Source organism: Mytilus edulis, chromosome 8, assembly GCF_963676685.1.
Source record: "Mytilus edulis chromosome 8, xbMytEdul2.2, whole genome shotgun sequence".
Taxonomy (NCBI): domain Eukaryota; kingdom Metazoa; phylum Mollusca; class Bivalvia; order Mytilida; family Mytilidae; genus Mytilus; species Mytilus edulis.
This window is the reverse complement of record NC_092351.1, coordinates 67,545,010-67,657,812: the sequence shown is the minus strand read 5'-3', so window position 1 is coordinate 67,657,812 and position 112,803 is coordinate 67,545,010. Positions and strand designations below refer to the sequence as shown.

The 112,803-nt window shown below is 31.4% G+C and overlaps 2 protein-coding genes across 2 annotated transcripts in view; both read right to left on the bottom strand.

Moving 5' to 3' along the window:
• LOC139487090 (gamma-aminobutyric acid receptor subunit alpha-6-like) overlaps positions 1-10,961 on the bottom strand; it is a 16,957-nt gene extending 5,996 nt beyond the window's left edge. The window contains exons 1-4 of the mRNA XM_071272095.1: positions 10,567-10,961; positions 8,612-8,706; positions 3,300-3,367; positions 748-971 (exon numbers count right to left, since the gene is read on the bottom strand). Coding sequence (XP_071128196.1) covers positions 748-971; positions 3,300-3,367; positions 8,612-8,706; positions 10,567-10,604 — 425 coding nt within the window. The 5' untranslated portion in view covers positions 10,605-10,961. The remainder of the gene's footprint in view (positions 1-747; positions 972-3,299; positions 3,368-8,611; positions 8,707-10,566) is intronic.
• Positions 10,962-49,805: 38,844 nt separating this feature from the next.
• LOC139486118 (gamma-aminobutyric acid receptor subunit beta-like) lies at positions 49,806-110,318 on the bottom strand. The gene is made up of 9 exons (XM_071270829.1): positions 110,059-110,318; positions 82,280-82,368; positions 76,399-76,466; positions 73,998-74,221; positions 70,889-70,971; positions 63,058-63,195; positions 55,645-55,797; positions 54,797-55,023; positions 49,806-50,688 (listed from the first exon to the last, which is right to left on the bottom strand). Exons 1-9 carry the CDS (start codon positions 110,145-110,147, stop codon positions 50,302-50,304), a joined length of 1,458 nt encoding a protein of 485 aa, XP_071126930.1. The 5' UTR covers positions 110,148-110,318; the 3' UTR covers positions 49,806-50,301.
• Between the last annotated feature and the right edge of the window lie 2,485 nt (positions 110,319-112,803).

Sequence of the window (112,803 nt, the reverse complement as noted above, 5' to 3'; positions counted from 1 at the left end):
ACACATTTTCACCCTCTCAAAAGATGATATATTGTAAACCGAGTCTTTAGAATAGATTGATAACATATGTATGCAATTCTATAACACTAAGGGGACGATCATTTGATGTTCCGGTGGAGATGGATTTTGAAAATGAAATGCTGACCTGATAAGCGTTGTAAATAAGTGACCTTGATAGGAATAAAATGAATATCCTGTAACACAAAATGCAGGAAACATTTAAGAATTGAATGCTTCTTTTTGTAAATTCATTGGGGTATAAAGGTGTTGACCGAAGTACATTTTGTATGAAGCGAAGAAGCGCTTCATTCTTAAAATGGGCGCCCGGTCAACGCTTTTACAATACTTTTTATAACATTTTCAGCTAGGACCTAGTGTCATCATGAATGTTACATTTCATTGTGTAATTTCAGAAGGACGCGAGATTGCTGTTAGTCAATCAAAATAACGTATTAAAATGAAATATACATGTTATGTAATTATTTAAACTGAAATATTTTTTTTGTGCAAAAGCGGCAAAAGAAATAAGCATGCACTGCAACAGATGAAAATGAATAGTCAATCTACACCCCCAAATATTTTTTTTTCGACTCGACCTCTTGAAAATCGAATGGTGGTTCCCTTAGTGTTATTTTTTATATATATCGCTTAATTTGTTAGAAAGTCAAGAAAGGAGGATGGTGAAAGATGATAAGATTTATCCTAATTTTATCTTTAAGAAGCCACAATATCTTATATCAACCTTACCTTCGGGACATATAAATTCTGCCGTCTTGTCGTATCCTTACAAATACATTTGGAACTGTAATATTTGGTTGCTGTGATCGTCTTCCATTTATGAAATAAGTATTTGGCTTCCAGATATACTTCAGGAAACTATTACTCAATGTGACTTCTGTTATGTTCTCTAGATTAAATCGAAGTCGGTTGTCATACCAACGTTGTCGCAAGTAGCATTGCATTGAATATGACTGAAAAAAATAACACTTTATACATTTGAACGTTTAAACTACATGTACAATTCTGCATTAATACTTTCATCTAATGCAAACATGTCTAGAAAATGCAACTACTTATCTGAAAAAAGATGTGGTCAGTTGAACTTATCAGTCATTACAGCCAGCTGTAAGAAATAGGAATATGATGTAACTAACTAACGTTATATAGATAAAGGCAGATGTGGTGTGAGTGCCAATGAGACAACTCTCCATCCAATATATATATATATATGGTGTTGAATTAGAAGAGTATCATTTGGGCTGTCCTTTCTCCGTATAAAACATTCTAAACGTTATCTTTTACAGCAAATATTCTTCTCGTCAGTTGCTGAAGATTTTTTTTGTATTGATTTTTTTTTTATCACAAATGGAATTACTGGAACCATGCATGCTTATATTATTTTTATAATTAAAGCAATAATACGGTGGTAGAATAAGCCCAATTATATAGCAAATGTTCATGAAAGTTATTTTCATATTAAGATATCAAACTTGGTCAAGATCAAGAATTCTATTTAATGTACCACGATTTTATTACATCACGATGACCGTGAGGGCATTCCGATGTTTTGTTATCGTCTAGATTTCCATTACGAATCTCTTGTTTTTGGTTTTTAACTGATCTATAATACTGATAAATATGCGGGTATCAACGAGTGCAAACTAACATTCATTATCGTTTGTTATAAACACATCTCTTCAATGAATACTGAAAAAAATATTTTTGTTTAGAACATTAATTAATAATATGAAAATGTATTGTCGTTAAATATGTAGATATAAGTAAAAAATCTTTGAAAATATCTATGCACACGTACCGAAAAGTTTGTGTTAAAAAATGCGGAAGAATATCTCAAGAATGTTATGCGACAACACCGGAAAGGACCGGTAACTCTGTAATTGTTTTTACGGGAAAATATGAATGACTACTCATATCTAATCTTTTAGAAAAATCGAATTTTTCCAGAAGAGTGTCCACCATGCACATGCATTGCACTATTATTAGAATAGTAGAATATAATGATATACAAATGGATGAAATTATATATACATGTAACTGTTATTTTATTATAATATAATAACAACAAACCAGTGTATACTGATTTGTATCACTACACTATAATAGTTATTACGGTGAGGTTGAATTGCCTGTCATTTATTCACCATCCACGCACGAACTTGTCTCAGAAAAAAATATATCTCTGTTCATTAACCTCAGTTTCAGATGTAGAGATGTGATTTTTTTCTGTGACAAGTGCTCTTGACCATCCACAAGAACATGCGATCATCCGATGTTCAGTACTTCAGTACTTTGATTATTCGAAAATGTTTCACCAAACTCCGTATAGGGTACATATTTACTGATGAAGATAGACTTGACAAACTTGGTTTAACATATGTTCCTGGGGATAAGAAATATTTCCTCTTGGAGGACTATAGAATAATAAACTAAAATTGGCGCTATTTAAACATTTAAGATATTGAAAAATTAACTTTTGTCACTTCCAAAAGACCAAAAAATATTAAACCTATATCGACAGAATATGTGAAACTTATGGACTATTTTTGGAAACAGTACTAGTTATTAGAGCTTTGACCAAAAGGAGCTTAATATTTCATGTTTATATATTTATAAGATAAAAACTCCGATCATATTAATGTTCAGGGAAGAACCAAAATTTGCTTCCTACATATCTAACATTGTTGGGTTGTTATTAAGACCGATTATATGAATTTCTTAACTAGTTGGCTAGTTGTCTGCCATTCTTTAAAGGTCTGATATTGTTCATATATCATTTAGGTTGTACACACCTATTTTTCCTTATTATTATGAGTTATAAGCTAATTTATTTGCATACATATATACGTCTATCTTGGTAATTATTTTTTCATGACTATGCCAATGAATTAAGAAAAGTAATTACGTTTAACTAGTTGCTGTCTAAATTAAATATATATTTTATTCCTAACGTTTGTTTCGTTGGTATTGATAAGTAAGTAACCATGCAGGTTTATGCATTCAGTTTTAACTATCTATAAATGTTGGTGCCCTATTTTTTACTAGAACGGCGAGTTCATTAAAATAAAAAGTACTTCAGACTTGCATGACGATCAAGTTACAAAATTACATATGTTGGGAAAACACCAATGCAGATATATTTGAAAAGTTGGTTTACAACAGTCTAAATATGTCTTTATCAATTCAATTGAGAGAGACAAAAATTAGAAATCAGCCATAATAGCGTGACAACTGTTAAACAATAGTGTACTGGACAACATATTGATTCTAATTGTACAAACCATTTCACTTTCCTTAACTGGCCCCATGCTCCGTACTAATATATCTGTTTCTATTCTTATTGCAGGTCCTGAAAAGTAATTAGCAATACTTCTAATGTCTAATGATGCGACAGTGTACTCATGATAGTCTCTTAACAAAATTGTTTGCACTACACAACCAAACAGATGTTATCATATAGGTTAACAACTGACGAAACACCGATTTCGTATGTGAAAGAATGAATACTGTTTAATAAATAGAGATAAATTAATGCAAATTTTGAAATAGCATTTGGTGTTAATCTAAATCGTGAAGCTGTTTTTTTAAGCCGATACTACTGTACGCGCTCATGCACCTGTCCAAGCACGGAATTTCAATCATAAAAAAAACCCGATTGTCTGTGTACATTAAAAAATACTTTGATTTTATAAATAACTTCCTCGTTCACTTTCATTAATGAACAGCTAACCTATAGTTACTTTAACTTGCACATATTGGTCATTATTCTACAACATGTACAAAGTCTTCAAAGTAAGAAACACATATTGTCATAATATCGAACATCTTTTTATTTGAAAATTACACTTATCAAATCATCAGTTCTGTTTAAAAACAGAGGACCAGAGATAAATCATGCACATTATTGAATGTTTGCAAGACACTCATTTCCTTAGAGTGAAACTTGAGAGTAAGCGAAACTCAAATGCCAGGCTAATCGGTTTGGCTAAATTCATCGGATTTGTGAAATGACAATATAGCCCTACAATTCTTTTTGGTTAATCCCGTTTAACACATGGTTTTTGATTTGCGCGGGAACTTTTTCCGTTGCCATCGATTTTGAATTATTGTAATGTGACATAAATTGTTTTTAGATGTAATGTGATAACATTTTAAAATATGATATTATTTGTTTTTATTCTACAGTACATAATTTGACGTCATTTTTGTACAAATTAAGTCTCTAGTCTAGTCAGAACTGGAGTAGATGTACAGCATATACCATCATATTTTTACCAACAAATACAATTGATTTACACCACAACGGTTAAATTATACTCCTTTAGTTTTAGTTTTTGTTTTTTTTATATAAAAATCGTTATTGTCGATTCCATATACCATTGTTTTTATACATAGATAACTTCATGGAGTTTTACAAGCTATTTCATAATAAATGAACAACTTTATTGATATTGCAAAGCTTCGTATAAACGAGTTAACTGCACATAGCGTGTTCATTATCTATATAAGTCCCTCTCGTTAATTTAAATAATGGTAACACTAAAAATAAAGTATAATGATCTCCAAGATTAACACCATAGCAACAACCAGATCCCAGAAAGTATCGACTCTGGTTATACCATAAATTAAGAATGAATGGTAGTATCAAAGTTGGGAAGAATAATCAGAGACATATATATGCCTATATCTCTTATCTGGAAAAAGGACGGCGTCAAATTTCCGGTTTATATTTGTAGAAATGGTGTCAGCATTACCATGATAACGGATTTCAGTGTCAATATTATTCCTCAAACGTAAAATTGAAGTACAAAGAATACACGTTAGAATAATCAGCGATAAAATTGACTTATAATGTCCTTTCTCTTACTAATAGATATACAATTATAGTTTTCTCTTACTAATAGATATACAATTATAGTTTTCTCTTACTAATAGATATACAATTATAGTTTTCTCTTACTAATAGATATACAATTATAGTTTTCTCTTAATAATAGATATACAATCATAGTTTTCTCTTACTAATAGATATATAATTATACTTTTCTCTTACTAATAGATATACAATTATAGTTTTCTCTTACTAATAGATATACAATTTTTCTCTTACTAATAGATATACAATTTTTCTCTTACTAATAGATATACAATGATAGTTTTCTCTTACTAATAGATATACAATTATACTTTTCTCTTACTAATAGATATACAATTATAGTTTTCTCTTACTAATAGATATACAATTATAGTTTTCTCTTACTAATAGATATACAATTATAGTTTTCTCTTACTAATAGATATACAATTATACTTTTCCCTTACTAATAGATATACAATTATACTTTGAATTTTTTGGCGGATTCTGATTACAATCTCTTAATACTCGTTCAGCTAAAGTTATGTGGCTTTGCTGTGAATGTTTACTACTAAAGGAGTAGGTCCAGTAAGACCCCTTTTTGGCCCCAAAATATAGCAGTTTTACAAAATTGTTAAAATGTAAACTTTTAGTTATTTATTGCACAGTAAAATGCTTCTGCTACATAAATATGGGCTGTTTTTGACAATACAATGCACATATATCTGGTACTAGCACCATTAAGTCATGCTAAATTACTGAAAACTTCACAATTCTGGCATTTTAGTTAAATTTTAGACGGTTTTCGTGTAAAACGAAAGTGGCCGCATTCGTGTTCATCCTTAATATTGAAATGTAAGTTGTATTTTACGATAATACATAACATATATAAAGGTTGAGGATGAACACGGATGCGGCCACTTTCATTTCAGACAAAAACAAGCTGAAAAGTGACATTTTTCGGCATATTTGGTAGATTTTTCATATTTCAGCTTGAATCGGTGCGTTTTTTATGACTAAATCAGTTAAAATCTTTCACATCAACTAATGAATTCAAATAAAATAGACACTTAAGTGTTTAAAAAGTGTTCAAAATCTTTCGTCAGATGAACCTGAAATTTGAGGCCAAAATCGGCCCTTACCGGACCTACTCCTTTATGTAAAAAAATATCACAATAAAATGATATCAAGGGATATTATACAGAAACACAATGTACAAGTGTAGTTCGGGAAAGATGAAATGTGTACATATGTTTTTTACATTGACGATGCACATATATATAAATATGGTTACAGACTAGGGTGATCTTATATATACACGACCTCCTAGTGGGATTAGTATTGTTGAATACATTACAAATAATTGGCTCCTCGGGCGACTATAAAAGACAGCTAACATTGAACTGCCAACAGTTTTTTTACGTTCTTGGTATAATTTATATTGCTTACTGGCATAATTTCCCTTGACACCGGAGTGTTATTAACGTTAAGGCATGATAGCTGTATAATTGGTGATATATTAGTATTAGATCAGACATTTATTTTTCATGAACCATCAAATGACATTACAGACCAAGCCAATCTAATAACGTTTAATTAGTTTAAAGGTTAGACAATTCTCTGATTTCAGTAAAAGCGTTCCCCCCCCCATTTCCCTGGTCAAGTATGATAATATGTGTTGAAAAATAGGTACAAGAAAGAAAATGTAGAGGTTAGACAACCCTGGTGATTTTTCTTTTCCTTTTCTTCGAATTGCTTTATTATTTAAATTCAATTGTTGATTCCGACTGTTGTTTCTTGATTAGAAAAGTGTGTCCTCGTTTCGGAGAGTCCATTTAAAAGTTGAGTTATTGACATAAAAACCTTGAATTTCAAACAGAACCCTAATGTTATACAACAACAAAAAAGAAGAAAAAACGCATATTTAGCAGTCATATCTAAAAACTTATCCAGATGTCATGTCTTTACATTGTAGATACTTCTTTCCAAGTCAGCGATAATTGTTATCCGCCGAATTGTATTCACTTTAAAGAAGTCTAGAAACCTTTAGTCTTAAATCCGATATTTCGTTTGTGACATAAGAAATGTCTATAGCAGCAACAGCAAAAATGTAATAATGAAAAACGCTTTAAGTCGAAAAATCGAAAATGACGACTTCGTCAGATTGCAGAGGTGTCAAATAACACAGATGGTCAGAGGTACAAATTGTCAATTGAAGCTATTTTAGATTGACAAATGTATTCTTATTTAATAAATAATAATAATAAAAAATAATAATAAACAAAATTTGTACTGAGTGAACGCACTGGGTATAACTTAGATAAAAAAAAATGACTTCATGAAATTACTGTGTTCGATTATGTAAATTTTCAAATATTTGACACTTTGCGTCAATTTTGCTTCATATAGTGGAAATCTGACACTCAAGGAGCTACAGTCATACAATCCACTTTTTGCAATATCAATATCGCACTCTGAAAAATAATAAAATCACGAAGGAACATAAGGGAACGACCAACGACCATTTAACTTTTAAAAAAAAAGGGGGAGGGCGCTATGTTTTCTTCTAAAAAGTAAAGAGATAATCTGATTTACAATCCCCAATTTGACGAGCAGGTGACAAAGAAATATTCTGAATCCGATTTTCCCAATACCTTTTAGCGTTTTAAAAATATTAAAAAAATAATACTTTGATTGAAAGCGTAGTAAAAACAAGTGATAAATGCTCTGACTCAGACACAAAATTTTACTCCCTTTTGAAGCTAAATGGTTACTCCCTATAACATAATGGAGGATTTTCTTTTTTAAGCGCTTTGAATTCGATTCTAAGATATTTGATTTAAAACTATATTTTTGGATTGGGAGAATGGACACGGTTCTGAATACAAATTACAAAACATAAAAAAAAAGTTTCATCTAAGACAAGTACACATAGCCTTAAGTGCATGTATTAGCATACATAATTATCAAATAAGATCAAAACACATAGAATTAAAAAGCAAGTATAAGCATCAGATTTAAATAAAAGAGAATATTGGTCTAAAGCACTTTTAACGTATCACATAAATAATAACAAAGCAATGATGTTATAGGCAAAATGTAAAATTCTCAACACATACAGAAATTATTGATTGCACTTGTTAAATTAAAATAGTTAACAATCATTTCTAATTTAGTTTATAATATTTTTGTTTTATGACCTTATTTTCACCAAAATAACATGTATTGTAGGGTAAGCTTCAAGATTTAATTTCCTTTTATAGATTTGTTCCAATGTCTGATATAGAAATCAATTTTCTGTGACGAACAATGTTCTTGTTACATTTCTTAACATTGCTTCAGTAAATGAACTCAGAAATAATTCCTAATTTCCTCCGATGGCAGAGCAATTTATTTACAATACCTCATCCAACGGCTTTAGTTTAATCATTTTATTTCCAAATTGACACGACATGTGAACTTTTTGCCGCGAATCTTGCTAAAGCCAATGGCCCATCTTCATCTAACAAGAATTTTGTGTCTAAATCGCAAATCGAATGACGTTGATGGATTAGACGGAAAAGACGTTAGACTAATGATACTTAAACCGTATAGTAAAAATGTCAAAATGTATGAAGATTTAATGCGTGAAATTTTTCTATCTCGTTTGGCAAGATTTATTGGCATAACAGCTATATAAATGTTTAATGAAGACATCATACACTTTCCAGTGGAATTTCTATTTCGTCTAAAACATACCTCCAAGTCCAGGTCTGACTTCTCTATGGTAACCCTTTAACAATTCATTTAACAAAAGTGTTACATTTTCCATCGGAGATATTGCAATGGTATACCTAAAATCAGAATAAAAAACACGAGAAAATAAATACTTTTTTTTTTAATCATTTATTCAATTAATCAGGTAAAACTGTTTCGACAATAGGAAGTACTTGTTTTGGCGATTTTATTACACATACAAATATGATATTCATTTTGATTCGAAAGCATGCAACAGTACAAACAAAAATCATTAGGAGTATTATACCTAATACATTACAAGTAAACTTTATCTAGTAATTTTTGAACTTCTTTTCCCTCCCTTAATCATAAACTTAAGATAAATTAGCATGCATATCGGAATGCGGTCATACATAAAGAAGGGGAGGGGGATACAAGGTGAAATATAATGTACTCTGAACTTACAATTCTATTTGTTTTCATGAAAAAATTTGATTTCAAGCACGATGCTTTTCGAGTTTAATAAAACATGAAAAAATGAAAGACGAAGAATTGAATAATAACGATGAAATACACGTAAAACTTTCATTATATAAATAAAAGCAACAACATAGTCTAAATAGAGGCGAGAGATAACAATCTGACCTTCAAAACTCATTAGCCGAAGATAAACTTACAATGTAATTGCAAAATGCGAAAGACGACGAAAAGACAAGTCCATAACTTAAGACACTACATAAACATCTTCTATTCATCAAATCGTTATATTAACCTTTGAATAGTTTAGAGTAACACCCTGTGTGGAAAATGTAATGCCTGGTCAACACCGATGTAAACTACATGTAAACATAGAGTTAACGTTGTTTGATTTTTAACATGACTGTATCAATTCAGTGGCGGATCCAGAACTTTTCCTAAGGGGGGCCCGCTGACTGACCTAAAGAGGGGTCGCTCCAGTCATGATTCAATGATTCCCTATATAATCAACCAAATTTTTCCCACGAAAGCCCCCCCCCCCCCCCCCCCCCCCCCACACACACACTGGATCCGCCTATGCAATTTAATTCATCTGTTAATCTATATGAACGCAATTTTGCCTATTTTATTTAATATAAGTTCTAGTGCTTAATTGACCGCGAATGACACGACCCTTGCTTTTGTTGTTGTCTGAATTAACAACCATATTGGTGTCATTCTAGTTAGCCCACATTTAATTGCAGTTTGTTTATAAAACATAAAGTATTTTTTTTGTTTTAACAATAATAGTTTATTTCTGAATTAAATTTATATTTTTGGTTTATACCCGATTTTTAATTTTTAGCTAAGACTATAACCTATCATTTCAAAACTTGGGACAATCGGGAAGACATCTAACTTGTTTTTACCTTCATTTTACCTGTAAAAATAGTATAATAGTGGACGTCCAGATTGAGAGTTAAAGACGAAAGACTCCAACTACCGAAAGACGACCACAATACTTACCCTCGACAAGCTGACAGTTCTCTGTCAGGATAACAGGAAATATAGTGCGACATAGTACGATGTAAGCCAGGTTTTAACCACCATTTTCTTTAGAAAATGCATGTACCAAGTCAGGAATAAGGCAGTTGTTTTCCATTCGCTCTGTTGGTTGATATAATCTTACTGTTGTTTGAGTCATGTTTTATTTGAATTTAAGAATTTACCTTGAAGTTAGTTTTTTTTCTTTGATATTTTTTTGTTATATGAATCTAAAACAATATTAATACTTGTACAGTTTCTTTCAAAGATATAAAACAGAACATAAATAATACTAGACTAGATTTAAAATTCGTTATCCGAGATTTAGAAATAATGACTTTTGATATATTTTGATGAGAAACCTACATAGTTCTATCCGATCCAAGTCAATGATTTTATCATTAAAAACACAACGTAAAATTGTAATTTTCATCACTGTAGTCAAATATAATTTTTAACTGTGTATGATAACTTACCTTAAAATAATGTGAGCAAGAAAGTAAACTTTCCTCATCTTCAGTATCCACAAACAAATTAATCAACATTCACAAAAGCTGTGTTCTAGAAATAGTTCACCGTTATGGCGCTAGTTTACAAAAAGTTCAATTAAAAGTGTCGTCTTTAAGTCATTTTATTGATTCGTTTGGCGGGATAGGTTTCAAACGGCTGATGCAGCAAATTCACGTAATTTCAATGTAATGCAATGCAGTTTAAAAATCAGCAGACAAGCACAACACGATTAAGTGATTATATACTAACAATCAAAACACATAAATCAATAGAAGGAACCTCAGCAAATTTGACATTTCGGCTACAAATACAACAGCTCAAAGAAACATCCAATTCTTCTCTGTTTGTGAAAGAATTTTGCTGCTTTCATGGATATATTGACCAAGACATTAGGTTTACCAAGAAACTCATAAAATAAGACCGAATAACATCACTTGGTATTAGAAAAATGACAAGGCTTGTAAAATTAATAACTTTCTTTACGCTCGTAGAAGCAACTAATATAGCCAATTTAATTATGACAAACGTTTTTGTTGAATTTTCAGATTGCAATTTTAACGATTATTTTGCATGAGTATACTTCTAATATAGGCACTCAAAGATCACAATTTGTTATCTGTCATTGCATATAATTTTAGATGGATATTAGAAATAAATTGGTTCTATGTTTGATAAGACTTATTTCTTTTTAAGTTTATCATTCCGATTAGTATATAAATATGTTTCTTATTTCTTTTGGTTAAACTGCATTGTTCAGTATATTAAATTATTTCTTATCTCTTTTGGTGAAAAAAAACATGGTTGTTTGCAATGCAACAAGGTCAACAAATCACCACCAAAAGAAGAGATAATAACAAAAATTAGTAAATCAACGAATATGTTTTTGAATTTCCGTTGGAAGTAACTCAGCAATCCATCTATCTTTACGAGCATACCAAAATACTGTTTTAACACAACATGTACAGAACACTCATGACATATTGTCGTATCTGAATTCCAAGAGACAGGCGCATTTCTAACGAAAAAAAAAGGCTTTGGCAAGGTAAAAGTTCTTTCGTTCAACATGCGACTTACACTTATTAAGTTGAAAACCTTATAATACATATACATATGTGTATTTTATTCAAGATTGAGACTATTTTTAAATTGCATGGGCTGCTGTAAATTGGTGGGAATTATATCAACATTTTGTTATCTTAACGACAATAGACTATACACAGTTTTTGTTTTTTGTTTTGGTAAAGAATATCCTTCTCATTCACGTTAAATAAGCAAACATTTGTCAAAATTGCAGTTTAAATCCAAAAATAAATTTTTATGCATCAATAGAATTTCTATATTTCTATTAGTGTACAAGAATGTGCTGAATTAATCGTCAGTACAATCGGAAATATATATATATATATATATAAATTAACAATATGTATTGCCCAGCGTTGATTAGCATAGCCCTTTGATTAAGTTATGCATCATTCGTATCCACTTTTAAAATAAACAATTTCCAAGCAAATAGAATGAAGTAAAGTCAAAACCATTCGCGCACTTTCGGGTACACTTCATCATTACACCTATCAACTGTGTCAAAACACAACAGTTTACTGTACTTGGTAAACAATACTTCCACTTCTGCAATTTAGAAGATAACAGTATTTAAGGGATTGAACTTAATGTTTGCCTCTTTAAAATGTTAACTAGAACACACCCGCGAAATCGCGGGCATTCAGAGCGGAGTTAAAAGTATGTAAAGTGTTGTTAGAAGTTTTATACCTCCTCCTTCATTTCCAAAACTCCCAATTTTTGGTTTTCTATCAATTTCAATATGAACACACATTTAGTATATTATGAACATTTTAGTAAGGAGCCTGTAGTTCAGTGGTTGTCGTTTGTTTGTGTGTTACATATTTGTTTTTCGTTCCTTTTTTGTACATAAATAAGGCCGCTAGTTTTCGCGTTTGAATTTAAGCTGAGTATGCGGTATGGGCTTTGTTCGTTGTTGAAGGCCGTACGGTGACCTATAGTCGTAAATTTCTGTGTCATTTTGGTCTCTTGTGGAGAGTTGTCTCAACATGGCAATCATACCACATCTTTTTTTTGTAATCAATGAATTTTGTTAAATATTTAATGAATGGAGAATTTCAGAAAAGGTATCAAAAGTTCACATGAATAATTTTAGCGCTTAAATCTGTATTTACTATATAAATAAAGTGTATTTACTTTCAATTCTTAGTTTAGTAATCGATCCATGGTGGTCAGTTGACATAGTATACAGACCCTCTCCATTTAATAAACTCTGAACAGAATTAAAATATACTTTATTCGTACTATTTGTTTGTTCAAAGTATACAGAAAAACGCAAACCGGAAGTATAATCTGACTTAAAATTTCGTCCAATGACGGGACAATATCCGGATGCCTTTTGGTGTCATACCACCAATTAAAAGTCCCTATCTGTTCAACCAAATTTTGCAATTTTCACAGCTTTCTAAATATTTTACCTTAAGTTTAACTTCATAGAAACTAGGTATATCCTGAATTGTACAGGTGTCACCTTTCTGCATGCCAATTTTCAACATACATTCAAAATCATATAAGAAAGCAGAGAGCTTCCGAAAGGAGGTACCACTAAAAATAACCCCTGGTTTTCTGGAAATCTTAAATTAGTATACTATGGAGCGCATTAATCCTCAATTTTTAATGCAAACTCATAGACAGGTAAATTTTGGCTCAAAATGGTCTTAATATATTTCTCTTTCAACAAAACTTTCATTTCTGCAAATTTGTTAGTTAGTTTAGGTGAACAATGATATCAAATGCACTTTTTTTTGTCCGAGTAGGCCTACTTTCACATACGTTCTAAATTTGAGGGAGTAATTGGTGGTATGACACCTAAATTCTCGTTTTTCTCCCAAAATAACTCAATCTGAATAATCATATGAATGGATGACAAATGCGACTATGCACTGTACATATAGGACACAGAGTCGTGTTGATTAATTTATTGTGGAAAGAAGAGAAGCGACACCAAAAATGAGGTCTTCTCGTTTAATAGTGTAGAAGCCAAGTTTCAACGGACTTTCTAGTTTGGTCATCTTTTTTGGGATTTTGTCGGATCACTATTTCTGAAATAGAATGAAATTCAAAACAGTATGGCTGTGGCCATTGATTGACACATTAAATTCATCCATTGGCTGGGACAATTTACGTGAACGTTTGTCTGTAATGACCACTGATAACGACGTACCTACGATAGACATTTAAATTGTGGGGTCACCAAAGGTTTCTTAACGCCTTTAATTATAAAATAATTCGAAAAATTAATCAGGAATAACCTTTATGTTTTGATTTATATAATTGGTATAAATCAAACATCGTGTTATTTCTGATTAATTTTTCGAATTACTTTATTAATGTGTTGAGAACCTTTGGTGACCCCAAAGTTTAAGTGTCTTTAAAAAGTACATAGTGAGCAGTGGTCGTTACATACAAACGTTCACCTAAATTGTCCCAGTCAATGGATGAATTTAATGTGTCAATCAATGGCCACAGCCACACTGTTTAAACAACTGAAAAACTTATTTTGCCTCTTTTATAAATAAAACAATATCAACACAACCTCAAAAAAGAATAACGGACACCAACATAATTCAACAAAACAATAAAACATCAACAAAACAAGAAATATCAATTGAATAATATTAGGAAAACTATGTATTCATCCCAATCATGGACCGGACACAACTATCCGGAATTGTTTTAAGTTAATGATTGAATAGAAGAGATTTTTGAAAGTCATAAAAATTTGTGTAGATGCATGGAAAAATTGCAGTTTTATTACTTTATAGTCTTTACGATATAATCCATTCATCAGCGCTTTATTGTATGATGTTGGAATCAGGTGAAACACAAATTGTTCCCGTTTACAGAAATGTTCACCTTCATAATTTGTCATCAAAAGGCTTTTGGAATTATCTTTCCGCCTAATGCATAGAACATTATGTGTGATGTTTGAATAAAAAAAAAAAAAAAAAGATATTTGAGGGCAGCGTTTGGATAAAAAGCAAAAAATGCATGCCACTAATGATCTGCATTTAAAGTCAAATTTGCTAGCTAAAAGCTATAATTAAAAAAAATGCACCATACGACTTTTTGACGACAAATCTTCAATTCAAGTTAAATCATTTTTCTAGAACTGTGCTAATTTTTAGCCGTATACCCTGATGTGAAATTAAACTCTTTTAATAATCGACCTTTTTCCTATTACGTCACCGCACTACTTACTTACAATCAATTAAAAATTTCATAGCATAGATTAAGTTAATAAAGCCCTTGAACAATTGAAATAAAAAAAATACTTCCTATTATATAAAATTTTCAACAATTTATATATTTTGTAAACCCATTTCCTTACTATATGTACTTCTCATATGTACCTGTGTACCTTATTTCATTTTATTAAACGTACTTTTGCCTATAATGGTATACTTTTTACAAATTGAGACTTGGATGCAGAGTTGTCCCATCGGCAATGTATGAAGACATCAGAAAATTTAGTCCATTGTGTTTTAGTTTTCTTAGTATGAGTACATTATTTACCTAGAAGAAGACCTTACCGGTTAACAATGATAGTAGTCCAGTCAAACTAGCCTTAATTTGTCCCTAACCTTAAAGTAATTGCAACAGAAGATTTTAATGTTTTAATCTTTAGCATTATACTCTAAATATACACAGAAAAAATCCCACAAAATCTTACTTAAGGAAAACTAAAAAATCATGATTTAAAATCTCTATGGAGATTTGCATTAAAAAAGGGAGATAACTCTGCAAAAAAGGCAGAAATGTCAATAAAAATTGATACAAAATTATAACTTTACTGCTTCTATTCAACAGAATGTATTGATTCTTGATATTTTTGTCGTCTTTAGAGGATAACAAACAACTCTAAAGGTGTTTTTATATCATTTATCAAGCTACAATGTAGATTTCGTAATTCATTAGTTGACCATTTATTGAATTTTTAAGGTAAAGAATCTCAAGCTTAATAAAAATGATTACGCATATATTCTTCTTTTTGTGGTTTAAAGTTTCTTAAAACAAGTTAGATGCTGAACAAATATAATATACAGATATAAAGTATACCAAATTTTCACATTATATTTTCAAAATGGTAACAAAGCCACAAATGCAATTTCTTTGTGAAAATGCACAAAATATATAAATACCCATAACACTTCGGTTTTGTTCATTTTATGAGCAGAATATTATATAATATAGTTAAATACGAACTTATAACCCCTTCAAAGTATCATACTTTACATAAATTTCAAGAAAATCAACCAAAAACTGAAAAAAAGACTCATGTTTGCGGAGTTAGTACTACATTAATGTTATAAGCTTATAGCAATAGTACAATTACCTTAAAATACTACTGCACTAACCTTATGATAATAGTACAATAACCCTAACATACTAGTGCTATTATACGACGGGGACAAATCTGCAACCATCTTAACAAAGCGAAAAATGTACAAACTCATGAAATTTCACGCCAATGTGATTTAACAGAATATTTTTGTCAAATAATCATTAATATTTTTTAGTTATGTAACATCTAATTACATTGTCACATTCATGCATGTTTATTAACACTTTGTTCAAATCTCCAAGACAGATTTGCGTCAACAGCAGAACATTTACACAAGTAGGTTTGCTATATTTTAACCAATGTTAGATGCGTGATCTATTATGAGTCTTTATAAGAGTGCAAATATATTTGTCAACTGAACGTGTGTTACCATCCCCATAATTTTACGTCCTTATTTTCAAATCGGTCCTTAAAACAATTGGATGTTTTATTTTGTAAAAGTGTGTCAATAAATGAGCGTTTATCAAATATACTTTGCACCAGTTTTAGTTTGTAGCTCGGATATGTTTTCTCTCAATCGATTTATGACCTGTGAATACTCTTCTTTATACAGTTGGTAAAAAGGTTTCCGTTTATGGAACATTAAGAATCAATACTTTGGTACTTGAAATTTAAAACTTTTCTGCAAGAGTATTTGGACCCCCATGTCATTTAAAATTCAACCCTCTTCGTAGATAATAAAAGGATAAACTACTTGATCTATTTATAGTACAACAACAATAAACTGATGGTCATGATACTGATGGTTTCAAATATGTTGGAAAAGATATCACAGCACCTTTTCTTAGCTACTACATTTTTAACTAATCACATTTACAGCATAAAAATGTACCCAACTCAGCTGTCAGCTTTTCAAATAATATTTGATATGTAATTATAAAACTATGAAAATATTACTTTTGTTATGTAGATATGATCTATTCCTACAACAGAACATACTGCTTGTCTTTTAGATCCGGGTCGCCATCGAAATCAATTTTATATCGCAGTGTAACAAAACTCATCTGTCAGGAAATATTGTAGACTTTGTGTATTGTTTCGAAAAATGATCAGAAGATTTCGTTGTTTAATCTGAAACATAAATCTTTTCAAAATATTTGATATCACATCCTAAAACATTTAATTGAAACCAAGTATCCTTTTTTTTAATTATTATTTAAAATCTAAATTCAAACGGGGAAAACTGTTCTGCATCATCCATATTGTCAAACGTGTCTACCATTCAAATATACAATACTAAAATAAAGCTTTCCATGCTATCTTACGTTATGGATTATTCGTGTTTATCAAGTTACACTAGATGAAAGTGTAACAATCCGATATAAATGATTATAGATAGACAACAGGAGCAACATAATAGAGCAAGATCTGTTTATCCTTCCAGAGTATCTGAAATCAAGCTTGATTTTTGTTGGGTTCAAGTTTAGTTTTCTATGTAATGTTTTGAAGAATGTTGTTTGAACTTTTATGTTGTTTTTTTTTCTGGTATTTTTTCTTTCTTTATGTAATGATTTTATCTATTCCTTTGACATCTTTCGCCACTTTTTTGTTAATAAAAACAGAAATTTTAACAGGTCAAATACGATTAAAGACTTAGCATATTTGCAACACTGTGTATACCATTTATTGCTTTTATTGGTACTTACATTGACTATAGACTAGTCCTTATCTGTAAATTTGGGGCCCTTTATAGCTTGTTGTTCGGTGTGAGCTAAGGCTCCGTGTTGAAGGCCGTACATTGACCTATAATGGTTTATTTTTATAAATTGTTATTTGGATGGAGAGTTGTCTCATTGGCACTCATACCACATCTTCTTATATCTATTGTTCTTATTGGTACTGACATTGATAATAGACTATTGTCCTTATTGGTACTTATAGTCCAGTTGAACTAAGATTTAACCTCAAAGTAATTGCAACAGAAAATGTTTGAGTTCTAATTTATAGCATTATGCCCTTAATATACACAGAAAAAAGTCCCATAAATCTAACTTGAGGAAAACTCAAAATCAGCATTTTTTTTTATTTCCTATGGAAATTAACATTGGAAGGGGATATAACTCCGTAAACATGAGTCTTTTTTTGGTCAGTTTTTGGTTGATTTTCTTGAAATTTATGTGAAGTATGATACTTTGATGGGGTTATAAGTCGATATTGGACTAAATTATATAATCTTCTGCTCATATAATGCACAAAACCGAAGTGTTAAGGGTAATTATTTTTTTGTGCATTTTTCATTAAAGAAATTGCAAATTTGAAACCTTGTGACCATTTTGAAAAAAATAATGTGAAAATTTGGTATTGTTTATATCTGTATATTATATTTTTTCAGCATCTTACCTGTCTAAAGAAACTTTAAAGCACAAAAAGAATAATACATGCTTAATTATTTTTATTAAATTTGTGAATCTTTACCTTGACATGTTGAAAAATTCAATACATGGTCAACTAATGAATTACGAAATCTAGATTATAGCTTGATAAAAGATATGAAAACACCTTTAGAGTTGTATGTTATACCCTAAAGACCGCTGAAAAATCAAGAATCAATACATTTTGATGAATAGAAGCGGTAAAGTTATAATTGTGTATCAATTTTTATTGATATTTCTGTCTTTTTTGCAAGAGTTATCTCCCTTTTCAATGCAAATCTCCATAGGAATTTTAAATTGTGATTTTTTAAGTCTTCCTCAAATACGATTGTATGGGACTTTTTTCTCTGTATATCTGGGGTATAATGCTAAAGATTAAAACTTAAAAATCTTCTGTTGCAATTACTTTCAGGTTAGGGTCAAATTTATGCTAGATTGACTGGACTATTACATTGATAATATACTATTGTCCTTATCTGAATATCCATTCATAATATAGACTAGTATAGTCTTTATCGGTGATGGCATTGATAATAGACTTTTGCTTATATCGGTACTTCAATAGATAATAGACTATTGTATCGGTTGTATTATACCCTGCTTAAAAAAAGTGTGGGTATACTGTTTTACCTCTGTCTGTCAGTCCATTCATCCATCTGTCAGTCCGTCAGTCACTCAACAACTTCCTGTTTATCGTACATTTGTATCATTTTACACATGAAAGCCAAGTTGAAAATTTTCGTTACATTTTTCTCAGGAACTACTAAACAAGCATTTCTGAAATTTGATTTCAGTCTTTATATAGATCAGCTATACTTTACGATTCGTTTTCAGATTCAACACTAAACAACTTCCTGTTTACCGTTCACTTATAATGTATCGTTTTACACATGAAAGCCAAGTTGAAATTTTTGTCACATTTTTCTCAGGAACTACTACACAAGAAATTATGAAATTTGGTTTCAGGATTCATATCAAATCTGTTAAAGGTGTATTCATTGTTATTTTAGCCTTGGAGATCATGGTATATTAAATCATTAATTGGTTTTAGGATTTGATTTAACTTGTAGTAATTGAGATAACTCTTAGATCGGTACCGTGTTTGTCTTATAATTTTTTTAATTCTGTTTTTCGTTTAGAAATGAGTAGGTTATCCCTTTCAAACTGATTTTTATTTAGACGTACATGATGTTGCATTGCTGTCCAATGAAGTAATGAGAATTCAGCTCTCACAAACCTGTGAAAGCCCTTTTTGTCGTAATTGTTTTCGTATTTTTTTCTTGTATGAATCAGGCCTCTGCATATTTTTCTCTTTATTGTTGTTTTATATTTTGTCATTTCGGGGTATAATACTATAGCTCACTATACGGTATAAATTTGCTCATTGCGACCTGGAGTTGTTCCAATTTTCACGTTTATTTGAATAATGAACCATTTTTATATTGAAAATCATACCATATTTCCGATTTTATATACAACCAGTCAAAAACGTCCTTAGAAACAAAGTTGATGGATCTGATCCGTTTGTTTTACGCTGCAGTCGGCAGGACAGTATAGCTTTAAGATTCCCTAACCTCTGGTTTGTTTCAGTTTTGACTGTTATCAAAAACTAGAATTAGCATATTTATAAAAGGCATAGGATAGAGAAACAATTATATAGGAAATGAGCTTGAAAACAATGAAATAAAATATCCATCTATGTGACATCATTTTCAGTCCTTAAATTCCATTGAAATTAAAGTAAAGAGTTCCCTATACAAAGTTCATGGTAGTGCAATATTAAATATGATTTTAAAAAAAACAGCAATCTAGGAATTTGAACTTTTTCGATAAAACTGTCCGAAAAAAAATCGTTTTGCCTGCTTTCGATATTTGGGGTTTATTTTGCGCAATGTTTAGTTTTCTATGTATTTTGTACACTGTGTTATTAATATAACAGGACGTTTTACGTGTGATCTCTTACAATGATATCTCCGCTCGTTATTATAATATTGTATCGTCCATACCATTGTATAAACAATATACAGGAAATATACGTCCGGCAAATCTGAATACAAATTGTTCAACACAACATTAAGTACCTAATATTGAGTCATAATATAGAAGCTGAGTAGCATATTGATGGTTTCTGTTGTCCCTTTTACCCTATCGACCAACCCAGTCTCGCACCTTTCACAGTTCGTTCGATTTCCTTACATTTTGTTTTGTTTCAACGATTTGTCTTCTTTATCAGACATAGCCAAACTACTGTTGCTTGTGTGTATTTCTTATTCTTTACATGTTATTTAGATTGATAAATCTATATCAGTATGCGAATAGTTATGAAAAGTACAAGGCCTTTAATTTTAATACGCCAGACGCGCGTTTACACATGAATCACCAGTGACGCTCAGATTAAAATATTTATAAAGCCAAACAAGTACTAAGTTGAAGAGTATTGAGGACTCAAAATTCCAAAAAGTTAAGCCAAATACTAAAAGGTAATTTACCTAAAATAATTCAAAACTCTAATGAGATGGGTGCAAACATATGCATTATCTTGTGTATATTGTTTAGTAAATATTGTTGAATTATTTGATGCACATGTCATTTTCATAAATAATAAATTTAATAAGTACAAAATGTTTCATTTCTATATCAACCATGTCACTTGTGAATATCGATGTATTTTTCACAAGCTTGGCATATTTGCACACAAAATGCAGCGATATTAACTCTTTAGGATGTAAAAATTACCATAATTTTCTTAAAATCTGCTGTGAAATTGGTAGAACATAATGACTTTTACGATAAAACTAAGCTTTATTATTTTTCTCTTTGATTGAGTTCTTATCCATCGAATAGCTGTTACTGAATAATAATTTATATTACTTATTTCACAAAACATCTTCACTGGGAATTGCTCAAATACAGATGCCGACTGTTCAAATGTGAATGGCACTTAAACAATAGATCGATAGATTCGTAAATAAACATTTAATACAGAAGAGATTAATAAATACATTTATATGCGGTTCGCGTATGATTTTTGAAGTATGTTATTAGGTCTTTTGTGTTTTTACAATAGTTGTAAATCGGTTTTGGCGGTCAGTATATGAAGAGAGATTAAATTATCGAGGTTTGGGCAGTGACCATTGTTTAAGTCTAGTTTTCATTGAGACTTCTGGGGCCGTATGCATAAAACATCTTAACTTAAGTATTCCTTAAACTTAGATTTCACTAAGAATTTCCTTAGTTAAGTAAAATTCTTAAGCGGTATGCATAAACTTACTTAAGTCTTCACTTAACTAAGGAATACTTAAATCGGAACCTTTCTCTAATTACCGTATGATATTAGCTCATCACATGTACTCATCCGTGTAAAAGTTTGTTATGATTATTTAAATTTATTGATCAATGCATGCTTTTATTTTAAAGAGCTGGGTTTAAATTGATATTGGTATGTAAAACAATTCAAAAGAAGGTATAAACATAGTATGAATGATGAACAATAGGCGCATATAAGACAACGCTTCTCGAGGTTGGTGTTTTTACGGATTAGCATTCAATTTGGAAGAAAAATATTTCAGTAACCCAAATGAATAATCTTTAATCATCTTTTAATGGGTGTAATATTTTTTGGATACAACAATATGTTTTAAACTCTAACAAAACATGATCAAGGTTTCAGTGGCGTAGCACAAGACTAGGGTAACATTGAAAACAAAACATTTTTTTTAATAAAATGTTCACTAATTATAGTTCAGCTTATTATGCGCTGACATCTCCCTTTCCAGACCCCTTGTTTACATTTGTTTATGGTTTGAAAAAAATCTATTTTGATGTGAAATTCACATTTTTATCACTTCCCTTTTACAACAACAAAAAAGGAGGGGAGGGTAGATTTTTTCACCCCAGGAATCCATATACAAACAAGGACATTTTTCAAAAGTCCTATCTTTACTGACACAAATTATGACAGTAAGTATATTTTCAACATCTTAACGTACTTAGCAATATTTTCGAAACCGCAATATATCTCATTGAAATAAAAAAAAATGATGCGAGTAAGGTATCATAAATATCTTATATGATCTTATATAAACTTCGAATTCCATGAGGTGTAGCAGTGGGGAGTTTTGACTTCCGTAACAGTGATTCCATAAACAATTAGCTTATTGTTTCAACAAAATGGAGGTCCATGTCCACCTCTCCCCTTTGTATGAAAGAAATCCACCTCTTGGTAGGTCTTAAAACTTTTTGTTCCTGTAAGTGAAATTTTTTTAGGGTATGCCCTACATCTTTAAAATGAACTAAATTGAAAATTCAAATGACCCCCCCCCCCCCGAAAAAAACCCAACACATACACATACACATGATATAAAAAAAAAAATTTGCGTGCCCTCTCTTCATTCCTTAAAGGGGCACTAGCTACGATATATATAAAAAAATAAAGTATGATTTTTTTTAGATCAATCATTAATCAAATTGGAATAATGAAATAATAATTGGCTTTTAGCAATCAATTTCCTTTAATTTTGTTGAAATAAGCGATTAAACATAATTTTTGACTGATTCACTTGCAAGTGAAAACGTCATCATCATTCTAACCGGTATTCATGTGAACTTCAAGTTAACCCCTAGCTAGAGATTGACAACGCATGCATTGTACGTGTACTGGTTATTTAAAGAAAAAGAATGTCAACAATGAAAGTGAAACTACGGTAAATCATTTGATTACTAATTCGATGCACATAAAATCATTCTTATATGGTTAAAAACAATGAGAAACATCTATTTTTAATCTATAAAATAAAATCAAACAGACCTACAAAAATGCAATTGCACGTGTTGGTTTAATCTATTCGTACCTTTATTTTTGTTTACATCGCTTATATGGTCATCTGAGGTCAAATCGATAGTTAATTAGATGGCGTCTGGACTAGAATACACACGAAACGAACCTATATATTATCTACCCCATGCTCTGTAAACTGTTTATTTTAGACTTTTGATAGTTTGGATAAATGTTTTACATTGTTATAAACCAAATATGAGAATTTGAGTCAAATCGGTTACAATGAATTTGACAGCTAGTGCCCCTTTAATTCTGTTTGAACTTACAGTTACAAATGATACACGCGCGGTGTATTTTTAAAATCTAAAAAAACGTGCACGTACAGAGTAAACAAAAGAAAAATAGAACCATGAATAACATGAGTATAAAAACTGAGTACTTTTCGGTATACACACGAGATATGGGAAATAGTATATAACTACCCACTGTTATCTCTTGATTTGTTGATTATACGTGATTTGAAGGAAATAACGATCATCGTTTAGCAATAAATAAACGAATAATTAGTATTTTATTACTGATATAGTTATTAATCAATTTAACTGTAGGTAACCTATCAATGTTCTGCAAAAAACGCATACTTTCGATTGATTTTAAACTATGTTTGAAAATTTAAGGAAGCTCTATAGGTACCTTAGACTTAAGTGTAATCTTAGGCCTTTCCTTAGTATAAGGAGTTTTATGCATACCACTTAAGGTTTGTGGGCGTGACTTAAAACAACTAAGATTTTACTTAGGAAATACTTAGTTTAATATTTTTTATGCATACCACTTAGATAAAAAGGGCGGAGTTTCCTTAACTTAAGTGTTTACTAAGGAAAATCTTAACTTAAGTAGCTTTATGCATACGGGCCCTGTTTTATAATGTATTGAAATTGTATGTAAAGAATTAATATGTTTTTTAATATATATTTTGTAGTTATTTGATAGAAGTCTTTTATTGTTAATTACATTGAGATTTTAAGATGTTTATAAGAAACGTTTTTTTCCCTAGATGTGCATGGTTTCCGTATTGAAAATATGATCTGTTTGAAAACTAGTTTTGATATCTTTCTATAAAAAATAATTTTCTATTATGCATTTATCGTATAAAGATACATATCTGAATGTGCTCAGATATGTATACTATACAAAAATCTAGATAGATTTAGCACACAACTAGTTTTTAACATAGTGAATTTAGAACATAAAATGCATCTATACTTTTAAATGAGAAGACCTCATTTTGTGTGTCGCTTCTCTTCCTTCCACAATAAATTAATCATAATGTCTTTGTGTCCTATTGGTACCATGCATAGTCGCATGTGTCATCCTCAAATATTATTATTTTGTTTAGGTTATTTTGGAAGGAAAGTGAAAATAAAAGCGTCCGGATATTAATTCGTTCATCGGATGGACCTTTTAAGTCATAGGAAAGGCTCCGATTAGGACTGTCAAAAATTGCACAAAATTTTCGTACTAGGTACATTGGGACAGGATAATTATTTTCGCTTTTTCTGTATACTTTGAACATACATATACTATAATTAAACTGTATTTGCTATTTACTATCAATTCCAAGTTTACTATCAACGGTGGTCATATATCATATATAGATTATAGTATATGTCGGTTCATAGTTTACAGGAAACTGCGAAAATAATTGAAACTAATAGAAACCAGTAGAGGAACGGATTTTGAAAAAAAACGAGAAAGGCTAAAAACCTTGTCCTGTCCCCAAGTACCTTTAGAATTGAGATTGGAAATATGTAGTGTGTCAGAGAGACAAAAACCCGACCAAAGAGTAAAACACAGCCGAAAGCCGAAAATGGGTCTTCCACACAGCAAGAAAATCCCGTACCCGGAGGCGGAACGCAGCTGGCCTCTAAACATAAAGTGTACTATGATTTTTTACACCTTTCCTGTAATTTTCTAGTCATAAAACCTTTTGCCAATGTCCTCCTACAACATACTTTCAACCACGCCAAAAATTCCTGCGATTGCTCGGGTGTGTTCTAGTTTAATACTGAATTTAGAACATACAATGCATTTAATACTTTGATGTAATGAAAAGATAGTAGACATCAGAAGGGTGGCATATTTTGTTTCTGACAATTCGAATAAGCTAAGCCTAACTGAACAGAAGTCTCAATTTTCGAAATACAACTGACTTGAGATGGGGTTTTTTTATATTTGATTTTAATACAGATTTTCCACATGTTATTCGGAGGGTTGAGCGGTCTCAAACATATTGAAACCCTCCACATTCTCACGTGCCTGTCCCAAGATAGGACCTTGTGGGTTTGACATTGATTGTCGTTGGATCGTGTCGATCATACTCGTTTTTCCGTTAATTGTTTAGTTATAACGTCAACTTTCTTAATTGAATTGTTTCTAGCTTTTCATGGCGGAACCTTTTATTGTTGAATGTTGAAGGATGCCTACAATTGCTTATATTCTCTTTATTTAGTAGTTTCGTTTGGCAATCATAACACATCCTCTTATTTATAAAAGATATATATTCTGCACGATTGAAACACTCATTATTTAAATATAAGATATATGTACATTGAAGTTGATATCCAAAAAAAAATATGGTGATACCGTATTCAAAATCAACGATTTGTTTGGGCTAATGGAAAGCTAATCCAAATAATAATAGTTTAAAGCAAAAGTTTTTTGAGTTAAAAAAAAACTTAAAGAAAATGGTTAAACAGAAAAAGTATGAATATAAACAAAAACTTTATAATTGTTTAAGTGATTATATCAATCAAAATCCAAAGGAATATTGGAAAATTTTAAAATCTCTTAAGAATAAAACAGAAAAAGATGAAATACCAGAGGTATTAAAAGATGAAGAAGTTTTAATAAAACATTTTCAAGATCAAGGTAAACCTTCATCTATAAATAAGGCTTTTATGATAGACATTGAATCACAATTAAAGCTATTAGAAAATAATATAGATTTCAAAGCTGAAACAGATGCTCCAATATCTTGTTCAGAAGTAAATAAGGTAATCAGAGGACTAAAACTTCAAAAGTCTGCTGGACCAGATAGAATTATAAATGAAATAATTAAAACCTCAAATCAAGTAATAATTAAGTCAATTGTTAAAATATTTAATTTAATTCTAAAAACGGGTATATACCCAAAATCATGGAAGGACTCATATATAATAGCACTTCATAAGAAGGGAGACAAATCTGATCCCAATAATTACAGAGGTATATCTTTAATCAGTAATCTTCCTAAAATATTCAATGCTGTACTCAATAATAGACTAATCACAGTTGTGGATAAACAGCTGAATAACTGTCAGTTTGGCTTCAGAGAAAACCACAGAACTGCTGACAGTATTTTCATATTAAAATCTTTAATTAATAAATATATACACAAAAATAACAAAAAAATATATGCATGCTTCATTGACTTAAGAAAGGCATTTGACTCTGTATGGAGGACAGCCCTTCTATATAAATTATGCAAAATGGGAGTAGGAAAGTCTTTTTACAGGGTAATAAAACAACAATATTTAAATACAAAATCCTCTTTAAAATATAAAGATCACATTTCTGACTATTTTGACATTACTAGAGGTGTGAAACAAGGGGACTCATTAAGTCCTACTTTGTTCAATATTTTTATAAATGATATCACTAAAGGTTTGGAAGATGACAACTCAAGTCCATTGGAGCTCATAAATAGTAAACTAGGCTCCCTCCTGTTTGCTGATGATCTGCTTTTACTATCAGAATCTAAGGAGGGTCTACAAAATAGTCTAAATAAAGTTTCCATGTTTTGTGAAAACTGGCAGCTTTCTCTAAACATAAATAAAACAAAAAGTATGGTCTTTTCAACAACAAAGCAAAAGCCTGAAACATCTATACTTGTATATAAAAACAAAAAAATAGAGAATGTTATGGAATATCCTTACTTGGGTCTGCTAATTAAATCAAATGGTAATCTCAGTCATAGTACAGCTGAATTAACAAAAAAGGCAAAAAAGGTTTTGTTTTCTATTAAAACATATACTAATTCTCTTGGCAGCCTTCCTATCAGAGTGTCAAATAACTTATTTGACGTCAAATAACTTATTTGACACCTTAGTGAGACCTATATTAACTTATAATTCTGAGATAACATATTTGGACTCATATATAACATATTTCAAAGCTAAAAAAAGAGCTTTGGTTTCTGGAAAAAATGTGGACCCATTTAATTTTATTGACAAGACTCCAATAGAAAACTTGCATCTTAGTTATTGCAAGTTTACCCTTGGCACTAACAAGAGTGCCTCAAATTTTGGTACAAGGAACGAATTAGGAAGACTGCCTATTGAATGTCATATAAAAACCCAAACTATTATGTATTTAGCAAGGCTTTTCACCTCAAATTTGAATCCCTTATTACATGAATCTTTTCAATTAACTAAAACTTTGGATTCTAGTGGCTCCTATTCATGGTTCACTTTTGCAAAAGATATTCTTTCTGAATCTAACATTGATATAGATAGACTAAAAACCTGTAATCATTTAAAACAATTAAAAAATATTAAAAGCTATATTAAACCCCAAATAAACTCATATTACAACAACCTGTTGATGGATAAGTTGAAATCTATTGATGATAAAAGTAAATTAATTTTTTATAAAGGACTTGAGCCAAATCTATTGATCAAACCTTACCTCTCTAACCAAAACTTTGAATTTAGAAAATTAATTACAAAACTTAGAATCAGTGACCATTCATTATTAATTGAAAAAGGAAGGCATTTTAAAATTCCTTGCGAAGAGAGACTTTGCAAAAAATGCAAAGTACTAGATGATGAGAAACATTTCTTAATAAATTGTTCTCATAATTCAAATATTAGATTAACATCTCAATTGCATAAACAGAGAAAGTAATTCATTTGCTAATCTCACTGACAATGACAAAGTTATATATATACTTAACCCATCAACACCAACACAAGTGAATAAACTAGGATCCTTTATAAAAAAGTCAATGGAACTGAGGACAGGGGACCCTTTAATATTTACCTGAATTTGTGTATATATATTGAGTTACTTAGTTATTGTCTTTATTTGTTTTTGTTGTTGTTATATGTCACAAACTGTATAGTTTATATGGCAATAAAACTTTGAATTGAATTGAATATATAGAGGCGTGTTGTAGCATATGTAATTTTGACTTTATTAGTGATTGCAAAACAAACCTAGAATTTCAAATTATTTAATCAATTAAATTTAAATATAACCCACAGAAGATATTATATACAAGAATTCTATAACTTCTATCATCTTTTATCTTCATCCTAATACTATAAAATCTTGTCATGTTCGTAAGACGAGTTTTCAATAAAACTTTGTTTTCCTTTTAACAGTCATTTGATATAGCTTATTCTTGAGTACTAAGTATGATATGAATATAAATGAGAAGATTAAACTATGAGATGTTGATGCATGAGAAGAATAACCTCTTACATTATAACTACAAAGCATAAATGATGTTATTTTTATAAATACATAAATAAACAAACAAACTTCTCTGTCATTTAGTCTCAGGTGGGGAGTGGTCTCACTAGCAATTAAACCACACCATCTGATTTTTATATTGCGTATGCATATCTGTTGTGGAAAGTATACTAGTTATACCGAATACACCAGATACAGTAGATATGCCTTATATTACTTCAATCTAGAAATTTACAATGAAGATCGGTTGAGAAAAACATAACAACATAAGTAAAGAATTGAATTTTCCAATTATTCCCAACATTCAAGCACATTTTCCTGAGCTTTAATTTCCGATACATGTAGTTGCTGCTGGTAAAGTAGAAGTCATCCCGAGTTTCTTGATCGTTATCAAATACCTGTTTCACGACGGATATATTCCAATTGTCGTTGTCATATTTCCCGACCATCCTCCTTCGTATGTGATACACTGAATTAGACTTATCCCCGAGTTTGTACTTTTGTGAGATTCACGGCTTGTACAACTTTCGGTGCAGGATCTGCTTACTCATCAGGTGGGGTTCGTGAAGCATAGTCTTAAGTTGTGTTTTGATTACCTTTGCTGTGCTTTTAAGAATATTTGGTCCTAAATGCTTTCAACTTCGTTCTTTACTTGGCCTTTTGAATATTTTTATTAGAGCGTCACTGATGAGTCTTGTAGACAAAAACGCGCACCTGGCGTTAATATAAATTTTCAATCCTTGTATCTATGATGAGTTTATTTACAACCACTGGGTGGATGCCACTGCTGGTGGAGTTTTTATTCCCCGAGGGTATCACCAGCTCAGTAGTAAGCACTTCTGTGTTGTCATAAGTTATCATTGATATGGTCATAATTGTCAACTGTTTACAAAACTTTGAATTTTTGAATTACTAAGGCTTTTCTATCCAAGGAATAGATTACCTTTAGCTGTATTTGGCAAAGATTTTAAGAAATATTTATTCATCGATGCTCTTCAACTTCGTACTTAATGTGATCCTTTTTAGCTTCCTTTTTTATTCGAGCGTCACTGATGAGTCTCTTGTAGATAAAGCGTCTGGCGTAAATACAGTCGTGGTATCTATGATAAGTTTATTGTATACAATTGTTTGTGAATGGTTGTTTTTCTACTTTTACCATTGTATTGTCGGTTTGTCATCGAATAGTGGATTGAAATGTCCCTTTTGTATCTTCCGCTTCTCTTATTAGGCTAGATGATTTAAATACATATAAAGCTTAATTGCCACACAAACAAAATCAGAAAATGTCACTATGAAAAGTTAGATAACATATACTATGTTAGTTGTTTAATTGCAATAAATGAGATCATATACAGATGATTGACTGTAATTACGCAAAGTGCGCATTCTATCCTTGTAATGTGAAAGACTAACTTTGTGATGAAAAGTCTTTCCTTATTTGTGCTTTTTTTTTTATTACACAACAAACAATCTTGTGAGTTACAATTTACAGCAACGTCTGCATTCCAGTAGATATGATTTTCATGAGATTTAATTTCTCATAACTTCTTTATGTGACAGAGGGTTGCTTATTACAAAGAACAGCGAGATGAAAGATACTAAAGAGACATTCAAACTCATAAGTCTCACGAAGCTTTTAATTTAAGGATTCCAAGTGATAAAGTAAAAGTCATTTCTAGTTGCTTGACCGTTATTTATACCTTTTTCACGACGGATATATTCTAATTGTCGTTACCGTAATCCTGACCCCTTCGTATGTGACATCAATGAATACGACTTATCCCCGAGTGTGTACGTTCATGAGCAACATGGATTGTGCAAAATTCGGTGCGGGATCTGATTACCCCTCATGTGGGGCTCGTGTAGCTTAATCTTTAGATGTCTTTTGTATAATATTGTTTGTAATGTCGGTTTTTCATCGAATAATTAATTGGCATGTCCCTTTTGTATCTTTCGCGCCTCTTTTTTATGCTATGTGATAAAAAAACTAAAGTATTAAAATAAAGTACACAAATATATTATCAAATAAAACGACAGCAGTCTCAATGCGTAATCAAGAAGACTTCATAGATTATCTAAGAAACTAAAATAATTCTAATACTAAAAACCCAAGCTGTTTACAAAATGAACGTCGGGTGTGAACGTAAGTTTTATTGAAGTAAGTCCAAGTCTGAACATAAGTTTATGAAGTAACGCATAGTCTGAACATAATTTTATGAAGTAACTAATAACTTGAACATAATTTTATTGAAGTAACGCATAGCTTTTTTTAAGTGAATAAGTGAATACACATGTTTCAATAACAAAATAAAAATTACCACCATTTACAACAAAATATGAGGAATAAAGAGATGGGCAAAAATTGGCAAAATTTAGTCCCAGATTATAAAAAAAAATCAATACACACTTTTGTGACAGTTTAAAATAAATTTTGAGAAAAATTATGAGCATAGATTCTTTTATGACAAAAAGTAATCTAGCACATTTGAAACATGTCAAATCAATATCTGAACACTTGAAGGTACTGAAGACTTTACCAACAAATAAAGTCAAATATATTACACAACATGTGACAATTCATAAGTTCATCATACAAATTATAAATAAAACCAATTCTCCTTTACCGACAAACTAACGTAAGTACTCGTTGAATTAGCACATAAAAAAACCACACAATTAAAAACCCTTTAAAAGTTGTAATAGACCAGAAGGCATTTTTCCGATCACATTTATCTTATTTACAAAGAGCAGTATATAACCAGCTAATTATATTTTCATCAATAAATGTCAATCCATTTTTATTAGCTTTGAATGGACATTTCTAAAAGTACTGGAAGATTGGAAAATAGGACTTGACCACACAAATATAGCTTTTGTGAAAAAGAATCTGTCTAATAAGTTAGACTTTCTGTTACATTATTTAGCATTATTGATATCAAAAGCCTGTGTAGTTATATTTTACATTATCTACTCTGATACTTTTAGAAAATTGATTATCAAACAAGAAACAATGTGTGATTTTTTCTTCTTCAGAATTTGATAACTGAAAAATATATTTACAAGATCGTCTTAAAGGGGTCTCTGCATTTGAGATTGTGATATGCAAAATATTCTAAATAGGCAGTTGGCATTTCATTCGAGTAAACGAAAGCAGTTGTAGAGATGACGCGAGTTCATAAAAACTCGGGGTAGCCGTTTATCTTTAACGCATTGCATCATTTACATCCCTACTAAAAGGTTGTATTTGGATCTTTAAGATAGATGATTCTTCAAACTAATTAGTACCATTTGATACCGACTGATTAAGATCATTTTTCTTTTTAGTTCTAAGAGCGAATTGTAGACAGTTGAATAACAAACTTATAATTTGAGAGAGAAAATTCTTGAAAGAACAGACAAGACATTTTAGGGATTTAAGACCAATAGCTGCAGATAACTTAATAAATTTTTTTTAAAACCTGAAGAAATACATTTTCACGATCCAAAAGCTAGACTCTAATTCTTAAATACATTTTCGTTGAGAGGACATACATTTTTCCACAATAATGTATCAAAGAAATTTTAGAAATTTAAGAGAAAAAAATCCACTTAAAATTTCAACAGTTAATGTAGTAGAAGCACATTTTATTATTCAAGCATTACAAGATGATATATGATTTATTTTGATTATACATTTAAAAGCAGTTGACTCAAAATGCGCTTGAATATAAAATGGTTAAACATACTTTCTCTTCAATAAAGGTCTTTAACCATTTTTAGATTGTAATTTCAAATAATGTTGCCGGGTTGTATGTATCCCGAAAGGGCTACTATCAGTCAAATTAATGTTCACCTATATCTTATTTACTAAAACGTATATTCAAATGTCAAAAGTATAATATAAACAATTTACGATCATGTTCTGGATAGATAGTAAGAATTTTTTTTGTGTACCTCAAACACACGGTAGGCATAGTGTCCGGCTAGGATCGTGGTTTTTCGAGTTATTTGGTCCATTTTTTTCGAGTGTAGTTCGGGCTTTTTCAAGTGATAAAACATGCGATAAGTTCAATTAACGGATATTTCGTAATTAAAACAGTTTTTAACATTACTAGCCATCTTATATTGAATACTATTTATGTTTTGATCAACAAAGAAGCTCAATTTCCTTGTATTTAACAAAAAAAATCAGTGTTTGTTATTGTCCGGGTTTTTTCGGGGGCAAGTGTGAAATCGTCCGGGTTTTTAGACAAATAGTCCGGTTTTTTACAAAAAATTTGAAGGTATTCTAACTTTAAATTTGACCTTCTAGTTTATAACTGTAATTAAGTGAAGGACAATATCATATATTCCCAATAAGTCATCAAAAACATATCAAAATGAATCTTTTTTCAATTTAATACAAATATTCTGTTTGGAGAGCGTTATACAACTACTTTCCAGTGTTTATATAGAAATAACTTTATCCTAAAAAAAAACCGGTGTCTAGAACATTATGCAGGAAACTCATGATTTTTTATTAGTTGTTAGTGGCTTTGAACTAGCTGTCAGATAACTGCGAGTACTCTCAGATATGTTCATTGTGTCTTTTAGTGTCGGGATGTATAAGTACCCAGCCAAGTCCACTTGTATTTTTGTCCATCTGATGAGTTAAGCCTTTTTCGACTGATTTTTATAGTTCGTTTTACTGTTATACCACTGTCCCAGGTTAGGGGAGGGTTGGGATCCCGCTAACATGTTTAACCCCGCCACATTATTTATGTATGTGCTTGTCCCAAGTCAGGAGCCTGTAATTCAGTGGTTGTCGTTTGTTTATGTGTTACAAATTTGTGTTTCGTTCATTTTTTTTTTATAGAAATAAGACCGTTAGTTTTCTCGTTTGAATTGTTTTACATTGTATTATCGGGGCCTTTTATATCCGACTATGCAGTATGAGCTTTGCTCATTGTTGAAGGCCGTACGGTGACCTATAGTTGTTAATGTCTATGTCATTTTGGTCTCTTGTGGACAGTTGTCTCATTGGCAATCATACCACATCTTCTTTTTTTTTTTATATCATATTCATTTTAACTTCATTCCATGCTTATTGCTACTTTTGATTTTACAGTTAATAATGTGTCTTGTGGTGAACTCCGGAGATTAATAAAAGAAACCTATTAATAAAAAAACATAAAAAAACACACACACTTAATCCATCCCATTTTTATTGCCATTGAACACAAAATTTGAATAAAATTTCAGATAAAATCAACAATGAAATGAATAGTTTATTAGCCTAAATGTGATCCTTTTTTTTGAGCGTTTTACAATAAAATTGTGAATTTCAGACCTAAAAAAAATGAAAAATCAACTTGTCTAAAATTTTATTTCAAGAGTTATTTTGAATATTAGACATGTTTGTATATAAAAAGTGCAATCTTAAATACTCTTTAAAAAGATACTATTTGCATAGTTTATGTACTGTTGCGTTGGGGACATTTGTCCACTACGAAACAGCTTCTAAACGCACATCTTATTGCATTTTAATGTCACCTATAGACATTCCAGTTTGTTTTACTTTATATACTAGAAAGATCTCAATTTTTTCTGATTTGGAGAACCATTTTATATCGATAAAGTTTAGACAGTACTTCACATATGAATGTTCAACTCATGTTACGTAGTGGACATTTTAATGAGTTTCGAAGTTGACAAAACCGTTTCGTAGTGAACAAAAAATTTCGTAGTTGACATGAACCCTTAATTAAAACATACTGAAAATTACATGAAACCACGAATATATTTGAAAAAAAAGAGTAAAAAAACGACTGCATGGTAGTGGTAGTGTCCCGCACTATCAAACTTTTTCTCCCATACTTGTTTCGTAGGTGACCGTTTCGAAGTGGACATATTCACATGTTTTATTTTTTCCCAAAAATCCCTATATTGCAAAAGTAACAAGATTGATTATATTCATCAAAGCACGTACTAAGCTGTACACTGATATTTTTTTCATAATTATGCAACCAGATACTGAAAAAGATTTGAGCCGTTCGTAGTGGACATTAACAAAAAAACGTTATCACTCTGGTCCGTTTGATGTGCTCAATTGTTTTTGCCAATTATTTAACTCCTGTTATAAAAGCATCACTTCTTTAGTAAGACCCTTATGTTTATATCTTTTACAACATGTACAAACATTGATGGTATAAAACTTTTTACTAGCAAAATGTTTTTATTTCGTTTCGTAGTGGACATTTTGTCAGGGACACACCTTCTAAAATTAAAAATTCTTTGTAAAAAGCTGTTTATTAAAATATATTGGCTCTAAACATACTTTTGAATAGTTAAAGAACTTATATTAAGTAAAAAACAACATTTATTTCTACCTGTTTTACAATATTTTAGAGTATGAATGTTGGTCTAGGGACATGCCATTTTTTTTAAACCATTCAGGAATCATTATCTTATAAGCCCTCTAAAAATAGTATGGTTCTATGTTAAATCTAATTCAATGTACTGATTGCACAAAAAAGTAATTGTTAAGATTAAACACATCTTTTTAAAGCGGCTGGGACAAGAAATCACGTTTTTTTTTTTTATTGCAAAACGCTCCTTTAGCAATGATAGATAAATACAAAATGTGTATATTATATGCTATCACCAGCTAGATTGCCCAATGCTTCGAACGACATCAGGAACAACATTGTAATGTCTTGATTAATATTCTTATTTTCTAATTTTTAGACACTTTTCTTTTATTGAAAGGAAGTTACCATGGTGTTTAGTTGCTGTATGACCAATTATTATATTTGCATAATCAGACTCCTCCTCACAAATGTAGCATTAGTCATTTTCGGTTTCCATTTCTTAAACAATAAAATAAATAATACAAGATACAAGACAAATAGATAATGAAATATCTAAGATGTATACACTTTTAAGAACAAACATACATCTCATCTTATACAATATATGTATGTACGTCTCAATTCGAATGGTCTATGCTTATGTTCCGGACCATATGAGTATTAGGACCATACGCGTATGGTCACGACCATATGCATATACTCATATGGTCAAACTGTACGCGTATGGTCGGATCATATGATAGATATAGGAAGATCTGGTATATATGAGCGTCAATGAGACAACTCTCTATCCAAATAACAATTTATAAAAGTAAACAACTATAGGTCAAGGTACGGCCTGCAACACGGGGCCTTGGCTCACACCGAACAACAAGCTATAAAGGGCCCCCAAAATAACTAGTTCAAAACCATTCAAACGGGAAAACTAACGGTTTAGGGGTGAGATTGGCTAGACAAAAAACGAAAATTTAAAACGAAAGATATATTTATTTTACTCGGCGAAAAAGTAATAAAGTGGCGAAAAATATATTGATTTGGCGAAAGAGTTGGCGAAATAAATAATTGCCAAAGGGGAAACCTAATTTAGGACCATATAGGTATACATTAGAAACGATTTAATAATACAATAAACGTATCTATAACAATGACGGTTATATGAAATGTATTTATTTTATAGCTCAAAGGCTACCCAAAATAGCACAAGTTACCAGTTGAAACCCATTGTCTTTCAGTTTATTGTCTTAATATGGGTGTATGATGTATCTGTTTTCTGTAAGTCTCTAGTTTCAATTATTAGACTATTTATCATATCGACTTTTTTTGTCAGTTAGTAAAACAGTTGAACTATTGTTTAACAGTTCATTAAAACATTTTTGGAAGTTGTCTTCCAAGTCGATATTTTGCTGTTCAATAATGTTATCCCATGAGGTCCAAATACTTATATGGTCCGGAACACTCACGTTAGATTGTTTACATCACGGATATATACTGTAGATGCAATTTATAAGATGTGAGAAAAAGAATATATACAAATAAACGATACTTGTTTCGGGATAAAATGCAAGTATTGATACACCATGTGCCTTGAAAGTACTTAATTTGAGCCTTTATTTTATAGTTTTTAAACGTAAACACATAACATTTTTAGCTATAAGAAATGAGTTTAATCACTCGATAAAAAAAGGACACACTCGAAAAAGCCCGGACTACTCTCGAAAAAACACGGACATGAAAAACTGAATTTAATCTCAAAATATCGTTTTCAATGCAATAACAATAGTTTTTGTAAAGTGTCTGTATATCTTAGGATATATAGATTCCATGTATGCATTTCCGTCGACATTTGCATTGGTATGTGTAAGAAAATGGCTTTATTCGGTATTTTGGAATAAAAGCATTTTAAGGCTAAATTTAACTTTTTAAACGAAAAGCAATGTCAGTATGGTACTATCTTTATATCTAAAATAATAATATATCATTTATAACCTTGTATATCAAACTCAAGCTTCTATATCACGTCTTGTTAGAAAAGAAGTCTGTTTGTTTACATTTTTGATCATATTCACTCGAAAAAAAGTGGTCACACTCGAAAAAGCCCGATCAAATCACTCGAAAAACCACGATCCTAGCCGGACACTATACCTACCGTGAAACAAGCATTTCAGAACTTATGTTGTGTGTTATTTTATACAATGTTTTTAACATCGGTGCATTACGTTTGCGCGCATTACCATTACATTTGCGCGCAAAAATCATTACGTTTGCGCGCAGTTTTTGATTACAATTGCGCGCATTTTTTTGACAGGTAAACTCAGGTAAAATACTATACTACTTATTTATTTATAATTTGTTCAATTATTTACAAGTATAAGTACTCATTCCGTTAGTCCCCTTAGTCCCCTGCTCACCAAAGATGAGTTGGAAGTGGGATTTCGAGCAAGGTGAGTCCGTTTTGTTATGCACAAGCACTAAATCGTAGAAATATATACAGATAAAAATGTTAAAATTCTATAACATAGCTAATCTTAAAGGTAAAAGTATTGATAAATTCATTACTTTACATTTCGGTACGTGCCGAAACTCCATGTTTGTGTCTTGGTCTAATTTACTAACCAACTTAAATTATTTACTAATTTTAAAAACGATCACTATTCGTTGAAACACTTTTCACTCTGAAATATTCGCAATGAAGTTACATGTATGTCTTTTAAAGCTATACTACGGAGTTCATAATGATCACTTTATAATTTATTTTAGAATTCAATATGAACAATATATAATTTGAATTAAGAAATACTTTCAAAATTAAAAAGTGATAGTCATATTTATTATGAAAATTAAAAAAAAAACATATAGTCAATTAAAATTTAATTAAATTTTTATTTATATTTTTACCTGAGTTTACCTGTTAAATGAATGCGCGCAAATGTAATCAAAAGCTGCGCGCAAACGTAAAACATTTTAATCCCCAAATGCGCGCAAACGTAGTGCGCCCCTTTAACATTAATTGTTTACCGTAGGTAGTCTAGACGTGTATTATTTGTCTGTTTATATTTGGCATGAATGAATCGATATTTTAGTTTGTTTCTTAAAATGCCCTCTAATGTTGACATTGTAAGTATGTTTTGACAGCTTATTTGCAAGTGGCTACAGTCTAATCTTTACTAGGCTACTTGTCTCAACTGTACGAAAGTGAAATGAAAAGAAGTCATTATTCAACATTTTATAGAATCATGTTTGTATGGGTCGAGTTTAAATAATTAATTAGTTTGAGTATTTTTTTGGGTTTGAAATCAATCTATCTATCTATTTCTATAATACAACTTGTTGCTAGCCCATTGTTCTCTTTTAAAGCTAAACAATTTCAACATTTTGACGATAGTTTAACCAAATAAAATCAATCACAGCTAAAACTTGGCCAAACAAAGAAAATAAGGCAACTTATTAAATCTGAGATACATACATTATAAATACGCCTGTAAGAAATTATGATATGTATTAATAATTCACAAAGACATTGACTATAAGAACGTCATCTAAGATAATTTAACTGTTTAACTCACCACGAGTGTCAGTTAATTCAACATTTTATTGCACACCAGCGGCTTGACTGAAGCACAAATACAATTAGATAAAGTTCTACTAAAAGTGAGATAATATATGTTAGTTGTTTAATTGTCATATATGAGATCATCTGGAGATGACACACTGTACTTATGCAAAGTTTGCATTCTATCCTTGAAGTGCAAAAGACAAATTTTGCTGTTTAACAATTGACACAACTAGCGATCATGTGAGTTACATTTTACAAATTTGTAGAATAGTACACATGTATGTATACTGAACACTTTACAAAATTGAAAATGGAAATAGGGAATGTGCCAAAGAGACAACAGAAAACAGCGGAAAGCTAGCCGCCATTGGGTCTTCAACACGGCGAAAAAAATCCAACACCCGTAGGCGGGCTTCAGCTGCCCCTGTATATATAAATACATTTTAATAGTAAAACATTATCATTCTTCTCTAAAATTTACAGTATAGCAGCTGCACGTGTGTATTTTGAACTTCTGACAAAATTTATCATTTTAACACTTGTAATCCAACAAATCATTAAGACAGATTAATTTGAAAACGTTCAATGTTCAATATAGGAATATTGCTTTTCTGTATTTTTTTTTAGGTGTTAAAGCTTCAAAGTCATAACTTTCATGAGGCCAGCTACTACCTACTGATAACTTACTGTTATCTCTTTTTACTTGTACAATTTGCATCTTTAAAAATGTGAGTAGTTGAATAGTTTCATAAAGTATCAAATACAGAATATCATATGATTTGTCCTCATCAATCACAAGACGTTCATTATACATCGTGAAAGCAACGGACAGCTTGTTATTGTTGTAGACTTCATGCTCGGGAGATATCAACACCGTAGTCTTTGCAGAATAAACATATTTCGTAATGTTTGTAGGGCGACAGTAATTTTTTGATGTGCAAACCACGTACTTCGATTCTTTGACCGGCTTCATAAATATGAAAGTACAGATTTCAAAAGATATTTTAGAGTACATACCATGAAAGACTCTTTCATATTGCAATAGTATTAAAGCATTAAGCAATATCCTTTACATTACTTTCCACTATATAGATGTTGCTCTCTCGCTAAATGATTCAAAGTATGGTGACTATTTTGGACGCATCTATCCAAACAAACTAGAGATAAACGATACAACAGATGCAGGTAAGTCTGCCTCATATCTCTATAAATTGACATTGAGGGTCGGTTGAAAACAAAACTTTACGACAAAAGAGATGATTTCAGCTTCCCAATTTTGACCTTTTCATATATTTTTAGCAACATTCCAGCAGCGCACGCATACTGAGTATATACCCCCTAATTGATACATTATTCCCGGGCTAGGATTTCCTATCATGATTTCCTTGATAGATGGTTGCTACTCACAAGGAAGCTTTCAAACTATGGGTGAAGTTTAAATGATTCCTTCCTAAATTTTATGGACGCCATCACATGTTGGTTAACCGTTATGGAATATCCGATATGTTCCTAATGTCGCAACTACAATCACGTTCCCTTTTCACGAATGTGATCTACCGGATTAGACTATTTACCGGGTTTGTAATAATATGAGCAACACGACGGGTACCACCTGTGGAGCAGGAACTGCGTATCCTCCAGAAGCACATTATATCACCTCCAGTTTTTGGTGGGGTTCGTGTGGTTTAGTCTTTTGTTTTATATGTTTTGTCTTGTGTACTATTATTTGTGTCTTTTTTAATTGGTCATGGCGTTCTCAGTTTATTTCGTTCAATGAGTTTAATTGTCCCTCTGGTATCTTTCGCCTCTCTTTCATCATTTGAATGATGATTTGTGTCAAAACAGAACATTAAGCCTTTATTTATCTTGACATTAGCATTAAATGTTGTATGTGTCTCTTACTTTTAAAATTTGGTGCGTTATTAAATGTTTCTTTTATATTTTTCAATAAAACAAAACGATTTTAAAATCGAAACATCTAAATAAACTCATTAACCCTCTTAGTGCGTAGCTAAATTTCAAAACATTGTCCAGAAACGGGTAAATTTCAGTAAAAAATACCAAAAACAGTAAATTGTTATTCAGTCTTGTATAACAGCATGTTAACTCAAATAATTGAAGAATTACGAAACATAAAGTATAGATGTTTATTTTTTTTCAAAAAATAACGTTATTTATATGACAGGACGTAACGTCATAAATGATGATCACGTTACGTCCTAACGAGGAAGTTTTGCGCTATTCATGATTAGTCAAGCACTTTGCAGTGTTTTGAAGAACACTTTCAGCTTTTGCAAAACAGCACTATACTTTACAAAATTTCAAGTCAGATTAACTTATTTTCGGTTGGTCATCTTAGATCAAATAAAATATTTCATTGGATAAAGCACATATTAAAAAAAAAAGATGGCATTGCGTATTCCAAGTGTATTTCAACAAACATGACATATACAACATGACAAATAATGTAAATAAAACATAATGCAAAATAAGAGAAAATTTATTATATGCTGTATCTATAACTACAAGTCTATTTTGTGTAAAGTGCTTCATTTATTTATGGTAGACTAACTGACACTAAGCATTGTTTTGAACTTTAAATTGTGGTTTTCTCATTGTTAATTTAATGACCGTACGGTTTGCCTGTAATTACAATGTACTTGTATCCACTTCATTTGAACTTTGGTGGATAGTTGTCTTATTGCCAATCATACCACATCTGACATCTCCTTTTTTTGTATTCAAATGGTTGTCTCATATATTTACAAATTTGGTTGGCAACAGCCATTTTATTTTGAGTAGTTAAATATGATACTGATTTGACAACATTAAATTTAACCAATTTTTGAAAACTTAAACATAAATTCTCCCGAAGGTTTTTTATATTGGGGACATTATAAAAGGAAATGCGCACAATATTCTGCGTTATCTCCGCAAGATTTACAGAAACTTTCAGTTGCTAGTGCTTTATGAGGGAGGCTAGGAGGGGTCCCGAAATCCCGGGCTTAAAAACCTGAAGTCCCGAAATCCCGATCCCGGAGTCCTGAAAAAGGTCCTATCCCCCTCCTTTATGCAAACTGTCTATCACCCTGTTTCAATAGCAAGTGATTGTGCACTTATTTTTTATTCGTAAGGAGTAAGCTGTCATATTTTGGTATAACAAAGCAAAGTAAAGCTTTTTATTCGAACGATTAGCAAGTTATATACAAACCAATCTGAGTTGAATAGTGCTATGTTATTAGGTTAATTATGCTCAAGTTGATATAATGTTATAAAGGATGTATGTGCCCCAACATAAATATCGTCACACCTAAAAACAAAACCATGTTATTGGCTTAACTATGACGCAATTAATTTTCAGCCTTAATTTCTGAAGAAAGACACATTAAAGATTAATGATGTTTACACATGCACACTTTATATCTTTTTTTTAAAAGAAATGTTTAAAGATGCCAAAAATATGTCAATGCTGTAAAATGTTTTGCTATGTATACTGTAAAATGGATCTGTTTCCGTAAATATTCTCTATCAGTGATACACTGTAATCGTCTTGTTCCCTTTTCTGTGTAGATGATGATTGCACCGACTCTAGTGTCATCACTTGAAATATTTCTTGTGTTTACTACTGTTATTCTTTTCTAAGTTATACTGATGTTCAGTAGTTGTCGTTTGTTGGTGTGGTTCATAAGTGTTTCTCGTTTCTAGTTTTTTATAAAGATTATTAGACCGTTGGTGTTTCCGTTTGTTTTGTTTTACACTAGAATTGTTTGAGGTCCTTTATAGCTTGCTGTTCGGTGTCAGCCAAGGCTCCGTGTTGAAGCATGTACTTTGACCTATCATGGTTTACTTTGATAAATTGCGACTCGGATGAAGAGTTATCTCATTGGCACTCATACCACATCTTCTTATATCTTTTCATATCATATTTCATTTTTCATATTCATTATCATATCACATTGATGCTTGAAGATTGACAAATCCAAATCAAGCACACATTTTTACCTGCATGCTTACTAATTACCACCATAAAATCCCTTCTTAACTGTAATATCATTTCATACCTGTTTCTTATTTTTTAGGTTCGGTTCTAATATTTTCGTTAATAACTGCTTAATTTCTTTGAATACTATTGTTCAATGGTATATTTATACTATTTGTAAACATCAATGTGTATAGATTTATAGGATAAATAATTAGAGGGCCCTTCCGAATTTATATGCGTACTTCAATCTAATATTTACACATATTTAGATATTTTATTACATCTTTCGATTTTTATCACCCCCCCCCCCCCCCTTCCCCCCCCCCCCCCCCCCCCAACTTATATAGCACGTGAAGTATACTAGGAAAAGCATAGATTTTTGTTTAAAGCACCGTTTTCAGTATCAGCATGAAATATCATTATATGAGTTTGAAAAAAATGTTTACTGGTCTCAAATTTATACATATTCTGGTGCTACTTCACTGAATAAACGTAAAGGAATTTCTAAATTTGCCGTTAAAAATGTGAAACTCTGATCTTCTATTGGTATAAATACAGTTTCAATGTGGTGTATTAGTCATCACAATCCACGCGTTATAAAATTATATATATAATAAAAACACTTGTTCCGAAAGGTTGAAAGGCAGGATATAAAAAACTATAACACAAAATTAATTAAGTAAGACATAAGTTTTTCAGCAGCAAATATTTCAAAAGGTAACAACATTCGTCAAACAAAAAATGACCGGAAAAATAAAGATAGCACACTCTTTTGTTAACGTCCCAAGTCGTGAGTCTGTAATTCAGTGGTTGTCGTTGGATCATGTCTGTCACATATGTTTTTCATAAACTACATATGTACATTGTTGTAAATTATGCCGTTAGTTTTCATGTTAATTTTACATTTTTTCATGTCGGGGGCCTTCTTTAGCTGACTTTACGGTAAAGGCTTTTCTCAGTGTTTGGCTGATTCCTGCTCCTAACGGGTTTTGAATAACTCCATAGTATCTATCCATTTTTGCACATAAACTAAAGTTTATAATAGCTAATAATGCATAAAAACATTTAAATGCAGAATGCTATTTTATACCAATTGTACACTTCTGGTCAGTAAATTAATTGTAGACTTATTTTATACCAACGTAGACTTTTTCGTTGTTTAATTAATTTGTTTTTAACACGTTTTTAAAGAGGTAAGAAAACCAAGGCAAGCATCAAGTTCAAGACTTAGTATATGTGTCCCTCCAAATCTGGACATTTGTTTTAAATATTTATTTATTGCTGGGCACAAGAACTACTGAAAACCAATTAGCAAATAGTTTTGTTTGTATTGCTTAATGGTCATTTCTTGATGTTGGTTTTTTTTTTCCTTCTGTTTTATACTGATTCTTATTTATCTTAATAAAAGCATACAAATTGTTTATTATAAAATTTGATAGCGTTATCATGCCGTCAAATCAATTACGACGTCGAATGACGTCAAATAATATATGACGTAATGAGGTAAAAAAGAAAACAACAACAAAAATAATAACCACATGATGAATAAAATATATAAAATGTATTCAATAATTGAAGGAAATGTGTTTTTTTCAGAAATATTACGAAAGGGAAAAATAATCATTTTTTTTTACAGAAAGGACATATATGTCCTTCCCGCAGTAAGCCAGGGGAGGACATATATGTCCTTCCCGCAGTAAGAGGGTTAAGGGCATATCCAACAGTTTCAGGGGAGGTAATAACAAACGTAACCGTCGTCTTTTGTTCCCCGTAATTTCACGGTGTTTCAACGACGTCATAATGGCCGTCTGGAAAGGGCGGTTTCTTTCCTCAAAGGAAAGGGCACGGCGGGAATCGGCAAACAACTCATACAGAATATTAACAGAACTAGAACTCAAAACTTAAAAGATATCTTTGTCCTTTTTGTCTATTATAAAAGAACTACAATTATCTTAATCATTACTAGACCATACTCACTTAAGTTTCCGTTTTATGAAAATTATCTTCAATACAGTAGAAAGGAAATGCGTAATGATTTATTATTGCATTAGAATGCAACACAAATTGTAATTAGTTCTTTACCAAACTTTTCCGAGAGATTGTCATTCAGGATAAAAAAAAACTCAAAGTTTGGTATAACTTGAGAAAGATGAAAAAAAATGGTTTCTTGAGAAAAATAAAATACGGCGTAAAACTAACATTTATCATGCATCTAGCTTTGCGTTGAAGTGCTAATATATTTACAGTAGCTCTTTAAATAAATACGACCTTTAACCGGAAAACAATGTAAAACAAAAGATGACACAGTAATAAAAAAAACATTGAACTAGGAAAACATTGTAATATATAACTGACATACAAGTGGAAAATATCTGACGATGTTGGTGTTTACTTATGTATGAGGGAATAAATATAATTTAACAAACAAAAAACCAGTGTAGGTCTTGACTAATTAGACACGCCCTCTTAAGTCAGCGGGTCCATAACAGGATTGAAAAAAAAACAGCCATCGAAATACCATAATTCGAAATTGGGGGTGGGGGCTAATAGCTTAAGTCAAGATTTTGATCATTATTCAACTTTATCTAGTACGGCATACATTTTACCGCTAGTACACTCTTTATATCTTGCTAATGAACATTTATCAATCATTTACTTCAGATCCATTTTCGCCTCGTCGTAAATATGCGTGAGATATCTGCCACTGGAGCACGGGAGCAATCAATTCATCAGTTTCATATAGTGATGCATAATCATTAGTTCTCAACTGATAAGTGTCTCAAACAGTACTCCAGTTTTGGTATTTTATTTTTATTTTATATCTTATTTCTAAACGAAAATTTTAGAATTTCTTTCCGCATCTTTCTCTTTGAATTCATTTGTTTGAATAATCAATGTCTACATCAGTGGTTACATTGTATGCAGCCACACTATGTAGAGGGCAGTAGAACAGAAAACAATTTCCATTGTGTATATATGCAATAACTCATATATTGAAGCGTTATACCACGGCAGTCAGGCTCATTTATGTGAAAAAATTACCGTGTCAATTTCATATACTTATATATTGTAAATATGTCATAAAAGCAAAAACACACGAAAAAAATGGCCACAATTTATAATAACATTAAACATTTTTCGGCCGTTTGGTTTATTCTCCAAGTTAATGTCTTACTGAACTGTTTTGTTAATCAAAGTATTTTTTTCATCTACAACTGCAAAAGGCGCAACAGATGCGACTTATTTGAAGATTCATGTGACCTTTGTTGTTGTTTATAGATTTTATTCGAAGTTCGTATATCGCTTCAACCATTTATTTAGATGGTATTTTAACGTATAGATAGCGCGAAACTCTCCTTACTCTATGCGTCTGATATTACGACATTTTTATTTCGACTAAACGAGGCTGCAAATTTATACATCTGAGATATATTCACGTAACTGTTGGACGGGAGCAGTCCAGAGATGTGAATATTTCTATACCCAATCAATCGTTTTTTTATGTAAAGGATTTCAAAGGTATATATTAATACGACAGCAACCCAACGACACATATAATTCAAAACACTAAGAGTCAACATACAGATTTTTTTATAGCTAGAAGCCTGTAAAGAACAGAAAAAACAGAACTGCAATATGAATATATAATATACAGTAGAGTCGGAGAGATTTTAGACAAGTGTCACAGTTTGGTTGCAAAATTTCACATGCTCTTTATTGATTTCGATATGTGAAATTATATAGACAGTGTAATATAAATCAGTGTAAGAATAACACTTCTTTGTAAAGTAACGGTAAAATAAATAATGATTATGGATGACGGACGTCAAGTGGCATATAAAATGAATAATCAGAACAAAAACATCAAATGTAAATATAATATGAAAATTAACCCTGCTTTGTACTATAGACCGACACACAGAAACGGATTTCTAACGGGTAATTCGTTTGTTTTAAAAGAGGGATGAAATACCGTATACCATGCAGAGACAGGGACTATTTTAATAGTTTGTAATTCCATGGTTTTCTAACCCGAATAATTCAGTCCCTCCCCGTAATCGATCTCTCCTACTTGTAATCTTAGATCAGCGGAATATAACGACTGAATTATTCGGATTAATTGTTTGCATGTCTCACAATTTTGACTAACACAATAGTAAAGCTAACTGAATTATTATCTCGTACAGATACTGGTCCATTATAAATAATAAGATGCGATATGAGTGCTATCGTGACAACTATCCAACAAAGTCACAATCTGCAACACCGTCGCACTGCCTTTGAAAAATTAGCGGGGAAATTTAATTTTTGGCGCAATTTGTGAGGCTTACGGAAGGGATTTAGTAAACAATATCATTTTTCTCAATTTTTCTCAAAAACGAGTACGGTGACAAATATTTTTCAAAACGTTAAGACGTTCCATTTTTTTCAAAGAATAACATATCTCACTTTGGCAAAATCGACACCGTTAGAAATATTTTAATAAATTAAAAATGTGCATTTCAAATGTTCATTTCTTGCCGTTGTTTGGGTCCATCATAACGTTTTTGACTTTATTTGAGTAAGAATTAATGCTTTAAATGATAAAGTTAGATTTTTCTTACCACCTTGAATTATTTTGCTTTAATTTGAGCCCCATTATATAAGTATAATATGTTGATTAAAAAATCATATTTAATTTTTTTAAATAAAAAACGTTTTTTACTCCAAAATTGTAAAAATGTTCAATTTTCAGCAGTATTTTTTGAAAAAACGAAATCGACGACTAATATTTTTTTTGGCAAAATTTGATTCTCCGTCTATTGAAGAATGAAATATCTTCAAGGGAAAAAATTCTCACCGTCAAAAATAAACTGTTGGATATGCCCTTAATTAAACGACTTTACCGAAAATAGAATTTCCAGTGTTTGAAGAATATTTCTTTATGAACTTCTTATAGGAACTTGAATCGTTTAAAAAAATGCACTAGGTTGATATTTCAATTTATAAGACATTTTAAAGTGAGTTCGGTAAACTTCGATACAAAAAACAAACTTTAATGAGAGTTAATGTTTTCATAAAAAAATCACCGAATAATTTTTTTTAAGTAACACAGAGGACTTAGTTTTGTATGTTGGTTTAATATTTCAGTGTTGTTTTCATTTTGTTTTTTACCGTTGTATTTATATCATACTCAATTTGTATTTTTATCAGGAAGGTAGTATATACCAAAACCACACTATGATTGATTGATTGGTGTATTAAACTATTTTGTTATTCTCGGCGAGAGGTTTTATAAGGTGAAGGGAACTAGACTGCCTTGATATACTAGTACGTTTGATTTCTCTTTTTTTGTTGACTTTTTTCGCTTATATTTCTTCTATATTATTATGATGAGGAACTCGTTTCATTTGGATTTAACCTCTATATTGACGTCCTGAAATATCTAATGTAAATCGTATTTTTTTATTCCCCGCCTATGATAGTAGAGGGGCATTATGTTTTCTGGTTTGTACATCTGTTCATACATCTGTCCGTTCGTCCATCCGTTCGTTCGTTCATTCGTCCGTCTGTCCCGCTTCAGGTTAAAGTTTTTGGTCAAGGTAGTTTTTGATGAATATGAAGTCCAATCAACTTGTAACTTAGTACACATGTTAACAGGGATATGATTTTTCTAATCTTAATGTCATATTAGAGTTTTGACCCCAATTTCATGGTCCACTGGATATAGAAAATGATAGTGCTAGTGGGGCATTCGTGTACTATGGACACATTCTTGTTTCTTATGTTATATTTTTGAATAGTTCATCTGTGAATCAAGAAAGCGCTTAAGAGCTAAATTTATGAATCATTGTCATCATGTGATAAGCAAGTATTTCCGAATTCAATTCCAAGATGAACAAAAAGGATGGAGGTCTACATTAACTGTCAAAATCAAACTTCAAACTTTAATAAAAAACCAACATTTTTATATTCCTGACTTTGTACAGGCATATCCTGGAGTAAAAAGGTTGGTTAAACTTGATAAAACCAGCTCAACCTCTAATTTTTGGGATATTTGTTTATAGTTCTGCATATGACTACTAATTTTGAAAGTCCGTGATTTTCTATGGAGATGATAAAAATTCATCAAAGATAAAACGGACATAAAAAATAACAATAATTGCGTAGAAAATTGAACAAAAAATTCTGTCACATAATGAATGGATTAAACAATGCTTGAAAATACTGTTTATACATATTTTATTGCTGTTATAATGTGTAACAATGTCGGAAAACTTTGTTAATTCATTTTTTTTCTCGATAAAATTAACAATGAATTTCTTGTTATGGCATATTAATTTTAGTCATATTTCTGGAAATAATTTATTCATGAATAATATCGTGATTTAGTCTATAAACACCAGATTGAATGGCCTTAATCACAGTTATATTTTTATTTTTTTCAGTCAGAATGGTGGTTTAATACAATTTGATGCTCCGTTTTTAAATTTTCTATTAACTTTCTATTAATTGGTTGTACCCTCAGGGTTTAACACATTCTCGATTTGTACAAAACACGTTCAAAACAGCACCTCTACTTTGGTAAACTGCTTTGTAAGCTGATTTTAATCTCATTTTATTTATCAAATTTGAATATCATTTCCATTTATTATACTAAAAAGACACGCTATGTTGCAGATTTATATCGATTGTGTCATTTTGTTTTATAGCAAATTCGTAACTTTTTCTTTCTAATGTAGTATAAATAATTGGTTTGTTTTATAATACTGATATAGTTATTCATAATCATAAAAAAATCATTGATATGGTTGGAATATAATTAATGATAACCGAAATTTTTCGATCAGTCTCCTATTCATATGAAATGTCTAACTTTGAAACATCTGGTTTCTACGAATTCTGCCAATTTGGACAATAAATGGTATTGAGTTCTAACTTATTAGCAATGTCATGAAATCTTTCTATTTAGAAAAGGAATATTTCATTTAATCAAGCTACAGCATTCCATAATCATGAATTGACAAGTTCATCAGTTTATAAACAAATACTATAAAAAAAATAAAAAAATAAGGTTCGAATCGACATTTAATAACCCTTTTTTTCTATGCAGCATGCAAAATTATACAGAGGAAAGACATCTGTTTCTATTACCTGATGTACTTTCACAATCAACACACATGTTCAACAGTTTATAGGTGTTTCATAGAGAGTTTTTATACCATTAAAGTTCAAAACGCAAGCCACATAATCAACATTAACAAAAATATACATCATATCATTCGATCATTTATTCTCTCCAAATACGAGTTAAATTAACAATAAAAAAATGTAAAGAGTGTTAACCAATTTAAAAATAATAATAACGTAAATAGGTGATATATGATGACAATTGTGAAATAAACATGTGTAGGTAACGGATAAATTGACAACTAACGATATCGCTGTTTTATCGAATGCATTATCGATAAATCATATCGGAGACATTTGATGGTTGCCTAACGTACATTGACAAATATTTAATGTTTGTTTGGGACGAAAAATTATGTCTGATAATTAGTTGATATTTAACAATGATATAAACAAATAAAGGAAACATAAAATCGTACACTGATCGGCATACTTGTATGTTTACGGTCCATTTATAAAATTAATACATTCCCTGAAATTGATAAATTTCGTAAATCTTAACACATGCTAAATTGAAAACGCTTGAACTTCATATTTGTGGACAAAGGCACATAACCCCGTTATCATTGATTTTAACTTTAATTACGTGTCCTTCTTAATAAACAAATAAAAAACCCAATACATTACGTTAAAACATACAAATAACAAAGGAAAGACCATTCTTGAGTATCTGTCAATGCAGTTAACATCGTTGATGCGTGGCAGATGGATACGAGGCAGTTTACATTTCACACTTTTTTCTCGTACATTTGAGTTAAGTTGTCTCCTTCTTTTCACGCTTGAATTTTTTCGCCTCACTAAATTTTCACGGTAGTAACTTCGTGACATACAATTTCTTGGAAGAACTGGAGAAGCTACAATTGTCCGTGAGATTTTCTCTCCATTTTCAGCACAATTTCCTTGCGAACGAATTGCAATAATTGGTGACATCCTTATTTCATCTATTTCAGCGAAATCAACACTATTGTACTAAAAAATTCAGAATATCATATCTTATATTATGTTATAGATAAGGCATATCTTTAGGGTTTTTCTGACATATAACACAACGAGGGGTTCGATTGGAACATTATAAAAAATAAAACATATTACAGTATTGTTCCTTACTGAATAAAAATAAAAAAAAAACATATATTATGACATTGTTTATAACAAATGTTCATGGAGAACTTGTGTTAGGCGGACAATTATACGCCGATATGTCAAAGGAAAGACCGAACGTAGGGATGTCTATCTTTGGGCAAATCCGGCACCCCGATATGTTTTATACGACAAGAAAAACCTTAAAATGTGCATTATCTTACCGATATACCGTAAACAAATATATAAACTATATAAACCATTATCCAGTTACGATAAAAATATAATAGTAATTACATGAACAGATGAAGCAATACACAAATAAACTGTTACGAAGTCTCTTTGTATTTAATTTATTGTATTAACTTAGTTTTTGAAATAGGATGCTATGTTTTTTTTGTGTGTTTTTTTTTAATGACATTTCTATCGCGGAAAGGCATATTATTTTGTACGACAATTTTAAACAATGTATACTTGGGGTAGAAATCCATGCCTTAGTGTTATGAATGTTTCAAAATATTATGAACATTAAATGTTCAGAAAATAAGCATAACAATGATGATTCATGTCAGCACAAAAAAGCTTCTAATAACCATGCTATTTGATTGCTACAAATTATTTTGAAGCTTCAATTCCGAGAAAAAAATAAATTAAATAAAGACTTTGGTTGCTTGTTTAAGAATATACATGTATATATATCCGGGTCTGGGATTTTCTCGATGTGTTGAAGACCCATTGGTGGCCTTTGGCTATTTTCTGCTGTTTTGGTTGGGATGTTGTCTCTTTGACACATTCCCCATTTCCATTTGTAATTTAAATATATATAAGATAAATAAATGAAAATAATTAAAGGGAAACATGTTGAACCCCCATTGACAATGCTTTCAGTGTATGTAGAAAATTGAAAACAATAGACGACAAAGAAGTGTTTTCTTATAATTAGTCATTACGAATATTAAAGCTTAAGAGACATGTCATTCCCATATTGAGGTAAATTATTACGTCATGTTATTTGATAATGCGAAGAAAAGAAAATCATGACAAATTGGTTCTAGAAACGACTTTATCTAAATGAGATTTTGATTGACTTTGCACAGGAACTGAATAAAGTTTCAATTTATCTAAGGAATAATGAGTAAATTCATCGGTATCAATATTGAACAAACTTCTAGTTTACCAAAACTAATCGTACTAAAAGATGAAGGGTTTTGACCGTTTACAACTATCCTGCTATTGCTGTCGGTGAACTGCTAGAATTCGAGGGAATAAGTAGGTTTAGAAAAATGGAAAATTGTGCATTTAAATCCCAGTTGGCCACAGCCTATGATTACATTATGTAAAAATCAACTGAATTGAATGCACAAACAACCTATACTATTTAAAAAAAGTTCCACATTGATATAAATGGCGTTTTTAACTTTGAGGAAATACTAAAATTAACCTAAACAAAATACCTATTCTATAGGATGTATTGTTGATTAAAGAAGTAAAAGAGGGACGAAAGATACCAGAGGGACAGTCAAACTCAAAAATCGAAAATAAACTGACAACGTCATGGCTTAAAATGAAAAAGACAAACAGACAAATAATAGTACAGAAGACCCAACATAGAAAAACAAAGACTAAGCAACACGAACCCCACCACAAACTAGGCGTGATCTCAGGTGCTCCGGAAGGGTAAGCAGATCCTACTACACATGTGGCAACCGTCGTGTTGCTTATGTTATAACAAATCCGGTAAATAGTCTAATTCGGTAGGTCACATTCATGAAAGGGAAAGGGATTGTAGTTACGACGTAAGAAACATATCCGATATCATTTGTGAAACGGTTATTCCATAACGGTCAACCAACTCGTGATGGCGTCCGTAAAATTTACGAAGTGATGATTTCAACTTCACCAGTTGGAACTCTGGGTTTAATAGCTTCCTTGTGAGCAGCTCTCTATCAAGAAAATCATGATAGGAAATGCAATCACGGGAATATCGTGTCAATTTGGGAGAAACATACCCCTTATGCAGGTGCTGCTTGAATGTTGCTACTTAGAAATGGAAAGTTCACAATTGGAAAGCTGAAATCATCTCTTTTGTCGTAAAGTTTTGTTTTCAACCGACCCTCATATAGTAAACTATAGCACTTAAAATTGGAAGGAGGGTGGTAATGAGGATTTCTCCCAATTTCCAAAAAATGCATATTGATATGTTAGTTTCTATTCAAATGTAATCAATGATACCCTTAGTTAACTTTTCTATTGCACTATTTTTTTTCGCGATGAAAATGAGAATAGAAAAGACAGCATGTGCTTAAAATTGAAAATATTGTGACTTTAAATCTAGAAACCCTCTCTCAAATTTTATGCAAAATGTAGCTGTCCGAAAATTGGTTTCGTCCAAGTTGTTTGTTAAAAAACAGAGACCTATCGTTCTGCATGCAACTGACAACGTAAAGGTTTTAGTTGTGGTATCCTACTTGAGTACCATGGATTTTGTGACTGAACATCATGATATTGTTTTGACTTGGGCATGATTGAAAAACATGGATCATTTTTTTTTAATTTGATTTTCATTAAACATGTACTTTTTTGTCTTTGACCTTCGACCTTTGACCTTCGATCAAGACCTTTCAGATACGTTTTGAAAACCTCTTATATTAACCCTTAGTTCTTTTCCTGTTTTAATAGATTTTCGTTAATGTTTTGTTTTATTCTAATTCTCTTAATAACGGGAACATTTCTATACATTTTATTCATATTTAATCAATATTGCTCAAAACAATTGTCCAAATTGTTAACATTTTAGTATTCAAACATCTAATAACCCCTATAATCATTCTATATTTTGTTTGACACTTTTTATGTTAGAACCTGAAAATGTATAATTTATAATCAAACAAAAATAAGTTAATTTTTATTCAAGATTTAAAAGAATTAAAAAAGGATTTTCTATTGAAATATATACAAGGACAGATGTACATGACTCCAGTCGATTTCCTTTATTCTAATGTTTTGATAGAACCATTTCTCACCGAAACAAGTTTGTAATATTTATTGACTTATACATGTAATATATGGCCTTTGCATAGGAAGTTTTAATCTTAATCGCATAAAATTTAAAACATGTTTTTAATATTTTGTATAACACTGAGTCATCGTTGCTTATACATTCTTGGCTTTCAAATAATCGGCTCTGAGGGTTCCTTATGAAGGTCAGTCAAGAAAGCGCTTCGGATGCATAAATATTTTTCATCTATTTTTTTTTACAGCAACATGTCGTTATATTGCTGATAATCTCATAGTCCCTAAAGTATCACACGCTCAGAAGTCGGTGCTTCGATGGCACCTATCTTGCAAACTGTTTTGTTTTCTAAATTTCGAAATTATTACTACCCTTAAACATACATGTCTTGTAAATATTTCGTTTTGAACGTTCCTGATTAAGGAAAATGAAACAATTGTTGTGGAATATAACATTTATATATAGCTATTTCTAATTTTTAGGAATACTATTACTATTAAGCATATGTGTAACGACTGGCGTTTTTTTTTTACAATAACTCAAGGCAGCAATTGAAAACAATTATTCAAACAGAGACAAACAAGACTATGACCAATATTACAAAAAAAAAAGTTGTAAATAAACGCATCATAGATACCAGGATTGAAATTTTATATTTACACCAGACGCGTGTTTCGTCTTCAAAAGACTCATCAGTGACGCTGGAATAAAAAAATGTTAAAAGGCCAAATAAAATACGAAGTTGAAGAGCATTGAGGACCAAAAATTCCCAAAAGTTTTGCCAAATACAGCTAAGGTAATCTATTCCTGAGAAAGAAAAGCCTAAATATTTAAAAAATTTTAAGTTACACAATGATAAATCCATTTTTGCCTCACTTGTTTCGTCCTTTGTTTTAGTAGTAAAATATATGGCTATCTTTTTTTTTCTGATATTTTTACATGACAGGGTGTTTCATAAAGAATGTTGGTTAACTTTTTACATACTTTACCATCCTGTATCATTGGTTGTGTATCTTTTATCTTCTTGAACTTCTTCTTTGCACGTTTCCCCCAATATGTATAGTTGACTGCAGCATACTCCAGCAGCGCAGCAAATACAAATACAAAAGAGACAACCAGGTATATATCAATGGCTTTTACGTAAGATATTCTGGGTAACGATGAACGTACACCATTACTGATAGTCGTCATTGTTAACACAGTTGTAATACCTACAATATAATTACCGACAAAATGAAATACAATTGGTTCAAATTAGTTTATTATTGTATTCAACTGTTTCACGTTTGTGACAATCTTACTTATCAAGTCGATATTATTTTTTTTTTATTTTCTTCAATAGATATATATTTTGATACTGACATCATAACTCGAAAAAAGGGAAGCTGATGGCTGGTATACATCGAACTGTTTACTATAGATCTTAAACACCTATACTAAATGTTTTATTAAATGAGATGATTACAGCGTTAAAACGCGATAAAATAATTAGTTCCAATCTGTTAAAATCGAAGTTTGACATACAACAATTGCGTAATAGATTTTACTCATGTAATTTTCACGCAGACCCAGCACAATTGCTTAAATATGATGACAAAATTTTATGTGTCAAATTAAAAAAAAAACATTTCAACATATTTTGTCCCAAAAATCTTAAAAACGAATAGTACAAGCTATAGCAAAACTTTTCAGCAGATGATTTTATGTATATAAAAAAGTTAGTTTTGATTATTAGTAATCGCCTTGATAAACAATTTCATAATTCATGTAGATTAAATAATGCATAATCTTATTAACAATACATATGTGCATATTAATGTAGCTTTACAAACCCAAAGCAACTCGTGCTGATGTGGCCTCATGGTTAATCCAGAATGACACCCAAGACAGCATAACAATCAATATAGACGGAAGATATGTTTGAAAAATGAAGTATCCGACATTTCTGTATAGCTTGAAGCTTAAGGAAAGCCGCGGATAATCTCCTGTAAAAGACAACATCATGTTTAAATCATTACAAGATTATTCCTTGTTTTATGTTAAAACGTTTTTGTTTACGTGTAAATTAAATCATCAATATATTTTTTTTAAAAACATATGTACTAGTATTCTAATAAAGGATGGTTTCAGACAAACTTAGCTCTTACTCTTAATTATGAAATATAATTTTAAATACTACTACTACTATTTTTATTTCTACTACTACTACTAAACATGATTTGAGCAAATACAAATTTCTATTATGAATTTGTATTTAATTTTTCGTTGATTTTGTCACTCAAAACATAACAGAAAAAGAGCCAACCGATAATGTTGCAATTGTATGACTTAAATACAATACGAACGTTCCTGAGAATGAAAATATAAATTCTTCTATACTCAATATCTTGTGATCCGATGAAAATAAAATAGTATACAGTGATGTTTTAATACTATCTCAGATCAAGGAATAAACTATCCTTCCATTTGAAGGTGACTGTTACATATCGGTTTTGAGTAAATGTTCTGCTACTAATTTTTCTGTTGATTTTTTTTTATTTTAGAGTGTAAAAAAACTCTTTAGATGTTTAAGAAAAATTACGGGATTTTGATGTTCCGTTTTATTCAGTTTATTGTTATGAATTTCGAATTTGCAAATGATATATCTCATAAAGATATGAAAATAAGGAAATGTGGTATGATGTGGTATAATAGCCACTAAAACTAAAGTCTGATATCTATAAGTAACTATAGATCACAGTAAAACCTATTTTCAAATATTTCGGCCTCGAATATCATTGTCGAAATTTTTCTGGTATTGTAATTATTAATACTACATCATAAGTAAAGCTCATAACATATGTCACTTTTAAAAATTCCCAACATAAAATTATCAATCTTTTCAAACAGGAAATCCAAGAGCCTGATTATATAACAAAACAATTGACGAATAACAAACATGACAGACATCTTCTTTAATGAAACAAGCACAAGATAATATTTCTGGAACTGCGATGAGATAATCAAGTTTGTAAATATTTTCCTTGACAACATTTATGTGCCTTCTGTCAATAAAGTCTATCGAAAAAAAATAAGTATTCCTCCGCGTATCAAATGAGCCCTTAAATAACAATATGTTCCTTGATTGTTTCAACAAAAACAATGACCACACTCAGTAAAGTGAAAGTGAAAAACACAATTATAGATTAAAAACAAAACATGAAATAGAAAATCAAATGCTGAGCAAAAACTGAACTACTAAAAGGAAGAAAAAACCTGAACTACTAAAAGGAAGAAAAAAAAAGCAAGATGAAGGTTTGTCTAATCTAGATGATTTTTTTTTATAATTTTACCGTTATCTTCATAACATGTTTGCTTGAATTAATCAAGATTTCTCTTATCTTTTATCTTAACTGCTCACATTTACCCAAGGGTTCTGACTTTAAATAAATCTTAAACAAACAGCAATGTCTGTTTTTCCAAAATTTAGATATAATCAGTTTCACTCGGAAAACTCTTTAATGAAATATAGCAACCGTTCTATTTTATGTAGGAGTGTTATATTCGGGAAAAAAATGCATTGATGAACACAATACAAGTTTGATGGGAATTCAATGCACATCTAATGTGAATGCATTTATATAAAACATTATACTTAGTCAGGAAATGACATTATACAATTTCAGATATTAACGCTGGTGAAGATGCTTAATCTGTTCTTAGAGCGTTATATACTTTTTTGTGTTATGGTGCTCTTTGACAAAGAAAGCTACTGTAGAATATATAAACTTTCTGTTTTCAGTGTCGTCAATTCTATAACTTACTTTGATGTTTTTTTGTCATGCAAGACGATCTTAGTTTTGGTTTCAGTAAAAACTATCAATTACAATTATAAAGCTTGTTCATGGTTGCTCTAGAAGATATGACATTAAATTCCATAAAGTCGAAGTTGCTAGTAGTATTTAAACTAACATGGTAATTATAGAAGTAGAGTGGTGTTTTGTCGAGGCAAAACATCTATGTTTGTCCCTTGTAATTGATCGGCATAAAATAAGATAAAATATAACAGATTTATAATTTAGTAATCTGATAGGATGTTTTTCTTTTTAATTACAATCCTCAGTAGTGTTCGATTCAGAATAGCTGGAAGACCAAATCAACACGTAATTTGAAAAGAGAGGCGAAAGATACATAAGATACATTCAAACTCATATGTCAAAACGTCATGCCTAAAAAAAGGAAGACCAACAGATAAACAATAGTACACATAACGCAACATAGAAAAACCAAAACCTGAACAAAACGGACACAACCAAAAACTTGGATGATCTCATGTTATACGGCCTTATTCATAACAGTAATGGTGTTTAAAGAACCAGTAAATATAAATACGATTACTGTCTATTTATAGATATTTTTAATAAACTTGTTCTAGTAGGTTATTAACTAACGATGTAATTAATTCTTTGAATATGTCTTTATCGGTACTAACTTTGATTTTGTTTTTAATAGTTGGAACATAACTAAATTTGGGTACATTTTCAGTAACAGACATTTGCGGTCCTACATCATTTTGATATTTACATTTTGACATTGTACAAGGAAACGTTGTTTTAATAGATTATTAATGATATTTCAGACACTATTGTGAACTGATTGATAATTCGGTTTGTGATAAATTATTTATTCATACGTTACAAATGACTTACTAGTTTTGCATAGATATATGAAATTTGGACAACTTATTTATGCCTCATGAGGACAGAGATTATCACATGCTGTCCTTGAGAATGATAGAATTGCCAAATTTTCTCAACTATTACAGTATTAAATTGCAAGAAGAATAGAATATATATTCTTTTTTTTAAGGTAAATACTAATGATATTAAGTTACAATAATGTACTATTCGTATAGAATTTTTTTACCTAAAGATACTTTCAACCGTGTTGCATTCAAATACGTTTTAAAACTTTCACATTTCGATATGTTTGAAAGTAGTTACATTGTATATAACCTTTTCTTTACATTTAATTGAACATTAAAAAGACACGTAATTCTAATACCTACTTTATGTGAAAATCTTTTCTATATATTTTGAAAATCAAATAGACAAGGGGACCTTTATTTCGTATTCATTAGAATAAAATAATCGGCAAAAGACTATAATTACGTGGAAATAATTTCAAACATTTAGACTCGCTCAATAGTAGATGTCTCATTTATTATCATTTTGTTGAAGAATGTCACATTCCTGTGAAAGCCGCCAGACATAAACATTTGTAATGTATATTGGTAACACTAACCATACTATTTCATGGAACAAGTATAAATTGTTATTGTTTAATACTGTGTTGCAATAATTTCTCTTGAATAACAGTATTTACAGAGTTGAGTACTATTTTATCCTTGCACACATATCACCGGCATGGTAAATGTTTTCTTACTTCGAAAATGTTGTTCAAGCATAATGACAAGGTAGAAAAATAGGGATGTCAAGGGGGTAGGGTAAAACAATTTTAGAACAAAACAGTTTTGATATTCAATACTATAAAGTCGCAGTTGCAAGTAATATCAAAATAAAATAACAGGATAACTATATAAGTCAAGGGGTGTTTGTCGAGGCAAAACCATATATATGTATGTAATATTTTTGTTATCGGCATCCAGTTATTCCTACCAATGTTTACGTTATATTCCTTTTAGCATGATAAGTATTTTTTATTTTTTTTACATTTGATCGGTTTAAGCTTCCTGTGCACCTCGAATTTTAAGAAGGGTTCGTGTTGCTGAGTCTCTTATTTTCTATGTTTTGTTGTATGAACTGTTGTTTGCCTTACAAACTATTACTGTTTTTTGTCATGAACTTGTCATTTAATTATTCGACATATGCTTTGAATGCCTTTGGTATCGTTCGCTTATTTGTTAGAAATATCGTTTTATTAATATGTTTGAAGTGATTTGTAAGTAAAAATTATCATATATTGATATTTTAAAATGCAAAAAATATGTTAAAATATCCTTCACTGAACAGAATCTACTACGTATAAAACGAAATCAAAGATACTTTCATTTTTTTTTAAATGAGGACGCGAATGCACAAAAACCATGAATTTTGTTTTCCTTAAGCATAACACTGAGAATGAAAATGGGCAATATGTCAAAGAGACAACAACCGGACGCAAGAGGAGATAATAACAAAAATTATAGCATAAAAATTTCACAATTAGCTGACGATACTACTTTATTTCTCAGTAATAAGAAAGAAATCAAAGCTGCTATGAATGAAATAGAAATTTTCGGATCATTTTCTGGGTTAACTTTGAATAAAAATAAAACAGAGGGTATACGGATAGGAAAACTGAAAAATAGTTAAGATAAGGTAGCTGGGATTAATTGGACAAACAAACCAGTCAAAGCATTGGAAATATATTTTGGTCATAACATAGAAGAATGTGAAAAATTAAACTGGGAGAATAAAATTGAGAAAATGAATAAACTATTTCATTTATGGGGGAAACGTAATATAACTTTAATCGGGAACATTCTTATTATAAAAACATTAGTTTTACCACTTTTGACATTTTTGGCAAGTGCCTGTACAGTTCCGGAGAAATTCAGAAAAGAAATAGAAAGTAAATGTTATAAATACATCTGGGATGGTAAACCAGATAAGGTTAAAAGAATTACCATGATAAAGTCAAACGAAGAAGGGGGGTTACAAATGATCGACATACAAAGTTATTTTATGTCTCTAAAAGCATCTTGGGTAAGTAAACTCATTAGTAATGATATTTCAAACTGGAAGTTGATTCCATTTAAATATCTCAGCGTGGTTGGTATTAATTGATTAATTTTTAAGATAAATTTTGAAAAGAAGAAAATTCTAGAATATATCAAACATAATATGGACCCTGAATTTTATAGAGAAGTATTTAATGTTGGGTAATATCAGGCGGTGGACAGACAAAAAAACCTACCAACTTCACAGAAGTTAGGAAACAGGTAATTTGGGGGAACAAACTGATTAATTTCGAAAATGAAACTATTATTTTTAAAAATTGGATTAAGAGTAACTTGATATTTGTCAATGATATTATAGACGACACTTGTAATATATCTCAACATTTTATTCTCGAAAAATTAGAATGAAAGAATAATTGGATTGCAGAAATAAATATTTTGAAAAAAGCCATTCCAAAAAGACTGGCTTCAGATGTTACAGTCTGAAAATTCTATAAAAAGTATTGTAAATATTCCTAGACAGAAACTAATCTGGAAAGGTAATTACATTGAGGCTTCAAGCTTTTCAACAAATATATTATATAAGTCAATTTGTAAAGATAAAACTGAACCATCAATTGGTGTTAGCAAATGGATGCGTATTTTACAAATTAATGAGAACCTTAGTATTAACCAACTATGTTTTCATGTTTCATTATTTAGAAGAAAATAAGTTAAAAATATTTAGAGGGAAACTTTTACAATTAATGTTACCAACAAAACAATTATTGTTTAAATGGAAACGAATGACAGTCTATGTAATGTATGTAACGAAGAAGAAGATTATAACCACTTTTTTTTTTATTTCATGTCGATTTTTAGAAAAATTTTGGAAAAGTATTTTTGAGTTAATGATAAAATCAAATTTAAATTTAGAGTATCCTTAAAGCAATAATTTCTTGGACATAAAATTTTTGACAAAAATTATTTTGGTCTGAATTATTTCCTAACAATCTTAGGTCTTTCCATATACAAATCATATTATGTATCTAATCAGAAATTGACAAAGGTAAATGTTTATCAAATTTTTTGTTCGAGAATACATAAAAAGATACAACGAAAACTGAACAATGAAACTTAATCCATTACTAAAGTCACTAAAAAGAAGAGAAGTTTAGACGATTGATAGAATAAAACATAATGTATTAAAAGAGGGACAAAAGATACCAAAGGGACAGTCAAACTCATAAATCTAAAACAAACGGACAACGCCATGGCTAAAAATGAAAAGGACAAACAAACAACAGCACACACGACACAACATAGAAAACTAAAATGTTGTATAATTATATTTCAAGAAATTTATACATATTATTATAATATATACATATACATTAGCAGCTGATTGCTAACCCAGGTAATTGTTAACAATGTAACAAGCATATTTGATGAATAAATATATAATGTTGTTAAAAAAATAAGATAATAACAAAAGACCACCAATTGGTTCTCAACGCAGCTAGAAAATCCTGCACCCGCCAAACTTCTAGCCAATGTAGAATAAAGAAACACACAGCAATACGCACAGTAAAACTCAGTTGAAAAGAAGAACGAGCCCGATGTCAGGAAAGGTAACAAAAGAAAGGTCTCTTATGGAGAGTTGTCTCATTGGCAATCATACCACATCTTTTCTTTTTATATAAGCAAAATAACAATGATACATAAATAAACAAAGCACTGCTTGCAGTTACTGACATACCAGCGCCAGACCTTAATTAATCTGATTGAAAGATAATGTCTTCATCATATGAATGCATGTTAAGAGTATGTTTAAAACAATCTCATATTACTTTGTATATAACTATTTTGTTACATTTTTTTTAAAAACAAATCATTGTAAAATAATGCAGATTGTAGTTTAATTTAGTGTGCTGTTTACATAATTTTAATGCAATTTTGAACCTATTTTCTGATGCCAAAACGAAATCGAGGATGCTTATTTTTATGTATAACAGTATTGAAAATTCGCCACTACTGTTATAAACCTTTTCTTTTTAGAACATACAGACCTTTGACTTCTGTGTTTAAAGTTAGAAGATGATGCAAAATCGTCGAAAGAATGCTTTTCAGTGTCTTTTTGTAAGAATCAATGATAACAATGTTCAAAATAAATAACACAACTGAAGGGTCAAGTGTTTACCACAGATGTTGTCATCTAAAACTGACAATTATTTTAATACATAGCTATTAAAACATAACATATTGCAAGGGTTGTCAGTGACCTTATATGGTATATACACGGTCAGTTAATATTGGGTTAGAATCCTCGTGTTAAATTTCAAATAGACTGTGTAATATACATATACTTCGGTTATCTGATACTCGGGGAAACGTTTAAACGACTATAACTAACTTTAAGTACTTGGAAAATTCTGTCTTACGTTAACAATGATAAATCTTGTAAACACGGTGCATTATATACATTGGACAACGAACTTAAATCTCTCTGATATCTGTAGAAGATATAATATTGTAATACATTTACCTGACGACAAACTTTCTATTCTTCGTACCGTCCTATATTCTATAAGGGAGAACTGGGGTAGTTCCACATTATCTATCCCATACACCGATGATCTACCATCTTTCCAGTTCAAGTTTAAATCATGCATATCATAGCCATCTATTTATATAAAAAAGAGAATTTAATGAAATAAAATGATAAATTCCAACTGAAATGTCCTTTTATCAAACATGACTCTTCAGACACATATGATTTTGCAACATTTATTTTTTATCAAAATAAAAAAAGCCAAGGAAATCTACTATTATGCTTGTGAAATGAAAATAAAACAAAAAAGGAGACGACTCATAATCCTGTTTCCACAGTTATATAGACATAACGAGTTAAATGTCGCCCATGGGAATGTCAAACATCATTTGCATAAAAACAAAATGCACATCATTATTATATATGAAGCCTTCTGTAAAAGAATACGCAAGAGGAGAATCAAACAGAATTTAAAAACAATATCGGACAATAGATAGTACAAATTCCGTAAGTACGTAATATGAGGAAACTGTAAAAAACAAATTGTCAAAATCAATGTATTTATATATTATTATTGTATCACTAATCATATTTAATAGATAATAATCTAACTGTATAATCAGTAACAGTAACTAATTTACAGGGATACCCGACTGAATGCTGTGAGTCTAGTAAGTTGTAAACAGCAGAGAAATGTGCAATAGAAGATTTATTTTATTAAAAAAAAAAACCAGAAAGACATACATTGTACAATACCAGGACCAAACGAACATGCATACAAGTGCAATTTAACAGGTAAAAAGAAAGTAAAATTCCCAAAATATTACAATCAGAGAAAAATCAAAACGGAAAAACCCTAATCAGATGGCAAAATTAAAAGCTCAAACACATCAAAAGAATGGATAACAACTGTCATAATCCTGACTTGGATCAAAGTCACCTTAAGATTTTTGTTTTATTCAACTATTTGTAGATCTTGTCTTAGTGATTATATTTCTGTCTTTTAGCAATTTTCAAGACAAAATCTAAAATGAATTGGTTAAATTTGTCGCTCGATGATATCCTGTCACTGAATAATTTTATCGATATATAAAGATCCTACTTGAAATAAAAGATCGGCAATATCAGTCGTAAATGTTTAGGGTAACAATGACCAGGACACATACCAAAATAAAAGTTTGAATCATCTAAGGGAATGTTATAAAACCTATGTTTTAAATAGGTTTGATCGATGTGTTCTTAAATATTTAAACACGATTTTAACTGGATTTTTATTTCAAATTGCCATCAGTTTAAAATTCATTGAAATCATATAATTTCTGAAGTGTCATATGATTAACTAAGATTATTTTTCTGCACAGCTACAGATTTCTTGCTTTCTAATGCATAATGGATGGAAAATTTATGTGTTCTGAACAGCCGGACGAAAATAAAACCTACTACCTCTGAATGTCTTAACGAAACCTGTTCTAAACATCTTTACTGAAAACTATCAGTTTGAGACAGCTGCTACTTAACACGAGTATTTACTCATTGGGGACCTCGTCACGATGACACATAGTTGCTTCGATTCGTTTTTGGTAAAGGATAGTCTCATTAGTGATCATATCACATATCTTTATTTGTTCATTTATTTTGTATTGCAATGAACATGATTTTGTATTGCAATGAAAATAATTTTGTTAAACTATTTTGTAGTTATGAAGTACATACATATGTAACATAGTGCATAACAGAGAAGATTGAGATCAAAATACGTTAACTAGCGTTTTCGTTACTCGAAAATGTAAAGCGGCAAACCAAATTTATTACTGACAACGCTATTCATTATGGAAATTCAATCTCAAGAAATGAATGTAAAATATATCTTTATGACATCTAAAGTCTTGAAGAAGGCAAAAAAGTAAATGTAATCATGGGACCAATTTATCAGAAAACATTAGTGATAAGGTTTAGAGAAGTACAATAGCTCGGAGTCAACCAATCTATTAGGTTAAAATTGTACGAGTCTGATGTATTATGTTTATACTTGTCTGAACATAAAAGCTAATATACATTGTACCTTACATAACTGGTCATCAAATGATGGTTGCCTTTACGAGATAATACATCATTACACAACTTTTGCTATATTTGATAAATGAACGTGTCTATACAATATCAACGATGAGAAATTACTACAAAATATTCAACCTGTTCTCCAGATAACTTTGTATAATTTTAAGTCAATTTGAATATCTTTAAAAAAAAAAAGAAAAAAAAGTAAAGATTTTTGGTGATTTTTTAGGGTAGCATAGAACCGAATATACCAACGAGACAATAGAAAGATTATTAAGAAAATTAGACGATACCATTCCAATAAAAAAAGCATGGTTGATTTATAATGTACTTCGTTACTTAGTTGAAAAATTCATTTTTCGAATTCAACTTGTCATAAGCCGAATACCCCTCCGAGCTTAAAACCTGTAACCAGGAGGGCCCTCTGGAGGATACAATAAGGGTTATGCAATTAATTCGAATTGCTAAAAAAGAATGACTGAGCCTCTCGAAATGAAAACAAATTATGACAATGATCTCTTGACGATGACAGAAACTCATTCAACATTGGTGGAGATTATTTGAAGATTGCGGAACATATATTTACGATGGCGATGCGTCAAAATACAAACATCATTTCGAAAGAATCGAATTTGTTTGTTTTTCTGATTGGGTCCCATTTAAAATGTGAACTAGCATTGCAGTGGTGCATAAATTGTTTCATTTTCATTGTTGTGGGTTTTTTTTACTGACTGTGGTTTGGGAGAGCAATGGTTCATATTTTTTTGGGACCTATTTTTTTTAACATCGGTAAAATTCTCTTGCCTTTATCAAATACAGCAGATTATATTTCGAACAAAGTTGTCACTTGTTTAAATCTTCTATATTCGTCACGGAGGTAAACAATTCGATGATACTATACAAAACGAATAAAATGCCATTTTTACTTTTTATTCGAGCGTCAGTCATGTGTCGTTTGTATACGAAACGCAAGTCTGGCGTTTATGGTATTTATGATGAGAATTTTATACCATGTTTATCATAGGAATTGGTTAAATTGTCTTGTTGAATTCTTCAAACAGAATATGGAAATCATAGGAGGTTATATTGGTTACGCACGCGTGGTGCAATACAAAATTTAATCCTGGTATCGATGATTTTATTTATATATAAGATATACATCAATATCAAAGCAACGGCAATGAAACGATATGAATAACTAGTTATCAAAGGTACTAGGATTATAATTTAATACGCCAGACGCGCGATTCGTCTTCATAAGACTCATCAGTGACTCTCAGGACTAAATAATTAAAAAGCCAAACAAATACTAAGTTGAAGAAAAGAAATATTGAAATCAAATACCTTATCTCTATGCACTGATTTCCTCTCAGGGTTTGGCAATGTTTCTTTTATTATTATATTCGTTGTTAAATCAGTTGTTTGATTTTGAATATTTTGAACTCGTTGATTACTTTCCAAAATTGTCGAAATGTTTAATATATAAAGAAACTCATACATTCTTATCGCATCACTTCATATTTTAACTTAATTGCACCCTCGATCCAAAGCATTGTTTATAAGACTCATTTTTCCTGACACAATTTCAATTTGTAAATAAAAGACTTGACCGGTAATGAAACTATCTCATTATTCGATTTTCTATCCTCTTGTAGTATAATGGGGGTAATTAGACTATATCATGCTTAAGAACCATTTCTATTATTCTATTGATACTTATACATACTTAAGAGAACGGTTTATTTCTTACTTGTGTGTTTAGCAACATGGGTAACTGTTTGAGCTGCAGCGCGTGTTATCTACTAAGTTTCTTTTTTGTCAAAAGTGTTTTGAAAATTAATACAAGTACGAAATTCTTCGATTGCGCATTTTTTACAATGTTAACATAAAGTCAACTTTATATGGCCATTGTTATATTATAGTTTGTTTCTGTGTGTGTTACTATTTAACGTTGCGTCGTTTGTTTTCTCTTATTTTTGAGTGTAAATTGACATTGCGATAAGACGTGTCACGGTACTTGTCTATCCCAAATTCATGTATTTGGTTTCGATGTTATATTTGTTATTCTCGTGGGATTTTGTCTGATGCTTGGTCAGTTTCTGTGTGTGTTACATTGTAGTGTTGTGTCGTTGTTCTCCTCTTATATTTAATGCGCTTCCCTCAGTTTTAGTTTGTTACCCCGATTTTGTTTTTTGTCCATGGATATATGAGTTTGAACAGCGGTATACTACTGTTGCCTTTATTTAAAGTATAATTAAAATTAGATAAAAGTTACACGTCAATAACAAATCAAAAGAAAGACAAAAATAACCGACAAATAAAGGCAACAGTAGTATTCCTGTGTATAAAAGTCATAAAGCGATTGAGTAAAATCATTATTATTAATTTATCAAAGATACCAAGTTTACTATTGTGTACGCCAACCGCCGTTCGTCTTCAAGAGACTCATCAGTGACGCTCGAATAAAAAAAAATCTCGGTTTCCGACAATATACGTCCTTCAACCGTTTCGAAAAAATACCTATATCCACAAAAGAATGACATCATTCATGTCATTATTGGCTTGCTCGTCGGTTGGTTAAAAAAGATAGCACCTTTCGACAGTAATGTGTTTTTTCATAATGCTGTCGTTACCATTTGAAGTAGAATGATAAAGTTACTTACAATATATTTAATTATAGATAATTTACCTAATTTGTGCACTTTTGAAGACAGATATATTTGTTTTATTTCAGCTTTCTATTTTTTAGCTCTAATACAGGTAATAAAAGAACAGCGAGTCAATCATGACTTTTCCTTTTTTAATTTAAGAAGGGTGGACGACATTTTTTTTTCTACATATGGAACATTTAATGGCGATTACAAAATTGTATGTTTTATCATATATATATAAGAACAAAACGTACAGCAACATTTTCATGGAGAAAAAAAGGGCAACAAAACCTTTAATAATTTACTTATTTATACTATAAAAAGTATACATCCGTAAAACAGTTTAATACAATTAATTGACGTTTTATATATGAACTTTTAAACTTTAAAAAGTACATACCCATTTTGCCAGTTTTACTTGGAGCAATTTAATGAGATAAAGTATTAGCAGATGAAAAACGAAGGTCCTGATACCATCCATTTAGGCAATTTGCTTAATTATAGATCAGTTCAATAAAAATAAACTACAAATAAAGTCAACAGTAGTATACCGCTGTTCAGAACTCGTAAATCTATGGACAAAAAACAAAATTTGGGTAACAAACTAAAACTGAGGGAAGCGCATTAAATATAAGAGGAGAACAACGACACAACACTACAATGTAACATACACAGAAACGGACTAAGCATTAGACAAAATCCGATGAGAATAACTAATATCACATCAAAACCAAATACATGACAAGTCAGGTCTAATAATTTTTAAATCATATATAATATATTCGATTGAGAACAACTCTTCCGACAAAATTGTTGACATTTCTAAACTCTCCATTTTGTGTGTAGAAATATTCCAGCAGTTCATGAATATACGATACATTGATGACTTGCATTGATCAACAACAATTTCCGAGGATCCCCGGTTTCTTGTGGTTGCTGTTGCTCAGTCCAGTTTCAGTATAGCGTTTTGAAGTTGTTGTAAGTCTTTTTGTACATTTTTGTCATGGTATTGGCTGATTTTCTTGTGTTTTGGTTTCCTTTCGGTATGTTTTGTTCCTTTTCCTAAGCATATGGTTGTTAAAGAATGATACCGATTCTTTTCATAAAAAAAATACTGGTGTATGGCGTGAATATTTACGTTTAACACCAGAAAAGAAACTTTGGTTATAGATTTCAGAAATTTGCGTCGAAATAATAATATTTATACGTGTTGTTTTAATTTTTTATGATTATTAGCGAAGAGGCTCAATTGAAAGATTGTTAGTAAAAGAACCGCGGATATGGAATTCGAGGTGAGATAACGTTGACTGTTTTAACTATCCTAGACGTTCATTTATCTATCTTAATTTAGTGACCGAGATTTATTCCCATTTCAGTTAAATTGAAGAAATGTATAAACCTATTGCATGTAGAACTGATAGACATTTAACAGAAAATGATAGTACAAACGGTATGTCTTCAGAGAAATCAATCATTGCAAACGGCTCAGATATGTTACGTAAGGTTGACGGCTGACGATAACTCATTTAATCTTAAATGTTCAATTCATCACAGAAAGAGTCTTGTTCAAACACTACACAAATAGAACCGATGTCTCAGATTCTTATCTCTATTCACAATTGTTATAAATAACTAACAATTTCCGATCCAAAGGAAATCTCAAGTGAGTCTTTGTTTCTCATAAAGTTCAGTATTTTTCAAAGAGATAAACTTGTATTTTAGCTAATTTATGATTATTAACTCCTTGCATGTCATCTCAGTCTTCTTATATTGAGCTTGCAATAACTTATATAAATACGAACTAACAAATAGTTTGCAATTTTGTAAAAACTGAACTGGGATGATATGTCCATATTCTTTTTTTCTGTCAATATATTGAATAGCAGTGAACAATAACATTTTGTAAGAAAGATTATTTTCAAATATTATTTGAATAATGTCATTGTTTAATAGAAAGTTGTAGTTGCATGATCCACTAGGAGAAACCCCGAAAATCCTTTTGTTTGGTTTTCGATAAACAAACCTAAACAATGTAAAAGATAACGTGTGAACACAAACGGTCAGGATATAAGTTATAACACTCAGTTTCAACATTTCATATATTCATAAAAAACCGTTAAAAGGCGGATAATTTAATATGAAATAACTGCAATTAAACAACATTCAAAACAATATAAATAATGGAAAAGATAACTTATTTTCCGTATATTAACTTGAAACGACTTATCTATATAATGTTTTCTAAAATGCAATCAATTTTCACTGTTCATGTTTTTATCCCGCAAAAAAAAAAAAATTTGGTTTCCTTTTCTATAATCTATATATATCAAAATTGTAAAATTGCGAACAAAACAAATATGATTGCGATGTTTTATTACCTTGCATCACCATAAATTCGCCATCTTAAAATTATTATTTCCAAAGTCATTATTTTTGTTTTGTTTCCTGATGACGTTGCTTAGTTTCAAATGGCTTGAATGAGTAATAGAATCGAGAACGCCTTTAAGAAAGGTGAAAAAAAATATACACGGAAGACAAATGACATTATAAGTTACTGAAACTCGATCGATAAAAAAATAGTTCTATAGGATAGCCTCGAATACAAATTACTAGATCATAAACGGTGAAAGTCTAAATTGAATTTTGTTTATTAATACACATAGTTTATACCTAATCCTTATTGTTTACACAATTCGTTTTATTTACATTGGTTCCTATGTATGGTGTTTATTTGAAAAAGTAAAATCGTAACATTATGGTCATTTTACAGAATTAACATACCAGCTGTTATTGTAAAACGACATTCCCTTGGTACGTTCTACTTAGGAGATAATTGTATTGTATTGTAAGCCCAAACGGCACCAATTGATGTTGTCGGAACATAAAATTCAAAACTGCTATCTCCATTTGAATGAAACTGATTGAAAATAACATTAAATCATACATTTAAAATCTGTCAAATGTCGTCTGCGCTTGCGCGTATTTTTCGTAGTATCAATTGTGAACTGATTCCATGAGATGTAGTGACGTTATCAAATCAAAATGAACGTTACAAATGTTGTTGCATTAGAATTATTAAGTACAAACGTATAATGGGAAGATAATGTGAAACTTACAACTTTCTATCTCCACTGTACAGTTCTGTATATCTAGAGGGTAGTTATGTAAATCCATCATACATGCAAGAGTTGAAGTGAACCTGTTGATAAATATATGAAGTTTTATGTATGTAAATTGCTGGCAGTTGACTGTTGTCCGACCATTTAGTACGTGTTTTGATATGTGTATAATTATCATAAAACATTGTCCCCATGACACATTGTCCCTACAGAAAATGTCCGCAGACAATATTTCTAATGAAATACTGTCCAGGAAAAAAATTCAATATGAAAAGGGGTCTGTCTCGAGGACATACTGGCAAGTTCTTCGGGACAATATTTCACTGGGAATACTGCCCCTAACTAAACGTATTTCATACATCAAAAAAACATATATTTCATCATTTAATGATTTCAAATTTGTCAAATATTTTAGGTGTACAATAATATTCTGTGAACATACTTTTAAAGTACTGACTGTTACTTTAACTTGACGTCAAGTCAACTGCCAGATTTGGATTGGTTAATACGTGAATGATTATTTACTCTATCACATTGCTAAACGGCTCCGCCTCGCTTTACAATGTTTCCTCGTTATGCCAATCTGCTCTAGCACTATCTAAGCTATGTTTTATATATATAATACTATTTGTTTGTTATCATCAATAAAATAAAACACTTACTGATATCATTGTCTAAAATGATTTTTTTTATAACCTCTCTTTCATGAGAAAAATTTTCATGACAATTCATTAACAATATTTTGTCTAAATGTACATAAAATATAACTTTGAATAACATCCCTCAAACGAAACAAATTGCCATTATGTCACTTATTGAAAATTGTTCAAATAAAGACAAAATTTCAAATATCAAACATAAACTCAGAGAGAACAGTTTTAAAAAATAAACTTAAACCTGAATCATTTGTAAGTTTGCATTCAATAGACCATTACTGGGCTTCTAAAGTGCAATTTAATCAATAAAATAAATGAATGCGAAGAAAAAAAAATGTGCAATAAAAAGACACTGAAAGACAGATAGTCATTATGAATAATGATATTATCAACTGTTACATTATTTATAGCACATAGACCGTAAACAGTGTTTAAGATCCAATAAAATCAAGAAAAAAACACCTAAATACTGAAGTCCATTACCTATGAGTATGTAGAAACACCTAACTCGACTACTTTGAGTTTGTTTGGTTGAAACCCTGTGATTGTTTCTATCCAATGGTCACTTCAAATTAAACTGATCTTGGAGATAAGTAAAAAACCAAACTTCAGATCATATCATGCTTATCAAGCATTCCCTTGTTTCAAGTCCAATCAAAATGAATCGTTTATTGTATGATCCATTTCTTTATCTAGACTAGCCAATTTATTAATTGGTAACCTTATTGTTTTAACAATCATAAACATAAAACACTTGTTAATAAGGACACAACAACCAATTCATCAATTAGTTAACAGGAATCTTGAAATAGTTATCGGCTAAGGTAATCTATTCCTGGGATAAGAAAATCCTTAGTTGTTTCGAAAATTCAAAGTTTTGTTACAAAAAATTTATATCATAATAGTACAAATCACTAAAATGCAACTAATTTTCTTAGAAATAAGTTATTTTAAATTAGTTTACATCTGAACTTTTTTTTTGTACACAAATTTTATGTATCAGTGAACATCAATTTACATCTCATAAACTGAAGTATATATGTTGTACAATATTCAAACTGAAGGCCTTTGTACCAATAACTCATTTAAATTGACATCAGCACCATGTGTTACTATCGTCAAAACCGTTTATTTTCTCTCTTGGTTTGTAATGAATTCTCAATTAGTGTACCCTTTGTAGTTTATTGTTTTTTTCATCAGACACAGTGGTATGGAACTCGATGTCATCAGATTCCGTCAGTTCTTAATGGAAACAATCCGGTTTGAATCAATGATGCACAATACTCGTAGGACTTAATATGCAGCTTAATTCGATTGTTACTGTAATCAGTATGATGGCCTTGTGTCAATGTTCGAAAGATAACCTTTGAAAATTAATATTGCCATATTCTGATCAACATCTTTCTTTTTAATATAAATCACTTTTCTGTATGTGATTATATTCAGATTCAGATTCATTGAAGTCTAAGATAAGGATGAACTTCTCAAAATTTCAGTGACAAAGCACATCTATTGAATAATTTGTTTACATTTGATAAATTCATTTCAAAAGACAACAGATCTGGATAGAGTAAGTTTACATAGCAGTTTTACTTGTGTTGAAAGTCATCAGATATTGAGTAGTTCGTGCCTATCCAATGATAAAAGTATGGACAAATAGTAGGATTAAGAATAAATGAATATATAATAAGGCCTACCTACAACATTAACAGATATGTAGGATGTGATAAGCTATAAATTAAATCATGAAAGTATCTACATTTAAAAAGGATCTTAGTAGTAGTTTTTCATAATATTTTTATTTGGGGAGACATCAAATGAATACCCATAAAAGAATAAGTGAATGTCGCAAATGTGTTACAAATTCAAACACAATCTGTATAAATCAAACCTGACAAGTTACTTTTAATAACAAATTTAGAGTAAGTAAAAACAAGAACATAAATAACTTAGCTTTCAAAGTTGTGATATAAAGATAATAAACGAGAATGATGGTTTAATCAAGTATAGATAATGAAATCAATATAATATCAAAAGGGTTTATACAGATGGATAAGGTAATGAAATATTTGCCCCAGCAACATCAAGATTAGATTGTGTTGATAAAAAAATAGTTAATAACATAGAATTTCGGGGTTTTTATAAGACATGCTATTAAGTGTCACACCACTTATGTTAGAATGTATAATTACAGTTCAATAGTGGTACCAACAAAACAAAATCATAACGACTTCAAAGTAAAACATGTGAAAAATCTACTGAATCCTTAGTTCGGAAAATTTGATTCAAGAGTGGTTCACTTAACAATTTGTTCCAGATATACAGCCAAAGGGTTAGAATAAACTCTGACCATTATAGTTGAATTCGTTAAATCATAATATGAGGCCTCGGTAAATCAATTATAGATTATCCTTGTAACAACAAGTTGTGACTACGGTTGATGTTCTTACCTCATTCCATAAACAACAGATCCATTATCATGTAATCGAATCATCTTATTTTTCTCTGTTATATCGTGCAGAAAAGAGTTTTTATCATTTGCAAAAAATGTATCTGGAACCCAGATTTTTTCAGCAAATTCGCCAGTGAGTGTCATGCTTGATACATCGTAACTGTCAAAGGATAGTCGGTCATCTAACCAATACTGGTTCAAATGGATTGTTATAGTGTAATCCTAAAACATCAAAATAGTATATTATATTATATTTTATGTAATAAAAAATAAATCATTTGCTTTTTCTGTCTATAAAAAAGGACATGTAGTCATGTTGTGCATATAGTACTTTTGTAGAAGATAGCACAAAAAGGGTAAAACTAATTCTTAAAATTGATTCTGATAAAAAAAGGGAAATAAAGTAGCTTACGTCTATAAAGTAAGAATGCGACACAAGATGCGACAAACAAACACGACCAAATGATTTATAAACGGATTAAGAAACTCAATATCAAAATATTTTATAAAGGAAACATCAAGCAAATCATCTCCAGTTTGGCAAACATTGGAGTATGCATGCAATGCACAGTCTAGTACTCTAGAACACTTCCACCAGAACAAAACATACAAGACGGAAATGGTACACAAAAGAGCAGCTCAATTTTAGATGCAGCATTAATGGCATAAACAATTATAGTATAAGGTAGGGTAAACAATTATAGTATAAGGTAGGGTACACAATTATAGTATAAGGTAGGTTACACAATTATAGTATAAGGTAGGGTACACAATCATAGTATAAGGTAGGGTACACAATTATAGTATAATGTAGGGTACATAATTGCAGTATAAGGTAGGGTACACAATTATAGTATAAGGTAGGGTACACAATTATAGTATAAGGTAGGGTACACAAGTATGGTGATGTGAACTGTTCTGACTGAGAAAATATTTCTGGGTTAAACATTTTTCAGCAAGCACATATATTATAGTATTTTTTGAATGACATCATTGAATCTAATTATTTGAAAAATAAAAATAAGGAAATCTTTCAACGATAACAAAATAATAATTAGCCAAGAAAGGGTTGAACGAGTTTTTGAAGTAATGTCAATCAACTTCTCCCATTCCGACAGTGATATAACTCTTGCTCAAGCGTTGCGTCTGTTTGGCTGCAGGATGTATAGATACACATGCAGTCGGAATGGAGTCGTTTAATCTGATGACTTATGTAGAGATTTTTAAGCTCTGAACGTAACAACCCGTAGGTGGCCTACTGGGGGCCTGGTGTGCCTACGGGAATGCTAGATATCTACTCCCTATCCAATATAACATATGCACGAAATAATTGCTACTGGGCGTTTAGCAAGCAAAAATCAAACAATGATAATATTGATAGTTCTGTTTAGATATAGGAATATGTGGTGTGAGTGCCAATGAGAAAACTCGCCATCCAAAAAACAATTTATAAAAGTAAACCATCATTGGTCAATGTACGGCCTTCAACACAGAGCCTTGGTTTACACCGAACAACATGCTATAAAGGGTCCTAAAATTACTAGTGTAAAACCATTCAAGCGGGAAAACCAACGGTCTATATAAAAAACGAGAAACGAAAAATTCAGATAATTATTTCCTACATTTTTTAGATGTAATTTTTCAACCTTTCAGACCGGCTGCCGTTTCCGTAACAAGCATTTGTCAATTTAAAATCTCCGACCATATGCGTCTCCATTATTTTTACTATAAAATTGATTTTTTTTCGGTTCCTATGTTAAAACATTGACTATTTGCAGGTTGAATCATCCCTTCGTAAATTTTACGGACGCCATCACGAGTTGGTTGACCGTTATGGAACAACCGTATCACAAATGATATCGGATATGTTCCTTACGTCGTAACTACAATCCCCTTCCCTTTCCTGAATGTGACCTACCGAATTAGACTATTTACCGGATTTGTTATCACATAAGCAACACGACGGGTGCCGCATATGGAGCAGAACCTGCTTACCCTCCCGGAGCACCTGATATCACCCCTAGTTTTTTGGTGGGGTTCGTGTTGTTTATTCTTTAGTTTTCTATGTTGTATCGTGTGTGCTGTTGTTTGTTTGTCTTTTTCATTTTTAGCCATGGCGTTGTCAGTTTGTTTTAGATTTACGAGTTTGACTGTCCCTTTGGTATCTTTCGTCCCTCTCTGAAATTTGTCAGACTAAATTTGCTATGAGAATGCAAAAAAAAATTAAAATTTCCCGTAAACCATGTGAAATTGACAAATCTTTACTTTTTCGTATCGATCGTTTGTTTCATAAAGTAAACTTAGGACTAAGCTTATCTATGCACAGAGAAGTAGTTCAACGAAAATTTCATACATAGCTCAAAACGACGATTAACCAAATAAGACATACCCATACATACCATATTTACTTCAGATATAGCGTCAAAGCTTACAACAATCAACTCGATACCGATGTCCAGTCTTTGGCCTACAAAATACAACAAAAAGTATAAAAAAAAAATGAGTATTTTAGAAATACTACCACTATTCCATTAAAACCACAAATATATTAATAAATCTTGACAGTAAAGGAAAACAATATAAATGAACTTACCCTGTATTTATTTCACACCGGTATTGTGTTCATACAGTCTTTACAGACATTGATTTAATGATTGTAATATTTAAATTCCAAAGTTCCTTTGCTTCTTGTTCTCAAAGAACAGTTACGGTTAACGGAATCATTGAATCTATTGTATGAAGCACAGAGGAGATAATATATAAAATCAACGGTACCAATTTTGTTGCACCAGATGCGCATTTCGACAAAATATGTCTCTTCAGTGATGCTCGTGGCCAAAATATTTGAAATCCAAAGCTTATATAAAAGATGAAGAGCTATAATCCAAAAGGTCCAAAAAGTATAGTCAAATTCGTGAAAGGAATCAGAGCTTTGCATGAGGGAGATACATTCCTTAATTTATAATAATTTCTAATATTTTGTAACAGCAAATTTAAATAACACAAAAAATCCGTATTTTCATGCCAGTACCGAAGTACTGGCTACTGGGCTGGTGATACCCTCGGGGACTAATAGTCCACCAGCAGAGGCATCGACCCAGCGGTAGTAATAAAATCAACGGTACCAATTTTGTTGCACCAGATGCGCATATATATTATACTCTTCAAATTTAAAAGATTTCCTGGTTTATTTACCTGCTTTTCATAACAATGAAACTGAGAATGGAAATCAGGATTGTGTCAAACCGATCAAAGAGCAGAAAACAGCCCATGGCCATCATTGGTCTTCAACGCAGTGAGAAAAATATGCACCGTAGGCGGGGTTCAACTGTCCACTTCATTCTTATGTAAACTAGTTCAGCGAAAATGGACATCACACTGAACTCCTCAATATATAAATGAACCAAAATTGTTTTTACAGTACTGACAAAGGCAAGTAGTTTCTGACTTTGAACACGGCGCAAAAATGCTACGTTAAGTGATATCGTAACCTTCCTCCAATACCTCTGGCCAATTTCGAAAATGAAAATTAAAATATGTAGCAGAAGAAATTAAGCAAAATTATCAACATAGGCCAATATTTGTATGTTCATGTTATTACCGAGGTACTGAACTGTTGGTTTAAAAGTGTTCTACTTGAAATTGGGCTTAATATGATTTGTCGATAAAAAGAAAACTACTTAAATCAAACTATAATAGATGACGTTAAAAGAGTCTGAGAGAAAGATTAAAAAAAACCATCTACTCAAGCTGTAATTAGGTAAGGATTTTTCAAACATATTTAAACGTGTTAAAGTTAAGTTTTTCGTGTTATTTCTTCGTGTGCGCTGTTTATAATTTCTCCATACAGTCGTCTCGTTGAAACATGATTTGTTTCAGTTTAAGTTACAGCCATTTATGTTGGTTTTTTTTTTCATTTTCTTGAGTTTAACATAAATAAACTCACCATAGATACCAGGATTAAATTTTGTATAAACCCGTGTCTGTGTTATTTTTGAAAACATCATGTAACATACTATTCATAATATGAAGTTTTATATAATTATACCTTTTCAATTAATTGTTGCATACACAACATTTTCGATATTAGATAAAAAAAAAAAGAAAAAAAGTTCTTTAAACAAGCAGAAAATTGAACAAGTCGGAATATTAGCTTATTCTTACAATAGTTGCCTTCCATCTTCTTCAATGGATTTCTTGAGTAATAATAACCTACTTTAAAAGAGGGACGAAAGATACCAAAGGGACAGTCAAACTCACATAGACTTTATAAAATCTGCTATGGTATTGACATTTATTTTCTTTCCTTTTGTGTAACTTTTAAAGGCAAACGTTCAAAGTTCTTTCCCTAACATTTCTTGATATTTGATTACGTAACATCAATTCCCTCATAAACTTGTGGATGCACTTTATTCATTTTCTAGTGAAATTAGTTTTTGATTTATTGACATTTCGTTTGACAGAAAATCAGTTCCTAATCACGTGCATGATTAACTGCATGCATAATATAATATTTTGTATTAATTACAGTTTGAAATTACTCGTTTGTTTGAAGGATTATTGAGTAAAACAGACGGTTTTTTGATCCAATAAAGTATATGTACACACAGTATCAGGAATTTCACAAGGGATAATATAAAATAGATTTTCTGTAAAACTGATACGTAGAATGCCATAAATATATATGATTAAAAAGATTTTACGATAAATGAAAATTGTATCGATTAATCACAAAAAGCGGACCTAAATCTCTGAAGAAGATAAAAACCAAAGAAGAATTGTGTTTAACAATAGACCATTGTCTATGAAATATGTCAAACTCTAATTCGACTAAAATCTGGAATTTTTTTTTAATCAGCCAAGACAACCGAACACACAATTATTTCAAATGCACATATTTATATAACGAAGTTGACTAACCACAGTCACATTAATATGAAGCGACGTTTTCACTTACCACATGAAGCGAGATTTTGACTATCCAAAGTCACAGAAAACTGTAGCAAAGCTTTTAATAACCACAGGCTCTTTAATATATTGTGATATAAGGTTTTACTAAACATGAGTTAATTAACATGTAGGGAGGTTTTTGTCTATCCAGAGGCACATCAACATGAAGCGAGATTTTGAATAAATACAGACATATTACCATGTAGTGAGGTTTTGAATAACCAAAGGCTCACTAACATATGGTGAGATAAGGGTTTGACTAACCAAAGATTCGGTAACAATTAGCGAAGATTTGACAAATCAGTCACATTACCATATAGTTAGGTTTTGACTGACCACAAGAAGGCTCTTTGGAAAATGAATGCATGTACAAATTGACCGGTATGGGGGAGAATCGGTATTAACTTCATGCTCATTAACATGTAGTGAGGTATGACTAACCACTGTCACATCAACATGTAGGGAAATTGTGAGATATTTTGAGATTTCTCTGACATAAGATGGATGTATTCTGAAAATTCTTGAAAGATTTATCGGAAAATTTAGGGAAATGGTCACGAAATTGTCCGTTTGGGCGCTACAGTGGTATTTTTTTTAACTGAAGGGTTTAAAGTATTAAAAAAGTAGTATTCAAGAAATATAAGTTTGCTATCATTTTCAGCTCTTGAAAAACTTTTTCTTTATTTAACACACATTACTTTTACTTTTACTTTTAGCCTTTACTGCAGTCTAATACTGTATGTATATCATAAAGCTAAGCACAGTAAAATCAGTTAAATGATAAATCTTATGTATTCTTCTGCTATATAGACGATATCCTCTCACAGAACACGGCGTCAATGATGAGGGAAACCAATAATGTATATCCATATAAGAACCTGTGATGACCAATTACATGTAAAACTATTCGAAAGAAAAACTAATAGCATGATTTATACTACAACAACGAACGTTTAACAAGTATGTCAGAGAGCAACGAGGACAACCATTAGATTATAGGTCAGGTGCTAAGGGCAAGAACACTGGCACAATTGTGTTAATAAAACAGCATAAGAAAAAACATGGTATACATTAGTTAGAAAGGACTCGTCGTTATATTAATATAAATATAATGTAATTGTATTTGCATTAAACTATAATTTAAATGAAAAAGGCAATAGTTACTCATTATTTAATTTAAGATATTGGAGTTTTGGATCCTCAATGCTCTTCAACTTTGTACTTGTTTGGCTTTATAAATATTTCGATATGAGCGTCACTGATGAGTCTTATGTAGACGACACGGGCATCTGTCTTACTAAATTATAATCCTGGTACCTTTGATAACTATGTGATGACTAACGGAAATGGTATTTAGTTGTCACGTAATACCCATCTGACTGCTGTATCTAATCATATTATCTGGACCATGTGTTATTAGTTGTCGTTTGACAGTATTTGTTATTCCATTTCTCAAAGGTGTCAGTTTTTGGTGTTTGTTGCGACTTATTGCGCTGTCCATAGTTTTAGGATATTCATATTATCCTTTTAGAGCAAAATTATACCTCAAAACATACAGACAAAGGAAAGTTATCTGAACTCCTTTTTGATTATCAAACGGTATATAAGAAAATGAAAGCCTTTGATGTCCAGAAAGCTGAGTAAAAAGTAAAATCACAAATATACTGAACTCCGAGGAAAATTCAAAACGGAAAGTCCCTAATCAAATTGAAAAGTCAAAAGCACAAACACATTTAACAAATGGATAACAACAATCGTATTCATGACTTGGTACAGGGATTTTTGTATGTAGAAAATGTTGAATTGAACCTGGTTTTATAAATGGCTAAACCTCTAACTTGTATGACAGTCGCATCAAATTCTATTGTTATGATAACGATGTTTGAACTAAACAAACAGACATAATTGGTAAAAATGTCCAAAACAAAACTTTGTGTTGATTAATGTAGATTGGATGTCTTCCGCCTTTTTAGATTGTAAAATCAACTTTAATAAAACCAACATAAAACTTTTTTTGTGTAATTTGTTTTTTTTCTAATCTGTCATATAAGGGAATAAACTCAAATACTTTACTTCTTTCTGTTTATAGCATAAACAAGTTTTATGACCCCATCAGTATGTTTTTCTTTTCTGAAAGCACATTACAATACATTAATTTTCATAATGCCTCGTAAAAGTTCAATAGTTTACTTTTTCTTTCTATCACTCAAAATTATGAAAATTTTCCATCAACCTGTAATGTGTAAAAAATTCTGTGCCAGTACTTCTTTTTATTATTTTGAAATCATAGCATGATGCAAACTTTATATCTGTAATTATTAAAAAATTCTATCGCTATTGATTCGATTTTCCTGAATGAGAGGCGATAGATACCAAAGGGACATTCAAACTCATTAATTGAACATAAACTGACAACACTATACCAAAAAAAGAAGAAAGAAGTATACCAAAAGACAAACAACTGGTAACAGTACACACAACACAATATTGAAAATTAAGCACTGAGTAACTAGAACGCCAACAAAAACAAGATGTTCTTATGTGCCCCGGAATGGTAAGCTGATTCTGCTAAACATGTGTAATTACCGATAAGTCTATTTCGGTAGTTCACATTCGGGAAAAGAGGACGGGATTGTGGACAATTGGAGCATTTTAACATCAAATGAACAATGTTTGATGATCAGAATGAAGATGTTTGATTTTATATTATGTTGTTATTACAACCAATGCAAAATTTGTGTGAATATGGATAATTGAATTGTCTATATTTGTTCTTCTGGGAAAATAATTTACACTGAACTGACCAGGGTTTAGCAATTTGACCACCAACATCAATGTGATATGATTCTTATTAAATTACTGAACGATGCAGCGAATCAAACAGGTTTACGAAGCGTGTAACTAATTAATGAAAAACTCATAAATCACTTTTTTATCGACAGATACGACGAAAACTGGACGCAGATTAAATAATAATGAATGACGGATCACCAGTTAAAATATTTTCTCTCTAAATATTGAAAACAATGGTCTTATATGGAGATTGATTTGGGCTTTTGGTAGGTGTTTTATCTTTGGTTTTGTTATACTTGTCATTTAAAGCAGATTGGTTTACTAATCATGAACAATCGATAGACTGCAAAAATAATACGATAAAAGAGAAACTAAGATTTGCAGTTTTGTTTACTGACTCTAATTAATGATATTGAAGTTACAGTTCTGATAACACAAATCTAGGTCACTAGATGGTTGTTCATATGACGAAAAGTACCACTAAACAACTCAATCTTTACAGTGATTATCAGATTAAGACATACATAAATAACTTACCTCCAAAGTTTGGCCTTAAACGGATGTCGTAGCTTTTCAATAAATTATCAAGAGTGGTTGACGTGTTACGAAGCGGAGTAAGACATCCACTGAAAAATAAAGAAATTGAGATTGATTAAGATGATAACACCCTTTCTGTTTTCTTCTTTAACGAGACAACGTAAATGTTGAATTTATCACACATTCAGACAATATGTTTAATTATCTCTAAAAGTACTGACTATGCTTCGTTTTATTTCATGTTCAAAGAAATGAAGTTTCTATTGACATAGTCTCTGCTGGATAGTAGTCTCATTAGCAATAATACTCCATCGATTTTTCTATTGTTATAATTTTTTCTAGATTGAACATATGCTACTGATTCCAACCCGTACGACACATGTTTATGAAAGAAAAAACAATGCACTTTGTTAACATTAGTGAAAATAATTCAATTAATAAAATAGTAGATGATCAATTATATAGTTTTATGTATGCACGATGAAAAGTAAAAAAAGTTAACTATTTGTTATCATGTGTTCAACATACTACATTGCCATCGGATGTCTTGATGGGCGAGGTCTACTTGAGAGTAGGAGGTTATTAATTTGATCACAGTTTGATCAAGTTATGTCTCTCTTTTATTTTGATATTTAAAAAAAACTAGTTATGGCACCCTCAACGGAGTTGGGGTGACGTATTGTTATTCTACGTTTCTTTTTTTCTTATTATTATGGCACCCTCAACGGAGTTGGGGTGACATCTTGTTATTGTTCGTTTCTTTTTTTTCTTTTTATTATGTCACCCTGACGGAGGTCGGGTGACATATTGTTATTGTTCGATTCTTTTTTATTATTCTTATTCCACACTTTTTGTCCAGCTTAGTTCTCGGAACTGAATGGACCAATGTTGATGGAACTATAACATAATGTTGATCACCATGTCTAGTTGTGCACCTGACTTTGGAATTAAAAACATGGCTGCCATTGCCATGGAAACAGCAAAAATATGAAAAATTTCATGGAACATTCCAGAACATTAGGGTTAAATTAATTCTACAGCCCTTAAACGTTATATGATGGTATAATATTATGGGGAGCACAATATGTAGCAGACTGGAATTTTCAAATGTTGCCATGGAAACTGTTCAAAAAAAGCAAAATTTTGAAAATTCTTCAAAAATGTATGAAACGTTACAGAAATGTTGACTTGTAAATCTACATGCGGCATTCAACTTTGGAATTTCCAAAATGGCTACCGTTACCATGGCTGCTGTTTAGTGGCAATTGGTGGACCAGGGTGACATCCGCTATTGCTTGCAATGGCAATTCTAGTTATGGCACCCTCAACGGAGTTGGGGTGACGTATTGTTATTCTACGTTTCTTTTTTTTTTCTTATTATTATGGCACCCTCAACGGAGTTGGGGTGACATATTGTTATTCTACGTTTCTTTTTTTTATGGCACCCTCAACGGAGTTGGGGTGACATATTGTTATTCTACGTTTCTTTTTTTCTTATTATTTTTTTTCTTCCACTTTTTTTTGTCCAGCTTATATCTTGGAATTTTATGAACCAATGGTAATGTAACTTAACCATAATGTTGACCAGCATGTGCAGATTTGCAATCGGGGTATGGCACTTTCAAGATGGCCGCAGTTACCATGGAAACGGAACAAATGTGAAAAAATACAGTTTTTCGTTTTGGTGAACTGTTTGGATATGCTTAAAGTCAGAATCATTATATTTTAATACAATGTAGGTGCCCACTATATACAGGTGTTGGATGATTTTGACACTCATTGGAACTACTATGTTGCCATGGAAACTACACCAAAAATTTCAAAATTCTCAAAATGTTCCAAACTTCAGGAAACTTCACAGTAAGGATGAGCAACATTGGAAGATGTGGAATTTGGCGTTGGAATTTCCAAAATATCTCTTGTTACCATGGAAACAATGCTAAAAGGTCAAAACTTTGAATTTTCACAGAACATTCCAGAACATCAATGTTAAATTTCTTCTAGAGACATTAAATGGTATATGATTATGGAGGGAAGAAATTGCAGCGGGGGTTTGACTTTGGAACATTCAAAATGGCCGCCGTTACCATGGAAACAGCAAAAATATGAAAAATTTCAAAATGCTTTAAATTTAATGAAACTTATAACAAATGTTGCCTAGCTTATGTAGACTTGACTTTTGAGTTTTGAATTTTCAAAATGGCCGCCGTTACCATGGAAACAGCAAATTGTCCAAAATTTCAAAATGCTTCAAACTTAATGAAACTTTGCAAAAATGTTACTAGACATCTGTATGCACTATTTGACTTTGGAATTTTCAAAATGGCTGCCGCTCACCTGGCAATGGGGGAAGGGTGCCATCCGTTATTGCTAGCAATTACAAATCTAGTTCTTTTTATTTTTATTCTTCCACACATTTTGTCCATGCTATTTCTCGGAATTGGCTTGAACAATATTGATGAAACTATGCCATAATGTAGTCCACTATATGAAATTGTGCAAACGGGGTATGGCATCATCAAGATGGCTGACGTTGCCATGGAAACTAAACAAATGTGAAAAAATCCAGTTTTTTGTTTAGGTGAACTATTGGGATATGATTGAACTCAGAACTATTATATTTTAATACAATGAAGGTGCCCACTATATACAGGTGTTGGGTGATTTTGGCACTCATTGGAACTACTATGTTGCCATGGAAACTACTCCAAAAAATTCAAAAATCCCAAAATGATCCAAACTTCATGAAACTTCACAGTAACGATGAGCAACATTGGAAGATGTGGAATTTGTCGTTGGAATTTTCAAAATATCTGTTATTACCATGGAAACAATGCAAAAAGGTCAAAACTTTGAATTTTCACAGAACATTCCAGAACATCAATGTTAAATTTATTCTAGAGACATATTAAAAGGTATATGATGGTATATGATTATGGAGGGAAAAAATTGAAGTGGGGGTTTGACTTTGCAATATTCAAAATGGCCACCGTTACCATGGAAACAGCAAAAATATGAAAAACTTCAAAATGCTTTAAATTTAATGAAACTTATAATAGATGTTGCCAAGCTTTTGTAGACTTGACTTTTGAGTTAGGAATTTTCAAAATGGCCGCCGTTGCCATGGAAACAGCAAACATTTTCTAAATGGCTGCCGCTGGCCTGGCAATGGGGGAAGGGTGCCATCCGCTATTGCTTGCAATGGCAAATCTAGTTTTTATTATTTTTCTTCCACACATTTTGTCCAGGAGTTTTATGGAAATCCATTGGACCAAAGTTGATGGAACTCTTTTATATTGAGGACCCTTAGGTTAAGAGTTGCAGGCACCATGGAATGGTTCAAGATGGCTGCCGTTTCCATGGAAACAGAACAAATGTGAAAAAATCCAGTTTTTTGTTTTGGTGAACTGTTTGGATATGCTTTATCTCAGAATCATTATATTTTAATACAATGTAGGTGCCCACTATATACAGGTGTTGGATTATTTTGGTGATCATTGGAACTACTATGTTGCCATGGAAACTACACCAAAAATTTCGAAATTCTCAAAATGCTCCAAACTTCAGGAAACTTCACAGTAACGATGAGCAACATTGGAAGATGTGGAATTTGGCGTTGGAATTTCCAAAATATCTGTTGTTACCTTGGAAACAATGCAAAAAGGTCAAAACTTTGAATTTTCACAGAACATTCCAGAACATCAATGTTAAATTTATTCTAGAGACATTAAATGGTATATATGATTATGGAGGGCAAAACATTGCAGCGGGGGTTTGACTTTGGAATATTCAAAATGGCCGCCGTTACCATGGAAACAGCAAAAATATGAAAAACTTCAAAATGCTTCAAATTTAAGGAAACTTATAACAAATGTTGCCTAGCTTATGTAGACTTGACTTTTGAGTTTGGAATTTTCAAAATGGCCGCCGTTACCATGGAAACAGCTAAATTATCCAAAATTTCAAAATGCTTCAAACTTAATGAAACTTTGCAAAAATGTTACTAGACGTCTGTAGATGCACTATTTGACTTTGAAATTTTCAAAATGGCTGCCGCTCACCTGGCAATGAGGGAAGGGTGCCATCCGTTATTGCTAGCAATTACAAATCTAGTTATTATTATTATTATTATTTTTCTTCCACCTAATTTTGTCCGGCAGTTTTTTTGGAGCCAAAGGAACCAATCTGAATGATGGTGCACTATAACAAGGAACCCTGACTTTCCAGTTGCAGTGCAACTTTGGAACTAAAAAATGGCTGCCATCACCATGGAAACAGAAAAATAGTGAAAAAATATAATTTTTGAGTTCGGCCAATTATTTGAGAATGGTTATGCTTAAAATCTTTAGATTTTGATACAATGTAGGTGCCCACTATACACTGGTTTTGGGATGATTTTGGCAATCATTGGAACTGCTATGTTGCCATGGATACTACACCAAAAATTTCCAAAATATGGAAATGCTCCAAATTTAATGAAACTTCACAGTAACGATGAGCAACATTGGTAGATGTGGAATTTGGCGTTGGAATTTCCCAAATGTCTGCCGTTTCCATGGAAACAATGCAAAAATGGTCAAAATGGTCCAAAAACACCTAAAAGTGGCATTTACTTTCTTAAAAGGGTAGGTCAAATCCATTGAAACTCTGATGGTATGTTCCCTCCCATGTACCAATGTGGTATCTGCCATTAGAAATTTGGAATTGTCTGTGTAACCATAGAAACCAGCCAAAATGTCAAAAATTTCAAAAATTTTAAAATGCTCAAAAAGTAATGAAACTTACTATGATTGTTGACTGTCAAGTCTGCATGAAACTTTTGAAGTTGAAATTTCCAAAATGGCCAACGTTGCCATGGAAACTGCGGAAATGTCAAATATTTTCATAATGCTCCAAATTTTATGAAACTTAATATTATTGTTAACTCGCATGTATAGATGAGACTTTTGACTTTGGAATTTTCAAAATGGCTGCCGTTGCCATGGAAACAGCAAAAATGTGAAATTTTATAAAATGCTCTGAATGTACTAAAAATGTACAAAAAGATGTATTGCCATGTATATATGTGCATTCACTGGTAAACAATTTTGAAATGGCTGCCGCTTAGTGGCAATAGGGGGAAGGGTGACATCCGCTATTGCTTGCAATGGCAATTCTAGTTATTATGTCACCCGATCGACAATGTCGGGTGACATATTGCTTTTCCTCCGTTTCTTTGTTATTATTATGTCACCCGATCGACAAAGTCGGGTGACATATTGCTTTTCCTCTGTTTCTTTTTCCCTATTATTATGGCACCCTCAACGGAGTTGGGGTGACATATTGTTATTCTACGTTTCTTTTTTTATGGCACCCTCAACGGAGTTGGGGTGACGTATTGTTATTCTACGTTTCTTTTTTTTCTTATTTTTCTTGCAACAAATTTTGTCCGCGCGATTTCTCGAAATCCAATGGACCAAAGTTGATGGAACTTTACTATATTAAGGACCCCCATGTGCTGTGTTGCAGGAAGCATGGAATGGTTCAAGATGGCTACCGTTACCATGGAAACAGAACAAATGTGAAAAATTTCAGTTTTTTGTTTTGGTGAACTGTTTGGATATGCTTTAACTCAGAATCATTATATTTTAATACAATGTAGGTGCCCACTATATACAGGTGTTGGATGATTTGAGCACTTATTGGAACTACTATGTTGCCATGGAAACTATACCAAAAATTTCAAAAATATCAAAATGCTCCAAACTTCATGAAACTTCACAGTAACGATGAGCAACATTGGAAGATGTGGAATTTGGCGTTGGAATTTCCAAAATATCTGTTGTTACCATGGAAACAATGCAAAAAGGTTAAAACTTTGAATTTTCACAGAACATTCCAGAACATCAATGTTAAATTTATTCTAGAGACATTAAATGGTATATATAATTATGGAAGGAAAAAATTGCAGCGGGGGTTTGACTTTGAAATATTCAAAATGGCCGCCGTTACCATGGGAACAGAAAAATTATGAAAAACTTCAAAATGCTTTAAATTTAATGAAACTTATAACAAATTTTGCCTAGCTTATGTAGACTTAACTTTTGAGTTTCGAATTTTCAAAATATCCGCCGTTGCCATGGAAACAGCAAAAATTTTCTAAATGGCTGCCGCTGGCCTGGCAATAGGGAAAGGGTGCCATCCGCTATTGCTTGCAATGGCAAATCTAGTTATTATTATTATGGCACCCTCAACGGAGTTGGGATGACATATTGTTATTCTACGTTTCTTTTTTTTCTTATTTTTATTTTTCTTCCACACATTTTGTCCGCGCGAGTTCTCAGAATTGAACGGACCAATGTTTATGGAACTCAACTATAATGAGGAACCCCATTTGAAGTTGTGCACCTTGCTATGGAATGGTAAAAGATGGCCGCCGTTTCCATGGAAACAGCAAAAATGCGAAAAAAATCAAAGTGTTCCAAACTGGAAGAAACTCCACAGGAATGTTGACTGGCATGTGCTGATTTCCAGTTTGACTTTGAAATTTTCAAAATGGCTGCCGTTACCATGGAAACAGCAAAAAGATCCAAATTTCAAAATGCTCCAAACTTAATGAAACTTTATAAAAATGTGACTAGACATCTGTAGATGCACTCTTTGACTTTGGAATTTTCAAAATGGCTGCCGCTCACCTGGCAATGGGGGAAAGGGTGCCATCCGTTATTGCTAGCAATTACAAATCTAGTTATTATTTTTATTCTTCCACACATTTTGTCCATACTATTTCTCTGGATTGGTTAGACCCATGTTGATAGAACTATACCATAATATGAACCGCTATGTAAAGTAGTGCAAGAGACATTGGAATGGTAAAAAATGGCCGCCGTTGCCATGGAAACTGATCAAATGTGAAAAAAAATGCAAATTTTAAATCTTTCATTATAAGACCTAGCTGGATGAAACTTTATGGTAATGTTGCTTGGTATGCCTAGATGTTGTGACAATATAAGAAAATTCCAAAATGGCCGCCATTGTCATGGAAACAGGGCGAAAGTTTAACATTGGCCCTATGGGAAAATACATTAAAGATGCATTTTCTTGAAGAATATAGCATCAATCCCAATGAAACTTTATAAATATGTAAAATGGCATGTCCCAAAGTGGCACCTGTCTTTGGAATTTTAGAAATGGTACCCGTTACCATGGAAATAGCAAAAATTTCAAAAATTTCAAAATGCTCCAAAATTAATGAAACGTTACAACAATGTTAATACACATCTGTAGATGCAATCTTTGACTTTGGAATTTTCAAAATGGCTGCCGCTCACCTGGCAATGGGGGAAGTGTGCCATCCGCTATTGCTTGCAATGGCAAATCTAGTTATGGCACCCTCAACGGAGTTGGGGTGACGTATTGTTATTCATCGATTCTTTTTTTCCTTATTCTTCTTCCACACATTTTGTCCACGCAGTTTCTTGGAATTGAGTTGACCAATGTTGATGGAAGTATACCACAATGTGCACCAGCATGTGAAGTTGTGCACCTGACTTTGGAATGGTCAAAATGGCTGCCGTTTCCATGGAAACAGCAAAAATCCGAAAATATTCAAAGTGTTCCAAACTACACGAAACTTCACTTAAATATTAACAGGCATGGCTTGAGCTGCATTTTGATCTTGGAATTTTCAAAATGGCTACCGTTACCATGGAAACAGTTAAAATATCAAAAATTCTAACTCTGTTGTTATAAGACCCAACTGGATGAAACTTTATAAAAATGTTACCCAGTATGCCAAGATGCCAAGACGATATTTGGAAACTCCAAAATGGCCGCCGTTGTCATGGAAACTGGGGACAAGTTTAACATTGACCCTATGGAAAAATGCATAAAATCAGCATTTTCTCAAAGAGTATTGCACCAAAGTAAATGAAACTGTATTGATATATAACATGACATGTGGCAATGAGATGTCTGCTTTTAGAATTTTGAAATTATCTACTGTAACCATGGTTGCAGCACAAATGTTCAAAATTTCCAAAAAAAAAAATAAAATGCTGCAAACTGCATGAAACTTTAAAGGAATAGTAACTGACATGTGCAGAGTTTCATTTTGACGTTGGAATTTCCAAAATGGCCGCCGTAACCATGAAAACAACAAAATTGTCCAAAATTTCAAATTGCTCCAAACTTAATGAAATTTTACAAAAATGATAACTTGCATGAGTAGATGCACTCTTTGACTTTTGAATTTTCAAAATGGCTGCCGCTCGCCTGGCAATGGGGGGACGAGGGTGCCATCCGTTATTGCTAGCAATTACAAATCTAGTTATGTCACCCGATCGACAATGTCGGGTGACATATTGCTTTTCCTCTGTTTCTTTTTTTTATTATTATTCTTCCACCTAATTTTGTCCGGCAGTTTTTTCGGAGCCAATGGAACCAATCTTAATGATAGTTGTCTATAATGAGGAACACAAAATTTCGGGTTGCAGTAGGGTCTAAGACCATAAAAAATGGCTGCCGTTTCCATGGAAACGGAACAATTGTGAAAAATTCCAGTTTTTGGTTTTGGTGAATAATTTGGAGATGCTTAAACTCAGAATCATCATATATTGATACAATGTAGGTGCCAGCCATATACTGGTTTTGGATGATTTTGGCAATCATTGGAACTACTATGTTGCCATGGAAACTACACCAAAAATTTCAAAAATATGAAAATGCTCCAATTTTTTTAAAACTTTAGCATAACGATGAGCAACTTTGTTAGATGTGGAATTTGGCGTTGGAATTTCCAAAATGTCTGCCGTTTCCATGGAAACAATGCAAAAATGGTCAAAATGGTCCAAAAACACCTAAAAGTGGCATTTACTTTCTTAAAAGGGTAGGTCAAATCCATTGAAACTCTGATGGTATGTTCCCTCCCATGTACCAATGTGGTATCTGCCATTAGAAATTTGGAATGGTCTGTGTAACCATAGAAACCAGCCAAAATGTCAAAAATTTCAAAAATTTCAAAATGCTCAAAAAGTAATGAAACTTACTATGATTGTTGACCGTCAAGTGTGCATGAAACTTTTGAAGTTGGAATTTCCAAAATGGCTACTGTTGCCATGGAAACTGGAAAATGTCAAATATTTTCAAAAATTTCAAAATGCTCCAAAATTGATGTTACTTAACAGGATTGTTGACTGTCAAGTCTGCGTGAGACTTTTGAAGTTGGAATTTCCAAAATGGCTACCGTTGCCATGGAAACTGCAAAAATGTCAAAATTTTTCAAAATGCTTTGAACTTAATGAAACTTGATATTACTATTAACTACCAAGTAAAGATGAGACTTATGACTTTGAAAATTTGAAAATGGCTGCCGTTGCCATAGAAATGGCTGCCGCTTAGTGGCAATAGGGGGAAGGGTGACATCCGCTATTGCTTGCAATGGCAAATCTAGTTATTTTTATTTTTCTTCCACGCTTTTTGTCCAGGCCATATCTTGGCACTGTATGATCGAATGGTCATGGAACTATACCATAATGTTACCCAGCATATGAAGTTTTGCAAACAGGGTATGGCATCATCAAGATGGCTGCCGTTGCCATGGAAACTGATAAAATGTGAAAAAAAATGCAAATTCTAAATCTTTCATTATAAGACCTAGCTGGATGAAACTTTATGGTAATGTTCCTTGGTATGTCTAGATGTTGTTACAATATTAGGAAATTCCAAAATGGCCGCCATTGTCATGGAAACAGGGCGAAAGTTTAACATTGGCCCTATGGGAAAACACATTGAAGCTGAATTTCTTGCAACAATATAAGTATCAAACCTTCTACAACTTCATGGATATGTAACATGGCATGTCCCAAAGTGGCACCTGTCTTTGGAATTTTGGAAATGGTACCCGTTACCATGGAAATAGCAAAAATTTCAAAAAATTCAAAATGCTCCAAAATTGATGAAACTTTACAAGAATGTTAATAGACATCTGTAGATGAGCTCTTTGACTTGGGAATTTTCAAAATGGCTGCCGCTCACCTGGCAATGGGGGAAGGGTGCCATCCGCTATTGCTTGCAATGGCAAATCTAGTTGTTTTTATTTTTTGCATTTTAAGGAAAGGCAGAACGTCAGATGATAGCCAGGGTTGTCTGTCAGTCAATGTATTACCCTGTAAACCAAATTCAATTACCGCTCAAGAAAACGTAACACTAGGTAAATATATGTAGCATAAACGGCTTTGGGTAACTTAAGTTACCCACAGCCCAAGAAGGAACCGCCTTGCGTCGGTTAGGGACTTCTCTTCTATAAAATAACAATCCCATGGATGCATCAATTAAACCACTGAATTGAAAAGTTGTATTTATCGTTTAGGGAAACCCCTAAACTTAACAGGTGATTAAATTCTACAAAATAAACGACCACAGCACGATTTGAAAAAACGCTTAGGCTGTCCGTAACGTAAAAACGTTTTTCACTATTCCAATAGGAATCCGTAACTTTCAAAGAATCGACATACGTGGATTTTATGTTTTACTTATGATAGAGATTGCATCGAATACATAATCAGAAATGAAGTAGATCTCTAGTATGATATAATTCATTTGAATTAGAATGGAAGACAAAATTGGGAATAATGTGAAAAAAATAACGATAAATCCGTTAAACTCGGGTCTGATTTTTTTTAACGTTGAAACAGCATTGTTGATTTTTATTTTTGAACAAGTAGACTACACAAGCATATTTTACAAATGCATGTGGCGTGTATGCATTAATTAATTTTCTGCCAGCAATAACAAGAGTAGATCATGCGTAAATCCGGGATTATTTGTTTTTTTTTTGGGGGGGGGGGGGCAAAATTGCCCAATCACATGACAATTATCAAGGTTCAGCCAAAAACTATAAAATTTAAGAGACATTTATTTCCATTGATTTAAAAAAAATTCACTCAATTCTAAGTCTAATGGCATAACGATTCGATTAGAATTTATAGTGGCCTGTTGCATTCGATGCTCGAACTTTATAGATTTGCAGTAAATGAGAAAACTTGAAGAAAGGACATTTTGTAAAAATGTATAAAACCTAGTTTTACAGCTAGCTTTCACTTGTATGCAAGTTGCATTAAATTACATTAAATTGAACTAAACTAAAAGACACAATAGTTAAAATTTAGTGACATAAAAGGAATAGAGCAATTAACATAGTGTAACAATTAAAAATAGTATGTATGAAAATATAAATAACTAAGACAACAGGGTAATTTAATAGTTTAACAATCCCTAATAGCATACAAGAAATAAAAAAAACATACTAGGAAACGTATTTAAAAACATAACACTATAACTTACTGGTGGGATGTATAAATACCGAGCCGCGTCAAAGAGTATTCATCAAAATACACATAAAAAGAAACAGAGGTGACAATAATCCGCAAACAGATAATTAAACTAAAAAATTTAAAGAGTATGACCAAGCCTTGGTGCGAATCGAAAACGTCGATAAGACGCACATCAGTTAATAAAAGTTCAAACCATAACCAGGACCGAATACCACAAACCCTACATAAAACTTCTGTAGTGTAAGTATGATGCGTTAATGAAATAACATTTGGTGGTGAATGAGCAGTATAAACGGCCGTGAAGGTTACAAATATGATGTAAATTGTCTTCTAATTGTTGAAATTATAATTCTTAAAATTTTAAATCAAAAATTATCCACATCTGAAAATAAGGTTACGGACAGTCTGCTTAGTTTCGATCAAAAAGTTAAGGACGTCTTATGCATTTTTTAAAGTTGGCCTTACGCTATAGTGAACTCTATATTAACAAATGTCTGATGCTTGGTCCGTTTCTGTGTGTTACATTGTAGTGTTGTGTCGTTGTTCTCCTCTTATATTTAATGCGTTTTCCTCAGTTTTAGTTTGTTTCCCTGATTTTGTTTATTGTCCATGGATTTATGAGTTTGAACAGCGGTATACTACTGTTGTCTTTATTTATGGTAATTGTTAGTTATTTCTTTATTCAATAATCCTATAAATATTAACATTCTGCATGAAAAACGTCGCAAAAGATACATTTTGTATGAATTAAATACCAACGAGTTTAGAGTCCGCCATCTTGGGCTGTGGGTAACTTAAGTTACCCATAGCCGTTTAAGCACAGTGATTAATGACCAGGGTGACCAACAACCCGGTAGCATGTTCATACAAACAGAATGTATTTTAACTGGAATTAAGTCAATAGAAAGCAACTCTGTCAACATAACGAAGTCATGTCTGCAGGCATTTGTTGAATATAGTTGGTTATGAGTTACATGTGTTGTCAGTATGGGATGATATATGGTGCAAAAGCTATAGAAAAATATCTGAATCATATCATAGTAGTTCAGTCGATAAAACATTACTATAGGATCATTGGTCTGAGAATGAGGTAAAATATATAATTCTTACCACAATCATATTCTTTCAAGATACCATAGACGTATTTTGTGATGTTTTTATTATATATTTTTTCCCAAGTTTCTATCATTTTTGTTCGGATGACAGAGATCCAAAAACTATTGTGAAACTGATGAAAGCAAAATGAAAATTTTATCGATAAAGATATAACTTACACTAATCTGGATTTGTGTAACATACATGGTATATTTCGATGAAAATTTCCACTCATATAAACATGAAAAAAAAATATCTTCTTTATCGAATAAAAGTTGTTGGCGTAATAAAAGCTCCATGAGCTTTCCATTGGGTTTTTCTATTTAATACATATATCAACAACAAAAGTGTTATACGTATTGCCCAGTCTAAAACCGCAAATGAATCTCATACAGACAGGTTAAACTTCCGACTTTTACCATTACCGATGAAGGAAAATTCAGAACAGCGCTTTGGTTGCATGACATTTATAAAGTATTGTATTCATTTTAATTTTGGCATTTGGGGCTCTAAATCATTTGATTCTGGTAAAAAAGAAAATCTGCATTTTGTGCTATAAGAATTTGCAATTATAGCAATTTTGAAATTAGATTGAATTAAGAAATGGATCTCCCTCATGCAAAGCTATGATAACTGGAATTGAGTTTACTTTTATTCCGTTTTGGTTTAACAGCTATTAAACATTGTATGCAAATAGCTCTTGCGAATTTGAAATTTATTCACCTATCATGACATGAAATTGTCGAAATAAGCATATGGTACTAAATAATTGCACAATGTGTTCAGGAATTCTAACTGATGTATTTGCTTTAAGCGTGAATTTTATTTAAGAATTGAATGCTTCTTTTTGTAAATTTATTGGGGTGTAAAAGCGTTGACCGAAGTACATTTTGTATGAAGCGCGGAAGCGCTTCATTCTAAAAATGTACGCACGGTCAACGCTTTTACAACCCTATAAAGTTACAAAAAGAAGCATTCAATACTTATAATTACATTTTTTAGCTATGATCACGAAAACACGAATTTTATATATTTTATTATTTAATTCACCTGTGCACTTATTGTTGGAGCACGTGTTATCAATGAATGAAAAGTTGTATTGAGCATTACAACTGCTTACGGAATAACACGTGATGTGCAGTTAGCCAATCAGAATAAAATATTATAATGAAACATACATCTAATGTAATTATTGAAACTTGAGAGTTTTTGTAACAGTTATGATAAGAGTATAAGAACGGTTTTATAGGAGATTACCTTTATTTATCCTTACATACGTATAAGTACAAAACAAATATACTAGATTTAATAATCTCCTATATTCACCTTATTATACACAACTGAAATAACACACAAGACTAAGTTTGGTTATTGATAAACTTTTTGATGAAATCCAGTAACAAAACTTATGAATGATTTAGTAATTTACGGACACAATGTACCACTTATATAACACTAGTACTGAAGAGCTGGTCTCTAGACTTATAGTCAATTTGTAGCTCAATTAGTAAAGTTTGACGTAACCAACGTTGTTCTTGGTGAAATTAAAGCTAGAAGTGTGCGTTGAACGGTGCAAATTATAATTGTTAATTTCGGTAGCTAGAAGAAATTCGAACCATTCGACACAAACTTTCAACAATGGGGAAAACGCCTCTCCATTAACGTAGGTAGAAAGTGACAAGTCGATGATTATATAACATAACAGAATACAACATTTAATGTACAGAACTTGTCTTTTGGGGTATCATTGTTCTGATCATTTACCAGTGTTTATTTTAAATGTCTCTATATATCACAGATATAATCGTTTATTGACTTATTTTGTGTTCAAACATGCGAAATGTTCTTCAATGTTCTTCTTTCTTCGACACGTTTTAGTATATTTCATACAGCACTCATGATAAAACACTCTTATCTTGCATGATTTCTGTTTGGTTGTCAACATTAACAGTCCAAACTGTGAGGAAAATGTCTGAAGACGGATAAGTTATTGCTATTCATTTGTCAAACTACATTAGTTACACTTTAATGCGACACAGCAAAATGTATATATACACAAAAGAATTCTCTGAGGATCTCTAGACTTGGTCACTTGACATTTGGAGATGAGAATTATAACTAAATAGGAAGATAACGTTCAGATAAAAAAAATTCTTTGTGTAATTCTTATTTAATCTTCTGTTATTAAATGATATCTGTATGTTATGAAGTCATAGATTAGCGAGCAATTTACGGGATTGCAGAAAATCAATTACCGATTACGTAGGTTGTATTCGGTGCTTAATGTTACCATCAAATTTAAAACATTTGTTTTGAATTTCGAATGATACTACTATACATGTGTTTCCAGATATCATACTGCCAGTTCCTTTTCAACTAGTTCAATACCTTCAGCGAAAAACATTTAAAAAATTAAGAAGATTCGTTGTTACAGTTTTAAAATGCTAGAACCACCTTTGCAAATAAACTCATTATAGATACAATGATTGAAATTATGTTTTTGCGCCAGACGTGCATTTAGTCTACACAAGACTCATCAGTGACGCTAAAATGGAAAAAAAAGGTTACAAAGGCAAAATAAAGTACGAAGTTGAAGAACATCGAGGACCTAAAATTCCTAAAATTTTTGCCAAATACAGCTAAGGTAATATATTCCTGAGTAAGAAACACATCATACCGTTCGTCAGACAAAACAAATATGTGTGGATTATTGTCTGGTATATTCCATCGGTAAAACATATTTATAATAAATAAAAAATCTAATGACTCCTAAATATAACTGTTTTTCTAAGGTGGTATTCTGGAATATCTTAAAATGCTGACAAATTTTCACAATAAAATATAAGAGTTGTTTAAGTACATCAGAACTATAAAGGTCTATAAAGAACTAAAAAAATAATTAAAATAGAGGCGAAAGATGCGACAAGATAGCACGCAGAACGCGAAGAGTCGAGAAAACACTGCTAAGTCATTGAAATAAATATGTAGAAGTCCACAAAACACTTCATTAAAAATAAAAACTGAGCAACGATAAATGAAAAATAAAGACTGACGCGAACATAGGTGCTTCAGTAGGATGAACATTGGAACCAGTCTTATTGCTCATAGAAGTACAAATTCGATGACAAGTCTCACTCGATGTTGTAACAATAGAGGGGAAAATGACGGGATTGAGGTAACAACATCGTAAACACGGACATTTTGTAATGACCAACCAACTGTACCACTGGGAAACCTGGTTCTATAGGTTTCCATATAAGCGAACATTTCAATCAAGCAAACAGGATATCGAACGAAAGGTGTGGTCTATCGTATCAATTAGGAGAGTTTAGTTTTAAACCGATTCTTATCCTCAGTTCCGAGATGCAAGTCCAGATAGAAGGTAGATGTAACCGTATCTGTGGTTTTCTTTATTCTAAGTTCGATTGAATAGATGCGTCCAACAGAGTCACTATAAATTTAACAAATTATTACAACGTAAAGAAAAAATACAGTTTCGCATGGTACTTTATCATGTGCGTCCGAAACAAAGTTCATTAAAAAAAATAAGCGTGATAAAATTATTTCCATATATTATGTGTATCCAAGAATTTCCATTTCATCGACTTATAATTCGTTATTAATCTATTTGGAATGATCACAAAAGACACAAAAATTCGAACAGCGGTATACTACTGTTGCCATTATTTACCATAAACTGGGAAAAAGTTTTATACAATACGTTTTTGATAAATAAAAAAAAATCTAACGATATAACAACTATATGTATTCTATGACAGACTTTACCTAAACATTTGCTAGAAGACTTATATAATCAAGATTTTGAATTGAATTAAATATCATTGAATTGACAACTAAATCAACACTATTTGCATAAATCTTTCCGAGACATCTATCAATTAAGAAGTGTTTAATAACACAAATAATCAATATTAATCAGTGAAAAGTCATTTGATCATTTCATAATTTGAAGAATGATCTAGACTTAGTACAATTTTGAGGAATTCGAGATTTCGTCAAAACTAATGGTTCAATTAGTTCGTGGAACCTCTTATATAATTTGCACAATGCTAAATACAACCACTCAAAACTGTTTTTATCAGTCCCTAAGATATATGAATGAAGAGCGTTTTTGAGGAATTATAAATGTATTCACACGAATTTTTTTTTAACCTTTGACGGTTTGATATTGATTATATTTATATGATGGACGAATTCAAATATTAGTATTTGGTTATTGACAAGCGTGATGTATTGGCCTATACATAACAATATTCGGATAATTTCTGGAGAAACCTAAATATAATAACAAGTGCAACATCTAAATATATTCTAATTTGATTTTCTTATGTTAACATAAGAAAAAAAACATTGATTTAAATAAATAATCTGAGGATTAAAAGATATCAGAATGTATCAGCGCTTGTTGATATTTTGTTCATTTGACTATCTTATAAGCATTTTCACTATATAAGAGCCCTGCATTTAATTGAAATTTTACGTTTGACTTGGTTTTGTAGTGAGCTAATAAAATCCTTTGAAGAAATATCGACAAAGAAACATCATTCCATCATTTTCTTGAAATTTTATTACTTATACTATATTTTGTAGAAAACAGGATAGTCCTCAATTGTAAATAACCTAACAATCATGTTATCTAATAAGTATGATACTAGTTTTACTATGGATTGTCTACAAATAAGAAAAAAGACTAAGTACCCTTTAGAGCATGAAAGTTTTAAACCAAAAAAAGTACCAGAAGAAAAGCTGACTGAAATCTATTTTACTTGCTAGACACGAAAACAATATTATTCAATCAATGCACCTTTGATAAACTCCAATTGTCCATTGCAAGCTTATGTTTTTAAAGTATACATATAATACTGTCGAAGAATGAATATTAAAACGTTGTGGAAATTAAACATTTTCACGAAAATCTATGAGTTAAAAAGTAAAAATAATGTAAAATAAGCTTAACCTCATTAAATTTGGTCTTATATAAAAATACAACATACGACCAGTGTCTAATTAACGTGGATGTTAGCAACTATACGGGATTCGTCAATGAGTTAACACATACAGTATGATAACCAATAAAAGGCAAAGCTGATATGACGAAACGTGAATCATTGGTAACGTAAAAATAGCCAGCTAGACAAAAGTCGAAAAGTCAAACAAATATGAAGGACACCACCAAACGACAAAATAAAGAAGAAACATACTTGAGGAACATTAAGTCAAATACAAACTGACAATATTATGACAAAAAACGAAGAACTGTTGAAAGACAATCAACAGTATACAAAACACGACAAGGAAACTAAAGACTGACAACGACAACAAATGAATCACAAGCTTCAGACTAGCGACAGGCACATTAATACTGTGAAAAGAAAACACGTTTGTGAGAACTCAACTGTAGTAAAAATCGGTATGAATACGTTGGAGATATCCTTTCGACATAAATCAACATAACAACAACAGACACGAGCATGGAAAAATAGCTCAGAAATATACATACCGTAAGAACAGACGAAAGGACATTACCTTTTAGTAAACAGAAATAAACAATTCATAAAAAGCACAATTATAGTTGGGTATATTCGATTCATTTAAAGTTTGCTTGGGTAAAATTTTGCGGTTTACTACTAGTTATAGAATTGACTATTTAAAGAAAAGGCATCACCATGATGACTTCTTATTATTTTTGTTTTTATAGACATTGAACTTATACGGATTTTTCTGTACTTAATTTTGCCATAGACTGATTTATAGAATATATTAACAAGGCACACTTTGTGAATACTTTCATCTTTATGATACAAGGGGTACAATCAAAATCACGTGATGGATATACACACATCGGAAGTTACAGTCGAACTCGCCGCTTGAAAGGTTAGTAGTTGCATTATCTTGTTTATATCAATTACATTTTGATTAATAAGTTGGCACACCGAATGTCGGATAGTATGTAGTTTTAAAATACAAATTTTTTTTTGCTAGAAAGCGTGCAGTTATTGCAAACACTTCGACACAGTTCCAAATTTTCGACGAATTTTTGTGTCGAAGTGTTAGCATTAACTGCACGATTTCCAGCAAGGATAATTGTGTATTTCAATACTAGATAGTATCCGACATTCGGTGCACTACCTTATTTATTAAATTTTATTGATATAAACAAGTAAATACGACTACTTACTTTTCAAGCGGTCTGCTCGACTGTTACTTCCGGTGTGTGTATATCCATCACGTGATTTTGATTGTACCCCTTGTGATAACCTTATCACCAAAACTTACTCGGTGACGTTTTCGATTTCAATGAGCACAATCTATGTACATGTGAATTATTAAGTCAGATTTCGTTACCACAAATTACTTTAAATATTTACTAAAGTCTTCCATAGATACAAAGATTTGGTCTGAAAGTTTGGCGGTACTTTAGGTAAATTATGTCGAACGGGATCGCATATTCTTTATATTACGGTGATGTTATATCCCGAAGTCGAAAAACTTAGATAAATTCCGGCTAGACTTATCAATCCTTTTAATAAATTTATTCTAGAAGGTTGTCTTTTCAATTGTTTTTATTTGTAAGAATATTTATTTTGTTATCAGTATATAACATCCATACTAAATATTTCACATATGTACTTTCACGGTACTACAATTTGTCGATACCTTTAGTTTTGCATTACACAAGTTCATGTTTCCCATGACTGGCTGTGACGTCTTAACATTAAATTCATGGGATGCTTGATGAGTACTGATTGATATTTCAGTCTTAGATACATTTTTTTTAATTACTAGTGGTTGTTATTGGCTGTGAATAAGCAGTCTGTAACTGCAAGTACTCTTAGATATGAACTTAGTGTCTGTTTGTTGATGGGAAGTACCAGTACATGCCCCCGTCCACTCTATGTTTTTGTTACAGGTAAAATCACTATATTATTTGTATTCATCTGATGAGTTCAGCCTTTTTAAACTGATTTTTTTTATAGTAAGGGGACCTCATTCTGTTTGTGCCTGTACTAACCGAGGAGCCATAGTTCAGTGGTTGCCAATAAAGCGAAAACCATTTCGGGTTCATAATCAAAACCAAGGGAAACACTGAAGTGCAACACAAACAAACGTTAGGCTGTTTCTTAATTGAATTGTTACATATTTTTCATGTCGGAGCCGTTTATAGATCAACATTCTGTTTGGTTTTTTTTTAATTGTTGAATGCCATACGATTGCCTATAATTGCTTACATCCACTTCATTGAAACTTTTAAGAATAGCAATCATACCACATAACCTTATGTTTTAATTAGATACTGTCAAGGAGAAGATTCACAAATCTAATCGTCATATCATGCCAATTTCAGATAAATATTTCTGTATCTAGCATATTTACCATTTTCATCTTAAAACAGGCTTTATATTGATTGCAGCAAATACATTTGCAATCAAATCTCATTTTAATCAAAAATGAAACCTCTTCCTGTTTAATAAGAATGTGTAGATAGTAAAGAAGCCATGAGTATCAACTGATTTAAAAGAATCATCGAAAGCGCAAAACTTATCTAATAAAAATATCGCGAGTTTTTTCACCCAAAAATAGTTATTTTTATATTCTTCGATACAAAATGTAAAAACTATTTTGTTTTTAATATTAGTCAGATAAAATGAATAAAACATTCAATAGAAGCCGAGATGATAAGCCTGGCTCTTATAGAACTCATTACGATTGCAAATATACAATTGATAAACACAAAATGTTAAGCTTGACTTACAATTGATTCTTAACTTATCTAAATATTCAAGTCATTGAAATGATAATAATTTGTACGGTTACACCATTATTCAACCAGCAATTGTTTAGTTGATGTCATATAACAATAAAATTCACACTTATATTATCGATAGTTTACTGCAAGACTTATTAATACTATTAAATTTTGAAGGTTGTTATTGCTAATATTGATTTGGAATCAATTATCTAATCGTTATATTCATAATTTTATTATTCTATGTGTTACAAAAACGATTTATCTTCCAAACGTGTTACTAATTGTTTAGTATATGCCAATAACGATCAAACTCCTCTTGGTTTGTTTTGATTGATGTTACTACATTGAATATTTCCTCGACCTCTTTTATCAATATTGGAGCTCCCAATATTGCAAGACCTTATCATACGATGTAATTACCTTTTTCTAATGGCAAAAAAATCACCAACACTTTACCTTAATTTACTTCTTCTCATCTCCAAGTGAAAGAAATAAAGTGAAATATAACTTTATGAATTTCGTACATCCGATTCACTTTTCTGGATATCCGTTCATCAGTAACACTCAAATAGAACCAGACACTTTTGGTGCAGTTAACAAAAGTTAGTCAACCCTTATTAAGGTTTTGTGAATTTAAATTGTTTATGATGATTTTAGTTATCATTGAAACATTTATCTATTCAGTTTTTCAGAGATTTACCGACGATATATAAGAACTGTTCTCCAAAATTAATGTTGTTATTAATGATATTTTAACTTGTTTAAGCTAAATAAAGTAAGTTTACAGTACACAGAGAACTATCGTCTAAAGCAAATAAATGTCTACAAATCACTTCATATAAAACTGTAGATTGAATCAAACAATAGTCAACGAGCGCAATTTAAAACCGAAAATAACTCGCACAAATCAAAAGACACAAACAAACACATCCTAATACCGGCGTCACACACCAGCGCATCATGTACGCTGCCAATACGCTAGTAATTTTGGATGCATTTAACTTGTTAATCATATCTGTATCGTGTTTATAACGAGCTTAAAGCGTGTATTGAGCGTACGAGAAGCGTACATAAGCGTGTTTCGGACGTTCAGGTTACGTATGTTGTCGTGTGTATGGCGTTTGTCTAACGTAGATGGAATGCACGCTACGAAGGAAAGGAATCCCCTTAACGTATTTGAAACGCGTCCCAATCGTATCTTGGACGATAATCCGTGCTTTCGGCGTGACTGGGACGTTTAGTTATGGGTATATTGTTACAAAATCACCGCATAAGTTTTAGTTAAAGTAGAAAGTTCTTGAAACGTATACAGCGTGCACTAAACGTGGCTCAAATTTATTTATAGCGTTTTCAACGCGCTTGATGCGTATGAATTACGTGCGTGTAGCGTACAGGTATATGCTTGACAAACGCTTGAGCTAGAATAAAAATTTTATGCTGCATAAAAATTTACGGGAGTTATAGCGTTCACAAAGCGTATACCTTTGAATTTCGATGTACTTCAAACTTATGCAACGCGCGTTTAACGATTTCTTAGCGATCCTCTGGCGTGCAACTAACGCATACGGACTAGCTATGTCAATTTTCTCTGTACGTCTGGTGCACGCCGGTGTATACGCAAATGTGTGACGCCGACATTAATTTAATGGTGATGTTGTAAACCGAGCAAGAGATTGAGATACAATCTGGGTAAACGTATCAATTCTTTAAATACATGTATTTCAAAAGGTTACCCAGTCAACACTGTAATTAAATCTTTAAATAATGTTTTATAGGTATGAATATTTATTTTGTTATCAGCAAATTAAAACCATACTAAATATAACAATTATGTACCTTTATGATACTACAATATGTCGATACGTTTACTTTGGCATACTTTTTTCTGACTGTGAGTGACATGTTAACAAGAAATCCATTAGATGTTGGGTGTATACCGATTGCCATTTTAGTCTTAGAAACATAATATTTTGGGCTTGTAACTGCGAGTACTTTCAGATCTGTACTATTTGTTTCAGGATATATATATTTTTTTACCCGTTTACGTCCAATCGGTGTCTTTGTTTGATGAATTTCTATTTTGTGTCAATCTGATGAGAAACTATATAAAAGAAGTTGTGGTTCTAGTGGCAATGAGACAACATTTGAGACCAAATGACACATAAATTAATAACTATAGGTCACCGTACGGACTTCAAAAATGGACAACGCCCCGAAATGACAAATGTAACACAATTCAAACGAGAAAACAAACGGCCTAATCAAATTTTTTTTTAAATGAACGAAAACAAAAATGTAACACAGCAACAAAGGAAAAACCACTGAATTGCAGGCTCCTGACTTGGGAAAGCCATTTTCAACTGATATCTATGGTTTGTTCTTATGTTGTACTGTTACACCACTGTGACATTCTTTATATGCCTCTCCCAAGTCAAGAGCTACTACACAACTTACGAGATCAATGGTGCTCTTTTATGCAATTAATGATATGTTGATTTTCTTTAAACACAACTCAGGATGAGTTTTAACATTAAATTATGAAGGTATGAAGCCTTGAAGTTGCAGAATTTAACTTAGACAGCAATGACGTTATTAATTAGCGGTATTATTCCTGTACAGCTCGTTGATGTTTAACAAAACATCGTCTGCGAATGTAACTAAGTCCAGACAATTATGTTAACATCAATAGTCATTATTAGAATCCCAGGGGCTGTATAACTTAGTGTATGATACTTTAGACCTAGCTACACCACAGTTAGTTCATTCTGCTATAAAGTAAAGCAAAACTACCATAAACTTGTCGCATAGGGTTTCGATAGCTTGTTAATGATAGACAGATTTTCTATAGTGTCTCACCTGAATCAAAACTAGTCAGCAAAATGGCTAACATTACCATATTACCAAGGAAGACTACTTGTAAAAAAACTGAAAAAACTGTCCCCTGTGATTCTTAATAAGAATTTTACAAACTTTCTAGAAAAAAGTGTAATCACAAAACTACTGAACTCACAGGAAAATCCAATCGGAAAGTCCATAATCACATGGCAAAATCAAATGACAAAACACATCAAAAACGAATGGACAAGAACTGTCATATTCCTGACTTGGTACAGGTATTTTCAAATGTAGAAAATAGTGGATTAAACCTAGTTTTATGGCGCTAAACCTCTCCCTTTAATGACAGTCTCATCAATTTCCGTTATTTTACAATAATGCGTGAACTTAACAAAGTGGATCCTTATCTTTCTACAATGTATTTGAAGTTCATTCATGGTCAGTAAAATTATTCACAGAAATATATTTTTCGGAGCATAAACAAATAAAATATAAATTGCTTCGCACATTTCAATGTTAACAGTTACTAAAATACCAGCATAATCCCTAATGACATTCGGAAGAATGGTGTCATTTAAACAAAATATAAGCCATTGACACTTATACCAAAAACGTGTAATTAAAGGTAACCGTGAGGTAACCAGTTTACAACCTGAGGATAAGGACACCCAAACACAATATTTGCATGAATCTATATTTTTAACAACGTTTCTTTAAAAATAAGTACCATTATGAAAACAAATCATTATTTTTTTATACTAGTAATCAATTCTATTTATGCAGCTTTTCAATGCGACTTTCCAAAATTTATCTACACTCCTGTCGTGTACAACTTCGAACCCAACCTCATAGTTGTAAACCTAACAACGGCTTAGGTTTTTCAAAAAAGCTCTTACCACAATTATTTTTTTTTATTACACAATTGATAGCATGAGAGAACGTCCTAATGACGTAATGTGGAAAGAAAAAATATTATGATGATGAATTGGTTGGTTCTCGATTAACCTGAATAATAGGAAAGGCGTAGACCTTTCTACCCCTCAATATAAAATATGTCGCTCTCCAGTCATTGGCCAGATATTCATATTTATCTAATATATCAGTTTAACTCAGATTTGATATTTCTGAGTATAAATTTTGACAGCTACTACCCTTTAATTTGTATGATATTTTTTTTTAATTGAGCTGATTTTAGTGTGTGGGTTTCTTTCTCCCTTGATATTCAAACAATAAAAATTAACATTTGTTTTCTATATCTCTAAACACATTAATCATAAAAAGCTACAAAAACCTGAATAATTCCGTTCACATTTTGATCATTTTGAAATCCTCTAATTTATTGCAAAGAATAAATTTTCCATGCAATCTACAAACGTGGTTACGGTGAATTAGACATTGAAATATACTGACAAATTTGCTTCCGAAATTATAAAACATCAAGGAATATCAATTAGAAGAAAACAATAACTTGAACATGATTATATATTAAAGAAAAATAATTGTGCTTTAAATTTAAGAAATCTCGCACTAAGGAGAGAAGAAACGGTTTCAATTATCGTTTATTTGTTGAATTTTTTCTTTTTTATTTAATAAAATATCACCAGCTGACAATAAATTGAAGAAAGCTCATAATTTTGCTCATATTTTACAAATGAGTCCTAGAAAAGCACAAAACTAAGTCCCACTATTTTGGTTTACAACTTCAATTGAGGCGTTAGCATTAAAATTTGAAACATAATAATGGAATATGGTTTTTGTTTAATCTCTTTATAAAGTGAAACGAAAATAAAAAGTTACGGTACTTTATGGGTTATGAATATTTATAGATGCATAATTTTACACGTATTAGTTGTTGCTACTCTAGATGAATAAATACGACCAATAGCATTTCTTGGTCAAGGAGTACAAGCCAAGAAATGCTATAGGAGATCAAAATCAGTGGGGTGTCTTTTGGGGGGTAAGTATAATATTTTTTTTGTTTTGTTTCGGTTTCGGTTTTATAGTTAGGATATATGTATTCTTTTATTTATAATTTAATAGTTCTTTTTAAACACATATTTGTTATTTGAAATTCTCTCTTTTCATTTTGTGTATTAGGAAACAATCTACATTTTGTGCACTGTTTATAAAGGTACTGTTGAAAATCTACGACACTTTTAAGAATTTAAAGACAGGATTTACAAATTGGAACATAAAGTACATTGAGCCTGTTTTAGTGGCAGGGAGCTTCATTTGATACCTCAGGAATTGTCTTCTGTTATAACGGTGCGCGTTTATTTTATCGTCTGTTATAAGGGTTACTGCTTAGGTGTTCCGTTTTGAATTTTCATCGGAATTCGGTCTTTTATGCTATTTTACTTGTTATTCACCGATGAATAAACTTTTGGTGAACTTCTTAATCTGTATACGTGTGTTATACGCTATTAAAATGACGTTACAGATACAACTCGTCTAAACATCAACCCAACAATGTTAGATCTGTAAATTTGCTTTCGCAAATTTTTTATTCTTCCCTCGCCGGGATTCGAACCCATGCTACTGAGATATCGTGACACCAAATCGCCTGCACTGTAGCCGTCCCGCTAGACCACACGATCACCTAGGCTTCATAAAAATGAAGCTTTCGGTGGCCGGGTGTTACCTTTCTACGTCAGTTTTAATCTAACGTCGTACTACAGTACATGACATATAAGGCATGGAGATGTATATATATTATATGACCTTCCAAATACCGTTTCGATCCCTAACATCACTGAAGAGACATATAATGTCGAAATCTAGATCTGGTGTACAAAAAAAATATTGACACCTTGTGTTTGTGGCATAACATCTTAGCCATAGGTTCATCGTTTTCTGTTTAGTATTAAATTAATATTAAGATCCATTTTATTACATCTCGTGATCAATTTTATTTGGCAATCGTCAATGGCAGTCAGCATGTTTAAGAACATCAGTTGTTCAACCTGTTAGTCAAATGCGTTTTGTTTAAATATACTTTTTCACTTTTTTGGTCTTTTGGAAAATGTTGTTTGTGCTGTATTTAGACCCTTCTACAACGAAATTTGTTTTACATGCACACGTATAAAAATTGCGGTTTTTATCCAACGCAATCATAGGTTTGAACGTAGTTTTCAATTTAGACTCGTATATATATATACAACTCGTCTAAACATCAACCCAACAATGTTAGATCTGTAAATTTGCTTTCGCAAATTTTTGGTTCTTCCCTCGCTGGGATTCGAACCCATGCTACTGTGATATCGTGACACCAAATCGCCTGCACTGCTGCCGTCCCTCTAGACCACACGACCACCTGGGCTCTCAAAAAAGAGTTTTCGCTGGCCGTGTGTTACCTTTACTCGTCAGTTTTAATCTAGCGGCGTACTACAGTACATGATATATAAGGCATGAAGATGTTATTGTTACAGATCAGCTAAATTATCTATAGTAAAGGATCCTACAAATTAATGTAATATACAGTCACAGAAAATAATTATATTTATAAGTACGTCTGAGTCAGTGACAACTCTACAACAGATGTATCCATCGGATCGCCATCAATGATGGTGATACATGGCTGTGTACATAATGTATATACAACTCGTCTAAACATCAACCCAACAATGTTAGATCTGTAAATTTGCTTTCGCAAATTTTTGGTTCTTTCCTCGCCGGGATTCGAACCCATGCTACTGTGATATCGTGACACCAAATCACCTGCACTGCAGCCGTCCCGCTAGACCACACGACCACCTGGGCTCTCAAAAAAAGAGCTTTCGCTGGCCATGTTTTACCTTTCCTCGTCAGTTTTAATCTAGCGGCGTACTACAGTACATGATATATAAGGCATGAAGATGTTATTGTTACAGATCAGCTAAATTATCTATAGTAAAGGATCCTACAAATTAATGTAATATACAGTCACAGAAAATAATTATATTTATAAGTACGTCTGAGTCAGTGACAACTCTACAACAGATGTATCCATCGGATCGCCATCAATGATGGTGATACATGGCTGTGTACATAATGTATATACAACTCGTCTAAACATCAACCCAACAATTTATATATATACTTAATGGCAAAGCCCATAGAGTAATGAGGAAACAAGACCTTAAAAATGAATCTAGTGTCGATGTTATCACTAACTAACGTCGCTTTCGTGCGTCATCAATGTTTTACAGAAAGGGTCCTACCTTTGTTCATCTTTGTTTACACATACGAGAAATTTTAACTTTTTACGGGTTACTCAGTTTGATAAAGCAACAAAGCCAAATTTAGAAGCTTACACTTTCATAGCACCTGAGGTCGACCCGGTTTTAATGTATTATTTTGTGTCCCTTTTACTCATATACCTCCTAAAGTAATAAAAAAATTCTGGCTTTTCAATTTTTAAGCTAAAACATTCCTAGTGATGGTTAATTAAGAAAGGCCTTTGGGCGCGTGCAATTAAAAAAGGTTATTTTCATTAAAAATCTCGTAGTGTCTTTACTCATTGGTTTTCATTAAAGTGTCTATATTATAGCATTACTTCACATTCTTGTGTAGAATGGTTCCTCTAACACTTCGAACTCCAAGTCTTAATAGGATATATCTTTATTTTTTGTGTGACAGTTACTCAATTTCTAGACCGTGTTCTATTAGATATGAAAAAATATCATAGGCTTATTTGATTGATAACTGTGTAAAAGGTATGTATAAAGTCATTTCTATAAGCTTTTTTTTTTAAATATTTTGACAAAACATTTGAATTTATTACTTACCACTGAGGATAAAACCATGGCATTATAATAAAAAGAAGTCGAACGAAATATTCCATCTTAAAACACACCTGGCATGAATACCTCAACATTGTGTACCGTTAATACGAATATATCCTATTCATTCAAAAAAGTGTCGCACATGCGTATGACATAAAGCAGTCTCGGTGCTACACAGAGTAGTACAGATTTCGAAAGAATCAATTCTAAAGCAACATTCATTGTAAGATCGATCGTGTCCTGTATTCCACATCAAGTTGTTTGGAAAATCAGATAAATACATCATTTAGTTAGCATCTCACCAAATCACAATCACCAAATCTGTTAAAGTATATACTGAATTAATGAAGAAAATCGTGTCAATATACTAACACAGATTTCAAACTTTATATAAGCTAGTAAAGAAAAGTTGTAAATTGACATGTCAATAAACGAAAAGGAGGAGAAAACCATTCGCTAATGAGTTCACAATAGTATATGTTCAGTGGGCTAGCAATATTTGACATCACTTATCGGTTAACAAGCTCGTATAGCTATTGGTTTTATAGGTTAAAGATTATACGAAATTCTATACAAGAGTTTTAACCATGTTAATATATTTATTACTAACACAATTTAATCTGCTAACGATTAATACGTGATCGGAACAATGTTATTCATTTGTACAAAAATTGGACTTTACTTTGTCGGAAAAATATGAGTGAAAATTATCGATATTAAACACCCCGTAAACAATAAGAAAGCTTCAGTATATTTTCACAAGTCATATTTTTCTTTGGGAAATGAACAGCTTCATTACTTACTTCATACTGGAAGCATTCATTTTTTATCATTTCCATAAAAACCTGTCATTGCAGATACATGGTGTTCAATGGAACTAAAAAACTATTTGTAACTTTTGTTGCGTTTTAATCAGAATTAGTAGTCTTGGTGGTGTTTTTTTTAAGTTTTCGAAACATTGGGGGTAATCTCTGGTTATTTCGAAAATTTGTGGGGTCCTAGTAGGATGAAAAAACTTATTTTGATAATATTTTACATAAATATGACAATTTGTGTCCCTTTAGGTCAAATGAGCCTTACTATTGCAAAAAGACATGCGATGACATCTTATGGAAACCGGTGCATTTCTGTATGCACGTGCAGCATTAAAAAAATGGTTTTAGTTAGAATACGGAGATTTTTACTCTGTGCAATTCAATGAATTATCGGTTAACAACAGACACACTTTGACATTGAAGAAACATGCAGAATAATTGTTTCTCTTTTAATTAATAGAAAGTGTTTAGTAACATATATTTTAGATTCAGCAATTATTTCACTATTTTAATTATTAGATACATGCAGTAGCTTAAATATATGTTATGAGATTCTGTGTGTCACTAGGCACAGACTGTAAATGACTTCGAACACACTATAGGTCGGTATTTTCTTCTTTTTTTACTTGTTATTAAGTCACTTACAAATATATATATTTGCAGGATATTTCTAGACAAAACAACAAATAAATAAAACCGTTATCATGCGCCACATGAGTTTGTATAAGTACTTGTTTGTGGTTTGCTTTGTCGCCATTCAATTCAAATAAATGTCCTTGTAGGATACCATTTTAATGGATATAAAAATGTAGTTCATAGTTTGGATTCTTTGAGATAAATTACAACTGATTGAGAAATGAAATATTTAAGATATATCTTGGCTAGACATGTTTTGTTCCCGGTTTAGATAGAAACGATGGTCATATATCAAATCTCTCAATATGAATAATGTCTGTCATTGTTAATAATCAACTCATTTATACATCCGAACTGGGATTAATAGTAAACGTCTTTTATCTTTAAAGTGGTTATTATCCCTATTGCAAACAATTGATTATTTTCATAAACCATGAATTCAAATTTATAAATTTATAAAACGATAAATGTTCTATCTTTCCCTACTATCAAGTATCGATATGAGGTTAGAATATAATCGTCTTATGTTACAGTTTCCTGTATTTTATTTGAAATCAAATGTCAGATCGTTGCAAAAAACGATATGTTTTTTTTTAAACTTTCTTATATTTCGAACACACAAACAAAATTGAGACTGAAAAAACCAAACTGATCTATTTATTTTAAAATATTTCATTTCATACCGTAATAATTACATTAGATGTATGTTTCATTATAATACTTTATTCTGATTAGCTAACAGCACATCACGTGTTATTCCGTAAGCAATTGTATCACTCAATAAAACTTTTCATTCATGATAACACGTGGTCCCACAATAAAGTGCACAGGTGAATTAAATAAAAACAATATAAAATTCGTTTTTCTTGATCATAGCTAAAAAAATGTAATTATAAGTATTGAATGCTTCTTTTTGTAACTTCATAGGGTTGTAAAAGCGTTGACCGTGCGCACATTTTTAGAATGAAGTGCTTCCGCGCTTCATACAAAATGTACTTCGGTCAACGCTTTTACACCCCAATGAATTTACAAAAAGAAGCATTCAATTCTTGAATTGAATTTGGACAGTCCATGAACATAGGAAAAGGTCAAAAGATATTTTATAGATCTAAAACCTCCCCCTCTTTTACATGATTTCGGGCAATGTAAATCAGTTGCAGAAAAGAACTTTAGTAAAAATAATATTAATACATGAGGTATAACAATTCCAGTATCAGTAAATACAATAATAGTCTAAATGTGCCAGTTTGTTTACTTCTTTTTCGGTGTCTTAATGAAGTTGTTTCATTGCCATGTA

Excerpts from the sequence above, each read along its gene's own strand:
- LOC139486118 (XM_071270829.1), bottom strand. The coding sequence starts at position 110,147 with ATGTTGAGGTATTCATGCCAGGTGTGTTTTAAGATGGAATATTTCGTT. Across the intron at positions 76,467-82,279 it reads TTTAAGGCCAAACTTTGGAG|GCCAAAGACTGGACATCGGT; the intron begins GTAAGTTATTTA and ends TGTATTTTGTAG. Across the intron at positions 70,972-73,997 it reads TCTGTTGTTTATGGAATGAG|GTTCACTTCAACTCTTGCAT; the intron begins GTAAGAACATCA and ends ATTTATCAACAG.